Here is a 144,179-nt window from a genome sequence, read left to right as displayed (position 1 = left end):
GAGAATGACCAGTACCTCACCCAGGCGGCCTCACCTGCTATGCTGAACAGGGGCCTTATGGAGGGATGTGAAGATTGGAAGGGATAGGCAAGGAAGAGGGAAGGAAGCGGCCGTGGCCTTATGTTAGGTACCATCCCGGCATTCGCCTGGAGGAGAAGTGGAAAACCACGGAAAACCACTTCCAGGATGGCTGAGGTGGGAATCGAACCCACCTCTACTCAGTTGACCCCCCGAGGCTGAGTGGACCCCGTTCCAGCCGTCATACCACTTTTTCAAATTTCGTGGCAGAGCCGGGAATCGAACCCGGGCCTCCGGGGGTGGCAGCTAATCACGCTAACCGCTACACCACAGAGGCGGACCGTAATTTATTTACTAATGTATAATTCGAAGTCCCACCTGCAACTTCACATCAAGAAACATCTTTTGAAATAATCTCCTTACGACCCTCGCACTTTCTGTACGGACATATGAATTGTAAATGAATACTCTTTGAGGAACAGAATACCGACATTCGACTTGAGCACCTGAGACATTTCACTGAATTCACACACTATACTAATGTCACCAACGCAACACGTGCCGCGTTTGGAAACGTTCAACAAAACTGAAACCTGGCACGGTAGCGCGGCCTTGAGTTCATCCGGCACTGTTTTTCGTCACCGGTCGACTCACTCACTCGAGAATTCCCGCGCAGAAGATGGAGCGGTTCCGCTTTATTCTGCTCACCCGGTATTATTTGCTATCATTTGTGTTCCAAATACATGTACAGGATTTCTCTCCTGTTATGTATAAACGCAAGACATACTTGAAGATTATTTCCCATTGTATCACTTCCAAATAATAACATTGTTTTTAAAACCTTGTTATAACAATAAAATATTACTTTTAATAGATGAACTAATTTGTACACGTGTATATACAATTTGTTCAAGTAGTGTATATGTCATGATATAAACCCCAAAAGTTTCTTCTCTACCGAAAAATTAGTGATTTGTTGGTTGCATCCCAGTTCCGGGGAGGTCTTCAAATAGGGATTTGGCCCAACCAAAACTGTTGCAGAAATGTGAGCACGGGAAAATGTGGATTTCTTTTGAGAATGTTAATCATTAAATTTCCTAATTGTAGGTATAAAACTCTGCACTTCAGCATTTATGATGCAATATAAACAGTGTGAGATGAGAAACATTGAGTGCATTGGGCTTGTCGCTTGGAATGGACTCTGTACAGCAATAAGAAATATTGTAAGAATAGGGTTAAGGTAAGAGGAGCACAAAGAAGAGAAATGGAGATGGAATATGTTACAATAATATGTCAGAAAAAAGGCAAAAGGAAGATTGTATAATATGAGGACTCTTACAACGCATCCTAGAGTTCATGAATGTATTAACACATATTAAAAGCCACTCCCCCACTCAAAAATGTTAAATTCAAGGAACATTTTCTTTCTTTCCTTCTTTCTTTCTTTCTTTCTTTCTTTCTTACTTACTTACTTACTTATTTCGTTTTATATCCAGGTTTGGTTTTTCCCTCGAAACCAGCGAGGGATCTCAAGGGCAGTGTTCTGGAACGTGAGACCTTGGGTTGGGGAGGAGGACCAGTACCTCGCCCGTGTGACCTCACCTGCTATACCGAACAGGAGCCTCGTGGAGGGACGAGATAGTAAAAGTAAATGGCATATGGCTTTTAGTGCCGGAAGTGTCCGAGGACAAGTTCGGCTCGCCAGGTGCAGGTTTGTATTTGACTCCCGTGGGCGACCTGCGCGTCGTGATGAGGATGAAATGATGTTGAAGACAACACATACACCCAGCCCCCGTGCCAGCAAAATTAACCAATGATGGTTAAAATTGCCGGGAATCGAACCCGGGACCCCTGTGACCAAAGGACAGCACACTAAACATTTAGCCACGAAGCCGGACGGAGGATGAGATGATTGGAATGGATAGACAAGGAAGAGGAAAGGAAGCGGCCGTGACTTTAAGTAAGGTACCATCCCGGCATTTGCCTGGAGGAGAAGTGGGAAATCACGGAAAATCACTTCGAGGATGACTGAGGTGGGAATCAAACCCTCCTCCTCTACTCAGTTGACCTTCCAAGGCTGAGTGAACCCCGTCGCAGTCTTCACACCACTTTACAAATTTTTTGGCAGAGCCTGGAAACGAACCCTGGCCTCTGGGGGTGGCAGCTAATCACACTAACCACTACACCACAGAGGCAGACCCATCTTAATACACATTATTTTACACACTACACTATCAGTCACCAGAAACACACAATAGCAAATACATTGCTCATATTGACGTCAGAATCCGACTCATTGGCTGAATGGTCAGTGTTGAGGCCTTCGGTTCAGAGGTTCCCTGCCGGGTCGGGGATTTCAAACGCCTCTGATTAATTCTTCTGTTCGGGGGCTGGGTGTTTGTGTTTGTGCTAACACTTTCCTCTTCATATACACAAAACATACTAAACTACCAACCACCACAGAAACACCATATAGGGTTGGTGTCAGGAAGGGCATCTGGCCGTAAAACAGGAACCCACAGTTGTGAGAAAAGCGGTAGAAAAAGAAGAAGATGGGATTGACGTCAGAAAATATATCCGGACGTAAACCTGGGCCTAATCTATAGGCTACATAGTACCGACCCCAAGTAACTGGGATAAGGCCAAGAAGAAGAGAATAGAGTATCGAACTCGGGGCTCTCCAAATCGAAGTCCATTATGCTGACTATTCAGCTAAGGAACCAGGGCTTAATTACGAATCACCATCACAAAATTTACACAGCTCCATTTATCACGATATCACAGATCTCTCACATGAACAACCGACTGTAACCTCCACTTGAATAACTAAGATTGCGTCAATATATTTTTTTTAACAGATTTTAACTCCGACATGAATTTGAAAGAGAGAAACCGTATGAATGATTAATGTCTTAGACACGAATAAAAACGTGACTGCGAACTAGTGGCCTCGCCAGACGCATAGCATATAACGTAACCGTACAAGAGCGTCCAGACGCCGAGCATTGATTCTGTCTGCGTAGGAGCAATGCAGAAGTTTACCGACCATGACACAGGCAAAAAAAAAACATTTCTAAATTCTTTACCTCAATATGAAATTCGGAACATCAAGAAGCTTACAAATATCAATTCCAAATGTAACTCAACAATAAACATCTCGCGTTATAAATTATTCCCAGAAAGAAAGAAATATAATAATAATAATAATAATAATAATAATAATAATAATAATAATAATAATAATAATAGTCTCTGTGGTATAGTGGTTAGTGTCATTAGTTACCACCCCCGGAGGTCCGGGTCCGATTCGCAACTCTGGAACGAAATTTGAAAAATGGAAGTAGAGGCGGTAACGATTCCCACCACAGCCATCCTCCAAGTGGTTTTTCGTGGTTTCCCACTTATCCTCCAGACAAATGCCGGGATGGTACCTAACTTAAGGCCACGGCTGCTTCCTTTCCTCTTCCTTGTCTATCCCTTCCGATCTTCCCATCCCTCCACAAAGCGCATGTTCAGCATAGCAGGTGAGCCGCCCGGGCGAGGTACTTGTACTCCTTCCCAGTTGTATACCCCGACCCAATGTGTTCACGCTCCAGGACACACTCTTAAGGCGGTAGAGGAGGGATACCTCACTGAGTCCGAAGGAAAACCAACCCTGGAGGATAAACGGATTAGAGAGAAGAACAACAACAAGAACAATATATTCGTTTAACGCTCCTTCGACTGTTGTAGATTCTAAGAGACTTTTGGGTGTCTGTTGGATTGTGTCCCGCTGAAGTCCTTTAACGTGTCGAAAGCTAAAGGCTGAGATTTTGGACCAAAGGTCGTTAGAAACCAAAAATGAGGGTTTTAATACGAATAGACACTTCAGACCTTGTAGTCACGATGGGGCCCTTATTTTTTAGCCATCGACACCTAAGAATAACAACGTCGTTGTCGGAGTTTTCTAAAATTGACACATTATGACCGTAATTTCGAGCTGTTCAATAACAAAAACCAGAAAAGTGTACTATCCGAATTATACTTCTCTCCAGGACCAGTTAGTAAACCATCTGAGTAGGCAGAATTTAGAGTGAAATACACGTTGGCCGTTGCAACAGCAATGCCAACTGCGATATGACACTCATGTTACACCATAATCTACATGTATAAAATAACTTGTCCTGACTGACTGACTGACTGACTGACTGACTGACTGACTGACTGACTGACTGACTCATCATAGCCGAGCCAAAACTACTGGACATAAAGAAATGAAATTTTGGGGATAGATGTATATAAAAATGAAGGTGCTCGCTAACAGAGGATTTTTGGATATTCCGTCGATAAGGGGGTGAAAAGGGGAGGTGAAATTTTAAAATGAGTGTATGTATATTTCAAAACTTTAAAAGTTTACAGTTGTAAAAATGTATATATAAAATCTTGTTTAAAAATCAGGAAACAATTAGTTTCTTGTTTTCGGAAAATCCCAATAGGAGAGGTGAAAAGGGTGAAAAGGGGGTTGAATGCCTTTAATCAGGATACCGGTACTTATATCTCAGAAACTGACGATATTACAGACCTGAAAATTGGTGTTTGGGATCTCCTTTAAAAATAAAGAAATATTTATTTTTTGTTTTTGGAAAACCCAATTAATGGGGGGAGGGTGAAAAGGGGGTGAATTTTTTAAATGAGTGTATCTATATCTCAAAACTTTTAAAGTTTATAGATGTGAAAATTGGTATATAGAATCTCCTTTAAAAAAAACACGTATTTTTTGTTTTCGGAAAATCCCAATAGGAAAGGTGGAAAAGGGTGAAAAAGGGGTTGAATACCTTTAATGAGGATACTTATATTTCAGAAACTGAAAATTAGTATCTGGGATCTCCTTTACAAATAAAGAAACACATATTGTTTGTTTTTGGAAAATCCAATAAATGGGGGGTTGAACAGGGGGGTGAAATTTTAAAATGAGTGTACATATATATCTCAAAACTTTTAAAGTGTACAGATGTAAAAATTCGTATTTAGAATCCCCTTTAAAAATAAAGAAACATGTTGCACCCATAAGCGAATGTACGTAATTAATGCATAAATTAAATGTTCAATTTTTCGCATATGAGAATACAGCAGTAGGCTGGGAAAAGATTGCAGTCCCACAAAGCAACTGCCAGGCGCCGTTCAGACTGAAAATATATCCACAGAATACGTTTTAAAGCACGGGCAGGATGTAGCTAGCCTGAGTGGTGCGTCCAATTATGTTTTATGATGCCGACGGGAAGTGAAAACTTTCTATCCAGTTCCCACGTGAATCCGCACGTCGGAATGCACTTGGCCCAGAAGAGTGAGTGAGACACGAATAATACCCGTCATCCCTTAGCAGAAAATGGAAAAACCCAAACTACCAAGAGCGCGAACGTCTCAGCCAATCACAAAATTGCAAATTTTAATGTCTTGTCATAGCGGGAATCTACAGCTAGTATTTCGCGATTTGGTGACCGAAGTAGCTGTAAAATATTGTGTCCTGACTTCCAAGTAATATTTAAGGATTTATCAGTGCAAGTGTGTGGTTAATCATGGGTTAAATAAGAAATTTTCAACTTTTCATGGAAGAATGGTATCGCCCAGGAAGTGAACCGTCGTGGCGGGAAGGCGCCATACTCTGACAGAAAATAGAGCCACTGACGCGCGCCGTCGTAGGAATTAACCTGTGATCGTTTCTCATAACGCAATGTAACACATAAATTGGACCAGAATTAGGAAGATTTTGAACACATTTTCTAAAATTCTAACCTACGGACACATGATAAATCGGTCCCAAGTGCAGTATTATTACGCCACATCCCTTCCACAGGACTATCTTCGAAGTGGGGGAGGACTGTTTACAAAAGCAAAGACACCAGGGTGGTGAACCTCAGTCTCGTGGTAAATCTCAGTCTCGTGGTAAACTTCAGTGTCGTAGGAAATCTTCAATCTCGTCGGAATTCTCAGTCTTGTGAGAATTCGCAGTCTTGTAAGAATCTTCAGTGCCTTATACAGTAGTTGACATCCGAGTGAGTAATGTATTTATTTGTGAGAGTAATATCTTAGCCGAAATGAACACTTTGACAAACTTTTATTCAACTTTAGATTATGCAGATATAGTCAGGCAATTAAATTAACAAATGACAATAGTAGTTATATTCTCAACACTTGCCATGAATGAACTTAAGGTGCTAAGACCGAGGTGAACATTGAATCTCGTCGTAACACGTAGCTGCGTAACATTGTCCCTATTTCACGTGTAGCTCGTATATTTCGTGGAAAAGTCATATGTTGGAGAACGATTATTATAAAATTCTCCACATCATTGGGAACATTACATGTAATTTTTCCACACTCTCATAGAACTATTATTGCAAGTGAGATATTTGGGAGCAGAATTAGTCCAGCCAGTTACAGGGAGAAAAACTTTGTTTTCATAATTGGAATGCTGCCGCAGTAAGACCTTGAGTCCAGTGTCATGGTCAGAGAAGGTGAATAACCAATAATCCTTTACACAAACAATCTGAGAGGGGTGAGAGAGAGGCAACAGCAGGCAGGTAGCGGAATCCAGACTTTCGACTTCATGTCAGGTGATCAATGCAGTGTCATTGAATATTCTTCGTAGGAGTGTTAAAATGCGAGTCGTAATATAAATATGGACGTGTGCAACGATATTGTAAAAATGCATCAAGTTTGCGTGTGTGACCTCTTGGATAACATCAGCTTGAAGATGAAATACTAATTCATCATGACGGGGTCCGGAGGATGATCTGACCTGCCTTCAGCACAAATAAGGTAAATGAGCAAAGTATAAATATGTAAACAAGTAGAGCTATGAACAGTCGATGATCAAAAACGTAGTTTAGAATTTTAGATAGGATAGTAAATAATTCACGGATCGGATGGTAATTATAAAATTAGGATAATAATAATAATAATAATAATAATAAATAAGTGTTAGCGTGTTACTTGCGCAGTTTTCTTTTAATGTAAGTCATTTTGACATGTGAGAACCCTATTTTACTAAGAAATTTACATACGGGGTAGTGCAGATTTTAATGTGATGATAATAATAATAGTTGTGGTAATGAGCGGTATTTTTGTTGACATTTTGATTTTGTGGATGCTGCCATGTTAGTTTAAATGTTTATTTTTGCTATTAGCGCATTAGGTTTATTATTTCATGTTCTGTAATCATTAATCAGATGACCGTTTCCGGTAGCTCTCATAATTAGTATTTCGTGACGATGGTTGATACGCGAAGATTTAATTTCTTTATGTAACGTGGTTACACAGTTCGATAGCCGTGTTTTTGAGAGGCAATCTCGTTATTTCAGTTATTTAATTAGTGACAAGAAGCCATTGATAAGTTAGCTCTGATATTTCATAAGATGTGAAACGGTGGATGATCAAAGTAACGAGCAAAGTAATAGTAATATCCCTGATGTTCTGTGGTGAGAAATGGAAAATGTGATATTTGGACCATGTTATTAATAGTGTCGTATAAATGGCTGCGTCAACGACACAGTTATTTCGCCCGCCGGATACGAGCGAGGCCGTGTTATGAGTTACTAAGTCGAGAATATTGATGAATAAATAGAATTAAGAGATGAATTATTTAACCGAGAGTTTTAAATATATGACGACATGTGTTATGGTTGTAGGCGGAAAGCCTGTAGTGCTTCAAATAGTTTCCAGGGAAAATAAATGCTCGGAAAATATGCAATTGAGAGCCCGAGATAAGTTGTGAACAGAGCGACTGATCAATGCGTGTTTCGACAGTCAAGTCTAATCATTGATGACATGTAATGCGAATAATTATTGTCCGTAAAGATTGAATAAGGTCATGTCCAGACATTTTAGTCTGAGGTTAGAAGGTTGACATCAAATTCACATAATTTTTGCTACTTGGATCAGGGTAACATTTTATGCTTCTTCATTGCGCATATTTATTTTTTTTATTTTATTTGGCAGCGATTTTTGGGATCTATATTTTTATTATGATATCACTTCTTTGTATATATGTTGTCACCGTATTATTTTAAATCTGATACGTGAATTGTGTTTGATTTAATGTCTGTAAATAGAATAGGCGTAGTCAGATTATTTTAATTTCTGTATTTCTTAGGAGCAGTGTTTCTCCATTGACATGTTCATTTATGTAAATAAGATTTCATATGTTAGGGTAAGAGATCATCGATTAGTTCATAGTCAAAAATATAGTAGTAGGATGCTCATATAAAAGGCAGTCAGTAATCACCAAGTCTTAGAAATCCACTACATTTCTGTTAGGCAAATGAAGCGATCTTTAATAAGCAGTTGTATCACAAGTGCCGTAAATGAATGACATAAATTAGATGGGATCTGCCTCCATCTAGAGTTGGTACCACACAAATATGCGTGCACAATGAAAATGCAGACCGCGGCTAACTAGATAAAGTTAATGATGTAAAGGGATCGCTTTCATTTCAGATGTAAACCTGAGGCACTTGGCCTAATTAATTTAAGTAATTTTAAGAGTTCAGACTATCACAGCCAAGTAAATAAGGTTTAAAAAATTAAATGAGTGGTGGTAGCACTCAGGTGTTCAGTTCAGTAAACATTTCCTTGTTTTCAGCCACAAGCAGTTTAAACATGTGGCAAAGATTATATAACAGAAAAAGTACAATGTTCATGGTTGTTTTCCTTTTCTCTCTTTTCGTTATTATTACACATGGTCAGTGTATTTTGTTATTATTTTAGAGTGAGGTGCTTCCCAAATTAATTTAAACATGTGTTAAATATTTGACAGACACCTTAACGTCAATGTCAATTGGATGGATTAATAAATCAATTAATCAATTACTGAATTTATTGTGAGATGACATTTTCAAGGTATTATAAATCATTCATTCAAATGAGACTATATTTCTGACCAGTGTTTAAATGTGGTCACGTCATCGTCATGGAGACAGTGGTTCGATGTGATCCAGAACACTAAAATTTAATCGACATTCAGTCGAGATTTTATTAAGGCAGATAATTAATTTATTGTAATGCAGATCTTTCAATTGTTTTAAATTTTTAAGTTTCATTTCACATTATTTCATTTTACACCAGTTTACTTTCATTTACATTTTGCAAATTTTGTTAAATAAACCATTTTATTTATTGCAATTTTAATTCAGTCTTTGGGTACCGTTATTTAATAGTTTCGTTTACCCCATCTTTCATTTCCTCACCCCCCGATCGATGTGTGGCCCATCAACCCGAGGGATCGAAGGACGCACCACCTCTGAGGAAGAAGAGTCTACATGTGGCGGTAGGTTTTTTTTAATGTCATTATTTTCAGGAGCAGCCGGCGCACATATCAAGAAAGACGACCACCGCATTTGCGTGCCTTTAAAAGGGCACAATATATTTTTGTTTTCTGAAAATCCCAATAGGAGGGGTGAAAAAGGGTTTGAATGCCTTAAATGAAGATACTTATATCTCAGGAACAGAAGATATTACAGACCGGAAAATTGATATTTCGGATCTCTTTTGAAAATAAAGAAACACGTATTTTTTGTGATTTTGGAAAATCTAATTAAGTGGGGTTAAACAGGAGTGACAAATTGGGGTGAATTTTTAGAAAGACTATATCTCAGAAACGTAAAATATTACAGACGTAAAAGTTGGTATTTGGAATCTCCTGTAAAAGTAAAGAAACATAGGTGATTCGATTTTGGAAACTCCACTTAAGGGGAACTAAAAATGGGGTGAAATTTTAAAATGAGCATTTCTACAGTATATCTCAAAAACTTAGCATGTTACCGAAGTGAAAAATAGTACTTTTTATCTCTATTGAAAATAAAGAAACATGTATTTTTTGTTTTCTGAAAAACCACTTCGGTGGAGGGGTAAAATTGACTGAAAATGGGGTTGAATTATTTTAATTAGGATACTGATATCTCGAAAGCTGAAGATGTTACAGACGTGAAATTTGGTATTTGGAATTTCCTTTAAGAAGAAAGGAATACGTATATTTTGTTTTCGGAAATCCACCTAAATGGAGGAGGAAATTGAAAAATTAGTTGAATTATTTTATGAGAATACTATTATCCCAAAAACGAAAGCTTTTGCAGACGTGAAAATTGGTATTTGGAATATGCTTTAAAATTAAACAAACACGTATTCTCGGAAAATCCAGTGAAGGGGGAGGTGAAAGAATTGAAAAATTAATTGAATTAATTGTATGAGGATACTTACATCTAATAAAAATTAAAGTTGTTACAGACGTAACAATTGATATTTGGATCTCCTTTCAAAACAAAGAAAATTAGCGTTTTTGGGCGAAATCATTTGGGGGGGGCGGAGGTGAAATGAAGTTGAATTCCTTTTATGTGGACACATACCTCAAAAACTGAAGATTTTAGAGTCGTGATAATTTGTATTTAGAATACCCTTTACTTTTAAAGAGGCAAGTATTTTTAACGGGAAATTCACTTAAGGAGGGATGTGTGAAAGGAAGTGAAAAATTTAATTCTTTTTATGGGGATACTTATATCTCAGAACTGAAGGTAACAGACGTGCACATTGGTATTTGGAATCTCCTTTAAACATAAGGAAACACACCTTCTTTATGTGGGGGGAGGGGTAAATCAACTTAACGGCAGTGGGGTGAAAAAGGAGTTGAGACCAATTGATTTTACTGTTCATAATGTACTTATTCTGATCATAAACTGATCATTTTCAATCTTTCCTGGGTTCGTTTTCAAGAATCGTATTTTCATTTGGAGTACATAATGTTAGATTACAGTAGATTCTCCTGGCATATAAATAAAAAATTAAACATTTGGAATAAACGATATGAATGATATTGACCTGCAATTGTTCACCTCTATAATAAGGTCAATAATTCACGGAAGTATATCATTCATGTCGCCAGAAATCTCATGCACTTACCTACGCACGACAATGGTGCTGGTCACATTGTCAGCAATGACAATGGCAGTGGATGTAATTTACCGCCAAGTAGCGGTCTTGCATCTTGCTGTGGTTTCCAGACCATCAATAATAATAATAATAATAATAATAATAATAATAATGTTCTGGACCGTCGTCAAAATGTGCGAACCGCGCTGGAAACGGGTCCTGGCCGGGTAATGACTACGACTGCAGTCCGGCCGCGGGTTCAGTACCGCCAAGGCACCCAAGAGGACACCACGCCGGATCTCCTCAAGTATTTGATCCATATTAAAATGCTTATAGGAAAAGATGGCAAAGATTTAGGGACCCAACTGGCCGGGTGGAATACCTGGACCTATCCCGGGAAGTACGAAATCGATTGCTGGAAAGAAAGATTGAAAAATGGAGAAACTTTGCCGTAATCTTTCAGAAAACGTGTCAGATCACGAATTTTGGTGGATTTTCTCAGAAAACGAGTTAGATCGCGAATTTCGGCGGATTATATATAAAACGTTAAGCATTCAATTATAAATTTCATGATAATAGCGTAGCGAAGCACGGGTATCTTGCTAGTTCAAAATATTCGGATGGATATGAATAAATGAACGAAGGAAATTTTCACCTAATGACACTTGTTCACGAACTGCTTTCGACTAATATTTACTAATCTTTTAACTTTCGTTTCCTTTCCTCATTCCATGAAATCAGTACTCGTTCTGATTCCCTACTTGAAACTCCACTAAATCGAATGAATTCATACAACCACTTTTTTCTAGTTAGTGCATCGAGACTCTGGAATACACTCCCCATGGGCATTCGGCACGTTACTTCCTCTCATACATTCAAATCTGCTTGCAGAGTGTTTTTCCTGGACATACAGTATATACCAGGTGTACGCATAAGTTTTTGCCGGTTTTTGTGGTAAAGAAAACACGTAATTTTCAAGAATTTTCTTTTTATTTATTCAAATATTGGCCATCGGCTTCTACACACTTCGCCCATCTTTCAGATAACTTATGAATACCATACCAGAAAAACTGCTTGCCTTTTGCGGCAAACCATTCGTCGAGCCATTGCCAACTTCCTCGAAATTGCAGAAGTGCTGCTCTGCGAGCGCGCGCCCCATTGATGCGAAGAGGTGATAGATGGCGCCAGGTCGGGGCAGTACGGCGGGTGCGGAAGGATGTCCCATCCGAGCCTTCACTGGTTTTGCTGTGTGAAACGGCGCATTAGGCCTATCCTGTAACAAAATCACTTTGCCATGTCTTCTGGCCCATTCCGGTCGTCTTGCGATCAATGCGTGATTTAAATTAATCATTTGTTGGCGATAGCGTTGTGCATTAACGGTTTTGCCGGGCTTCAAGTGTTCATAGAGTCTTCGCACTTCTGTGGTCTACCAGAGCGCACTGCCTTTCACATTGAAATCACCACGCTTAAAGCGTACCTCAAATATTCTAATCGATGGAGCATGTTCACCATGTTTCTACCAGCAAACGATAAATTTTCACAGCCTGTTTTTTAATTAAATAAGAAAAGCAATGCGTGCCAGAAATGCTCTGTTATCAGGCGCAAACCTCGACATGATCACTGAACGATACAACAGAGACGCTAGTGTTTGGTGCAAGTTAATGTCAGACGAACAAACTGACGAATCTGTCGAATTCATACGCTGTGTACTGTTCGCCGACGCCATCTCTTAGTGAAACCGGAAAAGACTTATGCATACACCTGGTAACTGAGTTACGTGAGTCAGCGTACGTATGTTGTGTGAATAGAACTTTTATCTATTACTAGGGGCCCCATTCCATACCAGGAAAATGCACCCCAGACCACAACAAAGACACCAGCGCCCTGGACCACACCTTCGAAACGGGCGGGCATCGCTTCATGTGGTCTGCGCCATACACGGTGCCTCCCATCGGCACGGTGCAGTTGAAATCGTGATTCGTCCAACCATATCACGTTACGCCGTTCTTCTAGTGTCCATCCCTGGTAACTGGCGACAAATACGCGTCGTTGTGCCCGATGATGTTGGGTTAACAGTGGCACCCGTATGCGGTGCCGGCTCCTATATCCCCATATAACCCATGTTCCTACGGATTGTCCACTGGGAGACGTGTCTAGCACGGCCTGTGCTGGATTGAGCCGTGATTTGTTGCACGGTTGCCCGTCTGTCACTGTTGACAATCCATCTCAGATGTCGCCGGTCACGGTCATCGAGGGTGGCTGGACGGCCGGTCGTTCGTCAGTTGTGGACGGAACACCTGCATTCACGATACACCTTGGACACAGTTGACCGTGTGAAGCCGAAAACCGCACCACTTCCGAAATCGCACTTCCCATCCGTCGGGCACCGAAAACCATACCCCGTTCGAACGGTGTCAGCTCACGACGAAGTTCCATGTTACACCTGTCACATGCACAGCCACTGCTCACAAGGTCTCCTATACAACTGCCGCTGGCACACGGGGCGTGTGGCGCGCAAACAACACACCTGCGCATCAGTGCTCCGCTATCCTATGACATTTGCTCAGTCAGTGTACTTCCGTGCATTATTGACCTTATTATAGAGGTGAACAATTGTACGGTCAATGTCATTCCCATCGTTTATTTCAAATGTGTTTAAATTTTTATTTATATGCCAGGAGAATCTACTGTAATCTAACTTTATGTTCTCCACAGGAAAAGATGGTTCTTGACAACGAACCCAGTAAAGATTAAAAATGATCAGTTTATGATCAGAGTAAGTACATTATGAACAGTAAAATCAATTGGTCTTAACTCCTTTTTCACCCCACCGCCATTAAGTTGATTTAACAATGTTCACGTCTGTTACCTTCAGTTCTGAGATATAAGTATCCCCATAAAAAGAATTCACGTTTTTCGCTTCCTTTCACACTCCCCCCCCCCCCCTTAAGTGAATTTCCCGTTAAAAAATACTTATTTCTTTAATAGTAAAGGATCTCCTAAATACCAATTATCACCACTCTAACATATTCAGTTTTTGAGATGTGTGTCCTCATAAAAGGAATTCAACTCCTTTTCACCCCCGCCACAACATGATTTCTCCCAAAAACGGTTTTTTCTTTGTTATTAAAGGAGATCCAAATACCAGTTTTCACGTCTGTAACATCTTTAGTTTTTATTAGATGTAAGTATTCTCATACAATTAATTTTTCAAGTATTTCACCTGCCCCCTACACTAGATTTTCCGAGAATACGTGTTTCCTTAATTTTAAACCAGATTCCAAATACCAATTTTCACGTCTGCAAAATTTTTCGTTATTGAGATAGTAGTATCCTCATACAAATAATTCAAGTAATTTTCAATTTCCCTCCCCCCTTTAGGCGAATTTCCGAAAACAAAAAATACATATTCCTTAACTTTTTAAAGGAGATTCCAAATATCAAATTTCACGTGTGTAACATATTCAGCTTTTGTGATATCAGTATCCTATTTGAAAGAATTCAACCCCATTTTCAGTCACTTTGACCCCTCCACCCAGGTGATTTTTCAGAAAACAAAAATACATATTTATATTTAATAGCGATTAAAATACTATTTTTCACTTCGGTAACATGTTAAGTTTTTGAGATATACTGTAGAAATGCTCGTTTTAAAATTTTTAACCCCCTTTTTAGTTCCCATTAAGTGGAGTTTTCGAAAACAAAAAATAGGCGTTTCTTTATTTTCAAAGATGATCCCAAATACCAATTTTCAGGTCTGTAATATCTTCTGTTTCTGAGATATAAGCATCCGCATTTGAGGCATTCAACCGCTTTATCACCCTTTTTCACCCCTCCTATTGGGATTTTCCGAAAACAAAAAATATGTGTTTCTTGACTTTTAAAGGGGATTCTAAATACCAATGTGTACATCTGTACCCTTCAAACGTTTTGAGATATATTGCGCCGTTCCCGCGTCCAGGCATGGACACAAGAGATCCTGACTAGCTCTAAATTCAAATGGTCCGATGACTAAGTTTTATGGGTGTGAGTTCCGTAATAGAAAAACGTCCAGGTCGGTTAATGGTAGATTCTAACTAACGTTGAAAGACGTCTCTTACCCGTAACTAGTTAGATACCATACTCTTACTAGCTCTTAGAGAAATTGTCGTCAACTGAAACTACTATAGTCTTACAACTAATACTTATTCTAGGAACACATAGAAAGAATGTCGAGGTTTCACTATCCCATATTTATTTAAATATTAAATCAGACATTTAAGAAAAATTATCTCAAATTTTACCAATGAATACTTCTTGAAGTGAGTGACTCATTGTCATTCCTATAGTCTATATCCGTCATCAACATTTCAGAAAAATTACATCTTCCGAATTCATCATAAATAAATGCCTTCTCGGATTATATTATTTCATTTCATAAGTCCATCGATCTCTCAAAATTATAGAATATTAAAATAAATATTATGTATCATTTGGGAATTATTGAGAAACATATGTTTTCATTCGTACGCAACTCACTTACGAAGTTGGGCGATAATGAATTAATGTGAATGAAATTAATTATATTTACATGTGCCGTACTGGCAAGAAAATAAACATTAAAATCAAGAATACTAAGAGTATAGGATGCATCCTTTAAGAAGAAAAATAAAAATTATATCAATTACTATTTACAATATCTCTAACTATACTCTCTTGAGAAATAAAGAACGCTTGTGGAATTGTTGAGTTAATGTTCAGATAAGAATTGGAGTTCAAGTTGTCTGAATATCAGTTATCCTTGGAAGAAATATGAAATTCTGTTCGTTACCACCTATTCCTTACTCTTTAAACTGTCACATTATTTAATTTTCACTAACTGTCTGTCTCGATGCAGTTTTAAAATTCTCAATAAAAATTATCACAAAGTTCTTCTGACTTTTAACTGACAAGTACTCTCTTGTATGTTTCACAGCTTAAATATTCACATTCGCATGCTTATTTGCCTCTTAGTTACTCATATTTCCCTGTGTCACACACCATAAGCTAAGCTACGTCCATTTTAAATCGTAATCACCCTTCAAGTAACGTTATCGTAAGATTTAACTTATGAACTTAAGGTAATGTGACCTTAATTTTAGTGATAAGTATTGGACTACGTGCGTATTTGGTTGCAAGAAACGTCACCACACATATCCTATGTAGTTATCATCACACATACTACTAACCGGAAATCTACTTGGTCAGATGACACTATCTCCGACTAAAAATAATTCTCTTTTGAAAATCTATGTCACCAGTGACTAGTCTAGTAGGTTGAATTTTGTCCAGAATAATGTTATACACAGTGAGAGTTTTCAAGATCATCCTAAATAAATCAGTGAAGGCTTAAATCTTACCATGACTACATATATAACTCTCTAGGCAATCCTAACATGGATAAAAACATCGCTCTACCAGTCTCGAGATCATATCCTAAGCTATGTGAAAATCCATAGGATCAAGAATTATCACATGGAAATGGCAAGAATTCATTGACACTCTCAGAAACATCATTTGAAAATCACGTCATCTCAATTAGAACAACTATGACTATCTCTCTCTCGAAGAAAATAATAAATATGACCATCATAAATCACTATCATCCTTATACCATATCTATAACGCGTTAATTATCACTCACATTTCACGAATAACAAATCTCTCACTTCATCATATGTAAATCACTTCCTTAAACTGCACATCAACGTGCCGTGACATTCATAAAATGTCTACTTTACTTCCTACTGTCATAGTGCCAAATTTAACATCATAACTCTGAGTGGTCTACTGCCTTATTCCTTCATAAACACTTCCTATATACGATCTCGCACTGAGTGACTTTGATTAAAATAGGGCACACTGGTATTAATGCCAACTTCACTCTTTACTCTTCACTGATAATGATAATAACTCTAGCTATCTATCCTCACATATCACTGGAAACATTACGATCGGAATATCACTTGGTAACCACGCCTACTAATGGAATTGACATTTCATATAGATGAATACCTACTTCCAATCATCTCAGCTAGACGTTTATCTACGCACAGTCTTCGCACAAAACACACATATCAACATACAATAATAAAAGATAATATTCTCTTACTTACGAAAACGACTTAGATAATGGACTTAGCTTTGCTCAAGGTGGTCTCGATGTCTCCTCATCTCCGGTCATCTGAGATTAGGATCTCGTCATCTGGTTCCTCCACAAGTGATCGGGTACATCGTAGCTCCTCAACACTGATTACTGGTCATCCGGGATAGCCAACATCGTATCGCCTCATCAGGATCCAAATAGCGTTGCCTTGCTTCTTTACAGGCTCATAGTGGAATCTTGTACGTATGTAACAGAATAATAACAAAATATGTGATTCATTGCTGTCACTCTTCAACTAATATATCTCTTGTGAAGCTCAGATTGTATGGATTTCGTTATGGTACAGTTAATCCAATAAACTAGCTCCAAATCGACTAAGATAGATGTTAAATATTTATTCCAATTTGAAAATGAATTTCTTTCCTCTATATTTTTGTTGGTATAAATGCACTCAACAGCTGATCAGTAAGTGTCCTTCACTATTAAGCGGTATCGGGCAAATTTATTGAAGCTCTGCGCCACTTCGTGACGTAGTTCTATTGTAATCTGTTTATCTCCTTTTCAACGTATTTAATCTTCCGCGCAGCGATTAAATCTTGATAACAGCTGTTTGGCGTGTAGTCGCGAATTATATTTCGTTTCCAAATTACGATATTTAGTTCAGCTGAATAATCCTTTTCAATCTAGTCTTGCGTCTTCTTACTGCTTCGAGGTCAGATTATATAATAAGTGATGAGCAAATTTTTTCTTTTGAATAATAGGTTTAAATAATGTCCATTTGTCATTCTTTTCCTGCGCCTTCTATACATGGTTATTTCCGTAACCGACTGATGAAAATACTTACATTTCGGCCCGTACTGACGTTAAATGCATTTTATTTAACGTTTTGATCGCAGAGACTCCATCTTTGTTCCTACAGCTCTTATAAAGAACTGTGAAACGGCACAATATATATATATACTCATTTTAAAAATCCACCCCCCTTTTCACACACACACCCCCATTAATTGGATTTTCCAAAAACAAAAAGTACATGTTTCTTTATTTTCAAAGGAGATCCCAACTACCAATTTTCAGGTCTGTAATATCTTCAGTTTCTGAGATATAAATATCCTCATTAAAGCCATTCAACCCATTATTCACCCTTTTTCACCCTTCCTATTTGGATTTTCCGAAAACAAACAAATACGTGTTTCTTTATTTTTAAAGGAGATTGTACATACCAATTTTTACATCTATAAACTTTAAAAGTTTGGAGATATAGATACACTCCTTTTAAAAATTCAGCCCTTTTTCACCCCCCTCACCCCACCCATTAATTGGATTTTCCAAAAACATAAAACACTAGTTTCTTTATTTTTAAAGGAGATCCCAAACACCAATTTTGAGGTCTGTAATATCTTCAGTTTCTGAGATATAAGTAACCTCATTAAAGGCAATCAACTCATTTTTCACCCCTTTTTACCCCTCCTATTGGGATTTTTCGAAAACAAAAAATACGTGTTTCTTTATTCTTAAGGGAGATTCTAAATACCAATTTTTACAACTGTAAACTTTCAAAGTTTTGCGATATAGATACACTCATTTTAAAAATTATCCCCCCTTTCACCCTCCCATTATTGGATTGGATTTTCCAAAAACAAAAAATACATGTTTCTTTATTTTTAAAGGAGATCCCAAATTCCAATTTTCAGGTCTGTAATATCTTCGGTTTCTGAGATATAACTATCCTCATTAAAGGCATTCAACACCTTTTTCACCGTTTTTCACCCGTTTTGCACCCCTCCTATTGGGATTTTCCGAAAAGAAAAATACGTGTTTTCTTATTTTTAAAGAAGATTCTAAATACCAATTTTAAAATCTGTAAACTTTTAAAGTTTAGAGATATAGATACACTCATTTTAAAATTTCACCCCCCTTTTCACCCCCTTAGCGGCGGAATATCCAAAAGTCCTCTCTTAGGGGAATGTTAATATGAATGTTTCCCCAAAATTTAATTTCTTTATGTCCGGTAGTTTTAGCTCGGCGATGATGAATCAGTCAGTCAGGACATGTTATTTTATATATATATATAGATGTACTTCATTTATTATTATTTTTATTATTATTATTATTCGTAGTAGTAGTAGTAGTAGTAGTAGTAGTAGTAGTAGTAGTAGTAGTATTACCGGGCGAGTTGGCCGTGCGGTTAGGGGCGCGCAGCTGTGAGCTCGCATCCGGGAGATGGTGGGTCGCCTCCCTAGTTCAGTCTCTTGAAGAAGGACTGCAGCCACCGTCGACGCGTCGGTTTGGACGATGAATTTCTTCGAGAAATCAGGCATAGCAAGGACAGGGGTGTTACAAAGTGCTAATTTGAGGTCTTCGAAAGCGGCCCCCACTCGAATTTGACGCCTTTCCTACGAAGTAAGTTCAAGGGCGTCGCTCTGTTAGCGAAGTTAGGAATAAATTTCCTGTAGAAATTCACCATGCCAATGAATCTGGCAATACCTTTGATGTCCTTGGGAGGTTTGAAATCACGGATGGCCTGTGTTCTAGAATGATCCACTGCGACACCATCGGGCGATACAATATGGCCTAGAAATGACATAGAAGGCTTAGCGAAAGCAACCTTAGACAACTTCACAGTTAACCCTGCCTTACGAAGGCGACTCAGGACCTCTCTCAGATGATCTAGATGTTCTTCAAAGGTCTCAGAAAATACGACGACATCATCAAGATAATGGTATAAGTACTCGAATTTGATGTCGGAGAAGACCCTGTCTAGCAGTCTAGTAAGCACAGCTGCTCCCGTGGGGAGCCCGAAAGGCACGCGATTGTACTCATACAAGTTCCAATCCGTGGCAAAAACTGTAAGATGTTTGGATTCTTCAGCTAGAGGGATCTGATTATACGCCTGATGGTGAAGAACTTAGCTTTTCGAAACCATGAAAAACAAGAGTGAAGGTCGGGAAGAGGCACAGATGGTAACACCACCTTCCAATTTAAAGCCCTATAGTCAATCACAGGCCTGAAGCCACCTTGCGGTTTCGGGACTAAGAAAATAGGCGATGAATATGCCGACTTAGCGGGCCGAATTATACCATCTTTCAGCATCTGATCTATGATCTTCTTCAGAGCCTTCATTTTAGGTGGAGATAACCTATAAGGTGGAAATCGGACTGGAATCGAATCCGTAACCTCGATCATGTATTCGATAAGGTCAGTAACACCAAGAGTATCGGAGAAAACCTCTAGAAACGACTGACACAACTTACGAATACTCTCAGCCTGCTCCTCAGGAATATGTCTAAGGTCTAACAACATCTCATCCTGGGTAGGCAAAATAGATGAACACGACACAGAATTACATTTTAATAAGGGGATTTTGACATTACTAGCAAATTTGAAAGTGCGCGACTTGCTCTGAATCTCGAGCACAAAACCGGTATGAGACATGAAGTCTGCTCCTAATATAATGGGGCAAGACAGGTGTTTAGCCACGAACAATTGTTTTCTTTCCAAGTAAATTTAGCAATCCTAATTTTGGCAAAGATAAAACCTAAAATTTCTAATGGAGAAAGGTTGCCCGAAATGCATTGAACCGAACACGAACAATAATCAGAAAATTTACAGACAGACTTTAATTTGGAATTCCATTCGGCCGAAACAATGGAACACACACTCCCAGAGTCTAATAGAGCAGTAATCGGTTCATTAATCAGCTCAATTTTCAGGAAGGGTACCGGAGCGGGGGCCGCAATCTTAAGACATTCTTTAGGGCATTCAAATGTGGGATTGGAAGACTTTCTACCATGTTCAGAGCCTGAGATTTTGGATGGTTTACTTGGGGCTGGGCCTTGAAAAGATGAATTTGCCGACTCAGCCGAAGGCACTAGTTACTTTTGATTATTTTCATTGGTGGAAGTTGCACCAGAAGCTGGCTATATGGGAAAACGAGCCGCATTTAAAACAGCTTTGGGATGACCCTGCTCCATTCCTTGTCCCAATAGATTTAACCATAGGACACTTGTTCCAGAGATGATCTGCCGACCCGCAAGCATAACATTTGCGGGTTGTGAAAGTTCGGCGAGGTGGAGGCCGAAAATTACTCGAGGACGGAGGGGGCTCCTTCGCGACACGTAAGGTGTCGGCGTATCTAACCCCTTCGGCTGATACAGCCATAGCCTCTAATTCAGCAAAGTTTGAGGACGCGCCGCAAAGCACAGATATGACCTGTAGGGACGTGAAATCCCTTCCACAATCGCCTGCACAATTTGGTCTTCTTGGAAATGAAGAGCAAACACCTTAGTGTAGAACTTAATATCTTGGATGAAATCTGCGAGATTTTCATCCAGACGCTGTACTCGGTAGTAGTACTTTTGTATTAGAGAGGACCTTGCCCTAGCCGGAATGAAATTCGCTAGCAAATGGGCGTGGGAATCTTCTATAGTTGACTGTTCGGCAATTGCCCTTACGATCTTGTCCGAGAGGACACCTATGGAGTAGGGGTAAATAATTTGAAGGATTTGACACGGAGAAAGAGAAAATACAAGAGCGTGATCCTGGAACTCGACTAAAAATCTTAGAAATGAAATTACATCACTAGTAGACTTAACGGAGAACTTAGAAATACCCCTAAGCAACATCGCTAAAGGGTGAGGCAAACTACTGAATCCAGGTGACATAGTAATCGTAGGTAAAGGCATAAGGGGCGGAGAAGCCGTTTCAGAGACTGCATTATTCAACACAAATGGTGGTATTGAGGTACGACGCTCGGATTCATTTTCTAATTGGCAGCAGTTTGTTGAGTAGCCGCCGATGTCCTACTTTGTTCCCCTTTGGAAGAATCCTCCTCACTTACGATATATACCACCGTGGGCTGGTCGGTTTTGGGAGTAGCAGATCCAGATAACAATTGACTAACCTTACTAGACATTTTAGAAAGGTGTTCAACAAGAGCACTAGTCTCCTTCCCCTGAACGTCATTTAATTTAAGAGACAATAGATCATTAACCCTATGGTAAAAATGAAACAGTCTAGCTTGCACGCGTTTAAGTTAATTTGGGGATGGATCACTCACTTCAAAAAACTAACTACAGATGCTAGCTCAGTAGTATTGTCAGTGATGGTGGAGGGAGCCTCATCAATATCTTTCTCTCCCAAAGTTGGGATACTAAATGGCAATGCAAGAGATTCTTTAAGCTTGGTGGTATCGGCCGTAACCGTGACCTCAGATTGAACATTTCTAATGGTTAATTCATAAATCAATTCCTCCTTGCGCAAATAGCCGGGATGGAGGACTTCGCGAGGGCCGGACATGATGGCAAAAGCTTGACAAATTTAGAAATTTGGGAAAGAAAATTCCAGCAACTGAGAAAATTGTTAGAGTTCAGATTAAAGATTATGTTTAGCCGTCAAAAGGGGCTAAAATGAGACCCATTCAACCACGCTCTGCTACCACTTGTTACCGTGGTTTGGTGGATCGGCAGAGGTGAAAGAAGGTGCCGGGGTGAATGGGTCTAACTACAAGGCCGACGTATGAATTAAAATTGCATTAAAAGTTATATGTTCGAAAATAGCAAAACTTAACAATTTTCACATAGAATTTCAAACTTTAACAAACAACAAGTCAACAAATAACCGACCATCAGGTACAAGGCCAGGAAAAGCGAAAATTAACAATCTGGGCTTCAAGCCCCAATTTCTACAATTCCTGAGCACTCAGCTCACAACCACATATTTACCAAAAGGGCAGAAAACCCCTAATAACATGGAGCACTTGCTCCCACCTAGCAATGTCAAGCCTCCTAGAGGTACATTTCCAATACTTAAAAGGACTGCCCGCTCTCAGTTTTCCAAGCCTATGAAAGGCAATATCAGGCTCAACCCTAAATTGCCATCAAGGCACAAATTACACAGCATGAAACGGGGGTATCTTGTACTCAGCCTACTGGGCCTTAGTAGAAAAATAATAGGTTAAGTTAATGGCCCAAAATGCAAAATGAATGGAGGCGTGAATTTGCACTCCTACATAAAACTTCTTAAAACCTAAGAGGCACTAGGCCGATGAAACAGGGGCTATTCCCAAATTATGGAGGTGACTCGTATACAAAATAAATTTAACACATTAAGGAAGAGTAGAAAATCGGTTACGAGAACGTAGTCACCTCAAATCAAAATGAAGGGAGCTCGAGAGGGTAAAGCACTCTCTATCCCCGATTTACAGTTAAAGATAAATGAAGTTTTTTAAATCAGATAGGTTACATGGTAAAGGTTTCGGACCTTCCCCGCGGGTTAAACTGCTGAGCTAGCAAGAAATAAAGATGTTAAGCGGCCATTACCTTACTGAAGAACTGCTGCCTGAAGAAAGAGGCGCTTCCAGCCTCCTGCTACACGTCCATACACTAAGTTAGATATTGATGAAGTGGCCGAGAGACAGGAAAATCAGCAGTTTTTATACCCTCGGGGAAGATTCGAGACTTTTAATGAATAATTAAGACACACCCACAGGCGTTTATTGGGTAGCTTACAGTTACACATCACAATCGAAGAAGAAAGACACGATTGGTCAAAAAATTACAGAAATTCTGGATTGGCTAAGTTCAATACTGGCGTAAAGAAAAGATAAATATTGCCAACCCACAAATGAAAGAACGAAATTTAGTAATAAGAAAACTTATGAGTACAAAGTATCTTCAAGAAAGTTCCCTCACTTCACACCAAGGTGCATGATCATAGTTTTTAGTAGAGACATCTATGAGACAATGTCCAAACTTTTTGATAAATAGTAAACAAAAACACGACGAAATTAACACAGTGACATCTTCAGAGCAAAAGTTTAAGTAGATCCAGTTTTAAGTTCACAGTTTCTTCTGTCGAGGAGTACTTTAAGGCGTTAAATTCAAATGTGCGGCGTAGAGGTGTACCAGCCGGTACAATAATAATAATAATAATAATAATAATAATAATAATAATAATAATACACGCATGTTCATAGAAAACAGAATACCTTGAAAGACTAGAGCTAGGAAGTTCATACTCACAGAAACGATTAGCATTTCAGTCACCGAGGCTCAGCATGTGTCCTGTTGCCTAGTAGGCACTGTGTCCTCCATGGGCACTGATAACTTGTTCCATGCGTGATGGCGTCAACGCGTGTAAGGCGCGAATGGCGTACTGGGGTATAGCCATCCATGCTGCATACACCTGGTTCCACACCTCATCTTTGGTGCTTGGCATTGGGTCACAGTACGCACCCGTCGTTTCAACATATCACACATTTTCGATTGGCGACAAGTCCGGTGATCGGGCGAGCCAGGGTAACAGTCTGGCAAGATAAGATTGCCTTGGTCACCTGTACAGAATGACCATGGACAGTTTTTCTTAACTATTTTTGAACACCATGCAAATAAAAATCCCAATTGTGTGATTACCCCAATGAAGATCTTTCCTTAATTAACACCAAGATACATACAGTGAACCCCATAAGAAACTTTCACCCCATCAACGCAGTAATTAAAACTGAGAGGACTTTTCCTATTTGTGAAACTCACAACCTGACTTTTAACCCCGTTTATCACCAAGCCATTGCCTGTTGTCCATCTCACAACATTTTCGAGGTCTTTTTGCATTTGTTCACAATCTTGTAACATTTACTACTCTATACAGAATTACATCATCCGCAAAAAGCTGGGGGTTTTTTTGTTGCTTTACGTCGCAGCGACACAGATAGGTTTATGGCGACGATGGTATAGGGAAGGGCTGGGAGTGGGAAGGAAGCGGCCGTGGCCTTAATTAAGGTACAGCCCCAGCATTTGGCTGGTGTAAAAACGGGAAACCACGGAAAACCATTTTCAGGGCTGCCGACAGTGGGGTTCGAACCTACTGTCTCCCGAATACTGGATACTGGCCGCACTTAAGCGAATGCAGCTATCGAGCTCGGTAGCAAAAAAAAATTAAAATAAGCCTTATATCTGATTCAACTTTATATACTTATTGATACATAATCGATACATTTCTCCGAAAATGTAATAAAGATACGCCGTTTTATACAATTTAGACGGGATCGTTAGACTGCGCCCAACTAACTGCCCGGCCACTTTATAGATTGTTTATTTTTAGGTATTCTACTACACTGGTACACAAGAACCTCGTTTATCCGGCCCTCATTAATCAGGATCGAAAATAATAATAAAAATATTTTTACTTGTACAGTATTTCTTTTCCCCCAAGGATGGTTAAGGACAGAAATTGGAAGTAATTCGGCCACGGTCTATGAAAGGTACCGTCCCGACGTTCGCATGGAATTGAGAATGGAAAACCATGTAAAATCATTCCCAGAACGGCCGAGGTGGGATTCAAACCCACGCTGTTCTGAATGCAACGCACTATTAATTCACTGATGGTGAATTCGAAAATGAAACGGGCGCACCATCAGAAGAAACAATGACTCATGGAGAGGCAACATTGCAGCTGGACAAACTGATGGCCTATTTAGAATACTTGACCGAACCCACACCCGCAGAACTCTTGTTAACAAAACGTCTTCGTTAACGTCCTGCGCGCAAACGTTATACAAATGTAAAACAGAAAAAACTCACACATTATCTTCTTCTTATTATTATTCTTAATCTGTTTACCCTCCAGGGTCGGTTTTTTCCTGTGACTCAGCGAGGGATCCCACCTCTACCGCCTCAAGGGCAGTGTCCTGGAGCTTCAGACTCTGGTCGGGGGATACAACTGGGGAGGATGAGAAGTACCTCGCGCAGGCGGCCTCACCTGCTAAGCTGAACAAGGGCCTTGTAGAGGGGGGGGGGGGGCGGGGGAAAGATTGGAAGGGATAGACAAGGAAGTGGGAAAGAAGCGGCCGTGGTCTTACGTCAGGTACCATCCCGGCATTTGCCTGGAGGAGAAGTGGGAAACCACGGAAAACCACTTCCAGGATGGTTCAGGTGGGAATCGAACCCACCTCTACTCAGTTGACCTCCCGAGGCTGAGTGGACCCCGTTCCAGCCCTCGTACCACTTTTCAAATTTCGTGGCAGAGCCGGGAATCGAACCCGGGCCTCCGGGGTTGGCAGCTAATCACACTAACCACTACACCACAGAGGCGGATACACATTATTTTATTGCATAAAACAGAGTCGTAAATGTAAGAAAAGTGTTCTTATATTTTTCGTACAATTGAAAAAAGGTGTTACTGTTCAAAATATGTTATTAGATTATATAATATGTACTGTATTTGGTTTTTTAGTTTTCGGATTATCCGGATTTTCTATAATCCGGATCAGTTCCGGTCCCACTTAATCCGGATAAACGAGGTTCGTGTGTACTTGTCAATTATGTGTGAAGCGAATTTTTGTAGATTTCGTCATTGTGACGTTGACTGATACCTCACCCACTTTCCACCCCCACCCAGAGTGGTGCACACACGTAAATCCATAATCTGGCCCCTGTTGGACTTTTTCACCCCTCTCACCACCCCCCTCTCAATGCCGATGGGGGCTGAACTTGGAATTAAACGATATGCGGCGTGTCACTGTTTACCTCAGCGCCCCAGAAACCTATGGATTCGACAAAATGTTCCATTATTTTTATATGCCACACTCTCGCCACCTCCACGCATAGAGATCGCTTACCCCCACAGCGCTATTTTCCAGACAGTATTATGTGTAGCAGAATCTCTCCCTGGTCTAGACTACATTTACGCACGTGCCTACTTCGACCCGCAGGTCTGTATTCTACTGTAAAATGCTTGAGCTGACGTTGCCATGGTTACTGCTGGTCGTTTCTTCATCCGATTCCTAGAACGGGGGAAGTGTGATTGCAATATCTCCATATAGATTGGTTCTAGGCCTTTAAAACATGATTTCTGGGCCAACAGGGCCTGACCGAGTTTTTTTCTACGCGTCGTGAGGCTTAAAATGTGCTTCGTCTCGTTCCTGTGCGACAAATTCTATATTTCTTCTATGAAAATGAAAATCTACAGCCTGTTGTCCAGTCATTTGACCGGGTCAGGGATGGAATGAATGAAGCCCCCATCTTGCGGCGAGGAAAGGAATTGTGCCGGCTGCCTAGGCCTGTCGCACTTCTCTGGGGCAGTGGTTAATGACTGACAGATGAAATGATATTGGAGAGTGTTGTTGGAATGAAAGATAACAGAAAAAATCCGAGTACCCGGAGAAAAAACTACCCCGCCTCCGTTTTGTCCAGCACAAATCTCACATGGAGTGACCGAGATTTGAACCAAGGAACCCAACGATGAGAGGCCGACCCGCTGCCGCCTGAGCCACGTAGGCTTGTCGATATTTCTTCTATATTGGTCTATAACGACTTGTATAGGCAAATTTTTGATACCTTAGGTTACATTATTTCAATTTTCGTAGGGAACTCTAATTGTTTTGAAAATAAAATACAGTCCATGTTACTCACTGGTAAAGTGGCTTTCTATAGGTGAAAGAAATTTTAAAATCGGTTCAGTAGTTTTTGAGTTTATCCATCACAAAAAATTTTAACTCTTTATAATACTAGTATAGATATGTCGTTAAAATCAATGTCACAGTAAACGGTTTCGACCGTAACACCTTTTGAAAGGACATTCCTCAAATGGACTGTTATTCACCTTTCAGAAATCCACGAATCTCTACCAAGTCTGAACCCACAGCTAGAGATAAGAAAGTCGACACACTACTACGGTATCACAGATACTGTTATGGGCAGGCCCGGTTAGAGGATTCTCGGGCCCCAAGGCAACTGAGGGGTACGGGCCCCTAAATCCTACCCCGCCCCACCCCGCTCACTTAATTTATACCAGAACTGTGAAATTGCAGGATATTTTATAACCAAGACTTGCCTCATTATCAGCGCCTTGTGGTGGAATTTGCACCAAAAATTGGTGTAATAATGGTGTAAAATTGGTGCAAATTTTTTCTTGGAGCAAACATGGTGTATTTTTGGTGCTAGTTTGGTGTAAAAGCTATAATTGATGCACCGATTTAACACCAATGAAAAATGCACCAAAAATGCACCATAATTATAGCACATACTATAGTCGTCTGACGAGAATCGCGTGGGTAAGGGTTAAGACGTTCGAGGGGTCAGAATGGTTGCTGCGCATGCGCCAATCTCAAGTTTCATAGGCTGACAATAAACATCTGTTCCGTCAGCGGTGACTGTTGCGAATAGAGGTGTTGTCGTGAAGTTTCAAGGTGGTAGTGCAATTGTGCTTCTGTTAACATTTACTGTGAGTGCTGCATAATGAAAAGTTTAATAAGGAATATGCAGGAGCTCAGATTGCCTGTCACGACCGATGTTTGTAGCTAAGAGTGTAGTATCAGTTACTCGTGCCGTACCTACAAGCTGCCGCGACCTCTCACCAGACGCAGATAGTAACAACAAGCCTAACTTCATACTTCTATGCTGCGGATTGACACGCGCTCTACCGTGATTTGATTTTGACTTTTTCAATCAATTTCATTTTCAATCAATACTGATCTGCATTTAGGGCAGTCGCCCAGGTGGCAGATTTCCAATCTGTTGCTTTCCTAGCCTTTTCCTAAACGATTTCAAAGAAATTGGAAATTTATTGAACATCTCCCTTGGTAAGTTATTCCAATCCCTAACTCCCCTTCCTATAAATGAATATTTTCCCCAGTTTGTCCTCTTGAATTCCAACTTTATCTTCATATTGTGATCTTTCCTACTTATATAAACGCCACTCAAACTTATTCGTCTACTAATGTCATTCCACGCCATCTCTCCGCTGACAGCTCGGAACATACCAATTAGTCGAGCAGCTCTTCTTCTTTCTCTCAATTCTTCCCAACCCAAACTTTGCAACATTTTTGTAACGCTACTCCTTTGTCGGAAATAACCCAGAACAAATCGAGCTGCTTTTCTTTGGATTTTTTTTCAGTTCTTGAATCAGGTAATCCTAGTGAGGGTCCCATAGACTGGAACCATACTCTAGTTGGGGTCTTACCAGAGACTTATATGCCCTCTCCTTTACATCCTTACTACAACCCCTAAACAACCTCATAACCATGTGCAGAGATACCATTGCCTGTTGTCCATCTCACAACATTTTCGAGGTCACGTTGCAGTTGCTCACAATCTTGTAACTTATTTATCACTCTATAGAGAATAACATCATCCTCAAAAAGCCTTACCTCCGATTCCACTCCTTTACTCATATCATTTATATATATACGATGAGACAATATTAAGTAGTGTGAGCCTCCCTTTATAACCTTTTTGGACTGGTCTTGTGCCATTGAATATCTGTGTCAATCGGCTGTTCGCCACTATACAGTTTTAAGCTAATGTATGCTGCGCGCCATTGTCCTGGCTCCGTGTGGTTGCGCGTAACTGCGCATGCGCCCGCCGGCTACCAAGAGACTTGTTTCCTCCTCGCTTCTGACGCGAGAGCCAGTTCGCTTGAGGCAGCGTTTACCCAGTGACTTTTCTATCTACACTGCGGAAGTTTTTGCTATTCGTCAAGCTCTCATGTACATTAAGCATCATTCTATACCTAACGCAGCTATTTATACGGATTCCCTCAGTGCAGTTCAGTCGCTCAAGTCATCTCATCTTTCTTTTAACTGGTATTTGTATCATGTTAAGAGTCTCATTTATACTTTGCATCAATCTGGGGTGGTTCTCACTTTTGTCTGGGTCCCTAGTCATATAGGTATCTATGGGAATGAACAGGCGGATTTATTCGCGAAGTGAGCTGTTCGTGGTGGCAAATCCCTACTTCACCTTGCAGTTCCTCTACCCGATTTTTATCCAGTTCTTAAACATTATGCTTATGGTCAGTGGCAAGAAGATTGGACTAGATCAGCTTCTTATAAAGGTCGCTATTATTACAATATTCAGCCTTGTATTCCTCCCTATCCTTGGTATCTGAAGGGTAACTATTCTCGCCGTCACATTACCAACATTATTCGTCTTCGCTTTAACCATGCTCTTACTCCTCTGTATAAACATCGTTTTAACCTCTCCCCCCACTCCTCCTGTATATGTGGTACTCTGAGTGCTGATGTAAATCATTTATTATTCCAATGCCCTGTGTATGATTCTTTTCGTCCGGCTTTTATTTCTCGTCTTCTCAGTCTTCAGAAAGCTCTCCCCACCAATGTCTCCTGCTTGCTTACCGATATGTCTCCTGCTCTAATACATGCTATCAATCAATATTTGGATGGCTCTCATCTTCATTTGTAAATTACTGTCTGTTTATTGTTCGCACCGTTACATACTCCTGCTTCCACTGTTTTTTGCTTCTTCGCACTTCCTTTGTTATGTTTCGCGTTACTTAAGGTGTGTACATCGACCCGATGCTCAACTGTTCTTGAGACCTTCGTAGTGGACTAATTGCGTGTGATTTCGCATTATAAGTGTAATATCACGATAATAAGTGTAGTGGCTGGGTGAAATAATAGAGCCCATAACCTCTCCGACAACAACAACAACAACGCTTGAGGCAGCCATCATGAGCGTGTGTGTGATTGTGTGCTACGCTATGCGGTGGTGGATTACCAGAAAACCGCCGTAATTACTTCATTAACGGGGATGTTCCCCGGTAGAACTAGTTGGAGACCTCCTGCCATTTCCTCTGATCATATTTTTGCAACGATATTCCTCCTGGATTCTTGCTAACAAGGTCTTGTGTGCTGGCTTCATGACTGTTTTTTCTTCAACAATAGCCAGGTTTGGATTTCTCACAATTTCTTCACCACCAAAGGTATGTACCAGTGTTTGAAACATTTTAAGCGTCGTCCAGAAGAGGATTTTGATATTTTCGAAGATTTCAGGAATAATAATAATAATAATAATAATAATAATAATAATAATAATAATAATTTAAACTTCGTCGTTAAATTGGTACCTTTTGGCGTGTGCGGTTATGAAAATCTGAAAAACAGTTTCGGCAACTAATCACAGTAATGCGGAAGGTCCACAGTGAACTGAATTGGGATATTTAATTTAAAATTAAAATGAGTTTTTTTGGTACTTTAAATTGTAACTTTCCTTGTGAACCAAGGTACAGTCTCCAAGGTAGCGGGCTTAACCTTCTTTGGGGTTTCTGTTTGCTTTCCTGTGATTTGTTTTCCCCTTGTTAGGTATGTTTTCTTCTCCCCTCCCCCTTCTGGGGTTTTCTATGAATTTAATTTTTCTCTAGCCTGTTTACCTCCTTGTTTTTGGAGGCGTTGCTTTTGTTTGGTGGTTACCTTGGCAACGGTTGTGTGGGGGTATTGTTGTCGGGTTGTTGATGTAGTCTGGCGCATGGAGCCTGTGTGGATCTTGAATTATATATTGCTGAGTTGGTGTATCGTTTACTGTTTTAAATGTTAATTAATTAATTTTGACCACCCTTTAAAGTTGTGTTACCTTTTCTTGCCCCGGGTGGTGGTGTATTTCTACGTAAAATTCTATATGTCTTGGAAACTGTCCTTGGTGGAAACTGAACGTTTTAATTTTGGTAATCATGAGAAGCGGCCGCGTTGAAAATCCATTTAATTGAAAACCTTGTTAACTGAGTATGGTATTTTTTTAAATTAATTAACTATCCGTGATCGATCACATTTTTTTCAAGGTAGTATTTATGTAATGAAGTCAATTGGTTTTCCGTTGTTTTCTGATCACATTTTATTAGGTACGGAGGTCATCCTTTTCTTCTCTTTGTTGTTTTCATAATATTATAATTTATTATCTGTTAAAGAATATTTATTTACCTTAATTGTTAATCACTAATGAATTAATTTTTCTTTTAAACTATACCTGGTAATGTCTGATTCATTTTATTAATTGTTATTTGCTTTTCCCCTTTTTCAACTTTACGTTGAATTTATTTATTGATTTTGGTTTTACTTCTTAAAATAAACACAGGTTTTATCAACTTAAAGATTTAATTTGTTACCTCCAATTTACCTTTACAATTAAAGTTCTTTAATTTTATTCAAGTGTTGGTTTTCATTCGCCACGTTCGATGGGGCACTGTCACCGATTTTCTTGTGTATTAGCTTCCACGGCCTTAAGTCGTCTTCCTCCGCTGCTTCCGGTGTGGTAACTTCATCCTTTGGTAATTTCTATGGTTTCTTGTTATTTTATTGTGCTTGGCCCCTTGTTGTCGTTTTTCTTGTGCCCTTGGTTCTCCCTCGTGTTCGCTATAACTCCTATTTTGGGGCGGACACGCTAGCAACCTTCTCACCAGGGTCTCTACCTACCCCTCTCTTTATATCTATCTATCTCTATCTCTCTCTCTCTTTCTCTCTCTCTCTGTCCTTTTTCCTCTCTCTCCTACTCTCACCCTGGTGGGTAAGGTTATTGACCCATCATCCCTAGGTCGTACCGGGGACCTAGAGGGTGGTCACGGTTAGAACGAAAACATAAAGGTCCGATAATACTGCCTTGAGGAATTCCCCTCTTAATTATTACAGGGTCAGATAAAGCTTCACCTACTCTAATTCTCTGAGATCTATTTTCTAGAAATATAGCAACCCATTCAGTCACTCTTTTGTCTAGTCCAATTGCACTCATTTTTGCCAGTAGTCTCCCATGATCCACCCTATCAAATGCTCTAGACAGGTCAATCGCGATACAGTCCATTTGACCTCCAGAATCCAAGATATCTGCCATATCTTGCTGGAATTCTACAAGTTGAGCTTCAGTGGAATAACCTTTCCTAAAACCGAACTGCCTTCTATTGAACCTGTTATTAATTTCACAAACATGTCTAATATAATCAGAAAGAATGCCTTCCCAAAGCTTACATACAATGCATGTCAAACTTACTGGCCTGTAATTTTCAGCTTTATGTTTGTATTCTGATTGGCATTTAAATGTATTTCAACTTTAAAGTTTTATTTTAATTCTTAGGCCCTGGGCTCTGCCCCTCTGTACCCCCTCCCCCCATCCAATGTAACCGGCCATGGTTATGGCTGATAAGTGGGAGAACTTAACCACCAGTAACAGGAGGGGGAGGGATTAAAGTTTCTTAACCAACAACAGCACTGGAACACTGATGTCATGAAGGTCGCGAGCAGATCGATTTGTGTTATAATCAGGTCAGGCGACACAACGTTATTACAAGCCGTATCGGGCAGGTCTGCTAACTAAAACGGATAAGGGTGTTCTTTGCGTGCGTGCCGCAGTTCCAGGTGCGTGAGAGTGAATGTGTGTCGAGAACCGCGTCTGACCGCTTTGCATGTCCGGATTTATCGTTATGTCTGTGAATTAAGTACCTCAAGCAACTGTTTTCCAGTGTATGTATGTGCATAAGTACAGTAAATTCTCCATTTTTGGATCATTGATGTGACGGAAGACACAATATTTCGTGTTCAGATTGTTGGCGTCCGCCTCTGTGGTGTAGTGGTTAGTGTGATTAGCTGTCACACCCGCAGGCCCGGGTTCGACTCCCGGCTCTGCCACGAAATTTGAAAAGTGGTACGAGGGCTGGAACGGAGTCCGCTCAGCCTCTGGAGGTCAACTGAGTAGAGGTTGGTTCGATTCCCACCTCAGCCATCCTGGAAGTGGTTTTCCGTGGTTTCCCACTTCTCCTCCAGGCAAATCCCGGGATGGTACCTAACTTTAAGCCACGGCCGCTTCCTTCCCTCTTCCTTGCCTATCCTTTCCAATCTTCCTATCCCCCACTAAGGCCCCTGTTCAGCATAGCAGGTGAGGTCACGAGGTACTGGTCATTCTCCCCAGTTGTATCCCCCGACCCAATGTCTCACGCTCCAGGACACTGCCCTTGAGGCGGTAGAGGTGGGATCCCTCGCTGAGTCCGAGGGAAAACCAACCCTGGAGGGTAAGCAGATTAAGAAAGAAGAAAGAAAGGTAGAAAGAAAAAAAGAAAGTTGTTGGCGAGGGGAGGGCAGCCTCTCGCCGCTGGATTCCGGTCACTCCATGTGAAATTTGTGCTGGACAAAGCGGAGGGAGGACGGGTTTTTCTCCAGGCACTCTAGTTTTCACTGTCATATTTCATTCCAGCAACACTCTCCAGTATCATTTCATTTCATTTCATTTCATTTCATCTGTAAGTCATTAATCATTGCTCTAGAGAAGTGCGACAGGCTTCGGCAGCCGGCACAGTTCCGATCCTTTCCGCCAGATGGGTGCTTGATGCCTTCCATTCCTGACCCGGTCGAATGACTGAGCCGTCGATTTTCATTGTTGGCGAGGTCATTTCAGTGTTGGAGGCATCACAGGAAGACGAAGGAGAAATGTTTGAAAATGAATATTCGCGGAAACAGTGTAACAGAATTGACGTCGAGATTTTATATTCTTCACATGCATAAATTCATTTCTGTCCTACAGACGAATTTTCTGAGCAATCTTAAGGTTCCCGATTTATTTATTTATTTATTTATTTATTTATTTTTGCTATTTGTTTTACGTCGCACCGACACAGATAGGTCTTGTAGCGAAGCTGGGATAGGAAAGGGCTAGGAGTCGGAAGGAAGCGGCCGTGGCCTTAGTTAAGGTACAGCCTCAGCATTTGCCTGGTGTGAAAATGGGGAAACCACGGAAAACCATCTTCAGGGCCGCCGACAGTGGGATTCGAACCCACTATCTCCCGAATATTGGATACTGGCCGCATTTCAGCGACTGCAGCTATCGAGCTCGTTGTTCCAGAAAATAATAAGAAGAAGAAGTAATGTCACTGGTTTTGCATCCCAAAAAATACATTTTGAGGTTTTTGGAGATGCCAAGGTGCCGGAATTTTGTCCTACATGAGTTATTTAACGAGCAAGTAAATCTACCTACACGAGGCTGAGGGGTTTGACCACCGGAATGAGCCAACATCGATCCCGCCAACTTGAGGTCAGAAGTCCAGCGCTCTACTGCCTGAGCTAATCAACCCGGCAGTTCTGAAAAATGTAGACATATTGCCCTGATGTAGTTGAGGGAAAATTTTCGGATCATTTTCTACAACCAGTTGACGCTCCCAATAGAGCAATATTATAACAAGAAAATGAGACGTTTTCAGACTGCCATAAGCGAGAGTTACGGATTCGTGTTCAATTGCCTAAGACACTTGAGATTCTCTGCTGTTCAGAAAAGACAGCTGTCAGTTATTCTATCCTTTAAAGGTATTTCTAGCATTTTCTTAAGTCGTTTACCTATTTCTAATTTGTCTAATGTTCTTTTAGGAATTATTTTCAGAATGGCAAGCTAAGCATTTTCAAATGTTAAAATTCAAATACACTTTAAAACGGAAGGTGGTAGTGGTGTTGATTATTGTTTTAGGAAGAAATACAAATAGGCAACCATCCTCTATATAACACTAACCATAGAGAAAAAAATTAAAGGGATCCGACACTTCGAAAAATGACGGTATCGCCCAAAGATAGACAAGAGCCACGAAGGGCGTGAAAATGAAGACTCCCTAGGCCCCAATACCTAATATCATCGAGGCCGGAAAAAAACAAGAGTAGACAAGGGAGGTCGAATAGGATAGATGACAGTGAGAAGTCTGGCACAAGTAAGTCGAAGCAATGCCAGGACTCAGTTGAGGGCCCCGTAGTCGCCAACCCACGCTCGAAAGTTGAGAGACCGGGCGAGTTGGCCGTGCGGTTAGGGGCGCGCGGCTGTGAGCTTGCATCCGGGAGATAGTTGGTTCGAATCCGACTGTCGGCAGCCCTGAATATGGTTTTCCGTGGTTTCCCATTTTCACACCAGGCAAATGCTGGGGCTGTACGTTAATTAAGGTCACGGCCGCTTTCTTCCAACTCCTAGGCCTTTCCTATCCCATCGTCGCCATAAGACCTATCTGTGTCGATGCGACGTAAAACCACTAGCAAAAAAAGTTCAGAGTCCCTGAGGCCCCTATTAGTTGCCTCTTATGACAGGCATGGGATACCGTGGGTATTATTCTACCGCCCCCACACGCAACATTATTCATTATTTCTGATGGGCTAGGCGTTTTCCTTTGGTTCATGAAATTCATGGAATAGTATTTTGAGCTGAAAAATTAGTATTTTATAATAATCTGATGACAAACTATTAGGACAGTATACTGGTCCAAATACCTTCAGTCAAACCTTTTCATCGTCCCAATATGAAGGTCTCTGCGTTCAAATTTAACATCCTAGAAGTCCCTATGATGCCCTAGTTATATTTAACTTCCTGAAAAGAAATATTCACTTTACTCTGCTTATTTATAGCTACCAAGTTTACTCATATGTATAAAGTAAGCAGTTTTTCTTCGTTCCTTTTTATATTTACCATCAAATGCAGTTCATAGAACTCAATTAAAGCAAAATGGTAAGCACTGCTCTGTAAAGCAAGTTATTGCCGACTTACACAGAAGAGACCTGATGAAAATTTTATCCAAATTGTGTCATCATTTACATCGAGGATGAACACGACACAGTACTAACCTATATCGCATGAATCCGACTTCTGAGTGCCAGGTGAATAGTCATATTAATCTGATGTCACAGTTCACTGAAAATAAATTCCAGTTTCCATTGTTAATTCTATGACCTGTTTTGTTTCTTTTTTTTTTTTTTAATTTCGCATATGATTGATAAACGTTTAAGTCGTCTTTATACGTAACTCGCAAAAGCTAAAGCAGTCAAATATCCATGTGAAGTGACACATTTTATATTTATTTGCAATACTACAAGCAAACCAAAGCAAAGTTATCTCCGTACAGGCCATGAAGGCCCGTGGAGTGATGGAAGGTAAAGGCTTCCACTATCCGTATTCTCGGCACTTGATGGGGTTGAGTGGTTAGCTCTACTCCCGGCCGCCTTTGCCCCCAGGAATTAACCTGGTACTCATTTTTTTGTAGGCTGAATGAACCTCAGGGCCATGTGCACTTCAGGAAGTGGAAATCTGTTTCTTAAATTTTACGACTTCCTGACGGGGATTCAAACCCACGTCTTTCCGGGCGAACCGAACACGCCTTTACCGCCTCGGCCAGGCAGCCCATAAACTAGAAGCCATACCCTGAATGGCGACATTATTTCTCAAATATGTCCTTCGTCTAACACTGTCAAATTCAATAATATATATCAATAATCAATACTGATCTGCATTTAGGGCAGTCGCCCAAGTGGCAGATTCCCTATCTGTTGCTTTCCTAGCCTTTTCCTAAATTATTTCAAAGAAATTGGAAATTTATTGAACATCTCCCTTGGTAAGTTATTCCAATCCCTAACTCCCCTTCCTATAAATGAATAATTGCTCCAGTTTGTCCAACTTTATATTCATATTGTGATCTTTCCTACTTTTATAAACGCCATTCAAACTTATTCGTCTACTAATGTCATTCCACGCCATCTCTCCGCTGACAGCTCGGAACATACCACTTAGTCGAGCAGCTCGTCTTCTTTATCTCAATTCTTCCCAACCCAAACATTGCAACATTTTTGTAACGCAACACTTTTGTCGGAAATCACCCAGAACAAATCGAGCTGCTTTTCTTTGGATATTTTCCAGTTCTTGAATCAGGTAATCCTGGTGAGGGTCCCATACACTGGAACCATACTCTAGTTGGGGTCTTACCAGAGACTTATATGCACTCTCCTTTACATCCTTACTACAACCCCTAAAGACCCTCATAACCATGTGCAGGGATCTGTACCCTTTATTTACAATCCCACTTATATGATTACCCCAATGACGATCTTTCCTTATATTAACACCTAGATACTTACAATGATCCCCAAAAGGAACTTTCACCCCATCAACGCAGTAATTAAAACTGAGAGGACTTTTCCTATTTGTGAAACTCACAACATACCATTGCCTGCTGTCCATCTCACAACATTTTAGAGGTCACGTTGCAGTTGCTCACAATCTTGTAACTTATTTATCACTATATACAGAATAACATCATCCGCAAAAAGCCTTACCTCCGATTCCACTCCTTTACTCATATCATTTATATATATAAGAAAACATAAAGGTCCAATAATACTGCCTTGAGGAATTCCCCTCTTAATTATTACAGGCTCAGATAAAGCTTCACCTACTCTAATTCTCTGAGATCTATTTTCTAGAAATATAGCAACCCATTCAGTCACTCTTTTGTCTAGTCCAATTGCACTCATTTTTGCCAGTAGTCTCCCATGATCCACCCTATCAAATGCTTTAGACAGGTCAATCGCGATACAGTCCATTTGACCTCCAGAATCCAAGATATCTGCTATATCTTGCTGGAATCCTACAAGTTGAGCTACAGTGGAATAACCTTTCCTAAAACCGAATTGCCTTCTATCGAACCAGTTATTCATTTCACAAACATGTCTAATATAATCAGAAAGAATGCCTTCCCAAAGTTTACATACAATGCATGTCAAACTTACTGGCCTGTAATTTTCAGCTTTATGTCTATCACCCTTTCCTTTATACACAGGGGCTACTATAGCAACTCTCCATTCATCTGGTATAGCTCCTCCGACCAAACAATTATCAAATAAGTACTTCAGATATGGTACTATATCCCAACCCATTGTCTTTAGTATATCCCCAGAAATCTGATCAATTACAATTCTCGAGAAATTCCAAGAAAATTGTATTAATAAGGATATTATAATTTTGCGACACTTGTAAGATGTACATATTTTTGTTATAGGACTACCGTATTCACTTTCTTTTGCTATTCTTCATTTAGGGAGGGCACACAATCATCTTCACGGTGTGTTCAGAGCACGGATGAATTCTGCCTACTAATGAATGTTACTGTGTGCTTGTGAATTGAAAAGGAACAAGACGAGATTTAAGGAGAGGTAACCTAACCTAACCCCACGGTACTACAGCCCTGAAGGGACTTGGTCTACCAAGCGACCTCTGCTCAGCCCGAAGGCGTGCAGAATACGAGGTGTCGTGTGGTCAGCACGACGAATCTCTCGGCCGTTATTCTTCGCTTTCTAGATCGGGGCCGCTATCTCACCGTCTGATGGCTCCTCAATTCTAATCACGTAGGCTTAGTGGACTTCGGATCAGCCCTCAGATCCAGGGAAAAATCCCTGACCTGACCGGGAATCGAACCCGGGGCTTCCGGGTAAGAGGCACGCACGCTACACCACGGGGCCGGCTTAAGGAAAGATATCACTCTATAATTTATTGAGGCTGAAACGAAAAATACTTCGGATGGACTGTAATGGAATTTGGGTCGAGTTTTCGCTTGAATCCATTGATTAACTAGCGTTTCACTGCGTCGGAGTGTCCAATCGCGATTGACCCGTCTAAAGCATTTGATAGGGTAGATCATAGGAGACTACTGCCAAAAATGAGTGCAATTGGACTTGACAAAAGAGTGACTGAAGGGGTGGCTCTGTTTCTAGAAAATATATCTCAGAGAATTAGAGTAGGCAAAGCTTTATCTGATCCTGTAATAATTAAGAGGGGAATTCCTCAAGGCAGTATTATTGGACCTTTATGTTTTCTTAGATATTTAAATAATATGAGTAAAGGAGTAGAATCAGAGGTACGGCTTTTTGCGGATGATGTTATTCTGTATAGAGTAATAAATAAGTAACAAGATTGTGAGCAACTGCAACGTGACCTCGATAATGTTGTGAGATGGACAGCAGGCAATGGTATGATGATAAACGGGGTCCAAAGTCAGGTTGTGAGTTTCACAAATAGGAGAAGTCCCTCAGCTTTAATTACTGCCTTGATGGGGTGAACTTTCCTTTTGGGGATCATTGTAAGTATCTAGGTGTTAATATAAGGAAAGATCTTCATTGGGGTAATCACATAAATGGGATTTAAATAAAGGGTACAGATCTCTGCACATGGTTTTGAGGGTGTTTAGGAATTGTAGTAAGGATGTAAAGGAGAGGGCATATTAGTCTCTGGTAAGACCCCAACTAGAGTATGGCTCCAGTGTATGGGAATCTCACCAGGATTACTTGATTCAAGAACTGGAAAAATCCGAAGAAAAGCAGCTCGATTTGTTCTGGGTGATTTCCGACAAAAGAGTAGCGTTACAAAAATGTTGCAAAGTTTGGGCTGGGAAGAATTGGGAGAAAGAAGACGAGCTGCTCGACTAAGTGGTATGTTCCGAGTTGTCAGCGGAGACATGGCGTGGAATGACATTAGTAGACGAATAAGTTTGAGTAGCGTCTTTAAAATATGAAGATAAAGTTATAATACAAGAGGACAAATTGGTGCAAATATTCATTTATACGAAGGGGAGTTAGGGACTGGAACTCCTTACCAAGGGAGATGTTCAATACATTTCCAATTTCTTTGAAATCATTTAAGAAAAGCTAAGGACAACAACAGATAGGGAATCTGCCACCTAGGCGATTGCCCTAAATGCAGATCAGGATTGATTGATTGATTGATTGATTGATTGATTGATTGATTGATTGATTGATTGATTGATTGATTGATTGATTGATTGATTGATTGATTGATTGATTGATTGATTGATTGATTGATTGATTGATTGATTGATTGATTGATTGATTGATTGATTGATTGATTGATTGATTGATTGATTGATTGATTGATTGATTGATTGATTGATTGATTGATTGATTGATTGATTGATTGATTGATTGATTGATTGATTGATTGATTGATTGATTGATTGATTGATTGATTGATTGATTGATTGATTGATTGATTGATTGATTGATTGATTGATTGATTGATTGATTGATTGATTGATTGATTGATTGATTGATTGTCTAGGGCAGTATACTCCTCTTCTAACTCCAGCTGTAATTTAACACAAAGAAGACTCGTCTGCATGAATTAATGCTTGTTGGGGCTTTATCATAGACTTCATTTTCCCAGTAATATACCTATTTTCGATATAAGAGAAAATTGAAAATATTAATGACATGTTATTTTACATCTTTATCAGTCGCATAATTAAGTATCTGGGACCTCCCTAAGTTCGTATTAAATATCACTCCTCCACTTTATTAATTGTAGATACCAGACCAGAGTATTAACAAACAATTTCCTTAACTTTGCAAATCCTACACCTTAATCGTGTCAAAGAGAGCTTGTTTTTCTCTAAATGGGAAACCAATCAAAATGATCAACCTTTATTGGTCCACAGTTCTTATACAATTGCTCTCATTCGTTGGACGACGAAAGGAAAACACACAGGGTGGTACACAGAAGGATGGAGTCCAAATTGCGTCGGAATTTATATTGAAGGCATAGTGTAGTAGTTCCTGACTCGTTTAATTCCTTTATACACATATCAATCTGAATTAAAATGAAAATTTGAAAATTAATATTTATTAAATAAAATAATCGTTGTACCTTGTATTCACACTTAGTTCTTACCTGATTACTTACACATACGTTATTTGAAGGGCGCAATAATAGAATGAGAATCTTGGCTATCTCTAGGGTGTGGGTTAAATACCTTACTTTCACCTAGCTCGATAGCTGCAGTCGCTTAAGTGCGGTCAGTATCAAGTAATCGGGAGATAGTGGGTTCGAGCCCCACTGTCGGCAGCCCTGAAGATGGTTTTCCGTGGTTTCCCATTTTCACACCAGGCTGTACCTTAATTAAGGCCACGGCCACTTCCTTCCACTTCCTAGGCCTTTCCTATCCCATCGTCGCCATAAGACATATCTGTGTCAGTGCGACGTAAAGCTAATAGCAAAAAATAATAGCTTACTTTCGACAACATACCATATAGGTTCTGGGAAAATGAGATTGTCGTTTTTTTCCTCATTGAATTTGAGGTTATGTAATTCTGCTCTTGAAATAAAACGATAAATTAATTTGATAGAACAAAATATATTCTTGAAATAATTTCAATGAAAATAGTAAGAACTGCTGAGATAAAACAGATGAAAATATGAAATTATGACATTGCAACTGAAAGTATTTCGGCATTAAATTTGAATTCTTCTTGGCCGGACATTTAACAATTATACACGAAATTTATCACTCACTGGTTCACTTGACTGTACCTTCAACACTTTGAATGTAATTACGACGTATTCCTTTGAATTGGTGTTTGCTGTAGATGTATCAAGCCTAATTTGGTGATGTATCCTTTTTGTTTCACTGACGACGAAGTATCCATGTGACTGCTTCTTCTCCATCCAGATGACTTGTTGGTAAGTCTGTCCTATATGACTTCATAGCAAGTCTATCTTTCTATGACTTCGTGGCAAGCCTTTCCTTCCAACTGCACTGACCGACCAACTGTGGCCTCACTCTCTCAATGACCAATGACTAATGACTCCTTTCTACTGACGCTGTAAGACACTGGACCAGCTTATATAGACATTAGTTGACACACCTACGCAATCTCCAGAAATAACTATGATCTACTCCAACCTGGCTCCAAATGTTACATACAATGGTGAAATTGCCCGGGGCAGCCTAGGTAACTCCAAGAAAGTGAGCTCACCGCTAAATGCACACAATGACGTAGTAATGACTCGGCAGTTACGCTAATAGTATTGCAACATGTAGCAATGTCACATCCACATCTGATATACAGCAACTCTTACCGTACATGTTTTTAGTGTTAAACTACACACACGTATATATACATTTAACTACAATCATGCATCCGACTCGTGGGCTGAATGGTCAGCGTCCTGGCCTTCGGTTCAGAGGGTCCCGGGTTCGATTCCCGGCCGGGTCGGGGATTTTAACCTTCATTGGTTAATTCCAATGGCCCGGGGGCTGGAAGTTTGTGCTGTCACCAACATCCCTGCAACTCACACACCACACATAACACTATCCTCCACCACAATAACACGCAGTTACCTACACATGGCAGATGCCACCCACCCTCACCGCAGGGTCTGCCTTACAAGGGCTGCACTCGGCTAGAAATAGCCACACGAAATTATTATTATTACTAAAATCATGCAAGCGATCATCATTGCATAATTGAATTTAACAATAATAATAATTACAATAATAGTAATAATAATAATACAGACATCATAATAATAGTATCACAGATGAAATAATAATAATAATAATAATAATAATAATAATAATAATAATGCAGATATCACCTTGTAAAGAAATTTGAACCGTTACAATACATATCCAAATATAGATGATATGCATTACTTATGGATGATTTCTAAGTATCAAGTAATCATCAAAATCCAACTTTCTGGACTGCTGCGCATGTGCAAGGAATCTGACTATGCAGAAAGATAAGAAAGACAAAGCAAGAGTGCTGGTTTAGAGCTGTGTCCATATAGACAACCTGTGTTTATGTCATGTTACCCATTCGTGTTAAAGGTAACGTTTCTGCAAACTGAACCTTACCTCATATCTTTCACATCAATGGTAACAGTAAATTTACATTGTACCTTGCTCTAGGTCGTCACATCCTTATTCCCCTTCCTATAAACGAAGTTTTGACCCATTTTTTCGAGCAGCTCGTCTCCTTTCTCCGAAGTCTTCCCAGCCTAAACTTTGCAACATTTTCGTAATACAACCCTTTTGTTGGAAATTACCCAGAACAAATCGTGCTGTTTTCCCTGTTCTCGAATCAATCAGTCCTGGTGAGGGTCCCGTACAATGAAACCATACACGAGATCAATATGGTATAAGCTAGTTGCTTTACGTCGCACCGACACAGATAGGTCTTATGGCGACGATGGAACAGGAAAGGGCTAGGAGTGGGAAGGAAGCGGCTGTGGCCTTAATTAAGGTACAGTCCCAGCATTTGCCTGGTGTGAAAATCGGAAACCACGGAAAACCATTTTCAGGGCTGCCGACAGTGGGGTTCGAACCTACTATCTCCCAAATACTGGATACTGGCCGCACTTAAGCGACTGCAGCTATCGAGCTCTGTTATGGTATAAGCAAGGACCTCAATGAATTAGAATCACCAAATCTGCAGGATAGAAATGTAATAAAAAAAACTGTTCACACAAGGGGATTTCAGGAAGATGAGAAGTCGGAGGAACATAAAACCTTTTCTTTAGGTCCTTACGAAACACACTGAATATGCGAAAGAAACTTCTAAAACAGGCAAAATGTAGACTAATGTCTTGCCGTACCATTGTCCAGAGATTATTTCCGCCAACTACCGTCTTGATAGTCCACGCTTTGTCCAAACATGTTTTTTTTGTTTGTTTGGTTTTTTTTGCTTTATGTCGCACCGACACAGATAGAGGACAGATAGAGGTCTTAAGGCGACGATGGGATAGGGAAGGCCTAGGAGTGGGAAGGAAGCGGCAGTGTCCTTAAGTAAGGTACAGCCCCAGCATTTGCCTGGTGTGAAAATGGGAAACCACGGAAAACCATCTTCAGGGCTGCCGACAGTGGGATTCGAACCCACTATCTCTCCGATGCAAGCTCACAGCTGCGTGATTCTAACCGCACTGCCAATTCGCCCGGTGTCCAACAATGTATTCGAAGGATGAAGTTGTCTCACTCTCGTGAGAACAAGTGGAAAGTTAACTAATACTTGATTACTAACACTGTCATTAGCCGCAGTATAATCTTAATGCATCTCAATCCATTCTTCTTCTTTTACCTTTCTTTTTGTATTCCTCTTCTGTGCGAATGGGTCACTTAGAACCGCGCGGAATCAGCATTTTTTGAGCCTTCCTCCTTGCCCAATAAAACTTCATTTTCATCGATTGTTGTAATTTATGTTCCTCCGACTTCTCATCTTCCTGAAATCCCCTTGTGTGAACAATTCTTCTGATTACATTTCTATCCTGCAGATTTGGTGATTCTAATTCATTGAGGTCCTTGCTTATACCATATTGATCTCGTACGTTTGATTTGCAAAAATGTGTGTATTCGATAAGTAAGTCTGGTATTATTCCTGTGTTTACACCATGTTAACCATTCGCATTAAAGGTAACGTTTCTGCAATCCATTATATTTAATGGAGAAAAATTCTTCAGTAAATGTAAGTAGGCACTTCAGACAATATTTATTACTATCCATACTCCTAATATTAAATCTTCCTGTACGGAGCTACCAAGATGGACAAGAGAAGCAATGGGCTGTTTGGTCTTCACTGCTCCATGACGCAGGACTCCTGACTGTGGTGCAACTCGCTCCCTCCACCCGATTACGGACACACTTCCTGGTACAACTAGTGCAAAGAACTCGTACTAGTATACCGGTTATGCTGTCGCTGTCATTACCTCGGATGTGGTCAGCCAGTCCTGCCAATATGGTGCTCCTCCTGGTGGCTGAGACAGAGGAGGCTGTGGTGCGCTTCCTCGACCTTCCTCGGCGACGCTTTGTCCCTCATCGCCACAGTTTCCAGATGCTGGTGCTACTCGACATGAGCGCCCCTCGTGGACATTGCCATCTTAAGTCTCTCTGCAACATCAATTTCACCCCGCTGTTCCAGCAGTTCTGGGTCAGACGAAAGATTCTGAATGTTGTGCTCATGGTGAAAACTGCCATCCTAAAACCCATGAACATGTGAGCGTCAGAAATGTATTCTCTGGTAAGTACAAACCTGATCATTTTAACTTTCTTTCTCATCAATCTTTCTCAGTTTGTTCTTTGACTGAGTTATGAGCGCAGAAAACAAGATCTCAGAATAAGTAGTAAGTTTAAAAAATCAGCTTTTTCATGGAGACCGTACAGTGAGTTTCTCTCAACCGTTGGCCGGCAGGCGTGCCCAACTTACCTGCCTTCCGTTGACTCATCACTTCCCGCTACAGCAGGTCCGTGCTTAGAACGTGTATTAAATGTTGATCTGTCGCTCCAAATGTTCTCGAGTTGTGAAGTGTTACTTCGGGGTATAATTCTCACAATGCCTCCATATGTGTACACGGTAGAGGAAAGGGTGTTTATGTATGACAAATATGTGAAAACAGAGTCTTGCAGGGAAGTTGTCAGGCGATTTTTAACACAATTTCCAGCTGTACGCCCCCCACCCCCACCACATAGAGAGACTGTGTGGAAACTCGTAAAGAAATTGTGAGGAACTGGTTCTTTACTCGATTAGAAGCGAAGTGCTAAAAATGTATACTTAACGATGAAAAAATATGTGAAATCACAGAAATATTAGAATATACGCCTACAAAAATGTTAAAATTGAAACCATTTCCTAAGGCGATGCCAGAAATGTGCGGATACAGGAGAAGAACATTTCCAACATCTCCTGTCATAATATAAGAGCTTATTTTCCTAATTCTTAATTCTTATTTCCTTAATTTTAATGGTTATCTCATATAATGCACGGATAAAGTGAGCGAAGTTCTGTCCCTGTTGCTATGCAGCGGAGCGGGAAGCGATGAGTCAACGGGAGGCGGGTAAGCTGGGCGCATCTGCCGGCCAACGGATGAGAGAAACTCACTGTAGTAAAAGCTTCTACCAATGGCATGGAAAAGACGGAACTTGTATTATGTCCACGAGGTCTGGCATGGAGAAGGTGGTAAGTCAGCCCGTGTCTCTGGTGGAATTAGGTGTAACCTTTGCCATTGCTTATAAACCTTGTTTATATATATTATAGTCCGTCATAGTGGCACTTCAGATCTCAGAATGACTCCAAAACCTGTTCCATTCAAAATGGTAAGTCGTTATTGCCAGCATCTTGACATGACGTTCGTACTAGTTCATTGTTTTCAAAAATAGCTACTACGTGTGCTCAAAAACGGTTCCAATAGAAGATGCTGAAATAATTATAGAGGCTAAACATTTTCGACCGTTTCGTGTAATCATGATGACGCCTGGGGATTTTTGTGACTTCGCCATGCGAAGCAAGAGATATTTAAATACTCAACGCATTAATGTTAGTGCTGTGAGCTGGATACGGATTTCAAGAGCCGACCTTCCCTCAGTCAAAACAAGGCAATCTTTTAAAGAAAACCAGCAAGGAGCACAACAAAGACAGTCTATCACGCGATCAACAAACATGGAGACCTTACAACCTCTTGGAAGGAGATTAACCCTCAGAGAACCGTAAAAAGGACTTATTGGCCTTGCTGGATTCCTTGGATGAAAAATATCCTTTGTTTTATCGTGAAATTTCCGCTTGAAACATATACGTCATCTGACAGATTAAACAGTGATATTCACAAAGTATTTTATGGCACAATTTGTTTCTGAATGATAATTAGGACAAATTTGTGTGTTAAACTGATAAATGGACTACTCCTTGATTTTACTTGAATTATTTTCAGTAACATCTGCTTCGGAATGTTGGAAAACCTAGGCAAAACTCTAGAGTCCGTCCTGCAAGGTTAATAACGCGAGGCACCATTATGTGGCGCACGCGAAGAGACTTCCTTTGTTTAATACTTAGGTTTCCACTAGTAACGCTGGGGTAAGTAGAGGTGAGTAGAATAACACTGCTGCCAAAGGTTGGTTGTTGGTTTGAAATGGCTATATGTATTTATTATTTTCTGCCGTGCCGACAGTATGCGCCGCGGCGATAGATAAGAGCTCATGACAGAGATTGGCCTGGATGAGCAATGATAGTTTACATCTACTTAATCACCTTTCTTTCTTGCCGTAAACCCGGAGATTAAAGGAGGAATTGAAAAAATTTAAGGTCACCGTCCGACGCCATGACACTTTCAAACTTCGCGGGCCTCTTTCGTATTCCCCCACCCCCACTTTTGCAGTGGTTTGTAACGTGGGCCAATGACCGTGATCCTTAGCAGAAGCAATAGATAATGGCGCCTGAACCACTACTTTAGGTTATAATAGTAAACATACTTCTAGGGGCGGGTGGGTTGGACCGAGGCCGACGAGAAAGACAGGCCGCGGCGCGCACGTCATACACTGAATGTCACGTGACTTGGCTGGTCTTGCTGTAGAGAATGCATCCCCAGGTTCACGCGAGAGACTATCGTAGCGTGGTAAATAAAATACATTTCAGCGTATTTCAACCTACTAAAATAACACTACTGAACTACAGATCAAATGAAACATCAAATGAAAATGAAACACTAAAAATCTTACTCAGGTACAGATATGCACACTCAATAATGTTAATGTACGAGTAATCCTATATTCGCAATAACATTCATGTACGAAATATATCATTGAATCCAGGGTGAAACGTAGGCCTACTCTAAACTATTTACAAGCCTTACATTTGTTCCACTCCATACCTGGCTTCAGCATCATATCTAATACGTAAATTTTGCTACCTTCGTGGAAGTTACCTTGGAACCACCCTATTCATTTAGAAATTAAATAAAATACAGTGTATCTTACTAGCCTTGGTTGACAAAATCTAAAAATCTTACTACAGTAAAGAGATGTACACTCAGATAAGTCAAATGTTGCTAATGAAAGTGGTTAATGTACAATTAAGCCTAGATTTACAATAACATTCATGTAAGGAATATCTTATTGAATCCAAGGTGAAAGGTAGGCCTATTGTAAGCTATTTACAAATCTTATATTTGTTCCACTCCATACATGGCTTGAGCATTATATCTAATACTTAAATTTTGCTACCTTCCTGGAAGTTATCTAGGCCTATTTTAAGCTATTTACAAGTCTTGAATTTGTTCCACTCCATACCTCGCTTCAGCATCATATCTAATACTTAAATTTTGCTACCTTCCTGGAAGTTGTCTTGGAACCACCCTATTCAATTAGAAATTAAATGAAATGGAGTGTATCTTACTAGCCTTGGTTGACAACATCTAAAAATCTTACTGCTGTAAAGAGAAGCACACTCAGATAAGTCAAATGTTGCTAATGAAAGTGGTTAATGTACAATTTAGCCTATAATTACAATAACATTCATGTAGGCCTAAGGAATATCTTATTGAATCCAAGGTGAATGGTAGGCCTATTGTAAGCTATTTTCAAGTCTTATATTTGTTCCATTCCATACCTGGCTTGAGCATCACATCTAATACTTAAATTTTGCGACCTTCCTGGAAGTTATCTAGGCCTATTTTAAGCTATTTACAAGTCTTGAATTTGTTCCACTCCATACCTCGCTCCAGAATCATATCTAATACTTAAATTTTGTTACCTTCCTGGAAGTTGTCTTGAAACCACCCTATTCAATTAGAAATTAAATGAAATGGGCTGTATCTTATTAGCCTTGGTTGTCAAAATCTAAAAATCTTACTGCAGTAAAGAGATGCTCACTCAGATGAGTCAAATGTTGCAAATGAAAGTGGTTAATGTACAATTAAGCCTATATTTACAATAATATTCATGTAAGGAATATCTTATTGCATCCAGGGTGAAAGGTAGGCCTATTGTAAGCTATTTACAAGTCTTACATTTGTTTCACTCCATACCTGGCTTCAGCATGATGTATAATACGTAAATTTTGCTACCTTCCTGGAAGTTATCTGGGCCTATTGTAAGCTATTTACATGTCTTACATTTGTTCCACTCAATGCCTGGCTTCAGTATCATATCTAATAATTAAATTGCCGGGCTGAGTGGCTCAGACGGTTGAGGCGCTGGCCTTCTGACCCCAACTTGGCAGGTTCAATCCTGGCTCAGTCCGGTGGTATTTGAAGGTGCTCAAATACGACAGCCTCGTGTCGGTAGATTTACTGGCAAGTAAAAGAACTCCTGTGGGACAAAATTCCGGTACCTCGGCGTCTCCGAAAACCGTAAAAGAGTAGTTAGTGGGACGTAAAGCAAATAGCATTAATTATTAATTAATAATTAAATTTTGTTATCTTCCTGGAAGTTGTCTTGAAACCACCCTATTCAATTAGAAATTAAATGTAATGAAGTGTATCTTACTAGCCTTGGTTGTCAAAATCTAAAAATCTTACTGCAGTAAAGAGAAGCTCTCTCAGATGAGTCAAATGTTGCTAATGAAAGTGGTTAATATACAATTAAGCCTATATTTACAATAACATTCATGTAAGGAATATCTTATTGAATCAGGGATCAAGGGTAGACCTATTGTAAGCTATTTACAATCTGGTTTCAGCATCACATTTAATACTTAAATTATGCTCCCTTCCTGAAAGTTATCTTTGAACCACCCTATTCAGTTCGAAATTAAATGAAACATAGTGTCTCCTACTAGCCTTGGATGACAAAAACTGAAAATCTTACTGCAGCAAAGATATGCACACTCAGATAAATCAAATGTTGCTAATGAAACTGGCTAATGCACAATTAAGCCTATATTTAAAATAACATTCATGTAAGGAATATCTTATTGAATCCAGGGTGAAAGGTAGGCCTATTGTAAGCTATTATAAGTCTTACATTTGTTCCACTCCGTACCTGGCTTCAGCATCATATCTAATACTTAAATTTTCATTTTCATATATCTGTAATTAAATAGGATATGAATGCATTACCTCTAAATCGTCAGCACTGGTGTTGTAATTTATCCAACTCGGGTACTGCAGCCCAACATTGCTGAATGATGTGAACAACGTTGAGGTTATATACACATTTTTGTAAATATAATACTTACTTACATTTCCACACACAACACTATGAATGTAAGGAACTGTTGCACAACACCAGCATATTCACATAAACACAAAATCTCCATTATTTCCTTCCATAATCCACAATAAAGTAGCAATAACACCGCAAGAACACATGTAATAACCGGCTTCACTCTACCATTGCTGGGACTGGACTTGTCACGTGACTTTAACGGGCCGCGGCCTGTCTCTCTCGTTGGCCTCGGTTGGACCCTGGCAGGCGTAATGAACACATCCCTCCTCCAGAATCATTTCTAGGTAAGAATAGCAGCTTTTAAACTAACATATTATGCAATAAGCCTTGCAGAGTGGACTGTATATTTCTACCTTTTTCTTTCACATTTTATGACGTACTACCCTTAATCCAGGGTGAAAGGTAGGCCTAGTGTAAGCTATTTACAAGTCTTATATTTGTTCCACTCCGTACCTGGCTTCAGCATCATATCTAATACTTAAATTTTCATTTTCATATATCTGTAATTAAATAGGATATGAATGCATTACCTCTAAATCGTCAGCACTGGTGTTGTAATTTATCCAACTCGGGTACTGCAGCCCAACATTGCTGAATGATGTGAACAACGTTGAGGTTATATACACATTTTTGTAAATATAATACTTACTTACACTTCCGCACACAACACTATGAATGTAAGGAACTGTTGCACAACACCAGCATATTCACATAAACACAAAATCTCCATTATTTCCTTCCATAATCCACAATAAAGTAGCAATAACACCGCAAGAATACATGTAATAACCGGCTTCACTCTACCATTGCTGGGACTGGACTTGTCACGTGACTTTAACGGGCCGCGGCCTGTCTCTCTCGTTGGCCTCGGTTGGACCCTGGCAGGCGTAATGAACACATCCCTCCTCCAGAATCATTTCTAGGTAAGAATAGCAGCTTTTAAACTAACATATTATGCAATAAGCCTTGCGGAGTGGACTGTATATTTCTACCTTTTTCTTTCACATTTTATGATGTACTACCCTTCCCATGCCAATGCCTCAGTTGACTCAAATGTCAAATCTGTATTACTCTAATGGGTGTTTGGGAGATAAGTGCAAATAACCTGACGGAAGGTAGGGATGCATGTCCGTAGTTCTGTAGATATGAGTTTTATTTTAATTTAGCGAGTGGTTTGTCAGGTGGAGGAGCTTGAAGTAGAGTGTGATGGTTGTGAGGTGAGTAGTAGCTTCGTTTGCACCTTGGCTTATACCACCCGCTATGCGGTTCACCCGCCTACTGCCAACACAACATTTCGATCACAGTGCAGAATCGCAAAATGAAGAAGAATAAACCGAAGTGCAGGATTGGTAAATGCTACTGTACATAGATCACTTTAACCATGTCAGAAGTGAGTTGTTTAAATATGGGGGAGGAGAGAGGGCGTCCCGTATGCTGTTCAAACGGGACAGTACTTCACACCTTCAAATACGGGAACTCCCGTGTAATACGAGACACCTGGCAACCTTATGTACACATCAGTTCACTGCGGCTTCAGGACGTATTCTGCGTGCGTAATGTGCAAGAAACAGTTCTGAATACATAGCATGCATGCGTAAGTTGTACGAAACCGTTCTATGTACAAGAAACGAACGTTTTCACACTGGAAAATATTGTAGCATACGTGAGATGGGGGCTATGAGGCCGAGGCGGTAAATGCGTGCACGCTTCACTTGAAAGGACATGGGTTTGATTCCCGCTTCATAAAGTCAAAAATTTAAGCTAACCACTCTATCCTACTTCGTGCCTATGTTACTGATCGTGCAAGTCTTTAACCTCCACGCCTCCAAGGGCCTTCATGGTCTGTAAAAAAATTACTTTGCTGTGCTTTCCTATGTCAGCAAAAGCCTAGGTCATTGATTAAACATAATTAAATTTAAAATATTACAATAGTGGACTGTATCACTATGAGGCTGGTTCTATCACAGGATGCATGAAGGGATAAATCAGTTATAATGATAAACTAATGTATACTGTATTAGACTTTGTCATGTGAACAACCAACACATTTATGTAATTAAATACACTTGTTCAGCACTAAGCTGCATAATTCAGGACTATGTTGCTTTTAACCACAAGCAAAACATAAAAGGTCAGTTTATAACCTCATAGGCATTGTAGCTGCCAGGGAGCGTTTGAGAGGTCAAACAGACAGCGCCAGAGAGAAGTGCAATAAACGAAATGGAAGCGGTGCTATACACAGGCTAATAACAAAATAAATAACAATATTATTACACAGTCGTTCATCATTAAATACTATCCAAGCTAAAAACATCAAATTTTCAACTTCCTTTTTCTATGTTTGAAATAGGGCACTATTTTGACATCGTATGTTTCATCGAGATAGCGAGTTAGAGGGATGGTTCCTCTATGGATATTATAACTAGTGCTCCAGAATTTATCTACAGATGTTCTGGAAAAGATCAATATGGCTTCAGAAGAAATGTAGGAACACGTGAAGCAATCCTGACTTTACGTCTCATCCTAGAGGATCGAATCAAGAAGGACAAGCCCACGTACATGGCGTTCTTATATCTAGAAAAGGCACTCGATAATGTTGATTGCACCAACTTATTTAAGATTCTGAAGGTGATTGGGATCAGATACCGAGAACGAAGAATTATCTACAATCTGTATAAAAAACAGTCTGCAGTGATAAGAATCGAGGGCTTTGAAAAAGAAGCAGAAATCCAGAAAGGAGTGAGGCAAGGCTGCAGTTTGTCCCCCCTCCTCTTCATTGTTTACATAGAACAAGCAGTAATGGAAATCAAAGAGGAATTTGGAAAGGGAATCACAATCCAAGGAGAGGAAATCAAGACCTTGAGATTTGCCGATGATATTGTTATTTTATCTGAGACTGCAGAAAATCTAAAGAAGCTGCTGAATGGTATGGACTAAATCTTGGATAAGGAGTACAAGATGAAAATAAATAAGTCCAAAACAAAAGTAATGGAGTGCAGTCCAACGAAGGCAGGTGATGCAGGAAATATTAGATTAGGAAATGAAATCTTAAAGGAAGTAGATGAATATTGTTACTTGGGTAGTAAAATAACTAACGATGGGCAGAAGTAAGGAGGACATAAAATGCAGACTAGCACAAGCAAGGAAGAGCTTTCTTAAGAAAAGAAATTTGCTCACTTCAAACATTATAATAATAATTTCGTGTGGCTATTTCTAGTCGAGTGCAGCCCTTGTAAGGCAGACCCTCGGATGAGGGTGGGCGGCATCTGCCATGTGTAGGTAACTGCGTGTTATTGTGGTGTGTGAGTTGCAGGGATGTTGGGGACAACACAAACACCCAGCCCTCGGACCATTGGAATTAACCAATGAAGGTTAAAATCCCCGACCCGGCCGGGAATCGAACCCGGGACCCTCTGAACCGAAGGCCAGTACGCTGACAATTCAGCCAACGAGTCGGACTTCAAACATTGATATCGGAATTAGAAAGATGTTTTTGAAGACTTTTGTGTGGAGCGTGGCATTGTATGGAAGTGAAACATGGACGATAACTAGCTCGAAAAGAAAGAGAATAGAAACTTTTGAAATGTGGTGTTACAGAAGAATACTGAAGGTGAGATGAATAGATCGAATCACGAATGAAGAGATACTGAATCGAATCGATGAGAGGAGATCGATTTGGCTAAATTTGACGAGAAGAAGAGAGAGAATGATAGGACACATCTTAAGACACCCTGGACTTGTTCAGTTGGTTTTTGAAGGAAGTGTAGGTGGTAAGAACGGTAGGGATAGACCAAAGTATGAATATGACAAGCAGATTAGAATAGATGTAGGATACAATAGTTACGTCGAAATGAAAAGGTTAGCACAGGATATGGTGGCATGGAGGGCTGCATCAAACCAGTCTATGGACTGATGACTCAAACAACAACAACTCTGGAGCTCAAATTGCATTTATTTTGACTGTATGGCGAATAACTACAAAATTGAATAAATAATTATGATAAAAGTACATAAATATGAAAGAAATCGAATCAATAGGTATAGAGTGAACAAAACTTCCAGCACCGGGCGAGTTGGCCGTGCAGTTAGGGGTTCGAACCCCACTGTCTACAGCCCTGAAGGTGGTATTCCGTGGTTTCTCATTTTCACGCCAGGCAAATGCTGGGGATGTACCTAAATTAAGGCCACGGCCGCTCCCTTCTCACTCCTAGCTCCTCGTCGCCATAAGACTATCTGTGCCAGTGCGACGTAAAGCAAATTGTAAAAAAACTTCCAGCATGGAAATATACTGTTTTATTATTGCATTTAAGCTTTTGAGCCGCAGTCCACAAATATGTCGGCTGTCGGCTTCATCAGAACAACACTGTTATGTAATTGTAATACCGAAGACAACTGAAGCTCGATAGTATTTTTTTACAACTTGGTAATTATTGTTTTAAGAGGAAGTGAAATGGTCGACAAGTTATCAGTTAGCTCCTTAGTTGTAATCATGTAGGCTGAGTAGACTTCGAAATCCCTGACCTGGCCGAAAATCGAACCCGGAGCCTTCGAGTAAGCGGCAGACATGCTATCCCTACACCAGGGACTGATTCAGTATTCTCTTAGGTAATAATCTATAATCCTCTATTCGCATAATTAAGTTTTAGTTGTTCTTGCCTTTCGAATCATCATGCAAGAATATAGAGGTTTTTGTGAAAACCAGCCCTGTAGAAATAAATTTAGGCAGACATTTGTTATAACTCCATATTTCAACTGAACTTCTGAAACATTGTATATGTCAACTAACAATGGAATGAACGATGTACTCATAAACTTCGTGTGTGCTGCTGTTTGGTCACTTACAAGAAAGTGAAATGGTCGCCAAGTTGACCTGACGAGAGGTCAATTCTCCGAGCCAAGCTCACTGTCATGTCTGCCTCTAACTTGTGTGCTCTGTGGGCGTATATGAAAATAAATTAGTCTAGTTGCGCAAACAGCTTTGCAAACACTGCTTTTGAAGTCGAGAGAATATGAAACTGTTTCAGTGTGTCGTTATATGTTACTTCGAGAAATTGCCGATGAAGGAATGATTTGTCCAAAACCAATATCACCTATTTATTCATCATTTATTTATTTATTTATGTATTTATTTATTTATTTATTTATTTATTTATTTATTTATTTATTTATTTATTTATTTATTTATTTATTTATTTATTTATTTATTTATTTATTTATTTATTTTTCTTAATCTGTTAACTCTATAAGATCGGTTTTTCCCTCGGACTCAGCGAGGGATCCCACCTCTACCGCCTCAAGGGCAGTGTCCTGGAGCGTAAGACTTTGGGTCGGGGATACAACTGGGGAGGATGGCCAGTAGCTCGCGGCCTCACCTGCTATGCTGAACAGGGGCCTTAGTGGTGGATGGGAAGATTGGAAGGGATAATCAAGGAAGACGGAAGGAAGCTGCCGTGGCCCTAAGTTAGGTACCATCCCGGCATTTGCCTGGAGGAGAAGTGGGAAGCCACGGAAAACCACTTCCAGGAGACTGAGGTGGGAATCGAACCCACCTCTACTCAGTTGACCTCCGGAGGCTGAGTGGACCCCGTTCCAGCCCTCGTACCACTTTTCAAATTTCGTGGCAGAGTCGGGAATCGAACGCGGGCCTCCGGGGTGGCAGCTAATCACACTAACCACTACACCACAGAGGCGGACTATTTATTTATTTACCGTATATACCGGTATTTATTTATTCTTGCATTCAGGAGATAGTAGGTTCGAACCCCACTGTCGGCAGCCCTGAAGATCGTTTTCCATGGTTTCCCATTTTCACACTAGGCAAATGGTGGGATTATACGTAATTAAGGCCACGGACGCATCCTTCCCATTCGTAGCGCATTCTTATCCCATCGTCACCATAAGACCTGTGTCGGTGAGACGTAAAGCAACTTGCCTTTTATTTATTTATTTATTTATTTATTTATTTATTTATTTATTTATTTATTTATTTATTTATTTATTTATTTACACTCAAAATGAATGTGCTGAACAGTATGGTTCAACTCTGATCACGGAATGGTAGCATACCATGAACTGTTCTAATTCGATTGAGCGATAAACAAGTCTTTCATGGAAGATCAAAGCCTGAATGGGGGATTCTTGTTTTTAAAGAAAACCTGCCGGTCAACAGGAGAAGCATCAAGCCATGCTCACTGCCACTCATCCATTCCATTGTAGCCTCAGGAGATAAGGTATTGGGCTGATTTCACCTAAGGTGATGGTGAATTTAGGCGTTGAAATCTCCCTGCTACGAAATCTCCCTGTGGATTGGGAGAGACAGATTCTAGGAATCTTTGATGAACTCCCGAAGAATAGTATATTGTCTCCTTATCCTTTGAGGTTCAGTATGATTTAAAATCGGAAGCTGAACAATGGAGTATACTTCCCTGATCCGCGTAGTTGACTAAGGACTACATCGATCTTCTTTCTGTACCCACTGCTGAGGAACATTGCTCAGTTCCAGTGCTGACCGTTAAACAGGATAAAGGTTGAGATTACGCTTTCTCTACACAACGGCTGAAAAATTAGTCTAGGTTTTTGAATTTTTTCAATAAAGAACCCTCTGCGGTACCTCAGCGTCTTCGAAAACCGTCAAAGTAGTTAGTGAGACGTAAAGCCAATAACATTAAATTCATTCATTCATTCATTCATTCATTCATTCATTCATTCAATAACATTAAATTGTTCTTTTGTAAACGGCTACTGTTAAGAAATGTACAGCAGCTGAACAATGATAATAAAATTGATTTCTTGTATGAAAGATAAATTAATAGCGAAAAATTTTGTACTCACATTTCTATATTGCAATGACAATATGAGTCCACAAAATTTAAAAATAATTGAGCAGCAACTGTAAACTGTATCATCCTGATCATTTTGCAGAAATTAAGCAAATACTTGGGCTTAGTGAACTAATTGAAGACACTTTTTTTTTTCTTTTTTGCTAGTTGCTTTACGTCGCACCGACACAGATAGGTCTTATGGCGACGATGGGACAGGAAAGGTCTAGGAATGGGAAGGAAGCGGCCGTGGCCTTAATTAAGGTACAGCCCCAGCATGTGCCTGGTGTGAAAATGGGAAAATACGGAAAACCATCTTCCGGGCTGTCGACAGTGGGATTCGAACCCACTATCTCCCGGATGCGAGCTCACAGCTGCTCGCTCCTAACCGCACGGCCAGCTCACCCGGTGAAGACACTTCTAAGCTCGCCATTTTGTTGCTAAGTTGTTTTATGCTTCTCCTGTAAAATGTGCACTTTTGGACTAACGTTGTTTAGGCAACTACCGATTCTTTTGCAAGTAAGAGAATCATTACTCTACGTATTTGTCCTCACGACAGTTGAAGTCTGACAGCTACATTTCTAGAAAAGAAATCTCAGGGAATTAGAGAAGGCGAAGCTTTATCTGACCCTGTAATAATTAAGAGGGGAATTCCTCAAGGCAGTATTATTGGACCATTATGTTTTCTTATATATATAAATGATATGAGTAAAGGAGTGGAATCAGAGGTACGGCTTTTTGCGGATGATGTTATTCTGTATAGAGTAATAAATAAGTAACAAGATTGTGAGCAACTGCAAAATGATCTCGATAATTTTGTAAGATGGACAGCAGGCAATGGTATCTTGATAAACGGGGTTAAAAGTCAGGTTGTGAGTTTCACAAATAGGAAAAGTCCTCTCAGTTTTAATTACTGCGTTGATGGGGTGAACTTTCCCTGTGAGGATCATTGTAAGTATCTAGGTGTTAAGATACGAAAAGATCTTCATTGGGGTAAGCACATAAATGGGATTGTAAATAAAGGATACACATCTACGCACATGGTTATGAGGGTGTTTAGGAGTTGTAGTAAGGATGTAAAGGAGAGGGTATATAAATCTCTGGTAAGACCCTAACTAGAGTATGGTTCCAGTGTATGGGATCCTCACCAGGATTACTTGATTCAAGAGCTGGAAAAAATCCAAAGAAAAGCAGCTCGATTTGTTCTGGGTGATTTCCGACAAAAGAGTAGCGTTACAAAAATGTTGCAATGTTTGGGTTGGGAAGAATTGAGAGAAAGAAGAAGAGCTGCTCGACTCAGTGGTATGTTCCGAGTGGTCAGCAGTGAGATGGCGTGGAATGACATTAGTAGACGAATAAGTTTGAGTGGCGTTTATAAAAGTAGGAAAGATCACAATATGAAGTTAAAGTTGGAATTCAAGAGGACAAACTGGGGCAAATATTCATTTATAGAAAGGGGAGTTAGGTATTGGAATAACTTACCAAAGGGGATGTTCAATAATTTTCCAATTTCTTTGAAATCATTTAAGAAAAGGCTAGGAAAACAACAGATAGGGAATCTGCCACCTGGGCGACTGCCCTAAATGCAGATCACGATTGATTGATTGATTGATTGATTGATTGATTGATTGATTGATTGATTGATTGATTGATTGATTGATTGATTGATTGATTGATTGATTGATTGATTGATTGATTGATTGATTGATTGATTGATTGATTGATTGATTGATTGATTGATTGATTGATTGATTGATTGATTGATTGATTGATTGATTGATTGATTGATTGATTGATTGATTGATTGATTGATTGATTGATTGATTGATTGATTGATTGATTGATTGATTGATTGATTGATTGATTGATTGATTGATTGATTTGAGCTGCGAAAGCAGTAACTACGAAGTACGGTGCGTTGTAATAGTTACCTCTATCTGCTGTTTATCGCCCTTTCATACAGGATGAATATTCAATCAGCTATGTTGGCCTAATGCGATTCAATAAACTTTGGCCCATTCCTAAGCTCGTGCTAATAATCCTGGCATTTAAGACAGAACATGTCTTTGCCGATACCTAAGAGATTTCATATTCACTAAACTGACAATAACCTCAAGAAATGCACATGTTAATAGAGAATATAACTTACAAAAAATAAACTAACAACGAAAATAATATTCAGGAAACAAACACTTAAATTATTACATAAATCAACAACAACTAACACAGATAACACATTACCACTCTGAATAATATCACAAAATCGACTGAGAAGAAAGCCAACCCACGTGGTGATAGCAACTTTAAATGTGGCATCTCTGTTATCGTTGCCATAGCAACAGACCATTCACGAGCAGCGTTAGTCAACTTTTTCTCGCCGGTGGCGCTAAACGTCAGACTTCAACTCTCGTGGGCCCAACTATAGCTATCCGATTTTGAACCGCTGCATTTGGTTGTATTCTATTAGCCACGCGATGTTGTTTCTTAAACGATGGTACACTCAGGGGCAAGACTGGTCCACTATGAAATCCTTGACGGAGAACAATCACTGCCTTATATTCGCTGACCGATCGAAGTCGAACCAGGTCTAAACCATACCATCCGCGCGTTTATTGCGACAACGCTTTAAGACCATGGCTTCCAGGTATTTGAGGAGGTTAGTGGCTTAGCGAACAACGGAAGCCACAGAACGATCGACATCATTGCCATCAAAAACGAGAATTGAAATGAAATGAAATGAAATGGCGTATGACTTTTAGTGTCCGAGGACATGTTCGGCTCGCCAGGTGCAGGTCTTTAGATTTGATGCTGTAGGCGACCTGCGCGTCGTTATGAGGATGAAATGATGAAAACGACACATACACCAAGCCCCCGGACCAGCGAAATTAACCAATGATGGTTAAAATGCTCTACCCTACCGGGATGTGAACCCGGGTCCCCTGTGACCAAAAGCCAGCACGCTAATCATTTAGCCATGAATCCGGACTCAAAAATAAGAAGAGAGGTTACATCATCGACCCAAATGTCCACTTTGAAAGCCGTTAAGTCGCAACCCGCAAATGCCAACCTTGAAAAAACGAAAGATTTGCTTACCAACAACTCCTTACTACAGAGATGAATACCAGAGATAGGAAATCGACATAGTGGGTCTAATGATTGGAGTGAGGAAAACAATTCCCGTTCTTGCCACTAGTTTTTGGAAACAGATATCTTTGCGAGTTACAACGTTAGGGAAAATTACCATCATTGCATTAAGGGGTTCATTAATAATATTCTAAGAAATCGTTGTTACGATTAGGTAATCATTTAAATTTCTAAGTATATATATTTCTTTTCTAAAAATGAATGTAAAAGAATGCTTTGTCCCAACACAGCCTCTGCATTGAGGAAGTATTTTATAAAATTAAAAATAGGCCATAAAATTAAAAATAGGCCTCTATTATCATCTGTACGCAACAAACTCTGATGTAATTCCCATCAGAGGCTTAGAAGTATTTTTTCAAGTCCTGAACACTTCCTCACCGTTCCAAACAAGCAGAATTAGCCCTTCAAATCGGTGTTGAGTTTCTGAAAATCCACGGTCGGATCATTATCATGTGGAGTGTTTCTGCCATCGCCTAAATAAGGGAAGTGTATATTAAACATGCACCCTTCAGGGTACAAAATGAAGCTAAAGAGAAAAATTAAACATGGTTTAGACCTCAAAATGGCATAAACTCCTCAAGAAATTTATAAATTACAGCCGTACACTATCGATAAGAAGCCATGAAGGTCTCTCTAGTTGAGAGTGGTGGGACACTGTTTGCAAATCATGACAGTCTTCGGAATCAGCACTGATGAACTCGTGGACTGGGGGCTAAATGCTTTCAGGGGCCCTAACTTCATTTTGAATCATTGCCTGTACTCACCTCAAGTCCGAATGACACTTTTTTTTAAAGTTTGGTAGGAATAATTTATTTTGTTCTTAAAACCTTTCAATTTATTTTTAATCAATAATAATTAATTTGTTTTTCAGAATTGTTGGAATTTGTAGATCTAGCTTCGAATCATTTTTAAATTTCAGAGTTCTTTATAAACTACTTTTTAAATCACTATTCGCTCTATTGTATATTCTTTGTCATAGGACAGCTTGCATGCGGAGGAAGAATGTATAAAAATAACAAAAACTACATGTTACCCTTTGTTCTGTTGTGTTTTCCTGAGGCAAGAACCATAGACTATATTATAATAGTCCTCCATGAACTCTATGCTGATCAATTGCTTCCACTTAGACTAAGTACGCCAGTCTTACTGTTTGACTTCTCCTGGCCACCTCTTGTTCTGCTCCGATTCCTATCGTATTAGGCTGACAAGACCTTTCAGTTTCACGCTCTTTGAAGCTACATTGACAGACATTTTGAATTATGACACCAACAAAGCATAGGAACCATTAGAATCTTTCTAATTAGATTTACACAGTGCTGAAGTACGGTACAATGTAAATGATAAGGAGTTGTTGAAAACTCTATTTTGCGGCTAAGTAGTTTCATTCTACTTGGTCGCCAGTTATGCATGAAGGCAGACCTCAAACCGCAGACTTCGGCATTTTTACTCGATAAATTTTTCGCCAGGACATAATAGAAACCGATACTTGTTTAATGTCACTATTGAGTTAAACAGGCGCGAATGCTGAAGCTATGGTGATATAACGCGATCCTAGCGGGGACTGGTGGAACTTCATGGAGCTTAATTTTTAGCGCAGAACTGCTTGCATTTCCCGGCCTTGTATATGGCAATACCAACTACAATTCCGACTGCAATACCTCAGACCTTAACCGAACTATCGAAACTGTCCATAATGGCGGCAGCTGGAGTGCTAGCATGCGTTTGTTTTGATTTGTATAAGTCGTGTTGTTATCAAGTATTTACGGAAATTTTAATATTATTAATCGTACATTATATTTATTTATAGTCTTAAGAATGTTATAGATCCTCTTACACTGCCGTAAGAAGCTGTTTGTTCTCAAAGAGCTTATTTACTCCAACAATATCGGTGGTGATTAGGTTAATGTTGATTCTCGTGTTCTTCTCTGAAAGTATTTTCTTTATTTTTAGTTACCTATGCAATATGTTTAGTTTAATGTGCTGTGTGCCTGGATGTAAGGAAGAGGTAGGGCACAAGCTTCAGTATTCCCGTTTCCAAAAGACCTAGTATTAAGGCAAAATTGGGTTAAGAGCATTCGTAAGGAAAACTTCGAACCAAATGATAGGCCTAATAATGTTGGGTGCATTAATCATTTTATCGTTTTTGAAATCAAAAGGTGGTGATCTAATTCGAGTGCCGCGCAAACTTTTGAAGTTAAAACTAACGATGCCTATCTTAGCATTTGCCCTATCAGCCATCGTACCATACTACAAAGAAAATTAAATCAGTCCCGGAAAGATCCGCAAAATCATGACCAAGATTTACGATTTAGAGACTAAATTAATCTTCAACTTGGTGCAAGAGTGATGTAATTAATTTTCAACGTTTTACAATGAATGTGCGTAAACTAAACCTAAACCCAATTCCCGTGAGTGAACATGAGGATTATGTTCTTTCTTAAATATAAAATACAATTGCGCCATCAATTCTGGTGAGTTTTAAGGCGACGAGTGCTTAAGATGGTCAAGTGTATCATACAAATATCGCTTGTACCATTTGCTTGTACCTACTCAACAATACAGGTGGATATTGGAGGGTTGAAATATTGTTGGAGAAATTTGTTTGCGTGTTTTACATAATGGGCTGTGGTTAATGGTGGTGTTGCATGGTATTTCATGTAAGGTTAATAATGTTCTTTGTTGACATCTATATATCGTATTTGCTGACCGGAGTTCCATATGTGAAATATTTTTATACTCTGTGTCTGTTTCAACCTGACGTTGATACAATAATTCTCCCTTCGTAATTTTCCCCTCTGAAATTACATCAAATCAAATCAAATCAAAATCTCTTTATTTGCAAATGAGGTGTCTACCTCGGTGGCAAATGGTACACTAAACTACATTATTGTCAAGCACTAAATTTTAAATTAACAGGAGACGAAGAAAATTTTCCTAGAATACAATATTATACAATTTACGCTAATAATTTTTTCTATTAAACACACACATCATCCTTAATAAATTTATATTGTTTACAAAATTCTACTTATAATATCTTACAAACATAGTCAACTTATATACAGTACGGTATGTGAAATTACTTCTAATAATACTATACAACTGGTATAAGATTAAAATTAACACTGAATTTATTCACATATTTATATTTTACCCATTTTGGAACCTAAGTAGCATAACGACCTGCTGCGTCTTAACCAGAGCCCCTTTTGCCACCACTTTTCAGAGTTCCTGAAGGGCCTTCACAGCTACCGTAGCGGTCCCAGGGCCCTCGAAGTCCCCACTGTACTTCACCCCTACAGGCAGTCCCCTACTTGGGCTGTCCAAACTCCTTAGACCAGGGGATGGAATTAATTTAATCACACATATTTATTATTTACAATATCCTGCACTGGTCGAATGCCCTCTAACATTTAATTTATTATCTCTGTTGTTGTTTATTCTCTTCTTGAATATCTGTACAGATTTTGGAAAAGGATCAAACACTACCCCTGGTAAACTGTTCCACTCCTTCACGCCCTTCCCAATGAAAGAAAATTTACCCCAATCGCTTCTGCTAAAATTCCTTCTAATTTTTTACTTGTGGTCAGTTCTACCAATATAATTATTTTCCAACCGAAGCCTCTCACGGATATCTCCCCATGCTTCTTCTCCTGTATAGGCTCTATATAATCCTATAAGTCTAGTTTTCTCCCTTTGGACTTACAATACGCGATAGCGCTACTTTTGGTGTTTGATTATTCATATTTTGAGTTAGTGAGTTGCATTTCATCACGTTGGACTTGTGATCTTTTCTTTAGGTGACTCGGAATAAACATGCATAACCTTCCCCTCAACCTGTCAATGAATATTCAAGATAAACTTAAATATTATAATTAAGCGGTCCGCCTATTCAATACAATATATAATTTATTAATATCTAGAACATGTTTCGTCCCCTAAGGGACATCATCAGCTAATAATAAATTAATATTAATATATCGGAAATAAATATTAAAATTGGAAAGACACATTAAAATTTTTGACAATTTAAAATAAGATCTTCAAATTTTGTTAAAATTGTAAGTCATAAGACAGGTAAAACAGTTAAATTGTCCATATTTCTCTTGTTGATGTTCTTCGAAAATACCAGTTTTGCTTATAAAATCTTAACATATCATTTGTTGTAAATAGCACACTTGATTTGTATTCCTTGGTGAAAGATTTGTTGAAACTTAATAAGCATTCCTTAGATGGTATACTAAAATTTAAATGCTTCAGAATTTAAAGTCAGATCGGGGCCGTGATGGTAAAGTTCTGTGTGGTAATGGATATAATTTTATCTGAAATAAAATGAAAAAATTAAAAATTATATAAGTGTAAGTAACGTGAAATGGAAGATGAAATAAATATAATGTAATGTAATAAAATCGTATTACTTACTCCTTATATAAGAACATCAACAAGAGAACTATGGACAATTTAACTGTTTTACCTGTCTTATGACTTACAATTTTAACAAAATTTGAAGATCTTATTTTAAATTGTCAAAAATTTTAATGTGTCTTTCCAATTTTAATATTTATTTCTGATATATTAATTTATTATTAGCTGATGATGTCCCTTAGGGGACGAAACATGTCCTAGATATTAATAGCTTAATTATAATATTTAAGTTTATCTTGAATATTCATTGATTGATTATAGTCAATACGGGATTAGTATTACTTGAAATGAAGCTGTTAAGCTTATCACTTGTAATGTTCCCCTCAACCTCTCATATCGCCCACCGATGTCCGCCATGTTTTTTCTGGATTACTATCTGATGTAATTGTATTGTAGTCGGTCTTGTATATAGTATGGTTCAGTTTGACCGTCAATCAAACATCGACTACTAGTACCTCAGCGTAAACTGAACGCAATAAATGTCGGACACACTACTATGGAGTCAGTGAGACAGCTGATGGCATGGGTAGTAGTTATACCAGTATTCGTATACACAATAAAACAACTTGATCGGATACTGCATTGTTCCTTTCAAACACTTTATTAAATAAAATAAATAAATAAATATATTCATATAACTATGAATCTTAATGCAGAGTACCGATTTTCGCTTTAATTCCTTGAGTTATTGACTGTAAAATCAAGGTATGGGCTTGAGGCTTAGCGAATTCGATCATTTATCTAAGGACGTAAGCCTCCGTGGTTCAGACGCAGCGCGCCGACCTCTCACCGCTGGGTACTGTGGTTTAAATCCCGGTCACTCCATGTGAGATTTGTGCTGAACAAAGCGGGGGTGGGACAGGTTTTTCTCCGGCTACTCTGGTTTATCCTGTCATCTTTCATTCCAGCAACACTCTCCAATATCATTTCAGTTCATCTGTCAGTCATTAGTCATAGTCCCAGGGGAGTGCGACAGGCTTCGGCCTATCCTCGCCGCAAGATGGGGGCTTCATTCATTCCATTTCTGACCTGGTTGAAACTAGAAGCAGGTTGTGGATTTTTTAACTGAGGAAGTTTTCGTTTTAAATTCGCTGTGCTTGGCTGTGTGCCGGGTAGTCTGCCGGACGCGACGTGATGACGCATTCCGCTGATAACCTCACATAGGAATTCCCGCGCTGCTGTGACCTGACGACGATCTTAGGGTGGGAACATTCTCATGGGTAAGAGAGGAACGATGAGTCACGTAGCCTTGTCATCAGTGTCATCACAAATATTGGAAAATGAGCTTCCATGAGTGGCAATGCATGGTCTTGTGTAAGACGTTATTATCGTGGAGAACGATGTGAGAACATTATGATTCCGTCCACAGCTTTCAGTATAATAATAATAATAATAATAATAATAATAATAATAATAATAATAATAATAAATATTTCTTCTTACTTAATCAATTTGCCGTCGAGGGTTGGTTTTCTCCCTCGGACTCAGCGAGGGATCCCACTTCTACCGCCCCAAGGACAGTGTCTGTGAGTCGGGGATACAGCTGGGGAGGAGGACCAGTACCTAGGCCAAGAAACCCCATCTGCTATGCTGAACAGGTGCTTTGGGAGGACAAGGGAAGATTGGAAAGGATAGACAAGGAAGAGGGAAGGAACTGGCCGTGGCCTTAAGTTAGGTACCATCTCGACATTTGACTGGAGAAGTAGGAAACGACGGAAAACCACTTCGAGGATGGCTGAGGTGGGAATCGAACCCTCTTCTATTCACTTGACCTCCCGAGGCGGAGTGGACCCCGCTCTAGTCCTCGTACCACATCAAAATCAGTGGCAGAGCCGGGAATCGAACCGGAGCCTCCAGGGCTGGCAGTAATCACATTAACCACTACACCAAAGAGGCGGACAATAATAGACCCCCTAATAATAGTAATAATATCACATCTCCTTCGAAAAAAAACAAAATCATGACAGACAAAAAACACCCACATAAATGTCCGGTGGTGGTGGTGGTGATTATTGTTTTAAGAGGAAGTACAACTGGGCAACCATTCCCTATATAATACTAATCAGAGAGAAAAATGGAAGGGATCCGACACTTCGAAAAATGAAGGTATCGGCCAAAGGAAGACAAGGGCCACGAAGAGCCTCCATACGTAACACCGTCGGGGTCTGAAAAGAACAAGAGTTGACCAAGGGATGGTCGGATAGGATAGATGAAAGTGAGGAGCCTGGCACAAGTAAGTGGAAACAATGCCAGGACTCAGCTGAGGGCTCCGTGGTCGCCAACCCACGCTCCAAAGTTCAGAGCCCGTAAGGCCCCCTTTAGTCGCCTCTTACGACAGACAGAGGCTACCGTGAGTGTTATTCTACCACCTCCACCCACAGGGGTTCATAAATGTCCGGCTCTATGGCTAAATGGTTAGCGTGCTAGCCTTTGGTCACAGGGGTCCCGGGTTCGATCCCCGGCAAGGTCAGGAATTTTAACCTTAATTGGTTAATCTCGCTGGCATGGGGGCTGGGTGTATGTGTCGTCTGCATCATCATCATCATCATCACGACGCGCAGGTCGCCTAGGGACGTCAAATCAAAAGACCTGCATCTGACGAGCCGAACATATCCTCGTACACTCCCGACACTAAAAGCCATACGCAATTTCTGTTTTTTTTTTCCACATAAATACATCTAAAGTCCGAGAACAAAAGATTAAAGTAGTAAAAGAATGAAAGTATCTCGGAGAATGGATTATTTGGAATGCTGTGGAAAGCAAAGCAATGGAATACAGGAAAAATAAACCTGAACTGGGCTTCCAGCTAACAAAAGATACATACAACAAGAAATCCCTTTCATGGGAATCCAAAAATAAACATTATAAAGCAGCAAGAAAACCAGAAGCACTATACGCAGCAGAAACACTAACATGAATTTCAAAGGCCACGTGGAGAAATTTGAGCTAAAAGAAAGGAAAATGTTAAGAAAGATGATAAGACCAAAATTTCAGGGTAATAAGAAAATATACATCAAGAATGAAACATTCTATTAAAAGAATGAAAAACTTTCAGATACTAGGATAAATTTATCGGCCTTCTCAGAATGAACTCTAATAGATTAATCGAAAACATCTTTGACTTCTCCCGTGACCGCAAAACAAAATCCAACAGGTATAAAAAGCTGAAGAAGACCTAGTAAATTAAAAATTACAGAAATTTCACTATTCGATCGAACAGCTAAAGTAATAACTAAAGACGAAAATACAAGGTTCCAAGACAAATCTACATTAAAAGGGAAACCTATTATCTCGGAAGACGAGAGGAAACGAGGATCAGGAAGAATGAAGAAATACTGGACACTAAGAAAGGAACAACACAAAGAGAAATGATTGATCCGACATGCAAGTGCCATGAAGGATGTGAAAATGAAAAACTCCCTAGGCCTCGGATGCTCTAATACTGTCGGGGTCGGAAAAGAACAAAAGCTGACCAAGCGAGGTCGGATAGAATAGATGAAAGTAAGTAGCCTGGCACTGTACCGTACCCAGGGGTAAATACCCTCTAGGACGATGCCTCCATTCCTGTATGAACATCCGACTAACTCAGGGTTGGGCAGAGAGTGGGTTGGTTGTCGATTGGGTCAGGATAAAAGTCGGAGTTCTACTCTAAATATAAGTAAATGACAGGAAAATGGAGGTATAACACGAATGAGAAACAATCATATGGGGTAAGATGAATTTATTTATAAATATCCCCAAATCATTCTACTTGAAAATTAATAAAATGAAATACTAAAATACCATTATAAAACTTCAAAATCAAAGAAATGTCAGAACATTTACAACGTTAATTATATAAAGAAACAAAATTGAAATAAATCGAAATAAAGTATCAAGCACAACATTGATCTTCTTCTTATTTGTCCATAGTTCATGGGATATATGATAATACGTGTACGTGTATATATTTAAGACAGAAGGATGAGGTGAGGAAGTATATACGATGAGTAACGCATGGTGATAGCAGTGGCGATCTGACGGACCGAAGCCTAGCACAGCTATCCTCGGCCGGTCCCCGCACCTGTACGCAGACAGCAGCAAGCCGCGTGAGGCGAGTCGATGGGAGGGGACGAGAGTCTGGGCTGCAATATCAGTCTCCGAAGCCTTGTTCTCAGAAATACGTGCGACGTGTTTCCTCATTGCTTTCAAGGTTTGCAAATGGAACAATGTGTCAGATGCTTACAATAAAATGTGCTTTAGATTTCCATCGCTCGCATTTGAGGTTTGGGCTTCACTGATATCTTTGGTAGCCCTCAGTATACGCCACTGCTCCTTCTGCTACATTTGAGCACTCGACAGCGCGATCATCCGTCATGTATTTCCGAGTAGGCTGCGAGCTGAAAGGAAATGTTGAACTCAACACTGTGCTAAAGTATGGATTCTGTCTCCCTAGATTGTTACAAGGAAATACCGTCTCATTCGCACCGTCTAATACAAACACGGCCAATATATCAGCTTGCAATGAGATAACGTCTTTCGTCGGCTATACGGAAAGTCACGTATAATAATTCCTTCCTGGCATGCTTTTACCATTTAACACACATCAGACTCATTAGTCTGGAATTAGTTCCGTCAATTCTGATATCAATATACTCTCAGAAGACAATAGGCAGGTACATATCCACTGCACATTATTCTCTCACATATCAGGCATACAATCGGCCTGCATAAACACTTTATCATTCCGCATGCAATCTTATTTCTCATATCTCTTATGAATCACGTTGACCTTCTACCTTATGAGATCCGGTTCGTTTCCTGTGCAAATCATTGGGCAAAAACAGATTCCAACCTAAATTCGAAAGATCCTATTCTTTCAACGTCGTTATGCAGCTCCTTCGGACAGCTTCTGAAATACCATGCGTCATGCAATTAGCTACACCTGTCTCCCTGAATAACCAAAATAAAATGACGTAGTTAGTTTATAACTTTAATCTTGGATGAACTTGTCCATCTAATTCTCCTAGCATTATATATAAGGAAAAGGTTAATTCCTTGTTCTTTAAAGGAAATCTGAAACAAAATTCGACAAATAATTACCGTGGCTATCCGTACTTTCGCTAAGTAAACAATAAAATGGATTTAATTACAAACAGAAATTACAAAAAGGAATATCGGCTATAATTCAGTAATACTTACTTAAAGTACGATATATCCTTGGTTTTATTACTCCGATTAGTACAACCATACGCTGAGCTTATGGCTGGCATTCTTGAAAGCGAGAATTTTTGTTTTCACTTCTTAAAACTTAGGGAATTAAATTGGCATGCACGATCTCCCTGTCACCTCAACATATGCTCTCGCGCCAATTCGCTTTGTTTTGACAACCGTTAACATGGCTGCCCTTTATCAACTTGCTTCAAACAGGGAGCGCTGATGTCAGACATACAGCCCCTCTATGTTATTCTAGCTCGTTGTTTCCAACGCTTGGTTACGCTAACTTATTCTCACGGACTTTTCTCCACCAAGTGCCGAGGATTTGAACCACGGAACCCAGCGGTGAGAGGCCGACGCGCTGCCATGGGGCCTTTACCTGAGGCCTAACATTGCTTCAACGCCCGGACGTCTTTGCCCCCAAGAATTAATCTGGTACCCAGTTTTTATGTAGGCCGAGTGAACCTCAGGGCCATGTGCACCTCCGGAAGTGGAAATTTTGTTTCTTATTTTTTTTTACTTCCTGACAGGTAATCGCGTCATACTGAACGAGCTTTTTCCTCAATTGACTGAACAGGAAGAGCCACGTGGATATTCCCAGCAATGCAGGGCAAAAGCACATACCACTCGTAATTCAGTGAATGCAGGGGGTGATATTTTTCAGGGACAGAATAATTAGAGCAGGTTTATGGCCAGATCGCTCTCCAGATTTAACGTCTTGAGATTTCTATTTATGGGGTAGTGGGATGGTGATGGTGGTGGTAATTATTGTAATAAGAGGAAGTACAACTGGGCAACCATCCTCTACATAACACTAATCAGAGGGGGAAAATGGAAGGGGTCCGACAATTGGAAAATGAAGGTATCGGCCAAAGAAAGCCAAGGGCCATGAAGGGCGTGAAAATGAAAAACTCCCTAGGCCTCGAATGCTCAATACTGTCGGGGTCGGAAAAGAACAAAAGCTGACCAAGCTAAGTCGGATAGAATAGATGAAAGTAAGTAGCCTGGCACAAGTAAATGGAAGCAATGTTAGGACTCAGCTAAAGGCCCCGTGGCAGCACGTTGGCCTCTCACCGCTGGGTTGCGTGGTTCAAATCCCGGTCACTCCATGACAGATTTGCGCTGGACAAAGAAGTAACGGCACAGATTTTTCTCCAGGTACTCCGGTTTTCCCTATCATCTTTCATTCCAGCAACACTCTCCTATATCATTTTATTTCATCTGTCAGTCATTAATTATTGTCCCTGAGGAATTAAGGTTAGGGATGACCTTAGCAAATAAGGGTCATCCAAGTGTAAGGAAGGTCGTCGTACCTTTCCTTACTAGATAAAGTGGAATTATAGTAGCATCACGCAGTGCTTATCGGACTATTACCTTGAGGTATGTAATAAATATAAAATATGTAAAATCAAGACTGAGTGTATCTAATTTATTGATACATTGCACATTAGTAGTCTGACAATTTTTGAGACATAATGTATGAGTTTGTCTAAGCGGCAAGACGAGTTGGGATAATTAGATGATGATTGTTGTTGTGGTTTTGTTCAGTTTTGTTTTGTTTCTGGAGTAAATTTACGAAGTTAAACTTGCGGTGAATCTTATTAGTGGAGTGGAAACCTGGCATATTCAATTTTGGGGTTAGATAGTAGCAGGTAAGGTAATAAAGAAAATTTGGACCCTCGTCGGCCTATGCTCATCACCGTGGGAGAAAGAGTTCTTTCATGCTCAACCGAGTTGTTTATTGCTGCAAGTAGTTTGCAGATGGCGCCCATTTTCTTCACCAATTTCGTTATTTATTTCGTCACTTATATTGAATTCAAGTTGTAGAGTATCCCCACTTATCTTCCTGAGGTGGCTGTTCATAGACTTGATGTCGGCTTCCCACAGACCCCTGAAATAAGAGGAGCCCGACATTGTTCCGTTTTGCTCGAGCGTGAGCGAGGGATCAGTTTTTCGCTAGTACACCGCTAGATGGAGTGACTGTGCGAGGCTTTATCGCCCGCCACCTAACTAGAAACACTCATTGTTGAGAAAAGTGCTTATAATGTAACGTTAACACAATTTAACACAAATGCTCCAATTTATTTACATAAAACAAGTTTACAATTCACTGCACTGACCAAGAGATACATTGTACGCCATGATCAACACCACAACCAAAGATTACACAAACAAGATAAACAGTGTTGTGTCACTTGTAATGTTCATAGATATGCCAGTAAGATATGACACGGCAGTCCATGGAATAAATGTGGTTCTGTAACATCCTCCCACCTTGCAATTGTTATTTTCAATTGCAAAATACTCTGTACCGCAACTGAAACACAAACACATAACACAATAAATAAATGAACACAAAAGCAAGGTCACATCAAGAGTATTCACAAATCAAGTCTTGATGGCACTTTAATTCTCCGCCCCCCCCCCCCCCCCCCCCTCTTTGATAATTTGAATTCTTCATGTGGAGGCTTTGTCTCAGGCGAAGTGATAGTCACAGTTTCAGGCTGGTTCCAATCCTCTGGAGTTGTGTGCACCTCCAATGGATAGAGACGCTGGAGTGGTCTGATCAGCTCTCCCTCAGATGTCTTCAGTTTGGCTACTCTTGCTACTTCATCCTTCCCTGGATACACTTCCACGACGACCGCGAGGGGCCAGTTGATGCGTTTTGTGGAATCTGCTCCTATCAATACCACATCTCCCACCTTGATGCTGTTGGTCTTCCTCTGGCCGTGGTGAACTAGGAGCGCCAAATATTCATTCCTGAATCTTTGTTGTAGGTCCTCACGTAGTTTCTGGAGGTACCTACAACGTTTAACATAGTCAACCTTGTCAACTGCGTCCAAATCTGGAGTCTCATTTGTAGGAATACCCTGCAGAAATGTTGCTGGTGTCAAAGGCTTTAGTTCAGACGAATGGTCCGCAATGTATGTAAGTGGTCTAGAGTTGATCGTCGCCTCGCAATCACACAACACAGTATATAACTCTTCATAGTACACAGAGGCTCGTCCCAAGATTCGACGCAGTAGTTCTTTCACTGTTCTGATTAGTCTCTCCCACCATCCTCCCCACCAGGCTGCTGTAGGTGGGATAAATTTCCAAGTAATCTTTCTCACAGCCGAGTGGGTGACAATCTCATCCCAATCCAACGCTTTCAGGGCATTATTGAGTCCTATGAAATTGGTCCCGTTGTCTGAGTACAGCACAGAAATTCTTCCACGCCGGGCAATGAATCTTCTTAACGCCAGAATGAAAACATCAGTTGTCAAAGACTTCACCAGCTCCAGATGTATCGCACGATACACCGCACAAGTAAATAATACAACCCACGCCTTTTCTCCAGACTTTAGGTACAGCGGTCCAGCATAATCCACTCCCGAGACCTCGAAAGCTGCTGTTGAGCCCACTCTATCCTTGGGCAAAGGAGCAAAAGCTGGTGCTGTAGGACTAGCCTTGTACCTTTTACATTTGACACATCTTGCAATAACTCTTTTTGCCACTTTCCTAACTCCAAGAATCCAGAATCTTTCCCTGAGTCTAGCTAACAGCGTCAGTAGCCCTGCATGCTGTGACCGATGATGTTCGTCCCAAACCAATCTGGTCACGATGGCATGGTTTGACGGCAACAAGTAGGGGTTTCGTGAATGCTTCACTTTCTTCCCCAAAGGTAAGTTTTGTTTCAACCCTCAGAACTCCCATTTCGTCCTTGAATACCCTGACTTTCTTCTCAAGTTCCTGCTCGTGATCTCGAAAGCATTCCTGCTGCACAACTCTCAATAAGGTGTTCTCGGCTTGTTGCATTTCTTCACCAATGAGTTCACCTCTTCTTGCTTGTTTTGCCTTAGTAAGGTTGCGGAAAAATCTGATGATCCAACCAATCATTCTGACTATCTTGACATAACTTGAGAAATACAAGAGACGGGAGCAAAAGTCAGGTGAACTACACGCCACACTCGATATAACTGTCTTCCGTTTCTCAATATTGACTTCGTCTTCAGGTGCGGCAATTTCATAAAAATGCCACTGCTTTGGATTATCCTTTAGCCACCGTGGTCCTTCCCACCATTCGCTCTCAAAGAGTGCCTTTGGACTGCATCCCCTTGATGGAAGATCTGCTGCGTTCAGAGTCCCCGGTAGGTGGCGCCAATCATCAGTATTGGTGTACTGTCGTATTTCATGACAACGGTTACCCATGAATGTACTCCAGTTGTCCGCCCGCTTTATCCAAGTCAAGGCTACTGACGAGTCACTCCAAAAGAATGTTCTGCACCATTGTAGTCCCAACGCCTCTTTCACTTGGGTAGAAATTCTGGTACCAATGACTGCTGCCAACAGTTCCAAACGTGGTATAGTGACATGTTTGAAAGGAGCAATCCTCGCCTTAGCCTGGACCAACTGGACCGATACCTCTGCGCCTCTCCTTGCCCTTAAGAATACACAAGCTGCATAAGCAAGTTTGCTCGCATCACAAAATACATGAAGACTGATATCTTCCGCTCCCCAGTCCACTTGTACCATTCTCCTTGGAAGGCAACATCTAGCTAACCATTGCATCTGCTCCACCCAGTTCTTGAATTTACTTGTAATGCTATCCGGAAGCTCTTCATCCCATCGAAATTTGTGTTTCCATGTTTCTTGCAGCATCAGCTTTGGTAGTAAGGTAGACGGACATGTGAAGCCAATTGGGTCGAAAACACGCTGAGCCACAGACAACAGATTCCTCTTGGTAACTTGACAAGTGGTCATCGCAATGGTTTTGACATCACAGAGAAGCTCATCTGTAGTGACATCCCATAAGAGACCCAGGACTGGAACAACTCCATCTTGCATCGCAGCTCTGTCTTCTTGATGAGCGGGGCTGCTGATCCATCCGCGAAGATCAAATTGTGCTGTAGACATCAGTGCAGTAGCTTCCCTCACAAATTTCTGCAACTGTTCTTCATTGGCTACACTGGTAACACAGTTGTCCACGTAGAAAGAGTCTCTGAGTCGCTCTGCAGTACTATTCAGTTCCTCAGGCGCATGTCTCAAGTGATGTGATATAGTCGCACCCAGTAGAAATGGATTAGACGACACTCCAAAGACAACTCTGCAGTGCCTGAGGATTGCCACCTCTTTGTTACGACTGTCCTTCCACCAAAGAAATCTGCTTAGTCAACATGGAACGGGAAACTGAAGAGGTGGTGAAGGATAAACTTGTAAGTCACGATTACAGTTTAAGGAAGCCAGTAGGCTTCCAAAGTATCAGTGGAAAAAGTTTTCTGTAGCAATTAATCAGAATGATAAGCTGGTAGATTATGTATTATGTAAACAGTGTTCTTCATTGTGAACATGTAAGGCTCACATCTGAGGTCACTCGTTAGAGGGACTTAAATTCAACATTACCATCGAGGTCATACGTCTGTAAAGTACAGGTACGTGTTGACAGAACAGAGTACTGTACCACAAACTGTTAAATATTGGTTACGCAGAAACGTGTAACAATGTGCTCTTCTGATTCACGTCATTTTAGTGCCGTGTTGGGTAATGGCACAGTATGCACACTGCACAGTATGGAAGAGTAAATGAGGATGATATTCTATCCCCTTCTAAAACCATCTCGCATAACACAAACAAAGGCCGCTGAAATAAGTGCGAAGATGCTCATTAGGTTGATTCTAAATGGACAATGAAAAGCCTTGTCTTAGCGACATTCATTTTCCCAGACAAGAGAAGAAACTAGAGGAAATGAAAGATACGCTCCTCGAACTGAGAATAGAGTCTGAATTTCACGTCCGATCGAGGATCAAATATCTTGAAGGACCTTGAACGTTACCTAGTGCAAGCAAATTATTATTATTATTATTTCTTTTTTTTTTTTTTTTAATGTTTGTGGGTTACTGTAGTCACGTCCTAGTTCGTGAACCATGGGCAACGGCTGAGTGGCCTAATAAGTGGTCCTGAGAGTCGGGATGCCAGTTGCTATGGAATGGGAGTGGGCATCTCGGACATATTCTGAGTCGTGGTCCTCCTTGTGCTCAGGCGGCTAGGACTACACAATTCACCGGTGGTCCATAACACGTTAGAGGAGAGATCCTCACTTGGACTATGTGCAAGTAGGGCAGCATCCTGCTTCATGAATTTACCAAGTTCAGAACACTTTAAGCAAGCCTCGGACCTATGGGAGTAATGGAGTCCCACTCCCAATTGACAGGCGAGGGACTCCTTGGAAACAACTTGGCAAACGAAATGGAATTCGATGGGGAGCTATCAATATTAATGGGGCTTATGGAAGAAAGAAAGTAGAACTGGCTGAGTCAGCAAAGAGGATGCATCTGGATGTGCTAGGAGTAAGTGATATTCGAGTAAGGGGAGATAATGAGGAAGAGATAGGAGATTATAAAGTGTACTTGACGGGTGTTAGAAAGGGAAGGGCAGAGTCTGGGGTAGGGCTCTTTATCAGGAATACCACTGCACGCAACATAGTTTCTGTTAGGCACGTCATGAGCGAATGATGTGGGTAGATTTGTCAGTTGCAGGAATTAGGACTAGAATTGTGTCCGTGTATTCACCATGTGAGGGTGCAGATGAGGATGAAGTTGACAAGTTTTATGAAGCATTGAGTGACATCGTGGTCAGGGTCAACAGCAAGGATAGAATAGTGCTAATGGGCGATTTCAACGCGAGAGTTGGGAATAGAACTGAAGGATACGAAAGCGTGATTGGTAAATGTGGGGAAGATATGGAAGCTAATGGGAATGGAAGCGTTTGCTGGACATCTGTGCTAGTATGGGTTTAGCTGTTACGAATACATTCTTCAAGCATAAGGCTATTCACCACTACACATGGGAGGCTAGGGGTACCAGATCCATAATAGACTATATCTTAACCGACTTCGAATTCAGGAAATCTGTTAGGAATGTACGAGTTTTTCGCGGATTTTTCGATGATACAGACCACTATCTGATCTGTAGTGAACTAAGTATCTCTAGGCCTAGGGTAGAGAAAGTGAAATCTGTCTGCAAACGAATAAGGGTAGAAAATCTCCAGGACGAGGAAATTAGACAGAAGTACATGGATATGATTAGTGAGAAGTTTTGAACAGTAGACAGTAAGCAGGTTCAGGATATAGAAAGTGAATGGGTGGCATACAGGGATGCTGTAGTAGAAACAGCAAGGGAATGCCTAGGAACAACTGTGTGTAAAGATGGGAAAAGGCGAACATCTTGGTGGAATGATGAAGTGAGAGCAGCCTGTAAACGTAAAAAGAAGGCTTATCAGAAATGGCTCCAAACAAGGGCTGAGGCAGACAGGGATTTGTACGTAGATGAAAGAAACAGAGCGAAACAAATAGTTGTTGCATTCAAAAAAAGGCATGGGAAGAATTCAGTAATAACCTGGAAAGGCTAGGTCAAGCAGCAGGAAAACCTTTCTGGACAGTAATAAAGAATCTTAGGAAGGGAGGGAAAAAGGAAATGAACAGTGTTTTGAGCAATTCAGGTGAACTCATAATAGATCCCAGGGAATCACTGGAGAGGTGGAGGGAATATTTTGAACATCTTCTCAATGTAAAAGGAAATCATCATGGTGGTGTTGCAAACAGCCAAGCTCATGGGGAGGAGGAAAATGATGTTGGTGAAATTATGCTTGAGGAAGTGGAAAGGATAGTAAATAAACTCCATTGTCATAAGGCAGCAGGAATAGATGAAATTAGACCTGAAATGGTGAAGTATAATGGGAAAGCAGGGATGAAATGGCTTCATAGAGTAGTCAAATTAGCGTGGAGTGTTGGTAAGGTACCTTCAGATTGGACAAAAGCAGTAATTGCACCTATCTATAAGCAAGGGAACAGGAAGGATTGCAACAACTATCGAGGTATCTCATTGATTAGTATACCAGGCAAAGTATTCACTGGCATCTTGGAAGGGAGGGTGCGATCAGTCGTTGAGAGGAAGTTGGATGAAAACCAGTGTGGTTTCAGACCACAGAAAGGCTGTCAGGATCAGATTTTCAGTATGCGCCAGGTAATTGAAAAATGCTACGAGAGGAATAGGCAGTTGTGTTTATGTTTCGTAGATCTAGAGAAAGCATATGACAGGGTACCGAGGGAAAAGATGTTCGCCATACTGGGGGACTATGGAATTAAAGGTAGATTATTAAAATCAATCAAAGGCATTTATGTTGACAATTGGGCTTCAGTGAGAATTGATGGTAGAATGAGTTCTTGGTTCAGGGTACTTACAGGGCTTAGACAAGGCTGCAATCTTTCACCTTTGCTGTTTGTAGTTTACATTGATCATCTGCTGAAAGGTATAAAATGGCAGGGAGGGATTCAGTTAGGTGGAAATGTAGTGAGAAGTTTGGCCTATGCTGACGACTTGGTCTGAATGGCAGACTGTGCCGAAAGCCTGCAGTCTAATATCTTGGAACTTGAAAATAGGTGCAATGAGTATGGTATGAAAATTAGCCTCTCAAAGACTAAATTGATGTCAGTAGGTAAGAAATTCAACAGAACTGAATGTCAGATTGGTGATAAAAAGCTAGAACAGGTCGATAATTTCAAGTATTTAGGTTGTGTGTTCTCCCAGGATTGTAATATAGTAAGTGAGATTGAATCAAGGAGTAGTAAAGCTAATGCAGTGAGCTCGCAGTTGCGATCAGCAGTATTCTGTAAGAAGGAAGTCAGCTCCCAGACGAAACTATCTTTACATCGGTCTGTTTTCAGACCAACTTTGCTTTACGGGAGCGAAAGCTGGGTGAACTCAGGATATCTTATTCATAAGTTAGAAGTAACAGACATGAAAGTAGCAAGAATGATTGCTGGTACAAACAGGTGGGAACAATGGCAGGAGGGTGCTCGGAATGAGGAAATAAAGGCTAATTTAGGAATGAACTCGATGGATGAAGATGAACGCATAAACCGGCTTCGGTGGTGGGGTCATGTGAGGCAAATGGAGGAGGACAGGTTACCTAGGAGAATAATGGACTCTGTTATGGAGGGTAAGAGAAGTAGAGGGAGACCAAGACGACGATGGTTAGACTGTGTTTCTAACGATTTAAAGATAAGAGGTATAGAACTAAATGAGGCCACAACACTAGTTGCAAATCGAGGATTGTGGCGACGTTTAGTAAATTCTCAGAGGCTTGCAGACTGAACGCTGAAAGGCATAACAGTCTATAATGATAATGTATGTATGTATGTTGTTATTATTATTATTATTATTATTATTATTATTATTATTATTATTATTATTATTATTATTATTATTATTATTATTATTATTATTATTATTATTATTATGCAATTTGTTTTACGTCGCACCCATACATGTAGGCCTCATGGCAACGATGGGAGAGGAAAGGGCTAGGAGTGGGAAGGAAGCGATCATGGCCTTATTTAAGGTACAGCCCCATCATTTGCCTGATGTCAAAAAGCGAATCAAGGAAAAGCCATGTTTAGGGCTGCCGACTTTGGGGTTCGAGCCCACTATCTCGTGAATAAAAGTTCACAACTGCGCGACCCTAACCATGGTAAAGACCCACCTTATTATAATAGAGAAATAAAGAGACTAAGAAAGAGGTGCAGACTGGAAAGAAATGGCTGTGGAAGTAAGGAGAAATTGAAGGAACTTACTAGAAAACTGAATCTAGCAAAGAAGGCAGCTAAGGATAATATGATGGCAAGCATAATTGGCAGTCATACAAATTTTAGTGAAAAATGGAAGGGTGTGTATAGGTATTTTAAGGCAGAAACAGGTTCCAAGAAGGACATTCCAGGAATAATTAATGAACAAGGGGAGTGTGTATGTGAGGATCTTCAAAAGGCAGAAGTATTCAGTCAGCAGTATGTAAAGATTGTTGGTTACAGGGATAATGTCCAGCTAGAGGAGGAGACTAAGGCCAAAGAAGTAATAAAATTTACATATGATAACAATGACATTTACTATAAGATACAAAAGTTGAAAACTAGAAAAGCGGCTGGAATTGATCAGATTTCTGGGGATATACTAAAGACAGTGGGTTGGGATATAGTACCATATCTGAAGTACTTATTTGATTATTGTTTGGTCGGAGGAGCTATACCAGATGAATGGAGAGTTGCTATAGTAGCCCCTGTGTATAAAGGAAAGGGTGATAGACATAAAGCTGAAAATTACAGGCCACTAAGTTTGACATGCATTGTATGTAAGCTTTGGGAAGGCATTCTTTCTGATTATATTAGACATGTTTGTGAAATTAATAACTGGTTTGATAGAAGGCAATTCGGTTTTAGGAAAGGTTATTCCACTGAAGCTCAACTTGTAGGATTCCAGCAAGATATAGCAGATATCTTGGATTCTGGAGGTCAAATGGACTGTATCGCAATTGACCTGTCTAAAGCATTTGATAGGGTAGATCATGGGAGACTACTGGCAAAAATGAGTGCAATTGGACTAGACAAAAGAGTGACTGAATGGGTTGCTATATTTCTAGAAAATAGATCTCAGAGAGTTAGAGTGGGTGAAGCTTTGTCTGACCCTGTAATAGTTGAGAGGGGAGTTCCTCAGGGCAGTGTTATCAGAACTTTATGTTTTCTTATATATATAAATGATATGAGTAAAGGAGTGGAATCGGAAGTAAGGCTTTTTGCGGATGATGTTATTCTCTATAGAGTGATAAATAAGTTACAAGATTGTGAGCAACTGCAATGTGACCTCGAAAATGTTGTGAGATGGACAGCAGGCAATGGTATGTGATAAACGGGGTTAAAAGTCAGGTTGTGAGTTTCACAAATAGGAAAAGTCCTCTCAGTTTTAATTACTGCGTTGATGGGGTGAAAGCTCCTTTTGGGGTTCGTTGTAAGTATCTAGGTGTTAATATAAGGAAAGATCTTCATTGGGGTAATCACATAAATGGGATTGTAAATAAAGGGTACAGATCTCTGCACATGGTTATGAGGGTGTTTAGGGGTTGTAGTAAGGATGTAGTAACTCTCAATGTCAATAAATTAATATTGATGCCGTCAAATACAGTAGAGGCAATACGCGACACTCAGCGAGATATCGAGGGACAGCTGTTAGAGCTCTCTCTAGCGGGTAGACCTGAGAACTACTGAGTCTGTCATAAGAGCACGTGTATTTGTGAGTGAAGTTTTTGGTGTTATTTATGCGTTTTCAGTGAGTTGACATAATTAAATAGTAGCGTGTGTCATTCCTTGCTATCTCCTCTCAACATGATGGGAAAGGTAGGTGCTATGTTTGGCTGCAGTAACTATGAAGTAGAGAAGAATGCGCGGTCTTTCTTTCGCTGCCCTCATGACAAGAAAATGTAAGTAATATTTTGTTTGCATATATAAGTTCTTCTAGTGACAAAGAGATTTTTATAGTACTTCATAATCTTCTGACCTGCTCGACCCATATTTTAACTGGCTTAAAATATAATACGCATATTTTATATTATAGTGCAGCAGTTAACCTTCAATACCGAGGTGGTGTTGTAGGTGTGATCTGTGGGTTTTGAAATGTCACAGAAGTGATTTGTAAGGTATACAAGAAAGAAGGGACGTTACGCTTATATAAGAATTATAAGATCTGTTCAGATCATTTCCAGGCCAGCGACTTTAAAAATACTTGACTATACAGCCAAGGGTATGTTACATTTTTACTCTAATTGTACGTATTATAAATATTCCTCAAAGCATCACTATCGACAACATTTTCATACTTTTCTTTGTTTTATCCCTCTTCTCAGATTAAAGCCGTGATTTTATAGATTTTCTTTCTGTCAGTAGGCTTCATGTTAAGAGGAAAATTGTCCAGCTTTTAAATGTTAATTTATTGCATCATGTGTGTAAGGAATGTGCCGATATTTTTATTGACAAGTGCCTTAATGTGATGAAAAAATGAAATGTCGTATGGCTTTTAGTGCCGGGATATCCCAGGAAGGGTTCGGCTCGCCAGGTGCAGGTCTTTCTATTTGACAACCGTAGGCGACCTGCGCGTCGTGATGAGGATGAAATGATGATGACGATAACACATACACCCAGCCCCTATGCCATGGGAATTAACCAATTAAGGTTAAAATCCCCGACCCGGCCGGGACCCTCTGAACCGAAGGCCAGTACGCTGACCGTTCAGCCAACGAGTCGGACTCTTAATGTGATGATTGTTTTTTAAACGAGAAAGAAGACAAATCTAACCGTAAAAGTTCAGGCAGGAATGCTGAATCAAAAAAAGTAATGCATAAAAAAATCAACCCATTTCAAAGCAGGCCATTTCACATCTTGTTTATATGTCTAATTTCAGTCTTTAAATAATAACATTTTAGTGGGTTCGATTCCCACCTCAGCCATCCTGGAAGTGGTTTTCCGTGGTTTCCCACTTCTCCTCCAGGCAAATGCCGGGATGGTACCTAACTTAAGGCCACGGTCGCTTCCTTCCCTCTTCCTTGTCTATCCCTTCCAATCTTCCCATCCCCCACCAAGGCCCCTGTTCAGTATTGCAGGTGAGGCCACCTGGGCGAGGTATTGATCATTCTCCCCAGTTGTATCCCCCGATCCGATGTCTGAAGCTCCAGGACACTGCCCTTGAGGCGGTAGAGGTGGGATCCCTCGCTAAGTCCGAGGGAAAAGCCAACCCTGGACAATAAACAGATTAAGAAAGAAGAAAGAAAGAAATAATAACCTTTTAAATAATTCTTCAGTCATTTATCCAGAATTCCTTTAGCAACTTCGAAGTTAATATCTCAATAATACTTTCTTTCTAGACGTAATCTCTTTATCCATTTTCGTATATGCATTTCCATTGATATTTGAATTTAGCGCGACTTTTCAGGTCAAGTTACTAGGAGCGCCACCGTGGAATTGTCTCCCATTTTAACAATCCGTAAGTGTCGCGTATTGTCTCTACTGGATTTGATGCCGTGAAGCAAGGAGAATGACAATCAAGTGTCGATCTTGTTAAAAACTATCATACTCAATTGCTTTACTCCCTTAAATTAGAGTTTAAGCAGTCGACCATTTCTAAATATAGAATAAAACTGTCTGTAATGTGTGTTTTTGTAGCAATTTTATTTAATCAATCAATAAATAGCGCGATACCCATGTACAGGCATTCGTACAAATAATTGTAAATAACCATAACAGAGTCAGAACAGCCCCTGAATAAAATTAGAACGTAGAATCTTAACCAAAATTTCTGTACGCTGCAGAAAAAAATAACAAGACTAGAGTAAGCCGAAAGAACAAATCTGTATTACTATTGTAAACGGCCTGGAGAGCAGTAACAACTGTTCAGTGTAATGCAGATTAATTACCATGTTCCTGATGCCATTATACATACACAGTGACATGAGTGTTTATATGTTTACCGTTGTAACGATAAACGTTGGCAACCCTGACGAACGGTATCGAATCCGAACATGGCTACCCAAGGGATAAATCAGAAGGAATATTTAAAGAAATATTTATCTTCAAGTTCAGATGATAAAAAGAAAAAGAAGAAACGAAATAAAGGAAAAAGTAATGATGAGAGGTAAGTTATTCTGTTAATTTCTTTGTATGCAGCTCTGAAACCCAGTGATCGCGTCTTGAGTTCGAAAGTAAGGTTATAGTATCGGTGCAGTTACGAACACAAGCAACTCCTTTGCTTAATAAATTAACATGTAAATCATGAATACAATAAACTTGAAGTATATGTGTTTCGCCATAAATTTTCTCCTCGTGCTTGCGTGCTACCCTTCCCCAGTAACTCGGGCTCTGTTAACGCAGTATCAGTTTTCTCTTACAAAAGTTCTTTCACTTATTTAACTTCACGGTTTCATGTGCATTTCTCATTCGAATTTGCAAAACTAACCATGCACTCTCAGTTTTATTAATATTATAATGCAGTCTCATATATCAACTTGTTGCTGTAACAAGAGTTACAGTATTCGGGAGATAGTAGGTTCGAGCCCCACTGTCGGCAGCCCTGAAAATGGTTTTCCGTGGTTTCCCATTTTCACACCAGGCAAATGCTGGGGCTGTACCTTAATTAAGGCCACGGCCACTTCCTTCCCACTCCTAGCCCTTTCCTGTCCCATCGTCGCCATAAGGCCTATCTGTGCGACGTAAAGCAACTAGCGAAAAAAAAAAAAAAAAATCTTGAATGGTTATTCCCGATACTGTAGTAAAGGAGAAATCTAGTAAGTAGAAATTCCATGAAGGCATGCCGGTGTTTATACGTGTGGGCGGAAATTGACATATCTGTTCTCCTATAAGGATCTCAGTATCAACTAAATACTTTTTTAGGGTTAAAGTGTACTTAAGCATGGTACCTGATACATTAATTAGCGAACAAATGGTCATATATGCCATTTGATAAAAATTGTCGTGGGTTTTTTTTATGTACTGTACATGTGTGGAAAGATTTTGAGGGTCAATGGACAGGTTGGAGGAGAGAGAAGGATATTACCAGATTTAAAGTAACACCGAATTGTGTTGAAAAATGTCAAAAGGAAAGCACGTGCCGATTTTGAACAACATGTTATTCTACCAAAAAATATGTTATCTTCGTATAATGAGCAATAGGATCAATTCTTTAGTTAATCTGTGTAAAGAGAACATTTTAAAAGCACATAAATTCATCATCATAAGCTTATGGCATGATAGATCAGTAATTGGAGTAACTTTATTGTTGTTAACAGTCATAATTAATGGAATTACAAAGCCATTAAATGTTCTTGTTTTTATATAAGGCAGACATTGTGGTAGAATGCAAGAAACCTTTCTACAACTAGAAATTTTCATTATTATTATTATTATTATTATTATTATTATTATTATTATTATTATTCTGTATGCTAGTCCTGATTGACTTTTATATAGCAATATTGACTAATTCATCAAGTTTTGTATGTCTGGTGAACACTTTTACTTTACAGTTATTCGGACCAGAAGCGTGTCAGCGATACTTTCCTCGAGACGCAAGAAGTGGCGTGTGTCACAAGCGCTTCCACACAGAGCGCATGTGCATTGGGGGCCTGGTTTATGATATCCTTTTCATGAGCAGATCTTGAAGTGGAAACCATGGACTGCAAAGTGGGTGATTGTGTGCCGTAGGCCGAAGTTGGCGTTCATCCTGTCTGTTGGGTTAAGAGCTTGCGTGGAATAGAAGTTGGGCCATATTTCACTTCACTTGATGTTAAGTTCTTGGATCAGCCTCTCATACTGCACTGTTTATGGTAGTGAATTCTGGAATCGCATGTCTTCTATGAAGAACATCTCCCTTCCTAGTATTTACGTGAGGCGAGATGGTGTGTACTTTGATATGTTTATGCTGATGAACGCTCCATGAACCCTGCACCAACTACACAAGACCAATTGTGGGTAGCAGTGCAAGATGAGTGGGTCCAGATCCCTCCAGAATGATTCCAACATCTTGTAGAGTCGATGCCTTGCCGTATTGCTGCCGTTTTGAGGGTTCACGGAGGAGCAGCTCATTATTACATCACATTCAATGTGTTTCCATGACTTTTGGCCACTCATTGTATTACTCCCAGGTAATTGAAATTATTTACGTTAGGCAGCGGTTTGCCTTCCAGTAGTATGCAATCATTGGTGGATAGCTTCCCGTCATCACAGAATGCCACAACAATATAGTCCGCATAAATATATGTCTTCACTCCCTCAAGGTGAATGGCTTCGATGACATTGGCTGTAGCGATGCTGAACAGTAGCAGGCTCAAGGGGTCTCCGTGAAGTACACTATTTGTTTGTTTCATTGGTTCCGATTAAACTATACTGTCGTCTATTTGAAGGTGGTTGTTCTGAAGGATGTTCTTCATTATCCTGATAAGGTTGTTCTCCTTTCCGATCATGTTTCCAGGTTTTCTGATCAAAGTATTTCTGCTCACTAGGTCAAATGCCTTGGTGTAGTCGATGAACGCTGCATAAAGCTTTCCTCTCTCTTGTCTCAGCGCATCTTCTACATTGGTTAGTAGCCAATGGATGGTTTGTAGTGTGTTTCTTGCCTTCTGGAAGCCGAAATGCTCTTCGGGGATCTACTCTTAAATAATAGGGAGGGTTTAAATTTATACAGTAGAGAGCAAGAAACAGATATACTGCTTTTCTCGAGAGTTTAATCCTGATGTAAACAAACAGGCGGAGCACCTTTCCTTTGCACATGGACATAGACTTAGTTGATTGGAGAAGCAACAGTCGCACTCACTCGACCGTATGCGAGCTCGAAGAAAAGTAGTGAGTCGCATTTATTTTATCTTACTTTAGTTTATTACATTGCCAGGCTTAGTGGCTCAGACGGTTGAGGCGCTGGCCTTCTGACCCCAACTTGGCAGGTTCGACCCTGGCTCAGTCCGGTGGTATTTGAAGATGCTCAAATACGTCAGCCTCGTGTCGGTAGATTTACTGGCACGTAAAAGAACTCCTGCGGGACTAAATTCCAGCATCTCGGCGTCTCCGAAGACCTTAAAATAGTAGTTAGTGGGACGTAAAGCAAATAACATTATTATTATTATTATTATTATTATTATTATTATTATTATTATATAATATATATAATTCGCTGGGGCCATCAAGGACCACGTTAAGTCTTGTTGCATTTGACACTGAACTTGGCCTTCTTTACAGCCCAAATTTCCCTCATTCTTTGTGAGTGGGCCTGCTTACGCTCCTCTGTCCAAGGGGCACCGTGTCTTCTCTTCGGTTGCTCGTCTCGGTTTAGCCCGTTCGTCAATATTTTTTTGCGGAAGAGATCTCTGTTAAAGGCGTCTTCAGCTGAGATATATAGCATTTGCAGGTCTTCTTTGGTATTTCTAAACCAGGGAATTGTGGTTTTGGGGTTTGAATCAAAAAAGTGAAAGATTTCTTTAGTTAACTTTCTTCTGTCCATTCTTTTCAGATGACCGTAAAATCGTGCCCGTCTTTTTCTGATTGTGTCGGTATTTTTCTCTATTTTGCTGTAGACTTCCTTGTTGGATCTCTTTTGATGGATTCCATTTCTGTACTTTGATCCCAAGATTCCTCTCACAATTTTGCGTTCTCTTTTCTCCAGTTCCTCAAGGAGTCCTTTGTTGGCATTTAGAGACAGGGTTTCGGTTGCATATAGAACTACTGGCTTCAGAACTGTTTCATAGTGATGTATCTTGGTGTTTTGGGAAAGGCATTTTTTGTTGTAGATTGTGCGGGATGTTTGGTAGGCTATTTCCAGTTTGCGTACTCGCTCCTGAAGTGCTTCTTTGTCCAGTCCATTTTTCATGATGATCTCACCCAGGTATTTGAATTTGTCTACTCGGGTGATGTCCCCGTATTTTGTATGGAGTTTTGGTGGAGCCTCTTTGATGTTAGTCATTACTTCTGTTTTCTCAAACGATATCTACAAACCAGTTTGTTCGGCAATTTCCTTTAAAATTTCAACTTGAGCTCTAGCGGTTTTTATGTCGGTTGAGAGAACAGCAATATCATCGGCAAATGCTAAGCATATACAATAATAAAGTTTTATTATGAATCCACCTGTTCAATACAATATAATGTTGTTACATTTAAAATAACTTCATTAGTTAAAAAGTTTTTAACTAACTAATGAAGTTATTTTAAATGTAACAACATTATATTGTATTGAACAGGTGGATTCATAATAAAACTTTATTATTGTATATCAACAGATTTCAATACGGATTAAAACATGAGATTAGTCACTTGAAATGCTAAGCAGTCTGTTGCGATCCCCTTGGTTCCTATTCTCAATGGACTGTAGTTGGTTTCCTGTAATCTCACCCGCCAGGTTCTGATGATCTTTTCAAGAACACAGTTGAGTATCGGGGATAGCCCATCACCTTGTCAGATTCCTGTTTTGATGTCAAAGGAATGCGAGAGACATCCGTGGATCTTCACCTTGGATTTTGTATCGGTCAGGGTGGCTCTAATTAATGCCAACAGTTTCAAATCAACTCCAAATTCATTTAAGATGTTTAGCAGGACTTCCCGGTCAATGGAGTCGTACGCTTTCTTAAAGTCCACAAAGACAGACACATACTGCTTGGACCTTAGTGTACAATATCTGATGATCGTTTTGAGATTTTGGATCTGTTCAGCTGTTGAGCGACCTTTTCTGAACCCTCCTTGGTATTCACCTATTTGATGTTCGATTTGTGCTTCCAAACGCTCCAGGATGGCAAGTGATAGAATTTTGTAAGTCACTGGTAGCAAAGATATTCCTCTGTAGTTGTTGATGTTCTTCATGCTGTCTTTTTTGGGTAATGGATGGATCAAAGCTGTTTTACAATCTTCTGGTAGGGTCTCCTTGTTCCAAATTTCTTCTATTTGCTTTTGCAAGATATCAAGTGATTCTTCTGGGGCATATTTCCATAGTTCTGCTACTACTGAGTCTTCCCCCGGCGCTTTGTTATTTTTGAGACGGGCAATGTGGCGCTTGATTTCATCTCTGTCGGGTGGTCTGGAATCTGGGTACCTGAGTAAGGGTTCCTTGGTCTCAATGGTGCTTTGCGGTTTAGAGCAATTAAGTAAATTCTTGAAGTAATCTGCCAGAATGCTGCAATTTTCTTCATTTGATGTCGCCAGTGTGTCGTCCGTTCGCTCAAAGCATAGAGATGGTGGTTTATAGCCAGTGAGTTTGCGTTTGAAGGCTCTGTAGTACTCTCTGCTTTCATTGTTACTAAAGTTTTGTTCTATCTTTTCAATGAGAGATTTTTCGTATTTACGTTTCTCAGTTCTGAACACCCTAGCTGCTTGGGCACGTTGGGTTTTGTAGGTTTCCCAATCATTTTCTGATTTCGTAGAGTTGTACTGTTTCCACGCATTGAGTCTTTCTTGGAGGACTGATTCGCAGGTACTATTCCACCAGGCATGCTTTTTGCTTCTCTTGATTTCTGCAACGTCTTTGGCGGCCTCAACAAGGAGACTTTTGGCGTTGTTAAAGTCACAGTCATTTGGTCTAGCCTTCTCATGGAACTCCTCGACCCTTTGCCGAAGTATTATTATATAATTATTATTATTATTATTATTATTATTATTATTATTATTATTATTATTAATTAGTTTATGACATTTAGATAGTTTGGAAGAGTACGTAAAATAAATAAATAAATAAATAAGATATGGTTGTCATATATACTGGTGTATATATACATATATGCTTCTTTTATAAAATAGTAATTAAATAACGAGAAATGAAGGCACAAGGCTTGGTGTAATACTGTACAGGAAGTCTTCTCGTAGTGGGGGAAAGTCCCAAGCTGTACAGCGTGGAGATAAGGTGTTACATCTTCCAGCAGTCAGTGAGTCGGTATTCTTAGTGAGAGAAATGGAGCAAGAGGTAGGACCATCGCGTGTAGTGAAGCACAAAACAGGAAAACTGCTCAGAAGTGACCATAGGCAGTGCATTGTGAATGTGTTTAATAAAGTGAACAGAATTCAGGTTTAGTAGTTTGTTCAGAGGTTCAGATCTTCGCACGGTTGTCCTATGTGATGCGCAGCACTGTACATTTGAACACGAGATGTTGACGGGGTGGAGGTAGGTACCACACGCTCAGCAAATCATAACTCTTTCTTTGGCGGAGGCCAATCAGGATTAAACTCTCGTGAAAAGACATATACAGTGGAACCTTGGATTGCGAGCATAATTCGTTCCGGCAACATGCTTGTAATCCAAAGCGCTCGTATATCAAAGCAAGTTTTCCCATAAGAAACAATTGAAACGCGGATGATTTGTCCACAACACAAAAAAAATGTATTCGCGTACCATTTCTAAAACAAAATATAACGTAAAACAAATTAAAGTGCACTTTTCCTTACAATAGAATCATTTTTGGTGTGAGGGAGACGAGAGATGATATGAGAAGAGTTACTGTGTAGCACGAATTTCACGAATGGAATCACTGCTATCTGTTGGCTCACTGGAATTGTTTTCTTTTTGTGCAACTTAAATGGGGAACCTGTCCAATGACTGTTGCTTTTGCCTCTTTTTGAGCATTTCACGAAAATGTGACATTGCATTGTCATTGAACTGATTCATCGCTCGCACTGCTACAGCCTTATTCGGGTGGTGTTTTTCTACAAAATTTTGCATCATTTCCCACATTTTACACTTCTCCCGAATCTCAGTTGAAGTGAGAGATTCCATTGACTTTTCCTCCTCCTCTTCCCCGGACGTGATCTCCATAACCTCCTCGTGTTGTTCGCGATGCAGGTCCATTAGTTCTTTGGTGGTCAGTTCCTGGCTATGTTCATCCACCAGCTCTTGAACGTCCACATCATTCACCTCCAGCCCCATAGTCTTCCCTAAGGACACAATTTCATCGGCAATCGGTGGCTCATTGTCACCAACAATCCCCTCAAAGTCACGTCCAAGAATACAGCCATGCCACAGCTTTCCCCAAGCGGAAGTGAGAATTCTCGTGGTGACTCCATCCCAGGCTTTATCAATGATCTTCAGGCAGTTCACGATGGGGAAATGATTTCTCTCAAACTCTCGGAGGGTAAGGTTTGTTTCTTCGGTCACTTCGAAGCATCACTCAAATAGTGCTTTGGTGTATAGCTTCTTGAAGTTCGAAATGACTTGCTGGTCCATAGGCTGGAGTAGTAGAGTAGTGTTGGGAGGAAGGAACTTAACCTTAACGAACTTGAATTCCTCCAGTAAGTCGCCCTCAAGGCCTGGAGGATGAGCAGGAGCATTGACCATAACCAGCAAGACTTTGAGCAGCAGATTATTTACCGAGAGGTATTTCTTCACTACAGGACCAAAGATCTCGTTCATCCATTCGACAAACGAACAGGGGAGGGGAAAACGTAGGCACACGTGATGCTCGTATTGCGGAACCTCACTCGCTTATCAAGTTGCAATTTATTTCAAATGTTTGCTCGTCTTGTAAAACATTCGTACACCAAGTTACTCGCATTCCGAGGTTTAACTGTACTGTAGTGTGGCAGTGAACAGTTGTAGGGGGTGCCTTTCCAATACAAGTGATTTGCACACTTCACTGCATGATGGTATGCACAGTGAATGGCCCATAGATGTTCTTCAAAGTTAGGATATGATGGAGTGTATTATTTGCCGTCCAGTGTAAGTGTTGGTGAATAACTCTGTCAAACTGATGACCCACTTTACAAAGGAAATTTAATATGTCCTCCTATTCAATACATACACGTGAAAAACGTCAATACAGAATGATTCTAATATCTTAATAACTGATGACCCAGGCGAGACAACAATTAAACTCTTTATGATTCATTTGGATATGCTGTAAAGGTACCCTGTTCTCAAAATGATGTATTTAAGCAGCAGCTGGAGAGCTTAAAATGTTTCTCCTCCATGAGCCCTGTAGTAAAACCTGATTTTTCTCAACACCCTAGCATAAACATATAATTTGAATTGTGTGTAATTTCTCTATATTTAGTAATTGGTCAATCAAATTGCCTCATTGAATTGTTTTCTACCATGAAGAATGCTTTTATTAGCAACTGTACAAAAAGATCCTCCAGAAAAGAAATTTTTTCAGAATAAAAAGGAGAGAACTGAAAGAAACAAAGAAGGAACAAAGTTTATTTTTTCATTGAAAGAATAATAATAATAATAATAATAATAATAATAATAATAATAATAATAATAATAATAATAATAATAATTTTATATTACTATCAAATATAGCTGAAGTTTTTGTTTTAATTGTCTTCACATTGCACCGACACAGATAGTTCTTAATAGCGACGATGAGATAGGGAAGGCCTAGGAATGGGAAGGAAGCGGTCATGGCCTTAATTAAGGTACAGCCCCAGAATTTGCCTGGTGTGAAAATGTGGAAACCACAGAAAACCATCTTCAGAGCTGCCGATAGTGGGGCTCGAACCCTGTATCTCCCGGATGCAAACTCCAGCTGCACGCCCCTAACCACACAGTCAACTTGCCTGCTTATTTCCTTGTAATGTAATGACAAAATTTATTGTTTCCTACTTCCTAACTACAGCCAGGATTGTCTCTCTCTTTAGAGCAGGGCCTCTCAAATGCTTAAAATCTCACGCGTGCATATCGAGGCGCAGAGACTCCGTGCACTGTGCATCGTTCCACCTCGGGTCAACTCGGCTTGACTCGGATGGTGTAGTGCGCTGAGAGCGACGAACCGTTCGGTGATGGACGGCTGTTTATTAGTGAAATAGATAAGCGCAAGACAACAACATAATAATGGAGCAACCTGTTTCAAAGAAAGCAAAGACTTCCAAAAGTCAATTTTAATCGAACTGGGAACTTTCATATTTCTTTGTCAGTCATGACGATAAAGCCAAATGTTTAATCCGTGCGACAATAATTATGTGATAAGTTAATCAAAAAGATCTATTTTCCTAAGCTGCATCGAGAAGCAGCTAAGATTATGTTTGGTTCCACACGCATATGTGAAAGGTATTTTTTCCTGCTTTGACTTGTACGAAAACTAAATTGCGTTCGAGTAGGCCTATTTCTGATTGTAATTTAAAGAAGGCTCTCAAATTGCTGTCAGCCGGTCTCTTGTTGCAGGCATAACTGGTATCATTGCAAAGATAAAGGAAAAGAAGAGCTAGAGAAGATAAGTTGTCTGCTCAAACCAAATTGAAACAAGAGTGTTTTAACACCGGAAACGTCGTCCCATACAACAGTGTCACCGCTCACTGCACATAAACATTTCGCAATGAGGGGAAGATCAGCGGGGAAGGTGGAGAAGGCGAAGACAGGCTGAAAGAGTGAGAGAGGTGTAGGGGAAGTGGAGTGGGGATTTGCACTCTGGTCAACCTAGTGAAGTCGTCTCCTGCACCTTGCGCCCGTGCACTGCACGGCGCATGCAGCCTGAGAGGCCCTGCTTTAGAGGAATGCTTGCACCATATTCTCTTTGGAATACTCTTTATGTAGCAGCGATGGGATTCAATATCAGAAGGGAAGGGAAAACACAGTAATATGTATAGACTGTGGCAAAAGTGCTCATGTTTAGAAATGCAGCTGTTTTCTTCAAATCACAGGGTAAAGACAATGTTTGCGATACTCAGCAGTAATCAGCATCCACAGGCTGTCTTGGGGAACAGTAGAACCGTATGAGAGAACACTCTTTACATCATGTTCCACTATCACTTTCTTAAGATCTCAAGACAAATGTTGCCATTCATTGGACTGCTGCCTCCTAAAATTTCCTCTCATCCACTGAGGTCATTCATAGCCATGGCTCTACCTTTCATGGTGTAATATGCCAATTAGTGATTACCTACAAAGGTATAACAGTGCTACTTCTGACTGTCCATAAGATGCACTTGGATAATGAAAATAATATGGTAAAACTTGCTCAAAGCGCAATCTCAAGGGACCACAGTTTTTTTCCAAATTAGACAAGTTTCTGCATTACACAAAACTTTTTTTTTGCCTTAAAACACCAATCATGACCACTGCTACACAAAACACAATGCAGTATACAAAAATTTCAGAGCTTACCTGTATCTGCCTACACATGACACTCTTTTATCCAGATTGATGTACGTAGTACTGTAGCACACTGATCTGTTAATTATTACTAGTGGACTCTCGCTTCTCCGCAGCATTCTTTATAAATAGGTCAGATAACTCGTCTTTATATGCCTGTCATAGTCATATTGTTTTGCCTGCCCTTTCCAGTAGTTTTATGAATATTTAATACCGGTACGCCACGAACCTACTACGCTGGCGTAGCAGGGAGAGAGGTGATACTCCCACCTGGCGCGTCCCAAGTGGCAGATAGGGGGGGTCCTAACCAGCTTGCGGTGGACTTGAGCGAAATAAAATAGCTCTCGCGAAGCAAACACACATCCCCCTGTGGTTGGGGGATGCAGGCGAAGAATACACCCAGATTATCCCTTGCCTGTCATAAGGGGCGACCAAGAGATGTTCGAATTAGAACCATGAGACTACTTGTAATTAGTACCACCACACGGGGAACACCATTGGTCATCTTTACTTGCACGTAGTACCACTATGTTAAGTACACAATAGGTTTGTGATAAGTAGCGACAGTGTGTGAATCGATGTGTTTTACAGTACCTGTGATTAGTATCACTATATGAGCGACACCATCGGTCTGCCTTGCCTATGATTAGTACCCACTATGTGAGGAACACCACGGTATAGTATGAGTCCATTAGTACACCTATGTGAAGAACACCATATGTTTGCATTACCTGTAAATGGTGCCACAATGTGAGAAACACCATAGGCGTGCATTACATGTGCGTATTACATTAGCTGCGAGTAGTACCATACTGTGTGGAATACCGCGAGTCTACGCTACTTTTGATTGATGGCAGATACCATGGTCCTACTTTCCTAGCGATAAGTACCATTATGAGGGGCTGATGACCTGAATTTTGGACCCATTTAGTCTACAAGCATCATCGATTCAGGATTGTGCTTCAGAAGCAATCCCTTGGTCAGTAATACTGTTATAATACCAATATAAATGGTCCATTATTGGACATTATAAACTTTCTAGCTAACTCATTCCTGGTTGCCAGCGTTTCGCCCTCGTGTGCTAGGGTGGGCTCGTCAGTTGGTACCTAGCACACCTACCAATACGCTGGCTAGTGCATACCATGGAGGCCACTGCGTAGGCTACTTGGAGCCACCGGCAGTGGCAATGCACTGAGACTTTGTCTCATTACTAAAAATTGATGCCTGCTTGGCCATCAGATGATATAGATGTTGATTCCCATAGGGAATCTGAAATATATTGGTAGGTGTGCTAGGTACCAACTGACGAGCCCACCCTAGCACACGAGGGCGAAACGCTGGCAACCAGGAATGAGTTAGCTAGAAAGTTTATAATGTCCAATAATGGACCATTTATATTGGTATTATAAATTTACTCATTCGGGACAAATATTTCAGATTCCCTATGGGAATCAACATCTATATCAACAGTAATACTGTTGTTTAACTGTAGATTCTGGGAATGTGGGAGGCATTGCGGTTCGGATCCACTGATTGTTTTAAATTCATATCCATCCATTCCTTCTTCGTCGTCATGTTTTGAATTCTGGTTAGTGGATGAATTTGGACTTTTAAATTGTCATTACATTATTAGTCTCATTTCATACCATTAGTGGGGGCCGATAACCTAGATGTTAGGCCCCTTTAAACAACAAGCATCATCAATACCAGTACATAACAGATTAATTCATAATGTAGTTTATGACACTTCTTTCCATACAGTATTCACTGTGCTTCGACTACTCAGACGTATCTGGATTTTCGAACGATCTTGTCCGAGATAGTGTAACATATAATTGGCCGTGACTAAATACTGGTTCCGGTAAGTAGGCACCCACTTTTTCAAGTGGTTGTCTCTTCGCTTTGTTGCTGGTAATGGTCATACAGAAGGCTAGCTGACTTAATACCTTCCCGTCTGTGCGTATGTCAATGTTTCCTGTTAGCAGCATGTAAGTTATTAGGAAAGTTCTGCCAACTGTTGAGTATATTTAGAAACTGGGGAAGGTCAAGGAATCAAAGAGTATATAGCGCAGAATAATATTCTTCCTGGATCAGAGGAAGTGTATACTCTCCAGCTTGACAGCTAGTAATTAAACATGGCTGCTTGCAATGACACTACTAAGGATGAAAATCACATTTATCAGAATATTAATTAAAGTGTTAGCCGCTTAGCAACCCGCTAAGTGCAGAATGTATTGCGGGTTAGGGTAATCCATGGCCTGCAATTATTGGAGTTATCATTTAATGATTTAAATGATTATTCAAAGTTGGCTGAACTTAGAGACTTATCAATGTCTCATGATTCACCGGCAGGTAATTCCAGAGAGAATAAAACAAAAATGAAGCAAATTGGTCCAGTAGAATGGATGGACGGATTTGCCAAAGCTGTTTTTAGTAAACTCTTTTAATATATAGATTACTGCGCTGTATTGTTACATACCTTATAGTAGTGTATCATTTCGACACTATCATAACACTACATTACACTGTTTCACAACACTGCATCACGCTTCTTAGACTTATTTCCACCACAACACTCTATACAGTACTTCACAACACTAAGTTTTCTTCCACAGATCAAACAAAGAAACTTGTTTCCTCTTCTTACTGAATGCAGTCCAGAGCTGACTCCATTAGTTGAAGAAGCATAGAAGGGTTAGATGCAATGGCAAATTGCTTTATGTCACAAATGCACTACAGGGCCTGTTCGTGGATTCAAATCTTGATGTGATCATCATCTTCGTGCTTGTCTTCTTATTTCGTCTGCTCCTCTTCCTCTGCCTTTCTCACTCCTAGAAGAACTGTAGCTGATTTGAGATTGTGATGTGTCATAAGTTATTCATCACTTCGAATAAAGTTCTTTGATTCGTAGAGAACGTGTCTTGCTTGACATAGGTCGGATATTGCCAATATGTTTTCAAGCGCTTCGTTCCATCATCTGTATCACTGTACCTATTTATCGTAGAAGATGGATTATTTGTCTTTCCCTCACAGAAATTCCTGAATTGTCCCAGTAAAGAAATAGAAAGGCAGGTGCTCTGATGGTAGAGATGTCCAAACACATACTTGTATCTGTCCATACAATGACATTGATCATATCAACAACAGCAGTGCACAAATATTGTACGTAGGACATTAGTTTGTAATATTTTCTGCATTGTACAAGCAGATTTTTAAAAATTATTTCATTATTCATTTCTGTTTGTTTCCGCATTGAAGAGCTTCTGCATTGTACAAAAGTAACAATATTATAACGCCGTAAGCTTTGCCAGAACCAAGAAAAAAATCCATGGTGGACAAGTTTCTGCTTTATTCAAGTTCCCCTTTCAGCAAGTTTTACTGCATTGAAAATTATTTTACTGGTTTTATGCCCCTATAACTACTTCTACAGTTTTCAGAAATGCTGAGGAGCTGGAAGTTCTTTTAAGTGCTGGTAAATATCCTAAGGTTGGCATATTTGAGCACCTTCTAATACTACCGAACTGTACCAGGATTGAACCCTCTACCTTGGGTTCTAAAAGCTGTACCACATAAACCTTGACCATATGAATGAGTTTTGTGGCTTGTTCCTGGCTTTCCCACACAGTTGATTGCCAACAGTGACTTAATCAAGTCAACATAATGTTCATTGATGAAGAGACAACTTTCACAAGACGTAACGATGGGTTGAACCAATTCATTCTTATGAACTACTTCACTCATTCACACTCTTTACTGTGAATCGTTCAAATTAAGTAGTTCGTTCATGAAGTAATGAAGCCTGATGAAGCTGCTCGCTGAGTCATTCAGCAGCGACTTTCTTCACAGTGTCTCACTCACTCAACAAAGCTTCATAATCCTTAATAATATTACCAACAGATGACTGAGCTACGTTATTATGGACACCCTATGGCTTACCCGCTTACAGCATCTAGATGATGGTTGATAGGGAAGATAAACAAAGAAGCCTGTCTCGTATAAAGAAGGAAATATGTGTAAGGATGTTTAGGATGGGCCTTGGAGCTAAGAGGTAAAGAGTGATGCAGATAATGGGAGGGAGAAGAGAGCGAGCAACAGACGAATTGAATGAGTTGTGACTGTTGTGAAGTGTGAGAACTGTGAAGTGTTTGAACTGCCAATTCATTGAAATTGAATGGTTAGTTCACACTTCGTAGGAGTGAAGCATTATTCACAAGCTACCTATCACTAACAAGACACAGCATGTACACCAGCATATCCTTGGTGCAAAATTGGCATTCAGCAAAAAAGGCATTTTTCTTGTGGTCGTCTTCTAGGCTCACGTGGTATTCCTTCACCTTTCTTCCATGCACTATCTCACTTTTAATCTCAGCAATACATAATCATCAACCGAGCTACCAACTGCGTGGTTTGGGTCACATAGCTGTTTGCTTACATTCAGGAGATAGTGGGTTTGAACTCCACTGTCGGCAGCTTGGATTATGGTTTTCCATGGTTTCCCATTTTTACACCAGGCAGATGCTGGGGCTGTACCTTAAATAAGGCCACAGTCACTTCCTTCCCACTCCTAATCCTTCCCTATCCCATTGTTGCCATCGGACATCTGTTGATGTGACATAAACCAAATTGTAAAATAAAAATAATCATCATCAATTTAGAGTGGTCCAGTTGGACACCGTTACATGAGACTTTTGTCTGTCTGCAAGCTGTGCATTAATGACACTGATTGTGTTGAATTACTATCGTCTTCCCTCTCTGTGTGCTAGATGCAACAGTGCCTTTATTGGTCTGTAAGCAATATTGCTATTATTTTCTTTCCAGCCATTGTGTATAAGAATACAGATTCTTGGTGGAGTTTTATAAGAGGGGTAACTGCTTGGTTATCATCCTTTGATAATTTGGTAATAGATTGTGAAGATCGTGGCCAGAGATGGAAAAGAAAATGTTTATTTCAGAACTTGTAAAATCTGGGGCCACGATCTTGGAATCACTAAGAGAAGAGATTGAGCTTTGGCTCACCAATTCCCAGATACATCGGTTGTGAACTCTTGTTGGTATAGTCCCATTTGTTATTAACCCTTCAGTTCTCGCGTAGAGTTTTGTCACACCAGTGCTCGCGTGAAGTAAAGTATTACCCCAGACTTTCGTGAAAATTTATTAGAACGTAAAAATAAAATGATGTTCTTTTCATATTGTTTCTGAGTAAGGACCCTATAAATGGAGAAAACACAATTGACATAACTCCTACCCTATAAATGAAGAAAACAACTGAATTAACTTCTAGTCTATAAATGAAGAAAACACAACTCTTGAAATAACTCTTGGTACTGCCTTTAATAAATACACCATGCAGAAACTAAATATCCTGCATAACTTCAAGGCAGACAAATATCATCCATAATATTGAGTTCATGCAGTCTCAAAAACTAAAACATCGATCATACTTCACTACAGTTTGAACACTGAAGTTTAGCCTGTTTTACTCACTTTCAGTTTTCTGGTTGAGGAATTCTTCACACAAGGCATTGAAATGGTCTTGGCAGACATACTTTTCACCACAGCACACAAGAGTTTCTGCTTTTTTTTGTCCTAATTTCTAGAACATACAGCATATCGTCCTGATGATAGCCTACTGGTGTTTTTCCATCCTGGGAAATTTCTTCTTTATCCTTTGAACTCATTCGCAAGGCTTTCTCTCTGACATTGCGAGGCAAATTTGTTTGTGTTGCTCCAACTGCTATCTGAGGTTGCACCAACTCCATTTCAATGATCTTCAGAAGATTCTTCTAGGGAGAGCATTTTCAAGGTTATTTCCAAAATAAACATAGCTATTGATAGATTCTCGCAATAAAATAAAAACACTGCAAGAATGGAAACTGACAAACCATGATTTTGCCAACTTAGTTTCACCAATGCTCATATGGGGTAAGATGTTACCCCAGTCAGCTTTGTCTCACTGCTGAAAACGTACCGACGTCTGAGGATTTATGACAAACAACTCGGGAGGTGCCACACAGTGTCTTGAAAGGTACACAGCAGCCCAGGATACAGTAAGTAATAGAAAAAAGTGCAGTAGTTTTATGAGAGATGGGGTATCCCACGCGAGTTCTGGAGGGTTAATTAGGTTGCATGATGTAGAAGTGGACTGCTGCCACCCTACTGTTTAGGTTACCACTTACAACAAGGTAGGGATAGTGGTATGTTAACCATTACATCCAGTGAGAGAGGAAACAGGATGAAGAATCCTTTCAGAGAATGAGGGTGTCAGTTTAAATAAGATAAGGCCTTTTAAAGGCATAGAAATTAAGTACACCAAAGATTGTGAAAATCTGACAGTCAGAAGAGAACAAGAGTAGATTAAGGGAATAGGAATAGAAAAGATGAATAAAAACCTAGGGCAAGTACGTGAAAGTAATGATATTCTCAGGTTAGAGCCACATCTCCACTCTCCACTGTTATGTTCCTACAACAAGACAGTGATAGAACCAACTTTCAAACATAATATTCACAAAACAATGAGGAAAGACTCAAACTATGGTCAAGATATTTGGGTGGACTTTCTAGATGTGGTTAGTGTGTGTATAAGTGTATGAGGTAGCAGCATCATGTTAGTTTTAGAATTTTTAAAAATATATAAAACAACTTTAGCTTGAGAATTTTATATCTTTATATTGAGTCATTCTCGTCCGCAGTAAGGTACTCCACTGTCTTTCCAGTATAGCACCTACCGGCATCCATTTAGAAATAGCTGACAGGAAAGAGAAGAACAAGGCAATGACATCTCATGCCCATCCTCTGTTTGGACATCAGCCAACATATCAACGTCTCAGATCAAGAAGGAGCTTCTTAAGATCTACTGAGGCACTTGTAGGAACATCATAGCAAGCAAGGGTTCAAGTGGCAGGCTAGAAGTCAACATCTAAAGGAATGACTGGTACCAGATGAACAGCTCCCTCCTGGCTGCATAATGGATTGGAAATCATTTACGTCAGTAGATTGTGTTCGGGTGTCATGGGATGCAAACAAACCTCAAGAAGCAGACCCACAGCCCACTTGTTGCATTGTAGTACATGCCTAGCCAGTTGCAGATTCGTCATCGTTTACGGCTGTTGCCCAGGTGGCAGATTCCGTATCAATTGTGTATCTAATCTTTTCCTAAATGATTTTCAAAGAAGTTGAAAATCTATTGAACATCTTACTTGGTAAATTATTTCAGTCCTTAATTCCTCTTCCTTTAAAAGAGTATTCACCCCCAATTTGTCCTCTTGAATTCCAATTTTATATTACTATGATCTTTCCTGCTTTTAAAAAATCCAGTCTTCATCTACTAATGTCATTCGATACCATCTCTCCACTGACAGCTCGGTACATTCTGCTTATTACATGTTATTAACTTCATATTGGTCCGTGGTGGAGTTTTAGTACTGTATGTAACTCAACCAACAAGTTAAGAAATTCCACCGTTCCATCACTTTGATTATCCTTACTTTAAAAGAAGATTACACACAAAGTACAGATGTCATAGATACACACAGTTAACAATACATTGTTAAGAACATCTTGTCCTGATTGTGGAAAAGGCTTAAGAAACTATGAGTCTTTGAGTCTTGGAGCATGTGACATACCAGTATCTTGTTTGTAAAGGCACATTACTTGTGAAATCCACTTGACCTTTTGTCTTAAAATTCATCTTAATAATCTTCTGAAGAATGAAGAATTATAACTATATACAATTATTCAGGAAAAGATTATTAAAGTGGTGAAAAGGTGGAATTTTTTAACTTGCTAGTTGAAAATGTTTGCATACATTCTGCTTAGTCAAGCTGTTCGTCGTCTTACCAGTACTCCCAAGTCTTCCCACCCCAAAGTTTGCAACATTTCCATAACACTGCTCTTTAGTAGGAAATCATCCAGAAAAAATCATGCTGCTGCTTTGAATCTTTTCCAGATCTCTAATCAAGTAATCCTGGTAATGGTCCTATACACTGGAACTATAATTGGCATCTTACCAGCAACTTATACATTCTCTCCTTTACAACCTTACTACAACCCAATAAGTACCCTCATAAACCATATGAAGAGACCTGTAGACTGTATTTACAACCTTGTTAACCTTTAGAATGCCAAATATGATCTGATTATATTACAGAAAAATGGCCAAAATTGTCAGATACGATCTAATCGTATCATTGGATTTCTTAATTTAGCGTTCTACTTAGAAGGCATATGAGATTGTATCTGTGTCACGACCAAGTAGGAATTTCTTCGTCACGTTCAGTACTTGTGGATGCCATTGTTTGTTTACATTCGATGTGCGCAGAGAGTCAAAGAGTATTAATTTGTTTATATCCATGGCCTTGGGAACAACCGATATGGTCAAAGAAAAGTTATCTTGAACTATCTAGTTGGTCTGACACAGATACAATCTCATCTGCCTTCTAAGTAGAACGTTAAGTTAAGACATCCGACAATACGATTAGATCGTATTTGGCAATTTTGGCCATTTATAATTATTAAACATAAGAAAAAACTTAGGATTCTTTTAAAAGTTTTCCTTTTTTTTTTTAATGTTCCAAGGCACATACTTTTGATAGAACAAACAAAAAAAACAGGCAGATACATCAAATACATATCAATTTATTTTAAAAAGATCATGCATTTTCAGGCAAAATACCTTGGCAATTTATGTATGGGAATCTACAAGAGACCCTGGCACTCTAAAGGTTAATGTGATTACCCCAGTGAAGATCCTTCCGTATATTAACACCTAATTACTTGCAGTGGTCCCTATGAGGTACTTTCACCCCATCAATGCAGTAATTGCCATAGTGTTATCTGTGTATATTTTATTTTTAAATGTATTCTTGTTATTCATATTTTGCTTCTGACACGGTAAATAGACAAACAGTATGATGCTGCTGAATCTACTGGAGCGCAGTGAAACTATATTTATGAGTATTCATTGCTTATGTGACATACTAACAAAACAAAGTAGATTTAAAACAATGATTAAAACTTACACATTAGCTGCAGTTATCCTTAAACAAACTGAAACCCGTACATTTTATTTTTTACTATACCAATTAACATCTTTTATCAATCAATATATTTGGCAGTATTAACATACATGTTTTCTAATACATATCAATGCTTATCTTTTTTCAAATTAAATATTGTATAATTGTTATTGCTTACTTCTGGACATATCTGATATAAATTTTCAATGTTTAACAGAATGTAATGTAGATGTTGTTCTGTAGTTGGAGTTTACTTGCTGTACAGTCCGAGCAGAAAGAAATGATTGGTTAGTTCTTACTGATTATTGTGTTCCTGTTCAAAGTTAAGGTTAAAATTTGAGATTGGCTACAAACCTCATTTTATTATGCATGTAGTTGAATCATATCATGTACTGCTCTTCCAGAGAACAGCTAGCATGTCTACTATATGTTCTGAGGGACTGTTTCCAATGTGAGGGAGGGATTGGTTGAAGGTTGTGGGATACGAGGACTGGTCTTCATCCTAGAGAGAATTTCTTCTTATGTGAATGATGTAATATGTGTAGCTGGAAAATTAAATTGTGTAAGTATATCAGTTATCCCTGAAGATTTTGGTCTTTTTGTTGTTACTTGTTCAGATGTATAGTGCTGTAGAAGTAGATAAGTTATGTTTTACTAATTGAATATTACATATCCATCTAGGTATATTTTCATGTAACCAGTGCATTATGATTGTTAGTATGTGCAGAAAAGAACAGACAGCAAATTATGTCGGGTGTAAAAATTAATCTTCAGAAATGTTCTTTCCATAGGGTATAATATAGTTCGCTTTTATCCAATGCATACTGGATAATATTAAGTGGATTATACTCTCGGGAGTTCACAACCTGAACAGTGGGTATCTTGGGCAGGAAACAGACTTCATTCTGTTTTATTGCCCAGCTTCCTGGTCTCTCCAACAGTCAAGATTGATAACCTTGTAGTTTCTTCGTTGTTCCCTTCCTTGACAATTTATTACCTTTTCGATTTTCTTAACTGTTGTCACTCCTTTTAACTGTGTGCATCATTTTCATGCATTTTATGTTCAAAATATTTGTTGCATATTTCTCCATTTTAGATTCTTGATGAATTATACTGTGTGTAGAATTCTATGTTTTTCTGATTATAATTATTACTCCATCTGTTTAATGAAGGATATTTCTTTTTTTATCATCTTTTAAATGCTTTATCAAACCTTTAAATTGAATAAATATTATTGTTTTGTGAATTAACATTGTTAATAATTTGTAAGAAAATGTATCTCTTTTACACTTTTTCAGGTTTCGCATCATAGATGATGACATCGACTTGAAAAATATGCGTCCATTAGAAGATGGTGAGATTGAACTTTATAGTTTGGCAGAAGACGCTCCGCAAATAGCAGGCATTATTGATGAACGTCCAGATGAATTAAGAACCCTTGAGGAATTTGGGACTAAACGATGGAAAGTTGTTGCTGATGAAAATGGCATTGAAGATATTAAAGTTACAGCCATTAACCACTCATCAAAACCTAATTCAGATGATAGTCGTTCGAACTGTGCAAAACAGAGACAATGTCCTGACACATCACCCGTCAGAAAATCGAGAACTCGTAACAGTCCTAGTGTTTCTTCTTCCTCATCTCCTCCTCGGAGGCAAAAGTCTGATATATCACCTAAAGATAGAGATAACTCAAAAGTGCAGAAAAAGCCAGAGGTCCAGACACAGGATTCAAGAAGAAGAAATATAGATGATTCATCTCCTAGGAAAATAAAAAAGGAGCCTGACTCTGATGAATCCCCTCCGAGAAAATCTAGAAAACAGGAGACTCCACCAAGGAAGATGGAGAAACTCAATAGTATGAATTCTTCTCCTGGAGGGAGAAGTAGAAGGTATGATGCTGATGAATCTCCACCGAGGAAACCAAAAAGGCAGGATGTAAGTAAATCACCAGCTCTAAAAGTAAAAAGGGAGAATGATTCTGATGAATCAGCTTCAAGAAAGCCAAAACAAAAGAGATATGACTCAGACGAGTCACCACCGAGGCGCACGAAAAGACCAGATTCAAATAAATCACCTCCAAGGAGATCAAAGAGAGATTCAGATTCAGATGAATCTCCTCCTAGAAAATACAAAAGAAAAGATTATTCAGATGAGTCACCACCAAGAAAACCACAAAGGCTTAATGAATCTCCTCAAAAATTGAGTAGGAGGGAAGATTCTGATGAATCACCTCCTAGGAAACCCGGAAGAAATGAGTTTGATACTCAAACTAAGTATTCCAAGTCACAAACGTCCTCCAGATCTTCCCATTATAATGAGACTTCAAAGAGGCTTGACAATCATAATCACCGTAAGTACAATAGTTCATCTGTTAGAAGGTCGAGATTTACAGATATAGACAGTTCTACTTCAAAAGATGTAAATAGGCTGGGTTCATCTCGAGGATCCGATTCAGATTTGTCACCATCCAGAAAAATGCAAAGACCAGATTCCTTAAAAAAGAACCATATTTCTCCACATAGGGAATCACTTCGAAGTTCCTCAGGTTCAGGTTCAAAAAGAGATACAAAAGACTACAGCATATCGTCTAAGAAGCATCGGAACCAGTCCGATTCAGACGAATCTCCTCCGCGGAAATTGGGCAAACATAATGACTCCTCTGATGCAAGAGACAATAAAAGTAGGTCCTCAAGAGAATTAACAGAAAGAACACTTGATGGTAGAAAAGCAGGTCTTCAAGATGCTAAAGAACTTAGGAAAGAGATTTCAGAAATGAAAAGGAATGAACGTGAAATTTTTGAAAAGGTTTGTTCAAAAAATGTTACCTCGTACATTTATGTCCCTTTTCTCTTTTTAAATGTCTTTGCGCCTACAGAATATTTTCTCATTGATAATGGCATTTCAATATAACATAAAAGTGTGTTGCTACTTATACTAATCAGCCAGAACATTATGAGCCCCTACCTAATAGCCGGTATGTCCACCTTTGGCACGAATTACAACGGCGACGCGTCTTGGAATGGAAGCAATGATGCCTTGGTAGGTCACTGAAGGGAGTTGGCACCACGTCTGCACACACAAGTCACCTAATTCCTGTAAATTCCGGGGAGGGGCTGGCGATGAGCTCTGACGCCACGCCACGTTCAGTCACATCCCAAATGTGTTCCTCAAACCACTCCATCACACTCCTGGCCTTGTGACATGTCACATTATCTTGTTGAAAAATGCCACTGCCGTTGGGAAACATGATCGTCATGAAGGAGTGTACGTGGTCTGCAACCGGTGTACGATACTTCTTGGCCATCATGGTGCCTTGCACGAGCTCCACTGGACCCATGGATGCCCACATGAATGTTCCCCAGAGCATATTTGAACTGCTGCCAGCTTGTCTCCGTCACGCAGTACAGGTGTCAAGGAGCTGTTCTCCTGAAAGATGACTGATTCACACCCTCCCATCGGCATGATGAAGAAGGTATCGGGATTCATCAGACTATGCAATGATCTGCCACTGCGCCAACGGCCACTGACGATGGTCACGTGCCCATTTCAGTCGTAGTTGCCGAAGTCGTGTTAACATTGGCACATGCATGGGTCGTCAGCTGCGGAGGTTCATCCTTAGGAGTGTTCGGAGCACTGTATGTTCAGGCACACTTGTACTCTGCCCAGGATTAAAGTCTGATGTTAGTTCCACCACAGTTCGCTGCCTGTCCTGTTTTACCAGTCTGCCCAGCCTACAACGTCCGACATTTGTAATGAGGGGGGGCCACCCAATCCCTCGACGTTTGGACTTGGTTTCGCCACATGTTGAAGACACTCACCACAGCACTCTTTGAACACCCGACAAGTCGTGCAGTTTCCGAAATGCTTGTGCCGAGCCTCCGGGCTATCACAATCTGCCCTCGATCAAACTCAGATAGATCGCACGCCTTCTCCATTATGCACACGGACAGCACACTCACTGATTCTACATGTACCGTGCGTGTGTCTGACTAGGAGTCATTCCTTGTCAGGTGACACTGCTATCACCTGGGCGGATTTATATTGATTGTAGTTAAAAATTAAATAACTGGAAAGGAGGTTCAACCTATTCAATACTCAAAGGAAAGAAACGTAGCAATCACATTTCTATTTAAACGGGACCGGTTTCGACTTTAGTCTAGGTCATCATCAGCCATAAAAACATATAAAATGTTTATGAATGTTGGAGGTCAGTTCCACACTCTGTTAGGAACTGACCTCCAACATTCATAAACATTTTATATGTTTAAGGTCGAAACCGGTCCCGTTTAAATAGAAATGTGATTGCTACGTTTCTTTCCTTTGAGTATTGAATAGGTTGAACCTCCTTTCCAGTTATTTAATTTTTAACATCAATAATTTCAATACGGAACAATGAAATTTTTATCTTTAAATATATTGATTGTAGGTAAAGTAAACTCATGTCCTCATCCCGAGGTAGTGCAGCTCTTTTTAAGCACACCTCCAATGGTGATGAGCTGCATGTACCATTTGAACCACATAGCAGACCTCCTGCCACTCTTAAATCTCTGGCAGTACCGGGAATCGAACCTGGGCCTCCGAGGACGGCAGCTAATAACACCCGTTCCGCTACGGAGGCGGATTCGTTTGTAGGTAGATGGTCATAATGTTCTGGCTGAACAACGTAAGTATCATAGATCTTCTTTTCACTGAAATTGTATTAATCTCTAAAATCCTGTTACAAAACTGTTAAGAAAAAAATGATAATCCATTGTTGGTAGTGATGCATCACTTTGTAGGTTTCCATATTCCTCTTGGCTATTGACACATATTTTTGGAATCTTATCCTTCGAATGAGGATAAAATAACTGTATAGCATCTTTTAAATTATTTTATCATTAGATTATAAATGGTGAATGTATTTTCAGATATCTGCATGTATTTGCACCAGTTTCTTTTTGACCCTTGTCGTCATCCAGAAGGCAAGACAGATGTTCTTTTTCTTAGAAATACACTGACTTAGCAAATGTCATGGGATAGTCACCTAATAGCGTGTGGGGCCTCCTCTGGCCCTGCGAACTGCAGTGAGACGCCGTGGAAGTGAGTCAACAAGTCTCTGGTAGTCCTCTGGACGCAGCTGACACCAAATCGTTTGCAGAGCGGCCGCCAATGCTGGTCTGTTCGTGGGTGCAGGATCCATGGCATGGAGCCCGCGTTCCAGGACATCCCAGATATGCTCAATAGGGTTCATATCGGGGCTCGTGTGTGGCCATGGCAGTCGTTGGACCTCCGCTGCATGTTCCTAGAACCATTCCCAGGTGACGTGGGAGCGATGTGGCGGCGTGTTATCATCTTGAAACACCGCAGAACCGCCTGGGCGCTGGAAGGCCAAAAATGGGTGGAGATAGTCTCCGAGCAGCTCAACATACCGCGTACCATTCAAAGTCTCTTCCAGAACAACTAGGGGACCCATTCCATGCCAGGAAAATGCACCCCAGACCATAACAGAGACACCAGTCCCCTGGACCACACCTTCGAGGCAGGCAGGATCCATCTCTTCATGTGGTCTGCGCCATACACGGTGCCTCCCATCGGCATGGTGCAGTTGAAATCGTGATTCGTCCGACCATATCACATTATGCCATTGTTCCAGTGTCCATCCCTGGTGACTGCTGACAAATGTGCGTCGTTGTGCCCGATGCCGTTCAGTTAACAGTGGCACCCGTGTGCGGCGCCGGCCCCCATACCCCATAGAACCCATGTTCCTACGGATTGTCCACTGGGAGACGTGTCTAACATGGCCCGTGTTGAATTGAGCCGTGATTTGTTGCACGGTTGCCCGTCTGTCACTATTGACAATTCGTCTCAGATGTCGCTGGTCACGGTCATCAAGGGTGGCTGGACGGCCCGTCGCTCGTCTGTTGTGGAAGGTGACACCCGCATTAAAACATTCACGATATGCCCTGGACACGGTTGATCGTGTGAAGCCAAATTGCCGCACCACTTCCGAAATCGCACTTCCCATCCGTCGGGCACCGACCACCATACCCCGTTCGAACGGTGTCAGCTCACGACGACGTTCCATGTTACACCTGTCACATGCACTGCCCCTGCTCACAACGTCTCCTATACAACTGCCGCTGGCACAGGGGGCGTGTGGTGCGCAGACAACACACCTGCACATCAGTGCTCCGCTATCCCATGACATTTGCTCAGTCAGTGTATATATGTGTATACTGTCTTTTGTACTTTGCATGAACATTACATATCTGAGAATAAGTTTCGTGTTTGAGGATTATATTATATAGTTCTTGAGATTCTCTCTTGCAGCTTCAGTGATCTGTTTCAAAGAGTTGGCGTTACAAAATGTTTCAGAAGAAAAAAAAATTGATAATCCATTGTTGGTAGTGATGCATCACTTTGTAGATTTCTAATTCCCCTTGGCTATTGATAAAATAACTCTACACAAGCCATTTAAAAGTAATAAAAGTCACTTCTCTATACCTAGTTAATGTGTGCTGTCTATTTTGACATTGATATAGTTGATTAAGAGGCAGATAATTAGGGTTCTACTGAAGATCTAAAAAGGAATTGATCTCAAGCCTTACTAGAAAAGAATTTTTCCAAATCATGAGAACGGTTGTGTTATATGAGTGCTGGTTCTGTCTGTATTGTATTGGGAATTGTTCACAGCTTGAATGAAATATGATTAGTAGCAACAAGGTGCTGGTCAAAACACAAAACTGAATTGCCAAGCACATAGCAAATAGCTTTCCTGCCTAGTAGAGATTAAAGGTGTCGCTCATCACTCCTGCTAGTGTAGTGCAATAAATATTTACTCGCCTATAATACCGCATTTTTATCTTAACTTTCAACTTCAAAAATAGAGAAGGGTATAAAGGGCGACAATTTCCCATAATATAGGTTAGGTTGGCATGCTTTAAAAGCAGAGAAAGGAACATCTAGCATCTTTAAATCAACACACAAAATAGTTATTTAAATCTACACTCCTCTTCTTCTTCATCCATTCCCCCAGATTCTCTCTGGGTAGGGTAGTGTACCAAAGCCCTCCACCTTACTCGATCTTTCCACCACTCCTCTTCTAGTACTTTATTGCTATCGACTCCTCTATTTGCAATACAGTCCACAACAGAGCTCCTCCATCTCATTCTAGGCCGTCCCCTAGGCCTCTTTGCAGTCTCTGTATCCATGAATGTTCTCTTTGGTATTCTCTCCCCTGGCATTCTCGTCATGTCCAAACCACTTTAGCTTTGCTATATCAATCTCTTCTTCAAGTTTGTTTATGTAAAAAGTTTTATTAGCAACGTTAAACAGTTTTGTACCTGCCTGCTTCTTCATTACCACAGCTGACTAGTCACATGACTAAATACTGCATAGTACTGCACTGAGTCTTGCAACAAAGCTGTGAAATTCATTGGTGTAATCTGATGGAAGCCAGTGCAACAGTGACATCCTTCTTCGCAAACTTAGTCCATTCTGGCACATAAAGCATTCTGACCATCTTCTGCGTGCTTTAAAATCTTGCTGCGCAATACCAAACTTCTCCCAATTTCACACTTTAAACTGCATCATTTCGCGATTAACCCACTCCAGATCTTCTATGTGCACATTTTCATATTTTTCTTTATTCACACTGCAGAAGAAATTAGATGTTGTTTTTCTTGTTTTGTTTTTCCAATAATAATTGTTTCTGGTTATGCCAATAACGAACCATACACGGCTGCGCTTCGTATTTATGACTCACTGCTCTCAGTCCACTTTCTGGAGCATATTCTAACACATTCAACTTGAAGGATGTTGTAAAACTTGTTCTCTTGCTCATTTTCACTTCTGCTTCTGTACTGGATGCTTCCTAATTACACACTACATGCTGCCATATGGGAAGCAGAACTCGAAAGCTGGAAGGGCATTGAGAAATTGAGGGATGGGGGAGCGAGTAGCCAAGACCAATGCACGGGTGGTGCAAAAGTGTGAGTTATACTGTTAACTGAAATGTGGCATTTGCTCCCTGGTCGCTTGAAAGATTTTTTTGTAATATTTGTTTTGATTCCTTTTTTTCTCAATATAGTCAAAAATTAAAGGGGGTGTTATAGGCAAGTAAATACGATAGTTAAGTCAGAGAACAAGCCTGCAGCTAGAAAAAACAAAGACTCATAAATGTAAGACTTGAACTAGATTCATTGGTGGTCAAAATTACCAGTATTTGAATAGTTGTGTATGTCAATTTAAAATCTATTACAGGCTCAGTATACCAGCCCATTCAGTTATCCCATTCATTCGATAGGTGATCAGACTGCAAATAGTTGCCTTGTGTGTGTGAGTCATGTGTGTTACTAGAATTGCAGTAGAAGTCTGCTATAGCAAGTACGGCATATAGCTAGAACCTTGTTACAATGTCAGCTTTCGTCTGTCCCTTCAAAATTCCTATATTAAACTGTGTGTTATCCTTCGGTTACAGCGAGAGCCCTATCGCTGGCGCATCCGTTATTACAAGCGATTAAGCGTGCGCGATTTCTTCCATTGCTAATATTTATACACCCAGCCATTGTATTGCATGTGATTGATCATCTTTGATATTGTGTACTTGTAATATTTGTTTTGATTCCTTTTTTTCTCAATATAGTCAAAAATTAAAGGGGGTGTTATAGGCAAGTAAATACGATAGTTAAGTCAGAGAACAAGCCTGCAGCTAGAAAAAACAAAGACTCATAAATGTAAGAGTCTGGACAGACTTGAACTAGATTCATTGGTGGTCAAAATTACCAGTATTTGAATAGTTGTGTATGTCAATTTAAAATCTATTACAGGCTCAGTATACCAGCCCATTCAGTTATCCCATTCACTCGATAGGTGATCAGACTGCAAATAGTTGCCTTGTGTGTGTGAGTCATGTGTGTTACTAGAATTGCAGTAGAAGTCTGCTATAGCAAGTACGGCATATAGCGAGAACCTTGTTACAATGTCAGCTTTCGTCTGTCCCTTCAAAATTCCTATATTAAACTGTGTTTTATCCTTCGGTTACAGCGAGAGCCCTATCGCTGGCGCATCCGTTATTACAAGCGATTAAGCGTGCGCGATTTCTTCCATTGCTAATATTTATACACCCAGCCATTGTATTGCATGTGATTGATCATCTTTGATTTTGTGTACTTGTAATATTTGTTTTGATTCCTTTTTTTCTCAATATAGTCAAAAATTAAAGGGGGTGTTATAGGCAAGTAAATACGATAGTTAAGTCAGAGAACAAGCCTGCAGCTAGAAAAAACAAAGACTCATAAATGTAAGAGTCTGGACAGACTTGAACTAGATTCATTGGTGGTCAAAATTACCAGTATTTGAATAGTTGTGTATGTCAATTTAAAATCTATTACAGGCTCAGTATACCAGCCCATTCAGTTATCCCATTCATTCGATAGGTGATCAGACTGCAAATAGTTGCCTTGTGTGTGTGAGTCATGTGTGTTACTAGAATTGCAGTAGAAGTCTGCTATAGCAAGTACGGCATATAGCTAGAACCTTGTTACAATGTCAGCTTTCGTCTGTCCCTTCAAAATTCCTATATTAAACTGTGTGTTATCCTTCGGTTACAGCGAGAGCCCTATCGCTGGCGCATCCGTTATTACAAGCGATTAAGCGTGCGCGATTTCTTCCATTGCTAATATTTATACACCCAGCCATTGTATTGCATGTGATTGATCATCTTTGATATTGTGTACTTGTAATATTTGTTTTGATTCCTTTTTTTCTCAATATAGTCAAAAATTAAAGGGGGTGTTATAGGCAAGTAAATACGATAGTTAAGTCAGAGAACAAGCCTGCAGCTAGAAAAAACAAAGACTCATAAATGTAAGAGTCTGGACAGACTTGAACTAGATTCATTGGTGGTCAAAATTACCAGTATTTGAATAGTTGTGTATGTAAATTTAAAATCTATTACAGGCTCAGTATACCAGCCCATTCAGTTATCCCATTCACTCGATAGGTGATCAGACTGCAAATAGTTGCCTTGTGTGTGTGAGTCATGTGTGTTACTAGAATTGCAGTAGAAGTCTGCTATAGCAAGTACGGCATATAGCGAGAACCTTGTTACAATGTCAGCTTTCGTCTGTCCCTTCAAAATTCCTATATTAAACTGTGTTTTATCCTTCGGTTACAGCGAGAGCCCTATCGCTGGCGCATCCGTTATTACAAGCGATTAAGCGTGCGCGATTTCTTCCATTGCTAATATTTATACACCAAGCCATTGTATTGCATGTGATCGATCATCTTTGATATTGTGTACTTGACAGCTCTCTCATCAACATTCGAAGGCGATGTCGGAGTCGATTAGTAATACCCGTCGACTGACTTCTGTTCCATAAAGAAAAATGGAAATGAAAGAGGGGAACACGTTTTCGTAATAAATGTATAAATAATGTGTCCGATAGCAGTTGTTAACCCGTTAAAAATAAAGGCTGAAATAAACAATCACTTAATGTTAATGCTAAATACTGTAAGTAAGAATGGGATACACCTCAAAATATAGCAGTGTGCATCATTGATTTCAGAGGTTAGTTTATATTTTCTCGCTTCTTGTTAAATTTCGGAAAGGCTATTATCATGCAAATTTATAGTGAGAAGGTTATTATTTCTCTATTTGAATAAGAAAACTTAAACATTTGCCACAAAATTGCGATCGATCATCGAACTATCATTTTCTCGCTATGTACACTTGTGAGCTCTCTCGTCGACATTCAAAGGAGATGTGGGAGTCTATTAGTAATACCCATCGACTGCTGTTCTCTATAAGAAAATTCAAAGTGAAAGAGGATAACACGTTTTCATAATAAATGCATAAATAACGTGGTCGATAGTGGTTGTTAACTCGTTAGAAATAAAGGCTGAAGTAAACGATGGCTTAATTTTAATGTTATATACTGAAATGTAGTAAGAATGTGATACTCCAAGAAATGGCAGAATACATCACTGATTTCAGAGGATAGTTTATATTTTCTCATGTCTTGTAAATTTGTAGCGAGGAGGTTATCTTTTGTACGTGCACTTGAAATATTTTTTCATGATACATATACAGTTAGGTTAAGTGACTCTGTTTGAAGAAGAAAACTGAAACGTTTGCCACAGAGGCCTGTGGAGTGATACTCTGTTTTTTTTTTTTTTTTTTTTTTTTTTTTTTTTTTTTTTCAGAATTAAATTATACATACAGTTTCACGTAGTATCAGATTTCGAAAAGTGTGGATGTCATTCGTGAAAACACAAGATTTTAACAAACTGATTGCCGTTTCATACCAATTTTAATGTGTGTGGCATTTTCCCGGACTTTACGAAAAATCTGATATAACTACAATCCGCTAGAGCACGTACATTTTTCGCTGTTATGAATTCTCGCTATAACGGATTTCTACTGTATATGCAGTGATGGTGCAAAGAAGGCCGTAGAGTAAAAAATATGCTTTAAGTTCATTTCATTCAAACACTTATTGAACAGAGTGCTGGAACAGGAAGCTTTGAAAGGGTCTGAATTTTGAAATATTGAGCAAGACCCATGTCTTGAATTTCAAGAAGTCTATACGTCACTTTGCACTGGTGTAACACCTATCATAACGCAGACTAACGCAGAACTCACACATGGGTTTGAATCATATGTAAGTTTCTTCATTTAGAGAAAAATGCTAATGTTTCTGCCACAGTTTGTCACATACTTTGGAAATAGGCCTATATGACTAATGCACAAGATTCTGAAACTTTCTAGTGTTTGGTATAACTTAATTAAAAATAAATGCATATATCAGTATACCTTAGGATGTAACCAACAGTTCTCCCTTAAGGCTTGAGATGCAGTTGTCTTTAACCAATCCAATTCATCTAACCTCACAAGACTTCAAAATGTGTAGTAATATAGACCAGGAAATAATTGTCTATTTATGATTCTATTGTTTGTGTAGATGGACCCATCTGTATCAGGAAAGGGAGCAGCCCCTATCGTGCGAGATCGAAAAACTGGGAAACGAAGAGACTTGGAACAAGAAGCTAAAGAAAAACAAGAGCAAGATAAAAAGAAGGCTGAGCACGATTCTAAATATACAAAATGGGGACGAGGGTAAGTTGTCTTGAAAATTACTGTCTAGTAATAGTGAGAATTTTTACAATACAATTTCTTCAAAAAATTAATTTTGAAACTATTATTTAAGAAGTGAGTAATGGAAAGGAAAACACACGTGATAAATCAAGCAATATATCGAAAGATAGGAATACACATACTGCATTTACTTGCATATATCTCACATCATCATCATCAGTGTCCCACTTCAGTCGCCCGGGTGTGGTTAGCAAGCCTCCTCACACTATTCTCAAAATTTGAGCTTAAAAAATCGGATACCATATATATATAGGAATTTACTAAATTGAACTTGATTAGAATTAAAATACTTTTCAAAAAGAAATAAAGTCTTACAATTTTGCATAACAGATTGCATTTTATTATGTTCCAAAACATGTTCAATATTAACAAAAGTATTTAAAGTTTGTAGGATTCCATTTGTAGCTGAATATATTCCCCTGCCGTTTCCACTTCCATTTCACTGAACAGAAAAAAGAAAATGTTGGGACTACTACCAGCACTTATCATATAATATTTACAGTTATACCTGACACAGTTTATTGAGTATTAACGTAGTTCTTTTAACTCTTTCGCTGCGCTATTTTTAAACAGAACACTTACAGAAAAATGTAATTTTTTCGTATTTTCCAAATGAACTGAAATTTAATTTTTGTTAAAGGTTAGTGATATTCAACACCATTGCACCATTTTTAACTCAACTTTGGCAAACTAGCAGTGACATTTGACCTTGAAACACACATTACTGTGATACATCTCCAAACATGGAACTGGACACATTTCAGGCTGCCCTGGGTAATTCTTACAAAAGAATTCTGTCTGTTTTCTCTTGCACAGTCCCTTTCCTTTCTCTGAATATTTTGCTGGTAATATGGAACAAACAACACAATTAGGTTTGTGACTCTTGTCCTGCTGCTCCCTAAGAAAGTGCGTCTCCGTCAGGCGCGCTTGAGGTATGTAATCAGAAGGTCTTCCTCGTTTCGCCGGTGGACTGCGCTGATACTCTCGAAGAAGTCCGATTATGACAGAATTTCTGAAGTCAGGAGCACTAATTGCCCTTTTTTGAAGCTTATTGTACAATATTCTTCCTCTCATTAATGAATTTTCAATGCCATCACTAATATCCCGCTAGTCCGAAACAAAATGATCTTCCTCGTTGGCACTTTCTTCCGAACAATCACTATGCACATCATCACTTGTTTCATTGTTCAAATTTACTGAACAGACTGAATCAGAATCGGCCACTTAAAGATTGAAGATTTTGTCACTGTCATTACTAATGTTTTTCCGCTCACTCATAGCTGCTGAGTGAAGCCTGCTATCGGCCAGACAGCTGACAGGAATGTTGGCGGGTGGGCGGGTGAAAGATAACAAGTAAACATAGGTCCAGTATTCGCCGCAACGTTTTCAAACAATGCGTAGTACATAGTCAATACATGACAATAGATGTTTGTATTATTAAATGCGCCTTTATTAAAGAAGCGCGTGGAAAATATAGCAGGAAAGTACCAAGTCGACAAAAGTCGACTTCCGCAGCGAATGCTATAGGAAAGTAAGTCGACAAAAGTCGACTTCCGCAGCGAAAGAGTTAAACAACCTATAAACATTGGCTCACCTACCATCACATTAAATTCTTGGCCAGTGGCACAATTACCTTGTTTCTCCAAAAATTGAATCACTCAACTTTTAAAACTTGCTGTAAAACTTTAACACTTCTCCATAACTCCCCTATAAGTGAAGTCACGCTGGAAAGCAAATTACGGTATGGTAAGACATTATAGTTGGTCCGTTATTGGACCTATATTGGTATTATAAATTTACTCATTTGGAACAAATATTTCAGGTTCCATCTTTATCATGGTAACACATTGAACTCAATTTTATACCTTATGTCTTGCACATACCTATGCAGTGAGTTTCTCTCATCGGTTAGCCGGCAGGCATACCCAGCTTATCTGCCTCCTGTTGACTCAACACTCCCCACTCCGCGGCATAACAACGACAGCACTTTGCTCACTTTATCTGTGCATGACATGAGATAACAACTGAAATTAAGAATTAAGAAAATTAGTAATTAAGAATTGCAAAAATAAGCTCGTACCTTATGACAGGAGATGTTGGAAATGTTCTGCTCCTGCATCCACACATTTCAATTTTAACATTTTTGTAGCCCACCATGCTGAGCTCTTCGAAACCACGGCTTCTTGTCCAAGTCGTCTTAGGGTTTTTGAAGGTGTATGTTCTAATCTTTCTGTGATTTCATTTGCTTTTTTCCTCGTTAAATACATGTTTTATAACACTGTGCTTCTTATCGAGTAAAGAACCAGTTCCTCTCAATTTGTTTATGAGTCTTTGCACGGTCTCTCTATGTGGAAGGCGTACACCTGGAAATTGTGTTACAAATCGCCTAACAACTTCCCTGCAAGGCTCTGTTTTCACATAATTATCGTACATAAAATACCCTTTCCTCTACTATGTACACATGTGAAGGCATTATGAGAATTGTACCCTGAAGTAACACTTCACAACTCAAGAACAGTTGAAGCGACAGATCAACACTTAATACACATTCTAACCATGGACCTGAACTGCAAAGTGCGGGCATTCCCGTGCAGTCGCTGTGCTGTGTAACGAGGAGTGATGAGTCAATGCGAGGCAGATAAGCTGGGCGCACCTGCCGGCCAACCGATGAGAGAAACTCACTGCACTAATATACTGAAATTACAGCTAGTTCAGCAGTGTCACATTCCATCTAGCTCATTAGTACAGGGAATATCCTAGGATCCAGAATTATTTAACTGCCTCTCACCTAACAAGGGGAGGTAGCTGCTGTGACTAAGATAAGGGGAGGATTACAGGAGACAGTTCGACCTCTCCTCATCGTCCCAGTTCTCGTATATTCTTCTCAGCCCCGACAAGGTTGTTTCTGCTTCCCAGCTTCATCAGGACAGGAAACACTCATTGAGGATTCATCTGAACAGATCTTCAGTCTTGATATGGGAAGTGTAGGGTAATAAGAAAGCGATAAATGGATGAAAAGAGAAGAGACAAGAAGATAAAGGTGGTAAAAGGCTAGGAACATCATCTTCTACTTGAAGATAACAGAGGTAGAAATTATCTTTGTCTAATGGTGTTTTTATGTTTGTCCTTGTCTCCTCTTTCTGTCGCACCCTCCCCACACACTTCCCTGTCATTCTCTGTTAAGTGCTTCCAGTGAACATGCATTCAACACTATTAGGCAGTGTAAAACCTCATGAAGACGTTTCTGCAGAGGAAACAAAACAGAACATGTTAAGCGAGGAAATGTACTACTGAATATATGAATAAAAACTATCTAACAGGGATATGGAGAAACGCTAGATATGATTTTTTTCCAACGTGAGGGCATTTTACATTGTGTATCCACGGGTGCAGTGAAAACTATACCTACCATTTCTAAAGATGAGGAAAGTAGTAAAAAGTGTGAAAAACACGAGAGAACAAATACAAAAACCTTTTCCGCTGGGGCTTATTAAATAACAAGTGCACTGATAGGTATGAAAAACAACAAATATGAAAACATGTGCACAGGGACCAATAAAAATATCAGAGTATTATTGCAGATTACACTCTTTCTGAAACAAATGTTAGTTCAAGCCTTTTAGTTCGGAGCAGTGGGTTATTTTCTGGTCACACTCTTAGACATTGAATTGGAGATTATACTCAACCATGTGCGACTGGGAGGAATGACTTTGGCCGCCATTTGAACAAACTTAGACAAACTCGAGTGATTGAGTTGAAACTCGAAGGTGCTAGTTCAACATTTGCGACCTCTGCCATAGGCAACGCCTCTGTGCTCTTTAAGATGCGGACACCAGTCCACTTTCTGACAGATTTTAATTTTGTCTTCATTAGTAAGGAATTTTACTACTTTTTCGGTATCCATAACCAGGCTATCTCAAGAAAAATATGCACCACGCTAGTCAGTTTCACACGATTTTGTTCCTAATCCAGATATAGGCTACCATGTCATACAACAAATATTTGCTACACTTCACTGTACCACTCAACACAAAATAAATTTCTAACTTCTGAATGGAATGCGAAATACAAGCTTAAATAGGCTCATTGTGTTATTCAACAATCTCGCTGCTAACTGGCAAGCAAAACTGAACATTCCTGAGGCTATCTGCTTTCTCCCCAAACGTGCAACTTATCCTGTGAAGTTCTTGAATTTAAAGCTTTTTTTTATTCACACAACTTTGGTGGTGGCTCTTACCCGAGTTGGAAATTATGTTTCTTTCACAAGGGATGACAAATAACATTTTTCAGAGCTAGGAAAAATTTGATCATATTGTAATGGTTATAGCGTCCACCATGCCAACTTGGTATGGGTTGGTGACTTCACCATATCGGCCCACCCACTTACTCTTCAACCGCGCCAATCACGAACAAGGCTTCGGTGCTAGACCGGGCCCCCTCTCGCTTCGACCCATGGTGGCATGGTATAGGACTACAGAAATTACGAGAGGATTAACCGGGAGTCTTCCATCTCGCAAGGTTCGTGGATACATCCAGCATCCGGACTGTTCTGGAATGATTGGCGCAGATATATAAGACATTTGTGATTTGCCTGAGTTGGAGTTGGTGTAGTTCAGTATTGAGGTCAGTGAGTGACTGCTAGTGCTGTGAAGTGCGTGGACTGACGGCGAAAGAGGGACCGTGAGGCTGTGCGACGGACCTTGTGTGTGAATGTAAAGCTGTGTAGGTGCGCACGAACTGCGTAGTGTGAAATACAATGTACACTGCCCTAGGGTGCAAGTGCGTGTGACGTGTGTTTTTGTCATAGGTTACGAATGTCATTATGGCCCGTATTGACAATTGATCACTATCATAAGCTTAATATAGTGTCTTATATAATTGGTACTATTTCGACCCCACATACATTGGGTCATCTTCAGCCATGATCCAATTGGAAAACATGCTCACACACACCCAATAATAAAGAAAACAATCTGGTATGTAGCAATTTACAATCCAAGTTTAAAACATCGATGAAGTCCGACAACACATCCAAAATTGAAACCATATGACACATCAAAACTGCTTTCCCAGCCAACTCCCAGATCAACTCAGGAACGTTTGGTTGCTGTAGGAGCAACAAGATAGTTCGGCATCAGCCACAGCAGTTTTAATGTGTCATTTGGTTTCAATTTTTGATGTGTTGTCGGACTTCACCAATGTTTTAAACTTGGATTTTTAATTGAGACATACCAGATGTATTGTTTTTGTTATTGGGTATATTGTGAGCATATGTTTCCCAGTTGTATCGTGGCTGGGTGTGGGGTCGAAACTAGTACCAGTTATATAGGACACTATATTAAGCTAATGGTGTTGAATAGGTGGATCTTTCTCTACCCTTTGATAGTCCAAACGTTTGTCGGTGGAGTTTGTTTTCACCCTGTATGTATGTATGTATGTATGTATGTATGTATGTATGTATGTATGTATGTATGTATGTAGGGTAGAAGAAGAAAATGTGTTATATGGACATGGATCCGGAAATGCTTTATTTCCATGTTGGAACTCATTTTTTCCAACTCAACATAGTACTGTACATTGATCATGGGAAACACAAAAACAGAACACAGGTTTTCTTTTTATCCTGTACTTCTCACATCGAGTCTGTCAAGGTGCCTCCTCAATGAGTGTTGATGCCCGCCTCCTTGGTGATGCTGGGACACAGAAATGAGCTGCTCGAGGTCTAAGAAGAAGTAATTGATGTAAAAGAACTGGGTTTGAAAAGAAGAGCCCATCTATTTGAAGATGGCAGTGCATGTCCTTGTCTCCTTTTTCTATCGCTCCCTCTTCCCACGCTGACCTGTCAATCACTCATTACTGATCTGCATTTAGGGCAGTTGCCCAGGTAGCAGATTCGCTATCTGTTGTTTTCCTAGCCTTTTCTTACATCATTTCAAAGAAATTGGAAATTTATTGAACATCTCCCTTGGTAAGTTATTCCAGTCTCTTAACTCCTCTTCCTATAAACAAACATTTGCCCGAATTTGTTCTCTTGAATTCCAAGTTTATCTTCATATTTTTATTTTAAAGACACCACTCAAACTTATTCGTCTACTGATGTCATACCACATCATCTCTGCACTGACAGCTCAGAACATACCACTCAGTCGAGCAGCTCGTCTCCTTTCTCCCAAGTCTTCCCAGCCCAAACTTTGCAACATTTTTGTAACGCTACTCTTTTGTCAGAAATTGCCCAGAAACAAATCGAGCTGCTTTTCTTCAGATTTTTTTTTTCCCTCCAGTTCTTGAATCAAGTAATCCTGGTGACCGGGCAAGTTGGCTGTGTGGTCAGGGGCACGCGGCTGTGAGCTTGCATTTGGGAGATTGTGGGTTCAAATCCCACTGTCGGCAGCCCTGAAGATGGTTTTCTGCGGTTTCTCATTTTCACACCAGGCAAATGCTGGGGCTGTACCTTAAGTCCACGGCCACTTCCTTCCAACTCCAAGGCCTTTCCTATCCAATCGTCGCCATAAGACCTATCTGTGTTGGTGCGACGTAAAGCAACTAGCAAAAAAAAATCCTGGTGAGGGTCCCATAAACTGGAACCATACTCTTACCAGAGACTTATAATGCCCTCTTCTTTACATCCTTACTACATTGTATTCATCCAGTTGTGTGTTCCAACCATCATAGTCTGACAAAATTAAATAATTTCATGTTTTTAACGTTTTCATTTCAGTATTCATTACTTTTAAGAAATTGAATCATTGAAAAATACTTCAGAACATGTATCTTGTATAATAACAGGAAACGCATTGTGAAAATAAGATTATTAGCATTGTCATAGAGCAGCTAGAAGTGGCTTCAATCAATCAGTCATTCCGACTTCTCAGCCTCTCAGTACCTTTCTCTTAGACCTGTAAAACTGTTTGACTCTTAGGCCCATATTCACCAATGTTGCTGTTATCTTAAATTTCCAAAACTCGGATAATGTCATTATCTTAGATAAGTCTTACTTCCATACTCACTACAGAATTTATTATCGGTTCACCAAAACTAAGTTTTCGTTTCAATCGCAAATTTTTCACACGGCAGCACGGAAAACAAATGACTGTGCTGCCGCCACTATCGAAATGTAAACAAGTTTTTTATTCCATTCGGGCTTTGCAAATAATTTCCAAAAAGTATGTCCACCCTTGAGTAGAAACGAAGAAAGGAGCTAATATGACTTTCCAAGAGAGTGAATTGTTATTGAATTTGGTGGCAGAGAGCATTAATAACATAGAGAATAAGAAAAATTATAGCCTATACAGTGTATATTTCACTAAAAAAAATAAGACAGTATTCCTCAGTTCATTAACCCTTTCAAGGTCGGGTTTTCTAAACGCTCACATACCCCACAATTTAGGTTTTTACAGGCACATAAATAAATCTCTCTATAAGTAGCAAAACACACTCATTGGACATTATATTCACAAAAATGGATAAAATACAGATGAATGAAATGAAAAACAACAATATCACACAATTTACCTGCTTAAAAGTTTTTTTGTATGATATTCCTCAAAGCACGGGGCTGAGCACAAACCAATATTCTTCCAAGGTATGTTTGTTTACATGACCCATTAATACTTATTGCTAAAACAAATACATTTCTTCGACAGTAACATCAGTCCATTTTGACGCTCGGGATGTGGGAGAAATGACCTAATTATTCTCTACATATTGCGAGTGATACAAGTTCGTTCCTATGACTATTTTTTCCACTAAGGTATGCGGAAAAATTATTTTGAAAATGTCTAGTTCTGGAGAGTTTTCATTCAAATATTGATCCTGGATTCCGGCAAGATCAGGCTTATAGCCGAAATCAGTAGGTAAAAATTTATTAATACCCGTTTCTTTTTCCCAGACCCGATGATCAGTTGATATATTTCGTTTCTGCCTCTTCGCGGTAGCTGGTTATAATTCTTCATCATTGTCACTTACATCTTCATCGTCACAAGTTGAAACTTCGGGCACAATATCGTCAACACTTTCTAAGTCAATTTCACACAAATCTGAACCCTCACTTTCATCATTCATTAATATTTCAAACATTTTTTCATCACTTTTCAAAAACTTCCGCTTGCCTGCGAGCAGCCATGTTTATCAGATCGCATTGACTCGCAAGTGCGGTAGACGTTCACATAAAAAATTTAAGTTAACAGCGTTCCCAAAGAGAATACAAATTAGTGCAAGCTTCCGTAATATAGCCGATAGATGGCAGATACGACAAATTCTTCAATCATTGCTGAAAGTCAAAGAGAAGCGAAGATATGATGCTTGGAAGTTCGACACGCAATATATTGCGCCGTAACTGCTGGGGCACTTCCCGCGAGGCGCAATATATTGCGCCGTGACCCGGAAAGGGTTAAAAAGTCACCCAGTCATGTACCTTACAACATTATAAGCTATAATCAAGAATTAATCTTAAGCCTACCTTTGTTTTGGGAATTCCAGGCCTAGAATGTTTATTAATTGCATAATCTTGGTCATGTTACTTGTCACTGTGATTTTCTCTTTCAGTTAGATATTCCAGCCATCTACGAGCTGCCATCTTGGAAGGCTTAGAGTTCCCTTTTTACCGGCCAACGGTAAAATTTTAAACTGAGATAATACCCGTTATCCGAGATAATGTTGTTGGTGAATACAAATTTAACTGTTATCTTGGTTTAAGATAAAAGCTTTTACTTACGTTGGTGAATACGGGCCTTAAAACTGAACACACTATTAGAGTGTCTTCATAATAGACAACTATACTGTAGACTAAACATTGTGAGAAATATTAAATTTATGAATTAACCAGGACTGCTTTTGCTCAGAGAATGATCTAGCTCTAATTTGCAGCAGTGTTGAAAATATTAATTTGTATTGATGCTCTATCAAAGTTTTGGTTTCTTTTATCTAGATTGAAGCAAGTAGAAGAACAAGCCCAGAGGCTGCAGGAAGACATGTATGAAATGACAAAACCTTTAGCACGTTATGCAGATGATACTGACCTAGACCAGCATCTCCGAGAACAAGAGAGAGAAGGAGACCCAATGCTGGATTATATCCGTAGTAAAACCTCTGAACCTTCTTCAAAGAGTAAGCATAACTGAATCTGTTACTCGTATTTACTCATGTTGCTTTATATGTCATAATTGATAGCTGACTGCCATTTTTAGGGGATGTTTAGGGAGACTAGAAAATGTCTCAACATTTAGTTCATCTTTTTCAGTTTCAGCCATCTGTGGACTAAGCTTGATAGTCTTTACTTTATGTTTTGCTTCTCTTTCTGTAGTTATCTGTTCATTCTTTCTCGTATTTTTCTTCTGTCTATGATCTTTGCAAGCTCCTCCCCTATCTCCTGAAACCTCTGAACTCCTTGATTTGTTGTCTGAATCTTGGTCTGCCAAGAAACGAATTTCGTCAAATTTTCGTACTTGCAAAATGTCTACATTATGTCCAGGGTTATATGTTTATTTTTTTACTTTTTTCGATGTTGTCATCTTCTTGCACCCCAATCTTGATCAAGTCAGTTTTCAGTTCTTGAAACCATTTTGAATCTGTCTTCCATTTTCTGAAGAACTCGAAGATTAGTTTTGTCAGCCATTTCCTATCCGTCCTCGTCCATAGAATTGTGCTCTTCTCTTCCTCTCTTTTATCTTATGGTACAATTCTTTGTTATATTTCGGTCCTCACATTGTATGCTAGAATGGTGACAAAAGAGGGCTTCATTCATAGACGTTTGGGTAGAAATAAACATAAATATTTCCAAATATGAGTGTGACTTGATAGAATCTCATGATGTTCTTTTAAGAACAAAACATGCCATTCTTTGTTTAATAGTGTATATTTTATTCCTAGTTTAATAATGTGTTTGTACATGTATGTTATAGTGTAATATTTATCTTGAAATTGTGTGTTTGACAGACTAGGAAGCTCTTTAAGTTTACACAGAAACAGGTGTTTAAAATTATAATGAATTAAACTGAGGTGTGAACTAGTACGTATTTCATCTCACGATTACGGCATTACAAAGGAGAAATTATTACGGAAAACTACATTATCGTGAAAAAATAATTTTCTGCGGGAAAAAAAATGTTTTGAACATTACTGCTCAACCCTCCTGGTTTCAGTGCTTGTGAGTTGGCAACTATACTTGGTCAGCATCATTTCCTCTTGCTACCCATGAGCATTGTGAAATTAATTGTAAATGAAGGACCCCTACTCCACTATAAAACCTTCAATAATGTTGTATTTGCAGTATTAAGTATACCTAACAGTAACTCTCCCACAGAAAGAGTTTTCAGTGTTGATAGGAAAAGTCAGACATTTGAGGCCTACATTAAGCAAATCTACACTGGAATAGCATATACAGTAGAACCTCCATTATACATTCCCGGAAACTACGTTTTCCCATATTATTCGTTCAAATTACTTGGTCCCACGAGGACCCTAATTAAGTCACGTTGTAAAAATCCCGCATTATCCATTCCTCGAAGAAACGATTTCCCGCATCAACCGTCCAGAAATTTCAGTTCCATCAACGCTAAATCCTCTATCACGCTTTTCAAGAAACTGCTACTCACCAAAGGATGGCTACGACATACTTACGGATCTTGGTGTTAACGTCTCATCATTGCAGTAATTTGAGGAAGTACTGTACTGGAAAAGCGATCGGCGGCGAACTTGCATAAGCGATCATCTTAGCATCACATTCGGGTGGTATTGTATAGAGAATCCATGGAAATCATAAAGCAGAGAGTGTCCACAACAATTGGAAGGAGACAGAGTGCATTTCGACAGCTCTACTTGAAGACAAAACGAATTTCGTCAAATGTTCGTATTTGCAAAACGTCTACATTATGTCCAGGGTTATATGTTTATTTTTTTACTTTTTTCGAGTGTATCGCTGAACAGGTTGTTGGCATTTCCCTCAGGGCACTGTATAGTTACTGGGCTTTCAGGCAGGAATCGAAACTGCTCCTTCTTAAGTGACACAAATTTACAGTAGTATTTTAATTTTTTCATACACGATTATGTTACCGAGACCAGAACAGATGTTGTATCTTACATACATAAAGTCATGGGAGGTTTTGGGATTGCCTATTACTATTTTTGTCCCAATATAAGACTGGAAATTTCATGTTTTTGTGTTAAAATATTGTAAAAACTGCAGTCATTTTATTTGCGCACGTTATATTTAAAGCTTTGTATCATTTCACACTCGTACCGACTTGTGCAACGAGCGTGCTTTCCAGCTGAGCTCAAGGTCACGAATAATTGTAATTTCGGAAGTGTTAATGAAATTTTCTCTCTTTCCAATTTGATTGTGATTAGTGACGGGCAGAATTGAATTTAATGCATTCAAGAACTTTAAGATCGATACATTTGAAACAATTTGAATCCATATTCTCAAGTTCATCATAACCTTAAAAAGCCGATGTAGGCCTCATTTACGTGGTACAAGATTTCTGTAAACTGACTACGAACAGTATACCGGTGACCAAATTACAATGGAAGATAAAAAAGAGGATTTCGCCATCATGTTGGGCGCTTTTGTATCTAATGTGCTTTATTTTATTAGATTAGAGAATTAAAAACTACTTGTGGTCGATTGTTGTTTGGCTTGACATTTTTGAAGAGTTTGACTCTGGCTGATCAAAGTTGCTGAACTGAAAGAAGTTTTCAGAACAAAACTGACGAAGTTTCCCTGTAAAACTGAATGTAAAGTTTCGAGATTTTTAAGTCGCGTACCGGCAATGAAGCCGGCCTCGTGGTCTAACTTGCCTGCCTCTCACCCAGAGGGCCCAGGTTTAATTACCGGGCAGGTCAGGCATTTTTACCTCGATATGACGGCTGGTTCCAGATTCACTCATTCTACAATTACCTTTAATTGAGGAGCTATTGAATGGTGAGATGTCGGCCCCAATCTAGAGAGCCCGGAATAATGGCCGAGATGATTCGTCACACTGACCGTGCGTCACCTCATATTCTGCAGGCCTTCAGACCAAGGACGGTCGCTTGGTAGGCGGAAGGCCCATTGGGGCTGTAGTTTGGTGTGGTTTAGGGGTCCTTGTAAGATTATAAGTATACTGTAACATCCAAAAAATAATAAACAGTATATATATATATATATAACAAAATAATCTATAGAAAATATGAAATGAATTAACGGTGAGTGAAATAAGTATAAATACCAAGACAATGGGCGCCACCTGTAAAACAATTACAGAAATATATAACTATGTAGAGCAATGAGTAACTCCCTCTCCCAAGGCGACGGTCATCAGGCTGACAAAGCTCCAGGCTTACTTTATAACCTTACCTGTTTACCCCTGAAATTAGATTTGGGTAGCAAGCCAGGTTCATCCATACTCTACTGATAAAAGATTCACTGCAAGTTTCCTTCCATGACGTTACTCCCAAAATAAATAAAAATATATAAATTACCTCAATAACCATCACTTGATGAGACCAACACCTGTTCGCCGTTAACAAAGGGCAACTTTACAGACCACTGAAAACCACATACAAAAATAAATCATTTGATGAGACCAACTTATGTTTGCCGTTTACAAGGCAAATTACAAACCACTAAAAAACACCAATTTAAAAAATCATTTAACGAGACCAACTCATGTTTGCCGCTTATGAAGGCAAATTACAAACGTCTACAAACCACCATAAAATTATTTTCACTATTTACATTTATCATACCTTCAGGTAAGAGTCGCACTGCACTCTACTGTTGCAGATCAAAATCGTATTCTGGTAAAAAAAAGTAAGACGACTTTCTCTACGTACGGATGCAACCTCCTTTGCGAAGAGCATCCCTAACCTTATTTACACACTTCATCGACATCTTGAGTCCTTCCCAACTGCCGCACAGGTTGGTGTAACGCCTCAGGTTTCTGCAGCTGAAACTGGATACTCGGCCGACGATTTCACACATCCACTACCGAATCTCGATTCTGTACGCATCATCACATCCACTGTACATAATCTCATAGAAGAATTGTAGTCCAACTATACAGAGTTGGAGTTACAAATAAACACTTAAGTAGCGTCTTTGACCTAACAGCCACCAGAAACTCATTAGCATCAGCAACATATAGCGTGCTCACTCCGAAAACGATACTCAAGAACAATACAACATTGCCTAGGACTATGCGCAAAGTAGCTCCCGCGCGCCGGTCCGAGTGAGAAGCACACAGAATCAGAGACAGAAACACAATCCGAATCAGAGTCAGAAACAGCATTAGAATGACTTGCCGCACACGCGTACCTGCTTATATAGGCTTGCTACACGTGATTATAGCGTCCTGGAAAGTTTACTGGTAGCAACGCTCTCACAGGCACTTCTTGACGCGTCACTCAGTCAACCCAGCCTCGCTTAAAACAAAGCCCTCGTATTGGCTATCGTGCGTCTGATGTGACATCGAACGTCCACTCACGTACATCCACATTGATCCACTCCAATTCTTCAGCCTATACTACCTGCCGTACCCCGTGTTTCCAAGCCACTTATGTTGCAACACATTTAACTGACCTCAACCGTCCTTCCCGATATAGTCGCAGTTTTCCCGGTTGCACAATCCTTACGGCTAGGCCATATATACAGACTCTTACCCAAACGGAAATTTATACAAAATATAATGATGCACATATGCAATATTCCCTAACTACACATTCTTCTTATAATATTACGTTTTTACATTCACAATAAACAAAATTACATGATTTTAACATACAAACTATATACGAAAATTTCCTAATCTAAAAATTCGGGGATCGTACATACGTACGGTTACAATACATATTTCACTTTTGTGACGTTAGCCAAATTGTTGATGGTTCATTCGTTCCCGGATTTTCAGTTTTCCCGTACGTTTTTTTTCCGTGGTCACTCAAAAAACGGAGAATCGAGGTTCCACTGTAGTTGAAAAGAGGAAAATGTCATCACAGGGGGAAGGATGCTTCAAGACAACCTACTCTGAAAAGCAGCTTGTCGCTGCGCGAGCAATACCGCATATTTGATAGTGCTCTTCCTGTTCATAATTTTCCTTAAGACTAGTCACATCTCCCAGTCACATATATTATGGAGATGCAGTCCATCAGAACAATTTTCATTGTGTTCGTTTTCCTATGTGTGTGTTTAAAAGAAAATGAACCTTACCGTACCGCACTCTAGAAATGTATGTTTGCATGACGTATTTACATACTCCTACAGTAGAATGCCTACCAGGCGACCGTCCTCAGTCTGAAGGCCTGCAGAATACGAGGTGACGCATGGCCAGTGTGACGAATCCTCTCGGCCGTTATTACGGGCTCTCTAGACTGGAGCCGACATCTCACCATTCAATAGCTCCTTAATATATAAAATATGATATACAGTAGAAGTCCGTTATAGCGAGAATTCATAATAGCGAAAAATTTACTCGCTATAGCGGATTGTCGTTATATCCGATTTTTTGTAAAGGTAGGGAAAAACCCCGTGCACATTAAGTTCAGTATGAAATGGCTATCAGTTTGTTCAAAATTTGATTTTTCGCGGATTATATCCACACTGCGGCTCACTTGTTTGTTGTTTTTCGAGATCCGATACTACATGAAAGTGTGTGTTTAATTTCATTCTAAAAAATAAATATTACCGTATTTCTCCGAATCCAAGATGACACCCACTTTTTCCTTCAAAAAAAATAATCAGATTTAAAAAGTGCTTTGTAAAATCATATGAATGTCTTTTCTTATACAGTACGCATTTTTAGACTGTAGACGCCGAACGTTGGCTTTAGTTATGCCGTATTTTTTGAGGCTGTACAGTTATGCTTTATTTCAGCGGATTTAATAACCATTAACTTAAAATTGGCATCATAATATCAAAGGGAACTCGTTGAAAATTTGCCGGCAATACACATTCTACGCGTCTCTACAATACGACGATCCACCAGGAAAATATTCTTGCTTACTATAAAACTGTTACTTTCACTCAGCGTCAGATATAATTGGCTGCTGCTACACGCACGTCTTGTTTGCCAGATTCAGCCAACTTCAGCGGCTAGCGATGTATAGGTCTTAATCGCGGACTTTGAAAGTCAACAAACAAGTTTATTGCGCCATGGTATGGCAATTGCGGCCTACTGCATGCATTTTTTGTGCAGTACACATTTTTAAGCTATATTTGTCTTCACGGTAACGCCGAATATGGGCTTTAATTAGGCCTATGCCGTATTTTCTTGCGGCTGCACAATTATTATACATTTCCGAGTGTTTAATAGCCATTAACTTAAAATTGACATCATAACATCGACGAGAACCCGTTGAAAATTTTCCGGCAATACCTGTTCCACATACCTTTACAATACAACGCTCCATCACGAAAATATTCCTGCTGTCTATAAAACTTAAATTTTACTAAGCGCCAGGTACTCTGTTACTGATAGCCGTGGCCTTTCTAAGAATTTAAAGGCTCGCATGTCTTGATGCCATTCTGCAGATTTGAGAAACATTTTTGTAGAGGATAATAGAATGTCATTCTCTCTTCACTATTTTCCGAGATCCAGTGACGTTACACATAGGGGCTGTACGACCGGTCGCTGTGGCTAGCGATGTAGGCCTATGATAAAGAGGTGGTCCTTTGTCAACGAGTTTTGTGTGCGCGCTCCCGCGGGGGTGAAAACAAACAGCGTAGTTACTGCGGTAGTTGCCAGTGGTGTTCATTTCTATCAGGACGCGAATGCAAAACGACCCTTGATTTTTCATACGAGGTTCTGAGAAGAAAACGTCGTCTTGGATTCGAAGAAATACGGTATCACTCCAGAGGTTTCTGTGGCAAACATTTCAGTTTTCTTTTTCAGCCGGCATAACCTAACCTAACCGTATATGTATCTTGGAAACCTATTTGAAACGCATCTAGAGAAGTGATAACCTCCTCCCTAAAATTGACATGGGAATAGCTTTCCGAAATTTAACTAGTCACGAGAAAATATAAACTATCCTCTGAAATCAGTGATAGTACCCTGTTTACCGAGCTTGATAGCTGCAGTCGCTTAAGTGCGGCCAGTATCCAGTAATCAGGAGATAGTGGGTTCGAGCCCCACTCTCAGCAGCCTTGAAGATGGTTTTCCGTGGTTTCCCATTTTCACACCAGGCAAATGCCGGGGCTGTACCTTAATTAAGGCCACGGCCGCTTCCTACCACTTCCTAGGCCTTTCCTATCCCATCGTCGCCATAAGACATATCTGTGTCGGTGCGACGTTAAGCAAATAGCAAAAAAAAAAAAAAGGTACCCTGTCATATCTTGCAGTGTATCACTTTCTTACTTAATTTCAGTGTACGGTATACCATTAAAATTAAGAGATCGTTTACTTCATCCTTTATTTTTAACGAGTTAACAACTGCTATGGGCCTCGTTATTTATGCATTTATTACGAAAACGTCTTATCCTCTTTCATTTCGAATTTTCTTTTGAGAATAGCACTCGACGGGTATTACTAATTGTTGTGTGTGTCCTCTGCGCTCAAGTTCTGCGCCTACAAGCTCCGCAACCCGCTGCATCACCGATGTTTCCAGAGCCTACGAGAGGACTGCGCTGCGCCTGGCATGCTCATCGGTGACGTCAGCCAGCGCTATATAAGGAGCCACATTCCCCGCCTTACCAAGGACTAACCCAGTGTCCAACGACCAGACCACACCGCAAGTCAAACACGGAGGCATTCCTCTTAAAAATGTGTCTTGAACAGGTGGACAGATTGCTGGTTGTGAGGTCTCACCTCCGGACATTGCCTCATCTTCCCTGATTCCCGTAGCCGCATCGAGCCCAGAGTCAAGCATTCTGCTACACTCTCAAGTCCTCACCAGTGCTCCGACGACTATCTTAGCATTCTGCGAATTAAGATATTGATGCAAGTTCCTTGCAGGTCTAAGTCCAATACTAGCATTATACTAACGCGACTCTCCCTACAAGTTACACTTGTTATCCCTCAACAGATAGTTTTCAACTATCTAAGGACATTTCCCAGTGAAATAGACTATCTCCTCAAGATAGGTGTGAATGTGTACATAGGACTCTCTCTTTGTAAATATATATTCGTGCCACAGACTTTCAGTCTAGCATTTAATAACAACATTAACTGCGTGCAGTCAGTCAAGCTTCAAGACAAGTTTCATTATATTTCTTGTAAATACTGTATAAAGCTATTGAAGCAATAAACTTTATGTTGTGTTACTGTATACCAAGTTCCTTGTATACAACACTAATCGACTCCAATATCGCCTTCGAATGTTGACGAGAAAGCTCGCAAATGCACATAGCACTAAAACTATACTGTACCGAAGATGATCGATCGCATTTTGTGGCAAACATTTCAGTTTTGTTATTCAAATAGCATCACATATCCTAACTTTATCTGTACTATATATATATGATGAAAACATACTTCAAGCGGAAGTAGAGAAATTATAACCTTCTCGCTATAAATTTACATGATAATAGCCTTTCCGTAATTTAACGGACGCGAGAAAATATAAACGAACCTCGTAATTAATGACGCACTCTGCCATATCTTGAGGTGTAGGCCTATCTCATTCTTACTTAATTGCGGTATTTAGCATTAAAATTAAGCAATCGTTTATTCAGTGTTTATCTTTAACGAGTTAACAGCGGCTATTGGACACGTTATTTACGCATTCATTACTAAAATATGTTCTCTTTCATTCTCCTCGCGGAAGAGCAGTCGACTGTTATTACTAATCGACTCCGACATTGCCTTCGAATGTCGGCGAGAGAGCTCGCTGGTGGGCATAGCGAGAAAACGATACGGTACCAAAAATGATTGATCGCATGCAGTATAATGACTGGGTGCATAAATATTGGCAACAGAAAAAATCGAGCGTGCATAATCGCTCGTAATAACGGATGTGTCAGTGATAGGGTTCTCGCTGTAACCGAAGGATAATACACAGTTTAATATAGGAATTTCGAGGGGACGGACAAAAGTTATCTTATAACGGGGTTATCGTTATATGCCGTACTCGCTATAGCGGACTTCTGCTGTAAGTAAGAATGGATTGTTGTCAGGAAGCGCAAACAGGGTGTAATTATCGAGAGGGGAGAAGCATGCTTTGGGTTTGACTCCATTTTCTGATGGGGTGGGGATTACTGATAACGCACTTCATAGGTTGACACCTCTGATTAAATGAATAAAGAAATTGAACATTTTAAAAACACCAACATAGTAAAACATCAAGGAAAAAGTTCTTAGAAACATAAACTCTACACGTCAGTATTTGCATAAAAAAAATTAAAATGCACATAAGTTGTCAAGAATTTGATTCAGAATAAAGAAACGCATGTTTAAAAGTACACAGAGTAACTTACACATCTAAAGTAGACTGTTGCTTCTTTCGTTCCAAATTATATACAGAGTGTCGAGTTTGGTAGCGTAATTCATTACACTATCATCCACAACAAATCTTGACACGTAACGTCACTCTATGTTCATAGCTTCTATTGCTGCCAAATGCTTTGGTACGGCTGTGCAGGTCTCATAGGTTTCATTTTCATCCTCTGCTCGTTACTGTTTTTATCACATATCACCTGTTCATAAATTTCGTCTACCATCTGCACTTCGCAGGTGTCGATATTGTCATCACATTCAGCATATGTGGCAAAATTCGCTTCTTCTTCATCTGTCCTAAGCTTGTTACATTCTTGAACCATATAATCAGTGCTTTCCATTATTTCCATTGAAACATCATCAGTGGCTGAACGAACAACGCCCACTTTGCAGAAAGTTTCAAATTGTGGTCTTGTTTACAGATTCCCAAGCACATTTCAAGACATGCATGTCCTCCACAGTTGAGATTTTACGTGAAGTCGTTTCCAGGAAAGCCAACCTCTTCTGTACGAGCATCTTTCGATATTTCTGCTTCGCGTACCGGATGATGCGTTGGTCCAGTGGTTGGAGATGGTTTGTACAATTGGTTGGAAGAAACACTACATGTAAATTTCTCAAATGAGATGTATCAGTTGGGTGCGCAGCGCATCAGTCAATGAACAATACGATTTGCCCCTGCTGCAGTCCCATTCTGGCATCAAGTGATTACAAGAAGTTCTCAGAAATTGATGACGTCATCCAAGCATTAGTATTTGCCGTGAGCTGGCATGAAAGGGTACGTACATTCTTGAAACTACGCGGATTCTTCCACTTCCCTATTATGAGCAGCGTACCACTTCGTACCACTCTTGTTGCAGCATAATAGCACTATTAGTCTCTCTTTACTGAGTTTACCCCCATGGAATTTCTCACCCTTGAACGTGTATGTTTTATCAGGAAGAAGCTGAAAAAATAGTCCTGCTTCATCTCAATTAAAAACATCATCAAGGCTATACAGTGGAACCTCGATTCTCCGTTTTTCGAGGGCCTACAAAAAAAAACATACCACACGGGAAAACGGGAAATCCGGGAACGAATGAACCATCAACAATTTGGCTAAACATCACAAAAATGAAATATGTATACCAATAATCTTACAAACGCCCCTGAACCAAACCAAACCAAACGACAGCCCCAATGGGCCTTCCGCCTACCAAGCGACCGCCCTCAGCCTGAAGGCCTGCAGATACAAGGTAACGCATGGTTAATGTGACGAATCCTCTCGGCCGTTTTTCCTGGCTCTCTAGACTGGAATCACCATTAAATAGCTCCTCAGTTAAAGGTAATCGTAGAATGAGTGAACTTGGAACCAGCCCTCATATTCAGGTAAAAATGCCTGACCTGGCCAGTAATCGAATTCTGGCCGTCCGGGTGAGAGGCAGGCGATTTAGACCGCGGGGCTGGCTTCAAACGTTAATTACTGGTACGCGACTTTAAAAATCTCGAACCATTCAGTTTTACCGGGGAATCTTCGTCAGTTTCCTCTGAAAACTTCTTTCAGTTCAGTAACTTTGATCAGCCAAACTATTCGAAAAATCTAATACCTGTAACGCGAAGCCAAACAACAATTGACCACAAGCAGTTTTTTTTTTTTTTCATTCTCTAATCTAATAAAATAAAGCACATTCAATACAAGAGAGTCCAACATGATGGCAAAATCTTCCATTGTAATTTGGTCACCGGTATACTGATCTTAGTCAGTTATGGAAATCTTGTACCGCGTAAATTAGGCCTACCGGGCGAGTTGGCCGCGCGTGTAGAGGCGCGCGGCTGTGAGCTTGCATCCGGGAGATAGTAGGTTCGAATCCCACTATCGGCAGCCCTGAAAATGGTTTTCCGTGGTTTCCCATTTTCACACCAGGCAAATGCTGGGGCTGTACCTTAATTAAGGCCACGGCCGCTTCCTTCCAATTTCTAGGCCTTTCCTATCCCATCGTCGCCATAAGACCTATCTGTGTCGGTGCGACGTAAAGCCCCTAGCAAAAAAAAAAAAATAGGCCTAGGCTGCATCGATTTTTAAAGGTTATGTTGAACACGAGAATATGGTTTCGAAAGTAACAATTCTCAAGTTCTCGAATGCATTATATTTAGTTCTGCCCGTCGCTAATCACAATCAAAGTGGAAAGAGAAAAAATACAAAATACAAAGTTTTTAAATGTAACGTGCGCAAATAAAATGACTGTGGCTTTCATAACATTTTAACACAAAAACGTGAAATTCCCAGGCTTATATTAGGACCAAAACAGTAATAGGCAATCCCAAAACCTCCTGTAGCTTTATGTACGTATGTAAGGTGCAACATCTGTTCTGGTCTCGATGTTTGTCCAGCCCAGCCCTTGTCCCGTTTCCCTACGGGGTCGGGTATGAGGTGAGATGAATTTGTCGTGGCGGTTTTTTATGACCGGATGCCCTTCCTGACGTCAACCTCATCAGAGGAGTTAATGAGAGATGAAATGAATGACGTGATATATGATAGTAGGGAGAGGGTGAAACCCGGTGCCGGCACATAGCCTACTCCTGTCGAATAGCACCAAGGGGTCTGCTCAAGGCTTAACGTCCCCATCCGACGGACGAATCACCATCAACAGCGTCATATGCCCTCACTCCATATGAGCACTGCGGAGAGGTTTAGAATTTAATCCAGGCTTTTGGCACGCAATCTAGTGATTAGAAATTGTATACCACCACCTCCCCTACCCTGCCGGCCAACATTCTGATGGTGAAAATTTTTTTCGACCAACGGGACTCGAACCGGCTAACCTCGGTGTTAGACCGTTTTAGACTTCAGCGCCTTAACGATCATGGCCACCAGGCGGGCTCTGTTCTGGTCTCGATAAAATACTAAATTTGTGTTACTTAAGGAGCAGTTTTGATTCCTGCCTGAAAGCCCAGTGACTATACGGTGCCCTGATGGAAATACCGGAAACCTGTTCGGCGACACACTCGAAAAAAGTAAAAAAAATAATCATCTAACCCAGGACATAATGTAGACCTTTTTGCAAGTACGAACGTTTGACGAAACTCGTTCTGTCTTCAAATAGAGCTGTCGAAATGCGCGCTGCTCCTTCCAGTTGTCGAGGGCACTCCCTGCTTTATGATTTCCGAATGCGATGCTAAGATGATCCCTTATGCAAGTTCACCGCCCATTGCTTTTCCAGTACGGTACCGGTACTTCTTCAAATTACCACAACGACGAGACGTCAACACCAAGATCCGTGCTGTAGCCGTCCTTTTGTAAGATACAGTTTCTTGGAAAATGCGTGATCGAGGATTTAGCGTTGAAGGGACTGAAATTTCTGGAAGGTTGACCCGGGAAATAGTTTCTTTGAGGAACGGATAATGCGAAATTTTTACAACATGATTTAATTAGGATGCTCGCGGGACCACGTAATTTGAACGAATAATACGGGAAAACGTAGTTTCCGGGAACGTATAATAGAGGTTCTACTGTAGTCCTTTTAAGATATTTGGCACTGCCATCCATTAGATGCCCTGCAGTTACATACAGTCGAAACTGGTTAAGATGTCCTTCTCTAGTGCATTTCCCTGGTTATTACGCCATTATTCCAGTCTCAGGACGTGTTCTATTAAATACATGCTAAAGAAACCTGGATAGCACATTTACGTCACTCTTTAGTACGTTCGTAACTCCCACCATAAGCAATTTAAATTATTGTTCCCGGCCACGTTGCGCGCACGACAGGCCAGCGACAACTGGCCTGGGTAAGGATTTGATAGAGAACTTCACTTCACTGCTGCAGAGCGCGATTGCATGTCGGCCAACAGCTGCAAGGGGCGTCAGTCCCAAGCCAGTTATATTCTCTTAGCATCTGATGTGTGGTGTTGGTACTTAGTTTTATGTTCGTGAGGCCTCTTTCAGATGGCGTGGGTTCGATCCGCTTCCACACGTAGCCGCCGGTCTGCCTAGGCCTAAACTAAATGGATTGTTCAAATAGAATCTTTCAGATGTTTGAGCGGGCAGTCCATGGTGAGTCGCGGTCCCACGCCCACATTTACTTGTTATTGGACATTAGTTTTTATGCATGTCATCATACACAACGGATCAACCATGCTCGCGACATCAATACAGAATCTGATAGTGTACCTGTAAGAAAATAGAAATGGATTTAAACGATAAACAAAAGTAGACCTGCTCTCACCCATTTGACATACAGTATTTATTTTGATAAATATGAAGTTTTGAAACTTCCACCTAATCAATACTTTATTTATATGTTATTATTGTATAGTACCGGTTTCGACCTTGTGAAGGTCATCTTCAGCTGACCAACGTAACTTGTAATTAAAACATCACTGTAAGAATGTCACATAGTGTGGGTAAAACATTGCCAATTTACAAATATTCTTTGTACTAGCTTAAGCAATCGTCTGCGTTGAATGATATGAGAATTAAAACTTAACTTACTATTATGTACATGGATGATGTATGTTAAATATACAATATTCCTAAATTAAACGTGTCGCATAGTATGGGTAAAACATCAATTTGCAAATGTTCTTCGTCTTATCTTAAACAATCATCTACGTTAAATGATATGAGAATTAAAACTTAAACATTACTACACTATGTGCATGCATGTTAAATATACAATGTTCTTAAGTTATAAACGTCCACTGTTCCACATTAAAACTTGTCGTTAGATGAATAAAACATTTTGAAGCACAATTAAATTCATGCGGCGTATGGTTCTTATGTGACTATGTTATGACATGTGATCAGCCATATTCGTCCACTGATGGTATAATGGTATAAGTTTCTTGAAGTAATATGAACATTTATGTTGAGGTCAAGGTTGTTGTCCGGTAGTTGTGGAACTTCGTCGATCTATATGCAGTGCTTGCAGTTCATGTTAAAAATAGTTTTTGCCAGAAAATTTAATAGGATGTGTAAATTATAAATAGATCGTTATTCGTAGGACGTGCTTCCCTTGGTCTTTATGTTATTTGATTTTGTCAAATGTCATTACGTATTACTTAATTTTAATATATCCTATGTTATATGATTAGCGTGAAAGCTCCTTTCTTCACTTTGTGTCGGACGTATTTGTATCTGTAAAAATAGAGAATGAAGTGTAAGAAATTTTGCGCCTGCCAAGTTGGAATGTCTTTTTAACGTGGGAATAGGTGTGCATGTACTTACTGTTGTTGTTGACTCTTGGTGTGTGCTATTCGAGAGCACGTCGTGCACTGTTCCGTGTGTGTCTGAAGCTGCTGCTTGTAGTTGCAGAAGGGTAGGAGGAGCTGTTGTTGAGGGAGTACCGTATTTCCCGGCATAATCGTCGCACTTTTTATACCAAAATTTTAGAAAAAATAGTAGGGTGCGAACATTATATGAAGAACTTTTAATGCCAGTATTTGTATTACTCAAAAAATTTATTTGTAACTAAATTGTATTTGATACAAATTTAAGATGCACGTAATACTCGCGTTTATACATCAAAATAATCAAAATAATTAAAATAGTCTAAAACAAAATTCATATTTATTCGCAACAATTCGGCGAACGTTTTTCCAACCTGAAAATAAAAATGAACGTATTAAGTTAATTGTCATTAATTTGAGTATTAAAGTTAAAATATTACACTTGCAAGAAATTATTGCTTTGTTGTGAAATACGGACTTACCGGTACACAATTTTTTCCAAATCTTCTGTGTCGCTATTGTAGGTTTCGGTACCTGATGCGCCGTCCTCGCCGCTGTTAATACCAGTATCAGATTCTTCGTCTCTCTGCCACACTGCGTCATCTTTGGATCCGTCTAGTGCATTCGAAATCCCAGTCCTTTTGAAGCTCTTGGAGACTAGTTTAGGTGGTATACAATCCCAACTCATCACCCACGAGCATAACAAGTCCAAGGGTGGACGCCTGATATTTCCAGCGGGCGTCAATTGCTGATCGCTGCTCATCATCCACTCGTTGTAAAATCAACGTAAGTGGTTTATTAATACATACGTCTAGTGGCTGCAAAGCAGATGTTAGGCCACCAGGAATGACTATCTGTCGTGTCTTATTTTTACTGAGAAGTTGCTTCACTTCGTTCACGAGGTGACCTCGGAAACTATCTAAAACAAGCAGAGCTGGGGTTGTTTTAGTAGTGCACCGGGTCTTCTATCCCACACAGTTTTAACCCAGTCCAGCATGAGTTCTACGTCCATCCAACCCTTTGGTTGCACTCGTACATGAATTCCACGGGGAAACTGTATGTTCTTAGGCATTGTTTTTCCTCTTGAAAATGATGTAAGGCGGCAACTTTCTTCCGTCAGCTGTAATGGCTAGCATTGCCGTGCATTGCAACTTCTCACTACCGCTGGTTTTCATTAATACACTTCGTGATCCTTTTAACGCAATAGTGCTGTTGTGAGGCATATCAAAAAAGATTGGAGTCCGATCGGCATTACCAATTTGAGAAAGCAAGTACAAAGTTTCCTTGCGCACACGTATGACAAATCAGTGAAATTTTACAATCTTGTCCGTGTAATCAGCAGGCAACTTTTGGCTTAGTGCTGTTCTTCTTCGCACTGACAGATTGTGCCGTCGCGTGAACCCTTTAATCCACCCACGACTCGCCTTAAACTGAGTTATGTTGTGTTTGCACGCTACGTCCCGTCCCTTAATTTGTAACATTTCATATGATACACTGCAGCCATTGCTCATATTTCATTGACGTACATAAACACTTCTTCGTCAATTATAGGAAACTTCCCTGTTTTAGGACCTCTAAACACACGTCTAGAAGGGTGTGTGCTTTTTAGCTTGTCTTTTAATTTCCGCCAGTCACGCACCAACTTTTCACTCGCTGAAAATTTTCTTTCTGCAGCTCTGTTCCCGTGCTGTTCAGCAAAAGCAATTACACTTAGCTTGAAGCCCGCAGAATGGTTTCTATATTTACCCATAATCGCTTATAAATGCTTCACACATTAATGTTTTGCAGTATAAATGACTTTCCGTAATTGTTCACTATTAAAACAAATTATTTCTACAAACACCCCAAACACAAATTAAAAACTTATATTCTCACGCACACGTCTACAGTAATCACGTCGGTCACAAACAAATAAATGCATCTGTGATCTGTCCATTCCAGAGCAGCCAGTACTGTTAGGCAGCAAGGAAGCATGCAGCAATTTGTTATCAATTGAGCTCGTTGGTTGCGACACACTAGTGCGCTTGCGCAAAGCTCGCAAACTGGAGCACGGACGTCTTCATACATCACTCTAGCTTGCGCGGTGTAGATCTACTGTCGTTGACCATGTTCCGAGACATCAGTAACAAACATTCATTTTTTCAATTTTTTTTAAACATACGGTAATTAGGTTAATATTTCTTCCCAGTTATTGATGATTTTACATTACATTACTGATGAGTTTATAAAATAAAACTTTAATACCATTGGATAATAATTATCTTGACTGCTTGGGTAAACGTTTTCATCCCGTGCCCAGACACTTATAACGTAGTAGTAAGATAAGAGTCTAGCGATGACAACTAAGACATCGTAAATAATTCGGCTGACCGTGAGCTGAATAATTCTGTGGAAATCTGCGTTATCGTCTTGGATATCACTTTGTGCGCAATAACGCAGGAGCCGGCCCCATGGTGTAGGGGTAGCATGCCTGCCTCTTACACGGAGGCCCCGGGTTCAATTCACGGCCGGGTCAGGGAATTTTACCTGTATCTGACGGCTGGTTCGAGGTCCACTCAACCTACGTGATTACAATTGAGGAACTATCTGGCGGTGAGATGGCGGCCCCGGTCTAGAGAGCCAGGAATAACAGCCGTGAGGATTCTTCGTGCTGACCACACGACACCTCGTAATCTGCAGGCCTTCGGGCTGAGCAGCAGTCGCTGGGCCGTAAGACCTATCTGTGTTGGTGCAACGTAAAGCAAATTCTAAAAATAAAAATAAAACTTTTTGCTGTGTGAATCATTATTATTATTATTATTATTATGATTATTATTATTATTATTATTATTGTGAAATATGAATATGGCATGCAAATTAATGAAACAGTGTAGGTGCGGAAGTATAAATGATAAAAGCCGTGTATGAAAAGTGTGCAAGTAGCGTGACGATTTACCTACATACTTACCTACCTACCTATCGTATGGCTTTTAGTACTGGGAGTGTCCAAGTACATGTTCAATTGCGTGGTGCAAGTCTTCGTATGTGACTCCCATGGGCTACCTGCACGTCTGGATGTGGGATGATGAGGATAATGAGGTGAGGAGAGGGTGGAAACTAGTATCAGCCTGTAGCCTAAGATAGGACAAACGAACTGATTCAGTGTAGAAACATGACTTTGACAAAGAGTGTATTATCCTCTCTATAGTCATGGATGAAATCCACAGGAGTGCACAAAAAAAATGGGAAGCAAAGAGAGTAATATGGGGAGAAGGTGAATGGAAGTACAAGAACAACTACTGTATGGAATCAGGAGATAGAAGAATATGGAATGAAAATAATTGTGGAGAAGAGTAAGGCAGGAGTATGATGAGAGGTAATTGAGAAGGAAGATGGAATAATGAAGTAAATGGAAGACCTTCAGAAGTTGTGAAAAGTTTCAAATATTTGGGGAGTATACTTACCGAAAATGGCAAAAATAAACAAAGTAATTGGAAAGAGTATACAACGAGCCAAGGATTTTACCAGTGTGCGAGAGGTATAGTGTGGAACCAGGACGTTCCAGGGAAATGCAAGAAAATTCTGTACTCAGTGTATTACACACCAATTTTGACATGTGCGATGGGCGGACACATGGACAAAAAGCAAAACCTGAAAGCAGAATCCAAGCAGCCAAGATTAAATTCCTTAAAAGAATCGTTGGGAAGACATGAAGGAATAAAATCAGGAACATAAAAATCAGAGAAAGAATTGGATTCCATAAACTGCAAAACTTAATAGAGACCAGTGAGCTGAAATGATATGGATACATGATGAGAATGGAAGAGGATAAAGTTCCAAAACAAGTATTTACGGAGAAGACAATAGGGGGAAGACAACGGGGAAGGCCCAGAAAGAGGTTGATGGATACGATGAAAGAGCCTGTAGAGAAGAGAGGAGAAAAAGTAGAGGAAATATTGAAGGAAGGAAGGGAATGGTGGAGAGAGAGAAAATTGTGGAGGTCCTTGATTCACAACCCAACCCAGAAGACTGGTAATGAGAAACGAAGAAAATGTGAAGCCAGTCTTCTTCTTTCCCTTATTTTCTCCAGGAGGTGCTGTTGGCTCTTTTTCAGTTCCTTCATTCCGAGCAATGCTGGGGCATGATTTTTACTTTGCATATTTGTGTGGTTTGTTGTATTTTATATTTAAATCCTTTTTCATATTTTGTTTCAGAAAAGCCCCAGTATCAAGGCTCATTCTTACCGAACAGATTTGGAATTCGACCTGGTCACAGATGGGATGGTGTAGACCGATCTAGTGGCTACGAGAAACAATGGTTTGAAACAGCAAATGCTAAGAAGGCAACTGAAGAAGAAGCGTACAAATGGAGTACATCTGATATGTGAGCAGGAATTGGGAGAACAAAATGTAAATACTTTTTTTTACTCTCATTTTAACGGGGACTCATTATTGTAAGTATGTATATATGATTTTACACGCGACAAAATGACTATGTGATACGAGAATTTTTATTTTTGTAAATATTTGTTAGCATATTGTGGTAAATAAGTTAAATACCAGCCATTTCCACTGTTTATAGTGAAGTTGAAAATGTGTACAGGAATTAATGTTAAAAAACAAATGTAATAAAATATAATTATTAGAAATACTTAAGAAATGCTTGGTTTCAATATCATTTCTCTCCTCCAAAACTCAGTCCTCCACTCCCGTCATCCAGGTAAGGAGTTTTTAACCTGAAATCCTTATGGCCTTCAGTGGGTCCAAGTATGAAGGATGAGTTCTCCACCTAATCAATACTTTATTTTACATAGTGTCAATATTATCTAAAATCATCTAAAAACATTACTGAAAAACACCTACTTTCTCCTTAACGAGCAGGAGACTACGAAGCTAACCATAATGAATCCACAACTGCCGACTGCGAAAGCCTACCCTAAGATCCACAAAGATAATGTACCCATGAGGCCGATCATAAATTATAGATCTAGCCCGACATACAAATTATCATGCTTCATACAAACATTTCTCAAAAAACACTACACATTCTTAGCCAAGAAATCAGTACGAAACTCAATAGAATTCTGTAACATCACCAAAAGGCTGAAAATCGAACAACACCACATCCTAGCATCATATGACATCATTAACGTGTACCCTAATATACCCACACAGAAGACGATTAGACTAATAGAATCAAATTTAAAAAAACACCATACCTAATCTAAGCATCCTCGAAATAGAAGAATTCATTAATTTACTAGAATTTGCCCTAAACAATAATTACTTTAGATTCCACAACACTATCTACAAACAGCAAGGCCTTCCCATGGGTTCACCAGCCTCAGGAATACTAGCTGAGATCTACATAGACCACTTAGAACACTCAGAAATTAGCAAAATTAACAATATATCATTCTGGTGCAGATTTGTAGATGACATCTTCGTTGTTATAGACCGCAGGTCCACAAACGAAAACAACATACTTGAACAGCTAAACAAAATAGATCCACATATAAAATTTACTATGGAAACCGAGAAAGATCACACTTTGAACTATCTTGACTTATCTGTCACTAAAACTGAAGACCACTTAACATACAAAATCTACAGGTAACCTACACAAACCTCCAACACAATAAAAATTGATTCCACTCACCCGAACGCACACAAAAAAGCATGATTTACAGAGCTTTCAACATACCTCTCTCTCAAGAAGAATTGAAAAAGAAACTGAACATAATTCGCAAAACAGCGGAGCATAATGGATACAATAGAAACATGATAAACAAAATCATTCACAAAATAAAACATCAGCCGAAATTTAAATTAAGGGGCCTGGGAAGTGTGCAACCCTCATAAATGTATACCTTTGTTCAATGTTAAATTTCTCTGGAATTTATGAACGTATTAGGTTAAAAATTTAACCTATTATTTATCATAAACTGGCAAAGAATCACACAGTGTATCAATGATCTAGTTCAATTTTCTTCTTAGCTATTAAGTTATAAGTTACAAATATTAGTCGGATTTAAAAATTCACAGAAATAAGTCTCAAATTCATGTTCCTTTTTCTCAGAAAGTATAGTACACTTTCGTAATTTTAATTTTTTTACTTAATTGTGACAGTA

At 39.8% G+C, this 144,179-nt stretch overlaps 1 protein-coding gene across 3 annotated transcripts; it reads left to right on the top strand.

Annotated features, from left to right (window-relative positions):
• The first annotated feature begins 83,239 nt into the window (after positions 1–83,239).
• Positions 83,240–142,702, top strand: LOC136858750 (BUD13 homolog). Of its 3 annotated transcripts, XM_067138514.2 has the most exons (6): positions 83,273–83,396; positions 102,730–102,887; positions 103,624–105,133; positions 114,271–114,425; positions 123,391–123,569; positions 133,291–133,635. In XM_067138514.2, exons 3-6 carry the CDS (start codon positions 103,661–103,663, stop codon positions 133,488–133,490), a joined length of 2,007 nt encoding a protein of 668 aa, XP_066994615.2. In that variant the 5' UTR covers positions 83,273–83,396; positions 102,730–102,887; positions 103,624–103,660; the 3' UTR covers positions 133,491–133,635. The 3 variants fall into 3 exon arrangements, with proteins under 3 accessions (XP_066994614.2, XP_066994613.2, XP_066994615.2); XM_067138513.2 differs by lacking the exons at positions 102,730–102,887; positions 133,291–133,635 and adding an exon at positions 142,264–142,702 and having other exon boundaries at positions 83,240–83,396; XM_067138512.2 differs by lacking the exon at positions 102,730–102,887 and having other exon boundaries at positions 83,240–83,396.
• The last annotated feature ends 1,477 nt before the right edge of the window (positions 142,703–144,179 follow it).

Source organism: Anabrus simplex, chromosome 1, assembly GCF_040414725.1.
Source record: "Anabrus simplex isolate iqAnaSimp1 chromosome 1, ASM4041472v1, whole genome shotgun sequence".
NCBI classification, from domain to species: domain Eukaryota; kingdom Metazoa; phylum Arthropoda; class Insecta; order Orthoptera; family Tettigoniidae; genus Anabrus; species Anabrus simplex.
This window is presented reverse-complemented; position numbering and strand designations above follow the sequence as displayed.

Excerpts from the sequence above, each read along its gene's own strand:
- LOC136858750 (XM_067138512.2), top strand. The coding sequence starts at position 83,284 with ATGGCTACCCAAGGGATAAATCAGAAGGAATATTTAAAGAAATATTTA. Across the intron at positions 105,134-114,270 it reads AACGTGAAATTTTTGAAAAG|ATGGACCCATCTGTATCAGG; the intron begins GTTTGTTCAAAA and ends TTGTTTGTGTAG. Across the intron at positions 114,426-123,390 it reads TATACAAAATGGGGACGAGG|ATTGAAGCAAGTAGAAGAAC; the intron begins GTAAGTTGTCTT and ends TCTTTTATCTAG.